Raw genomic sequence first — 121,896 nt, 5'->3', positions numbered from 1 at the left:
TTGAGTTTTTGTATTTCCACAAAAATTTAAAATAACCAATAAATTTCGTTCAACTTTACAATTGTGTCCCACTTGTTGTTGATTCTTCACCAAAAATTTACATTTTGTATCTTTAAGTTTGAAGCATAATATTTGGGAAAAGGTTGAAAAGTTCCAGGGGGCCGAATACTTTTGCAAGGCACTGTACATCACAGGAGGGGCTGGGGGCATATATACATCACAGGAGGGGCTGGGGGCATATATACATCACAGGAGGGGCTGGGCGCATATATACATCACAGGAGGGAATGGGGGCATATATACATCACAGGAAGGGCTGGGCGCTTATATACATCACAGGAAGGGCTGGGCGCTTATATACATCACAGGAGGGGCTGTGGGCATATACGCATCACAGAAGCGGCTGGGGCCATAGACGCATCACAGGAGCAGCTGGGGGCATATATACTTCACATGAGGGGCTGGGGGCATATATACATCACAGGAGGGGATGGGGGCATATATACATCACAGGAGGGTCTGGGGGCCATATATGCATCACAGGAGGGGCTGGGGGCCATATACGCATCACGAGGGTCTGGGGGGCCATATACGCATCACAGGAGGGTCTGAGGACCATATACGCATCACAGGAGGGTCTGAGGACCATATACGCATCACAAGAGGGGCTGGGGGCCATATACGCATCACAGGAGGGTCTGAGGGCCATATATGCATCACAGGAGGGTCTGAGGGCCATATATGCATCACAGGAGGGGCTGGGAGCCATATATGCGCCATAGGAGGAGCTGAGGGCCATATAGGCATCACAGGAGGGGCTGGCGGCATATGCGCATCACAGAACGGGCTGGGGCTGCCGTTGCTGTTGTCGTTGGTGGGGCCAGGGAGCAGATCACGCTGACTCCAAGGTGCATCAGCGTCTTCAGTGTCCGTGCCACAACATTCTGTACTGAACACTGCGTGCACGTGCTCAGTCTCAGGATTAATTAGAAGGTCCACGGGAATCTGCCCTGGAACCCACAGAAAAGGACAGTTTGCGGCTTCTGAGCCGGAGGTTCCCCATCCCTGCCTTAAAGGAGCCCATCAATAGGATGGTTCACTTCATCTCTTTAAAAGGGTAAGTCCGTCATTGAAATATATATTTTTTTTGTGTTCCAATGCAGCTAAAATAATTTTAAAAAATACAGCAAGATCACAAATAGTGTTGATTGAAAATTTCCTACCATTTTGAGCCTACAGCTACCATAAATCTCTATGGTTATAGGCTACAAAACCAACGTATTGAAGTCAAATGCTGAAGTCACACTCCTTTTTATTTGTCCTTTAAGGGCCATGTTCACAAGTTCAGTATTTGGTCAATATTTTACCTCAGTATCTGTAAGCCAAAACCAGGAGAGGGTGATAAATACAGAAGTGGGGACGGGTTTCTATTATACTGTTCCTCTGATTGTTTCACTCCTGATTTTGACTTACTTACAAATACTGAGGTAAAAAACTCACTAAATACTGAACGTGGCCTAATACACATTCAGCTGATTAGCTCTACAGGATCAGACTACACATGGTTTATTTGTAGTCTGTTACCATGGACACAGTTTTTTCGTAGGACCTGCAGACAAATGAATTTGACATTTCTCATAAATACTATTGCTAAAATTGTTTTTGTAAAGTAAAGCTGATGTGAAAGGTTGATGTCAGGAGACTGATGGGGTTGCAGTGCTGCCGGTGGAGGAGTACTGCGGACCACAGCGGGAGGATCACATTTTCTTTTCACCTCCATGTGTCCTAGTAAGGTGGTGTTCAGAAGCATACAACTCCTTCAAGGTCATCTTCAGTCTCTAGCGTTTTGCTCCTTAATTTCATCGATCGATGTGGGGCTCAGCACCTAGAGCATCAACTATCAAAACTATGACATGTCAAATGTTTTGTAAAAGTGCCGTTTTATAGGTGATCAGTAGGAATTCTGGTCCTATCTGAGCAAGAAGACCTGGGAAGATGAGGGTATTCCAGCGATGAGATCCAAAAATCCATTCTTGGAAAGCCACCGTGACCCACACAATCCAGCCAACTATTTACACTCATGGCAATAGTAAAAGGAAGGTTGTCCAAGTAGAGTCACCTTATTGTTGTAGATGCTTTATTATGGAATATTTCATTTTAAAGGGAACCTCTCATGTAAAAATAAAAAACACTATTAAACTGCAGATATTGGGTTAATAGCGTTCAGAAGCTGCCCAGCTTCCGCACTGATAGCCACGTTGCCGGGAGGAAATTACGGCAACTTTATTCCTCCCGACAGCCTCAGGCTTTCAGTCGTAGCTCTGATACAGAGCAGGCTGTCAGTCAGTGTCGGGAGGTACACTTACAGCTGATGCTCACTATGCACTGGGCAGTGACTGAAGCCGCATCGGCCCACCCCTATGACTGAAAGCCCGAGGAAGAAAGTTAATTTCCTCCAGGCAGTGTGGGCGCCGGGCAGCATCAGAACACTATGAAGCTGAAGACTAACACCATATTTGCAGGTTAACAGCATTTTTTTTTTTCATGACAGGTTCCCTTTAAAGAAAACACAAAGGTCAGGGTCCGACACAGAAAATCTCAGCTGCAGACTATGGCGGAATCCATGAAGTTTCATACAGAGTACATTAACATCAAGACTGTCTCGGTATATGACTTTTTACACGTCTGAATCTTCGGGCATTTCTCCATGAATCTTTTCAGGTTGGAGTGACAATAAAGTGGATCGACTCCAATCTGTTTTTACATATCCAAACATTTGGTGCAATAGGAAGACTGATTATAGTGGTAATTGGTCAAGCAGTTGAGAAATCAGTATGAACACTTTTTCCTGATTCATCAAGACTGGGATTTTGCATGACACTTTTGATAAGAGTGTGCTGGTGTGTGGAACAATTATAAAATTTTGCACATCTTTCCAAATTCAGTCAAAGACTGGAGGACGTGCTGTCATAATTTACACCACATTTGTGCCAGAAATTATGATGAATTTGCTGGCCGTGCTTGGCCCCCATCCTGCAAAGATTTTACCAATATTTCAAAACGTTGGCTGAGCTAGCTAAAACTGGCATAAAATCAGCAAAATATTTCTGAAACTAATTTTTTTGCACAAAAATTGTGACATTTCAAACGGTTTTATGTGAGAGTTCAGATGAAAAAGCTTTGATGATTCGGGACCCTAATCTTAATGTTAGCTATGGCAGCTCTTTCTTAGCTATAACAAGATTTTACATGTCAGCGTTTTAAAGGGAAATGCTATTCCCGTATGTGCATGAGATATGGGGTAGAGGGTGAGACTACCAGCTTGGGGATACATGGTTTTCTATTTTATTTTTATTACACATGGTAATTAGTTTGCAAGACTCACAGAAACGGCCCAAGTCCTGCTCTCCCCATCCACACAGTCAAAGAGCTCCTCATGCTGGCAGTGTTTTACATATCAATACTAAGTCAAATCATATAAAACTTTATGATTGCCAAGTTTAGCGTTTCACCTCTATTCTGTGCCACTCTCAGATAAACAGGGTCTTCTTTACCCTTTTAATGCGAACCCATGATAGTATTTTACAGGATAGCTTTCCTTCTCCCCATCACCTTGTTGTTAGGAGGTGCAACCTTTATTTTTCCCTTAATGGTCTTTTTGTGTTTTCCCTTTTATCTTTGTTTTCGCCCCTCCCCAGTATGTTTGTGTTCTTACACCTTTCTTGGTCCTTTTGTGGTGTTGTTTATCAAATGGCTGTGTGTGGCACCAGATGTACAGACTGTTACCAGTGTCACTGCTAGCGGGACTGTCATTTTATAGGAAGAGGAGTCCGTTCTTAGTGTGAACCCATACAAAGTTTGGCATCACCATAGGAACAAGTGTTGCATTACTATATCGGCATTATCAAAGCAACCAGTTGCAGACCACCACGCCTGTTTGTAACCACCATGAGACAAGCTGGTGGGTTGATACAAAGGCAAACTAAGCAGTGGAAAAGTGGTTAGCCTTCCTGAATGTTCTACAAAGCATATCCTCCATGCAAAAAAGTGCAATTTGTCTGATGGGGTAAAGAGGACAATTCTTTAAGTATTACTTCTTGAGATCTTTTATCATAAATTGTACAGTCGCCACAAGGATCCAGTGCAATTAAGTGACTAATACAATTTCATGCCTGGGCAGGGCAACTGTGGTAAAAGATAGTCACCAAGAGATCCATGGAGGCATGCTAGGCTGAGCAGTGGTAGAGGTTACTTTCTAAGAGAACCTTAAGGCCATAACAAGCCAAGCTGTAGTACAAGCTACCCACTAAGAGACCCACGAAGGCATGCTAGGCCAAGCTGTCATAAAGGTTATCCTCTAAGAGACCAATAGAGGCAATTTAGGCCTAGTTGTGTTAGAGGATACCATCTTAAGAGAGCCATAGAGGCATGCTAGTGGTAGAGGTTACATCTAACAGACCCACAGAGGCAAGTTAGGCCTAGTTGTGGTAGAAGTTACCCTCTAAGAGACCCATGAAGACTTGCTAGGCCAAGCGATCGTACAGGTTACAGTCGAAGAGTCCCATATAGGTATGTTAGACCTAGTTGTGGTAGACGTTACCCTCCAAGAGACCCCTACAGGCATGCTAGGCGAAGCAGTGGTAGAGGTTACCTTCTAAAAGATTGGTAAGGGCATAACAAAAGAAGCTCTGCTATAAATTACCCATTACGAGACCCATGAATAGGTATGTTAGGCCTAGTTGTGATAGAGGTTGCCCTCCAAGAGACCCATACAGGTATGCTAGGCCAAGCAGTGGTAGAGGGTACATCTAAGAGACCTATAGAGGGAAGTTAGGCCTAGTTGTGGTAGATGTTACCCTCTAAGAGACCCATAGAGGCATACTAGGCCAAGCTGTGTTAGAGGTTACCCTCTAAAAGATCCGTAAAGGCACAACAAGCCAACCTGTAGTAAAAGCTACACATTAAGAGACCCACAATGACATACTAGGCCATTGTGTGGTAGAGGCTATGTTCCTAGGAAGCTTGCAAGGTCAGGCTGTGAATCAGTGAATTTTGCATTGCTGAGTTGATGGGGACTCCTGCAGAAATCGAAAGCAGATTCTTCTTTTTCGGAAGACCGTGAAATGTTGTGCCTCTGTGAAACAAACCAACTTGATTCTGAGACTCCCTTACAACCTGAGTGGATGTTCAACATTAATATGAGAATCCAGAGACAAAGTTTAAAATATCATGCACAGATTTATTGTTGCACATGCACATATTACAAAGCATCACATTCCCAAGAAGAACAGTACACATACAGCAAGTGCTCCAGGATCATATACATGTCATAAAAGTCCATAGCATGAACTAATAATAATTACTATTTCCTCCGATTTTTAATAAGCCATCTAAAATTCACAATTATTCTTAAAATATCATATACAACATTCATTCACAGTAACAGTATGCCTTTCAACGGTAGACATCTGCTGGCTTCTAGCTTCGAGACTACGCAGACGGTACTCCATAGTGCCGAGCCTCTCAGCCTAATATACCGAAATAGAAGATGGCACGGACGTCACGACTGCAGCCCTTTACAGCCGCCTAAGTGCAATCATGTTTCATCAGCTCCACCAAATAAATAAAATGATGCATGTAATTAGTGATAATCACGATAGATCCCTAGTGTGAAGGATATATTGCCGTTGTATGCTGTGCCTTCAGGTAATATATGAAACTTTAGGCCCTGGTGCAAAACTGGAATTGGGCGAAAATGTATCAATTCTTTACAAATCACACAAAATAGCAATCATTGACTGATACCAATATAGAAAATGCCCAAAAATTGGCAAAGAGGCCATGCTGGTGATTGTGCAGTCATAAGGCAAGGAAGATTTAATGCATAAAAAAAATAAATAAATAAATCCCGTCCCCATAATAGAGATTTCGAAAAATCTGATTACTAAAGCGGGCTGTCGAAAGGAAGCCGATTTTCCCCTTCTAGCATTACACAGTTTACAGATAGAAAACATTTGTATTAATAACGCCTTTTGTGTCCGGATCCCAAGTTACTGTCTATTTTATTGCCCAGTGCTGCATTCATAATTCTGTTTGTTTCTGAGCTGTAATCTCTCAGAATTCATTGCAGGCTCAATGTCTGCCATGTGTGAGATGTAATCTTTATTTCAAGTTTATTGTTATCTGTAATAAGAACATTGTCATCTCCTCCACCCTGAGTTACAAGAGATCACATAAGATGTTGAGGCAAGATCGATGAAGAATTGCGAGTGCAGCTCTGAAGATAACTCCCGATCACTACAAGTAAGGCTACGTTCACGTTTGCATTCTGACATTCTGCTTATATGTTCCATTTTTAGGAAAAGGTTAATGGAAGGAGTTTTTAAAAAATTTGCGTAACACATACAAGCAGAAGCAGAGGCAAAACTTGTAGTTATAGGGTCTGAATGAGTTCATTTATGTGTCTGTTTTCAGAAATGCAGGACTTTTTCTTCCATTCTAAAAAAAATAAAAATATATGGACTCATAACAAAACCCATAGAGGCCCCGTAATATCAATGGGGGGGTGGGCACTACAGCTTTCGCTTATATCAGTTATGCAACAATCCATTTTTTACATATTACTTCTGTATGTTCCAAAAAATGCAACAGATAAAGGAAATGTCAAAACCCAAGTGTGAATGTAGCCCAAGAAATGCGTGACTAAGATTTGTTAAAATCTGATTTTTTTTTGTAACCTTTCTTCTAATGATATACATAAGGAGGAAAAAATTTTGTATTCTGATCAAGCGACCTAGTTAGTAATCCGTACCCACTGGACGGCAGCGCTGTGCACCGCCTCTTACCCGACAGTATCCGAGGCTCATCTTTTCATTATTTGGCCTAGTGCGATTTCACTGTTGGGCCGTGATGCACAAGGTCAGTGAAACAAAAAGAAAGGTCGTGGATGCGGTCATGTAAGAGGCGGAATTTCATGGCTTCCGTCCAGTGCTCCCAGATTACTAACGTGGCCGCTGGATTGGGTCTGGCAAACGTATTCAAACCAACTCTAGTTGGGAATATTCCCCAATGTTTACCACTCACTGGGGTGGTATACGATTTTTGGGACGTTGTGTCCATCTGTATAAGTAGGAGACAACATGGACTACATGCCTGAAGAACACTCTCGGAAAACTATTAATCTTAAGAGTGCAGAAAGTGGCAGACACCAGAGGCCAATAGCTTCAACTCATGACTGTCCCCATATTTATATCTTACAGCAACCGTTTTCACTTTTTATGCAGCACTCACCCTTTAACACAGGTCACACCAAAGAATATACCGTAACCAAGTAGTCACAGGACCAGAAAACATTAAGTTGTAACCTGTGTAGTGATATATGGGTGGATGGATAAAAGTTATTCAATGAGAATTTCCATGACAAAAAAGGGGAAGTCCACCACCTGAGGAGACTTCTTTTTTTTTTTTTTACTTAAGTGCATGTATTTAGGGAAAAAAAAAAAGAATCATTTTTACAATTTGGTTTCATTACAATTTTTGCACCGTTTGGCTTTTACAGGCCCTGGATTTCCCGGCACATTCAACTTTGATGTGGTCTGTGGTCATAAATCTGCTGAAGGGAGTTAGAAACTCTCAGAACAGCTCACTGATGGATCCTCAGTTAACCCATTCTGCAGGTAACACAGAGGCTCTAGAAGACAAAGGGTGCAACATTTCTAATGCAACCCAATTATATTTTTAGTCATAAAAAAAAACAAAACATCTATGCATTTAAGCAAAAAGGTTTACAAAGTTGGTTGGTGAATACATAAGTGATAAGGGTACGTCAGAAAAAAAGACCAAAAAACAAAACGTTGGCTACTAATACACATGCTGAATCTGCTTAGCTACCCCCCTTTTCCCATTTTATAAAAATAAATAATTATTACAAAATAAAAAGCTATCCCGCCATTTATTTACTACATTACCATAGAAACAGGCCATTTATGTGGACTAAAACAAAATGGCTGCTGATGGCGGAAAAGTGCTAAGCTGCCTGTACAGGCAAATTGTGCCACACGTGTGGCTAAAATGTCAGCGTGTACCCCTTCAGCATCACAGTCAATTCACCAGGGACCCATGGGAGAGGCTGTGGACGACAAATGGGGACGTGCAACATTCGGTGAGGGTGGCGGCCGCCGCCAGAAATTACCGCCTCCCCTTATTTTGAGGGATACAACAAGACCGGGGAACAGACCCAAGATTTTTCTCCTGCCGAGTTAATAAAGTCTATTTAGAGGGTCTTTAATAATATCAGATACTGGATGACAACTAATATATCTGAAAATTAATCTCCTCAGGCTACAGTCACACAGCTTTTCCTGACAGACACCATTTTCTACCATGTTGGGGAGTACATAATTATATACCAAGTCACATTTGTCATTCAGGAAAAAGCTGTGTAATTGCTGCCATATCAGATATCATTCAGCTTTCCCAGAGAATCATATTACACAAGAATCGTGAGGGAATCAAACATAAGCCAAGCATGGCCACCAATCACAGCGCAGCATTCATGTTATACTCTGCCCCTGGAAAATGATAGCTGAGTTCTGATTGGTTGCTATTGGTAACAAAGATGGTTTCCTACATCTCCCCCCATTTTTGTAATGATGGCCTTTTATTATTTTTGAAACCAGCTTTGCCAGAAAGAGATAACGATAGTGGAACCGGTGTCAGAACCCAGTGAAACTGGGCAGAGTCCCACGGGCTCAAGAAATGTGTTATACACATGATCGGAGAGGGATCTGATCGCAGCAGAATGACCTCATATAGATGCCGCTAACAATGACAGCAGCGATGAAAAGGTTGAAAATTGGGGAATGTGTCTCTTCAGAAGTTCATTGGCCTCAACAACAACTTTATGACCTATGGGTGGACTTTTACCCCGCAAAAAAATATTAGAAATGGCAGTATTAGGGTTTTTTTTGGGGGGGTCAAGAAGGATGAGAAAGTCGTACTGTTCCCAAAATGGTAAAGATTAAAAAAAACAAACAAACCTACAGCTCGTACCGCAAAAAAGAAGCCCTGACGTAACTCTATAGATCGAAAGAAAAAAAAAAAAAAAAGTTATAGCTCTTAGAAGGCGAGAAGGACAAAATGAAAGCAGAAGAGGAGGCCACTGGGACCAAGGGCTCATATAAACATGGCGGCAATTCACTTGTATTGAACGAGGCCGCTCAAGTCTAGTTGGCATGTGACCGCATATAAGCAAATCGCATACAATGCACAGCCGACACTGCAAAATCCTGACAGCGGGCATACTGCATGCTGTAAGAATTCATAAGACTGCGGTCACAATGCGACTGCAGACTTGTATCCCATGCCAGGACAACCAACCCCTTTAATGGTATCCATCAGAATCACTTCAAAAGCGAGCTTCTTTTAGCTTCTCGACGCTAATGTGAGCAAAGCCAAAGATAAAAAAAAATTTTTTCCCTGTCTGGAAAAGCTGGGTGACAAATCAGGAATCATCATAATCTCCACTAATCAGATATAAATGGCATATTCTAGCAATAATATTCAGCAACCATTGCCCAAATACCCCCTTAGAGCAACACTCCAGTATTGTTTTTTTTTTCCCAATGCCAGAGTGGTATCAATAATGCATATTCCCAGCCCTTAGTTTTATACTTACCAGCCACAGTCTTATGTTTCTCCCGTAGCCGCTCCTCCATCTTGTGACCCCAACTTCTGACTCCCCAGAAGTCACAGGTAACAGTGACAAACTCTCAGTGTAAGTCTATGAGCCGTGTTCTGTCTCTCATAGACTTGGAGTTGTGACACTGCAGGTCACAATCAACAGGAGACGATTGGAGTGGCGCCGAGAACAGAAGACAGTGGCTGGTAAGTGTAATACTGGGTGCAGGGAACTTCCAGTAGCGATACTACTCTGGCCGTAAAATGTAAAAACCCCGCAGGAGTGGCACTATAAATTGCACCTCAAAGTGAAAGTCCACCTTTTACAATCATCATGTCATTTTCATGCTTAAAATTCTGCGCCAATTATTATTTTAATATATCTTTATAAAGGTCGGAGCTTCATTTTTCTGATGCAGAGTGTCAAATCTCCTGCATGGATATAGATTTAGAAGATAACACTAGGGGGCGAATGGGAGCTTGCTGAATACAGAGTTGTCAGCAAATTCAATGAATAACCTGTCTGCAGTAAGCTCCCTCTAGTGGTGGCTGCAGGCACACAGGATGCAATATTTTAGGCTTATACATTGTATTTGGAGCTATGCATCAGAAATATGGGGCTCTTACTGGTATATTGATATATTAAGATAGAGTTTTGAGCGTAAATAATTAATAAAACAGAGCTTTGGCTGTGTGGACTGAATCGGTTCCCAAATATTCACATTACAGAAAAGGAAGCATCATTTTAGAAACCAGTCTCTAGGATAACCATCGGGGTATCCCTGACGTTTAGGTCAGATGTGCATGGAAGTTCCCTGGAATATTCATGGCTCAGACATCATCAGGATAAGTGGTGGACATTCTACAACTGGTCTCGGAATCACAAACGATTTACGGTTCAGAGCTGATAGTTCTGCCATCCCTTGGACTGATGTGCATGTGCCATTACGATCAGCCTGGGTGAGGAGCCCTGAGCATTTTACATTCCTAACATTGTACTGGGTGCGCACTTTAGTGTTTTCATGTGGTCTATACACTACTCCCTACATAAGCAATAACCAAACATCATCCATTACAGCAGTCTACATTCCGCAGTTTTTTTTTGTTTTAAATGCAGACATGGATAATGATAAAATTGCTGAGCAAATTAACCCAACAGCTGGTTTTAATGCCATCAAGTATTACCACTGTGCCCACAGCATGCCCCCATTCTCATATAAGCCTATCCTCCTGCACCTGCTGCTCACACACCCCGGTGAAACAGATTCCACCCGTCTGTGCATGGCTCCCCTCGTGAATATCCATCCGTTGATCAGCAGGGTGGTGTGTCCAGATTTCAAGGGGAAGATCCTTGGGTAAAGGACGTTCTTTAACATGGGCATCTAACTGGCGGAAAAGGTCTTTGGGCTTTTTCTTGGCAAGAACCTCAACCTCTATGTTAGAAAAGAAGAATCAGTAATAGTGAAATTGTAACTTCCCATCTGCTTCTGTTAAAAGGGAATCTGTCCATTTTGGCTACCCCACCTTAGAGCAGCATGATGTAGGTGTGGAGACCCCGATTCCAGCGATGTATCACTTGCTGAGATGCTTGCTGAAGTTGTGATAAAATCACTGTTTTATCTGCTGTAGATCTATTAGGTTCTCTGAATGCAGCACTGTATATAACCCCGCCCCCACCACTGATTGGCAGCTTTCTGCCTACGTACAGTGTACACAGACCTCTACCGCTGAGCGGTGGGGGCGGGGTTATATCGAGCTCATAAATTTGGAGGACTACATGGCAGGTTTACTAGTCCTCCAGTGATAATCTCCTGCTGATAAAAACTGGGTTTTTATCAAAACTACAGCAAGCAGCCCAGCAAGTGACATCGCTGGAATCAGGGTCTCTACATCATGCTGCTCTCATATTAAGTGACAAAAACCTGGAGACAGATTCTCTTTAAGCTGTAGATATTATGACCATGCCAATAACGACATCACACAACATTGTACAAAAAAAACATGGGCGAAACAATTGGACGAGATAAGTTTATACAATAGTGTGTTCTCCAGGCCAAAGATAGAGCTCATTATCACCAAGTTCTATGTGGAAAATCCAATAAAAACACACACAGTACATCAAATAAGCCCAAACCTGTTTTTTTCGGCAACCACAATGTGTATGGTTCTCCTGATGATGATGTCTGGAAAGTTTGGGGTTGGCAGGGGATTTAGGCTAGGAAATATGGATATACAATATCCAATCCCATAAAGATACCGTAAGTAGTTCTCTAATACACATACAAACACGCTCGCCTTTATGTGTATGGGGGAATCGGGAGAGTATATGGAAATAGCGGTCTGAACTCTTGCTAGGGTAAAAACAGATTAAAAAGGGCCATCAAGAATTAGTATTAGGGTATTTTTCCCAGAAAAAAAAGCCAATCTTTTGCCACTAGATATTTTTGCCATTGCAGTTCATTACTATTGAGATGTTATTCAAACAGCAGCCCATCCTAAGATGGGCTGCAGTGAGAAGACATACAGCTCCCGAGACCTATGTCTCAAATGACAGAGGTGTATTATAAGCACACATACCCCAGTGAGATGAAGAAAAGCGCTGTGACAAAAGAAGAAATTAATGTTCTCCTGGAGAAGAAAATCCTTTTATCAGACAACCGAGAATTATTTCTTATCCTGTCACAGCCTTTCTCTGACATATCAGGTATGTGTGGTCCGATACAACGCTTCTGTCAGTTGAGAAACAGGTCTCGGGGAGCTGTGTTTCTTCAGACTGCAGCCAGTCCTGACACATGACTAGGAAGGGCTGCTGTTTTAATTATGTGATGGGGGGGATTTTTTTTCACATTCTTAGAGAACCCAAAAAAGAAATTCTCTGGGAATAATAAAAGCCTTGTAGAAGAATGAAGCTGGTATGGGGGGAGGACAAATATAAATATATTTTTCTTTTACAAGGTCAGTCATAAAAAAGTAACATACAGCCTCCGACTGTTAGTGGCATTATAATTAAAGCAGCATGTGGGCCGAGGGCACATGCAGAACAGTCGTGTTCCCAGGACAGTCAGGGCTGTTCATAATTATTATATGTAACTGGGATTCATTATAGTCCTTTAAGCCCCCTGGCACATATAGATTTACGAGGAGAAAGAAGGATTTATGTGCCTGGAGATATAACTGCATCTCATATGTCAAGTCTATAGAAAACACATAATGAGAAATGAAAAGACATCCAAGACCAGACATGACTATATGTACACTAGAGGGATGGATAAATGAGGGAGGAAGGTTGAATGTGACGCCCTAGTCTCACCTTTCAGTATAAAGCCAGAATCGCTGATCGTTTTGTTCTCGGTCTTCCACACATGGTACAGATGGTAGTAAATGGCCACGTAGAGGTCATTGAGCACAGCAAACACCTGCTGCCTGCGGTTACACTCCCTGTACGGACAAGAAAACAACGTACAGCTATATGGAAATAGGTCCTGGACAGATTATTATTATTATTATTATTTATTGTTATAGCGCCATTTATTCCATGGCGCTTTACATGTGAGGGGGGTATACATAAAAACAAGTACAATAATCTTAAACAATACAAGTCATAACTGGTACAGGAGGAGAGAGGACCCTGCCCGCGAGGGCTCACAATCTTCAAGGGATGGGTGATAATACAGTAGGCGAGGGTAGAGCTGGTCGTGCAGCGGTTTGGTCGATCGGTGGTTACTGCAGGTTATAGGCTAACAGACAGATGTGTGTGAGTATATATATATATATATATATATATATATATATACACACACACACACACACACACACACACACACACACACACACACACACACACACACACACACACACAGTACAGACCAAAAGTTTGGACACACCTCATTCAAAGCATTTTCTTTATGAAAATTGTAGATTCACTCTGAAGGCATCAAAACTATGAAATAACACACGTGGAATTATATAATTAACTAGAAAGTGTGAAACAACTGAAAATATGTCTTATATTCTAGGTTCTTCAAAGTAGCCACCTTTTGCTTTGATTACTGCTTTGCACACTCTTGGCATTCTCTTGATGAGCTTCAAGAGGTAGTCACCGGAAATGGTCTTCCAACAGTCTTGAAGGAGTTCCCAGAGATGCTTAGCACTTGTTGGCCCTTTTGCCTTCACTCTGCGGTCCAGCTCAAATTATCTCGATTGGGTTCAGGTCTGGTGACTGTGGAGGCCAGGTCATCTGGCGTAGCACCCCATCACTCTCCCTCTTGGTCAAATAGCCCTTACACAGCCTGGAGGTGTGTTTGGGGTCATTGTCCTGTTTATAAATGATGGTCCAACTAAACGCAAACCGGATGGAATAGCATGCCGCTGCAAGATGCTGTGGTAGTCATGCTGGTTCAGTATGCCTTCAATTCTGAATAAATCCCCAACAGTGTCACCAGCAAAGCACCCCCACACCATCACACCTCCTCCTCCATGCTTCACGGTGGGAACCAGGCATGTAGAGTCCATCCGTTCACCTTTTCTGCGTCGCACAAAGACACGGTGGTTGGAACCAAAGATCTCAAATTTGGACTCATCAGACCAAAGCACAGATTTCCACTGGTCTAATGTCCATTCCTTGTGTTCTTTAGCCCAAACAAGTCTCTTCTGCTTGTTGCCTGTCCTTAGCAGTGGTTTCCTAGCAGCTATTTTACCATGAAGGCCTGCTGCTCAAAGTCTCCTCAGTTGTTGTAGAGATGTGTCTGCTGCTAGAAGTCTGTGTGGCATTGACCTGGTCTCTAATCTGAGCTGCTGTTAACCTGCGATTTCTGCTGGTGACTCGGATGAACTTATCCTCCGCAGCCAAGGTGACTCTTGGTCTTTCTTTCCTGGGGCGGTCCTCATGTGAGCCAGTTTCTTTGTGGCACTTGATGGTTTTTGCCACTGCACATGGGGACACTTTCAAAGGTTTCCCAATTTTTCAGACTGACTGACCTTCATTTCTTAAAGTAATGATGGCCATTCGTTTTCTTTACTGAGCTGCTTTATTCTTGCCATAATACAAATTCTAACAGTCTATTCAGTAGGACTATCAGCTGTGTATCCACCAGACTTCTGCACAACACAACTGATGGTCCCAATCCCATTTATAAGGCAAGAAATCCCACTTATTAAACCTGACAGGGCACACCTGTGAAGTGAAAACCATTTCCGGTGACTAGCTCTTGAAGCTCATCAAGAGAATGCCAAGAGTGCTATGAATGGGTCACCGAGGAGGAGAGCAGATCCAGGCCAAGCCACAGAAAACCAGAGAGGTTGGTACCTAAGCGGATTACAGACCCCTGATCCTATCCACACAACTAGCAGTAGCCGTGGAGCGTACCTACGATGATCCTAGACGCCTCGGCACAGCCGGAGAGCTAACTAAGCCTAAAGCAAGAAAGGGGACATCTAAACTGCCCCAGAGCAGACCCCAAAGGAATAGTAGCCCCCAAACATATATTGTTGGTGAGACAAGATGAAAACACAAACACAGGCAAGAAAATAGACTAAGCAAATGATGGGGCCCACACTGACTAGACAGGATAGGAAAGGAAAGACACTGTTTGCAATCACACAAAAAACCCTGCAAAAAGTCCAAGACGTCTGATGCAAAAAACACTGAAGTCACACGACTTCGCCCCCCACTATATCAGCACTCTGGCATATTCTGAAAGCAGAGCAAAAAAGAGACCAGTCTAAAAGGGGATAAAACAAACTGGCACAAGCAGTAACATATGGGCGGTGAATCAGCACAGCCCCAGCCGGAGCTGGCTGACCCGCACCAAGAAGAGATAGACAAAACCCAGATCAAATGCAAACAGAATAGCAAATAAACCACTTAGCTGAACATGCAGGGACAGAGCTGGAGAAATAAGACCTCAGGAGGAACAGGAAGCAAATCACCAGCAGGGATAGAGGGAGTCGGCTGTCTTAAATCCCAATCTGAAACCCCAGATCTCCAATCGTCATCAGCATTATCAGGTGGCAAGCCTCTGTCAATCAGATCAGATCCATTACATCCAGTAACCACCAGAGGGAGCCCAGAAAGAGAACTTGCAACCCCTCTGTCGAACTAACCAGCTCCACTACCTTCAGTAATAACCAGAAGGAGGCCAGAAAGGGAATTCACAACACAAGAGTGTGCAAACCAGTAATCAAAGCAAAAGGTGGCTACTTTGAAGAACCTAGAATATAATAATAATCTTTATTTATATAGCGCCAACATATTCCGCAGCGCTTTACAGTTTAACAGTTTCAAAACACAAGTCATAATAAGTAACAACGTTAACAAAACAGTAATTAAAGTAAAATAAGACGAACCTGCTGGTAAGAGCTTACAATCTACAATGAGGTGGGGGAGATACAAAGTAAAGGTGGGTATTTACAATGATGTATTTACAATGATGGTCCAGCCATCTTGAGAAGGTGGGGGACAGAGATAGTGAATGGGCTACATACTCACACTTGCACATAAAATGACTTTGATTAGTGAACGTGATAGGCTGCTCTGAATAGATGTGTTTTGAGAGAGCGCCTAAAACTGTGCAAATTCTGGATAGTCCTAATCTCTTGGGGTAGAGCATTCCAGAGGATTGGCGCAGCGCGGGAGAAGTCTTGGAGTCGGAGGTGCGGATTAGTGCAGAGGTTAGTCGAAAGTCTTTTGCAGAGCGCAGCGATCGGCTAGGCCGATAGACAGAAATGAGGGAGGAGATGTAGGGGGGTGCCGCACTGTGGAGAGCTTTGTGGGTGAAAACAAGTACTTTGAATTGGATCCTATAATGAATGGGCAGCCAATAGAAGGACTGGCGAAGAGTGGACGCGTCCAAGTACCGATTAGCCAGATAGATGACCCTGGCTGCTGCATTAAGTATGGACTGGAGAGGGGAAAGTCGAGTAGCGGGGAGGCCAATTAATAGAGCGTTGCAGTAGTCCAGGCGGGAGTGGATCAATGCGACAGTGAGGGTTTTTGTTGTTTCCATGGTGAGAAAACTGCGAATTCTGGAGATGTTCTTTAGGTGTAAGCGGCAAGAGAGGGCAAGGGATTGTATATGGAATGTGAAGGAGAGATTGGTGTCAAACATAACACCCAGACAGCATGCCTGCTGCCGGGGTGTTATTATGGTGCCATCCACGGAGAGGGAAATGTCAGATTTAGGGAGGTTAGTAGATGGCGGGAGCAGAAGAAGTTCAGTTTTTGAGAGGTTAAGTATCAGATAGAGAGCGGACATGATATTGGAGACTGTGGACAGACAGTCACTGGCGTTCTGTAGTACAGAGTGGGTAAGGTCGGGGGAAGACATATATAGTTGTGTGTCATCAGCATAAAGATGGTGCTGAAAGCCAAATCTGCTGATGGTTTGTCCAACTGGGGCCATGTAGAGAGAGAAGAGAAGGGGACCAAGGACTGAGCCCTGAGGTACCCCAACAGCAAGAGGAAGAGGAGATGACGTGGAGCCAGAGAACAAAACACTGAAGGAGCGGTCAGAGAGATAGGAAGAGAACCAGGAGAGAGCAGTGTCCTTAATGCCTAGTGTCTGGAGCCTAGAGAGTAGGAGATGGTGGTCAACAGTATCAAAAGCTGCAGATAGGTCAAGAAGAATGAGCAGAAAGAAGTCACCGTTACATTTTGCTGTCAGAAGGTCATTGGTCACTTTGATGAGTGCAGTTTCAGTTGAATGTAGGGGTCGGAAGCCGGACTGTGAAGGGTCTAGAAGGGAGTGAGTGGAGAGGTAATGGGTAAGGCGGCAATAGACTATATAAGACATATTTTCAGTTGTTTCACACTTTTTTGTTAATTATATAATTCCACATGTGGTAATTCATAGTTTTGATGCCTTCAGAGTGAATCTACAATTTTCATAGTCATGAAAATAATGAATACTCTTTGAATGAGAAAGAAGGTGTGTCCAAACTTTTAGTCCGTAATATATATATATATATATATATATATATATATATATATATATATATATATATACACACACACATACAGTGGGGCAAAAAAGTATTTAGTCAGTCAGCAATAGTGCAAGTTCCACCACTTAAAAAGATGAGAGGCGTCTGTAATTTACATCATAGGTAGACCTCAACTATGGGAGACAAACTGAGAAAAAAAAAAATCCAGAAAATAACATTGTCTGGTTTTTTTCCATTTTATTTGCATATTATGGTGGAAAATAAGTATTTGGTCAGAAACAAGCAATCAAGATTTCTGGCTCTCACAGACCTGTAACTTCTTCTTTAAGAGTCTCCTCTTTCCTCCACTCATTACCTGTAGTAATGGCACCTGTTTAAACTTGTTATCAGTATAAAAAGACACCTGTGCACACCCTCAAACAGTCTGACTCCAAACTCCACTATGGCGAAGACCAAAGAGCTGTCAAAGGACACCAGAAACAAAATTGTAGCCCTGCACCAGGCTGGGAAGACTGAATCTGCAATAGCCAACCAGCTTGGAGTGAAGAAATCAACTGTGGGAGCAATAATTAGAAAATGGAAGACATACAAGACCACTGATAATCTCCCTCGATCTGGTGCTCCACGCAAAATCCCACCCCGTTGGGTCAGAAAGATCACAAGAACGGTGAGCAAAAATCCCAGAACCACGCGGGGGGGACCTAGTGAATGAACTGCAGAGAGCTGGGACCAATGTAACAAGGCCTACCATAAGTAACACACTATGCCACCATGGACTCAGATCCTGCAGTGCCAGACGTGTCCCACTGCTTAAGCCTGTACATGTCCGGGCCCGTCTGAAGTTTGCTAGAGAGCATTTGGATGATCCAGAGGAGTTTTGGGAGAATGTCCTATGGTCTGATGAAATCAAACTGGAACTGTTTGGTAGAAACACAACTTGTCGTGTTTGGAGGAAAAAGAATACTGAGTTGCATCCATCAAACACCATACCTGCTGTAAAGCATGGTGGTGGAAACATCATGCTTTGGGGCTGTTTCTCTGCAAAGGGGCCAGGACGACTGATCCGGGTACATGAAAGAATGAATGGGGCCATGTATCGTGAGATTTTGAGTGCAAACCTCCTTCCATCAGCAAGGGCATTGAAGATGAAACGTGGCTGGGTCTTTCAACATGACAATGATCCAAAGCACACCGCCAGGGCAACGAAGGAGTGGCTTCGTAAGAAGCATTTCAAGGTCCTGGAGTGGCCTAGCCAGTCTCCAGATCTCAACCCTATAGAAAACCTTTGGAGGGAGTTGAAAGTCCGTGTTGCCAAGCGAAAAGCCAAAAACATCACTGCTCTAGAGGAGATCTGCATGGAGGAATGGGCCAACATACCAACAACAGTGTGTGGCAACCTTGTGAAGACTTACAGAAAACGTTTGACCTCTGTCATTGCCAACAAAGGATATATCACAAAGTATTGAGATGAAATTTTGTTTCTGACCAAATACTTATTTTCCACCATAATATGCAAATAAAATGAAAAAAAAAACAGACAATGTGATTTTCTGGATTTTTTTTCTCAGTTTGTCTCCCATAGTTGAGGTCTACCTATGATGTAAATTACAGACGCCTCCCATCTTTTTAAGTGGTGGAACTTGCACTATTGCTGACTGACTAAATACTTTTTTGCCCCACTGTATGTATGTATGTATGTATATATATATATATATATATATATATATATATAAAACCAATTAGCAATATTGCAAACCAATTTGCAATTTTTTTATTGCAAATTGGTTTTGTGGCTGACCACCACTGTTGCCGTGCACGCTGGGTCATGTTCGCCATCTTTTCTGTGTTTATTGTGATTGATCTAGGCTGCTGTGCACACTCACGGCAGCCCCGCCCTGCCCCAGGCTTTATTTATTTTTGCATCCATGTCTGAGCCTGCATTGCCCTTCATCTGTGTTTGCTGGTCAGGCAGTGTGTGGAGGTGAAACCTGAGATGTCTGTGTTCAGACCTGGTTGGCCTTCATCTGCACCTGCTCCATCTGGCTGCAAGGGAGTGATGCAGATATGCTTCAGGTATGGATTGCATTTGATATGGTCTTGCTTTTAAAACATTTAGGAGGCCGCAATGGCACAGTGAATAAATAAAAATGTAGAGTAGGACCCCCCATATGAGATTGCCTTGGCGAGGCGGGGTGGCTCAATATATTGATCAATATTTTGCTAAATGTTATGCGTTCTGACCACTGGCAGTGCTGGCTCTTCTCTTTTTTTTAATATATATATATATATATATATATATATATATATATATATATATATATATATATAAACACAAATGTCCATTTGACCCTTCGGTGCTAAAAGGTTCAGAGTTTTTTCATTTCTACATTCCAAGAGCCATAACTCTTATTTTTCTGCCCGCCCTTATACCTGCTTAGATGCCACAGTCGCTATTGACAGGAGCATCTACATCATTTCCATCCTTAGCCGTTGCAGGTGGAATGCAGCACTTAGAGGGGGTTCATTTTCTAAACTTTTTCCATACCGTCCCCTGTGTACACGTTTGTAACATGTAATTAATGATGCGTAGTAGAGTTGTTCACCATGTTGCAATTACTTATTGAAAGTGGGTGCTATTTAAAGGGAGTGTGCCAGAACATAGCACATGAAAGACCCCGGCACTTTTTGCGGCAATGAAGCAAATGTTATTGCTCTGTCGGCATGTCATGTGCAACGCTTTACAAAATGGCCAACGTTTCTGATCACGCCCTGCGGTGGACGCTCAGTAGAGAGGCTGATTGCTCTTCTGTCCGGGAGGCAGAAACGTTGGGCATCTTGTGAGATGTTCTTGGAAATGAGCAATAAAATGTTCTTCACTGCAACAAAGAGTGCCATGATCCTACTACTGTGCCCCACCATCCACCTGGAGTGCCGAAACATAACCAAGTGAAGCGGAATGATCTCACCCAGCTATCGGACCTGTGCAAGAGCGGGAAGGGTGTCTGATATCACCGCACACGCTTCCCAGCATTCTGTGAGCGGTGGGGAGCTTGTCACACACATTGCGCACGCTGGAGGTGGATGGACCCTTTTAATGATGATAGGATCTGCACATGCGCGGTCAGCTGATCGGCCACTGGGATGGATGGATGGATAAAGCTGAACACAGAATAATAGGGACCCATTTCAGAAGATGAAAGGTTATTTTTTAAACTGAGAATAATTTTTAATAAATACAGTGGGGAAAATAAGTATTTGATACACTGCTGATTTTGCAAGTTTTACCACCTACAAAGAATGGAGAGGGTTGTCATTTTTATTGTAGGTACACTGCAACTGTAAGAGACAAAATCTAAAAATAAAAACAAGAAAATCACATTGTAGGATTTTTATATAATTAATTTACATTTTATTACAGAAAATAAGTATTTGATACAATACAAAAACAGAACTTAATATTTGGTGTAGAAACCTTTGTTTGCAATTACAGAGGTCAGACGTTTCCTGTGGTTCTTGGCCAAGTTTGCACACAATGCAGCAGGGATTTTGGCCCCCTCCTCCATACAGAGCTTCTTCTGATCTTTCAGGTTTTGGGGCTGTTGCTGGGTAACATTGAGTTTTAGCTCCATCCAAAGATTTTCTATTGGGTTCAGGTCTGGAGACTGGCTAGGCCACTCCAGGACCTTGAGATGTTTCTTACGGAGACACTCCTTAGTTGCCCTGGCTGTGAGTTTTTGGTCATTGTCATGCTGGAAGACCCAGCCACGACCCATCTTCCCTTACTGAGGGAAGGAGTTTGTTGGCCAAAAAAATTTTGATACATGACCCTATCCATCCTCCCTTCAATACGATGCAGTCATCCTGTCCCCTTTGCAGAAAAGCACCCACAAAGTATGATTCAGGTTGGGACAGTGTTCTTGGGATTGCACTCATTCTTCTTCTTCCTCCAAACATGGCGAGTGGAGCGATACCAAAAAGTTCTCCTTTGGTCTCATTTGACCACATGACCTTGTCCCATGCCTCCTCTGGATGATCCAGATGGTCACTGGTGAACTTCAAATGGACCTGGACATGTGCTGGTGTGAGCAGGGAGACCTTGCGTGCAATGCAGGATTTTAATCCATAACAGCGTAATGAGTGCCTAAGGGTAATGTTCGAGACTGTGGTCACAACTCACTCCAGGTCAATGACCAGGTCCTCCCATGTAGTTTTGGGCTGATTCCTGACTTTTCTCGGAATCATCTTTACCCCACGAGGCGAGATTTTGTATGGAGCCTCAGACCCAGGAAGATTGACAGTCAACTTGCCTTTCTTCCATTCTCTAAAAATTGCGCCAACAGTTGTTGCCTTCTCACCAAGCTGCTTTCCTATTGTCCTGTAGCCCATCCAAATCTTGTGTAGGTCTACAATTTTGTCCTGGGTGTCCTTAAACAGCTCTTTGGTCTTGGCCATGGTGGAGAGGTTGGAGTGTGATTGTGTGTGTGTGAACAGATGTCTTTTATACAGGTAACGAGTTCAAACATGTGCAGTTAGTACAGGTAATGAGGGCAGAGTAGGAGGAGTTCTTTAAAGAAAAACTAACAGGTCTGTGAGAGCCAGAATTCTTGTTGGTTGGTCGGTGATCAAATACTTATTTCATGCAATAAAATACAATTTAATTATGTAAAAATCATCCAATGTAATTTTCAGGTTTTCTTAAATTGTGTCTCTCACAGATGAAGTGTATCTACGATAAAAATTACAGCTCTCTCCATTCTTTGTAGGTGGGAAAACTTGCAAAATCGGCAGTGTATCAAATACTTATTTTCTCTACTGTATAAATTACAAAAACATTTATTTACACATTTTCTGCTTAATTAAAATGTATCTTTTATGGTGGCACAACCCCTTTAAGTGTACCCACCTACTTGATTTCCATTTATTTCCACCCTTCTCTGGAGCAATCAATCAAGGAAGAGAAACGACAGATGTAAAACAAGTAGGTGGGAAGGTGCACCGAATAGCACAGCCACACCGAGGGTGCAGAGTGGGCCTGTGCTTGGTTTGAACAGTCTTTTTGTGCTGGCATACTGTTTAACCATACAGTGCATTTCCACCTTTTATCATAATGTTATTTGTAGATCCCACAGTCTATGTAATAAAGGACATGGGGATAGAAAAACCCTTTAATCAGCAACAGCTTACAATGGTCTAGAAGTGCTAGCAATGCTTCTTAGTGACATCACTACTGCTTCTCATGACATCATCACTCAGCATCACTGACCGTCATATCTACAGCCTGAGACCATCTTATCTTAACCCCAACCCCGGATTATAATGGAAGTGTATCAAGTCGTAGACAAAGATGTAGCAGAGCTGAATTTCAATTCAACTCCTTGGAGCTAAGATAATGTAACATGGTGACATGCAGTCCTATGTAACACCATAGATAACCCAACGATCACCATCATTTACACGAAAACCCGGCTCTGCTGCATCGGCATCACTCACCTGCTCACTCGCTCCTCTCTCAGGATCTGTATGCAGATTCTGGTGATGTTGAGGGACATGAGACAGAACGGGAAATTCTGGAAGAGAAGACGCAGAATTATCGTGAATGTATGATAAGTGACTATACAGCAAGTATACAAGTGATAGAGACCTGTCTGTGGTGCTGCGACAGGCGGAAAATGTCATGAGCCAAAGGCAGGGTTTTGGGCTCCATCACCATGTGCAACAGGTGCATAAGACCAAGCAGGCCGGCAGCTCGCAAGTCTGTGCCAGGATCAAGACCTACAGGGCAAGAGAAAGGGCATCTCATTAATAGGCCAGTCTGACAATGAGAGATTTGAGCACGGATGAGAAACAAGGCGCAGGAGTCCACACTGTCTTTCTATACTTTCTTGCGGAGCAGCATGGTGGCTCAGTGGTTAGCACTGTATGGTGGCTCAGTGGTTAGCATTGCAGCTTTGCAGTGCTGGGGTCCTGGGTTCAAATCCCACTAAGGACAACAAGGAGTTTCTATATTCTCCCAAGGTTGCTTGGGTTTCCTCCGACACTCCAAAGACATACTGATAGGAAAATTAGATTGTGAGCCCCAATTGGGACAATGACGATAATGTTGGTAAAGTGCTGCGGAATTAATGGCGCAATATAACAGAGTAAAAATTAATAAGACAAAATATATAATATCTAGTTCATTTTCTCAAACACTACACAGACGCATATTCTACATTTCCACCATGCTATCTTTAAGAATGCAGAAAAAGTGAGGTATGGCATCATCAAGGCATATTCATTTGTCAATGACCTGGTATCCAGAAAAAAAAGGACAACTCGACTGTCAGGGTCATCAGCACATCACTACTACCACAGATCCCCCATGAATCCAGCCCATCGCTATCTCACCTTGGAATCCCAGTTGCTCCCAGTGTGACCCGTACTGGGGACAGTCAAACCTGGCACCGGTCAGCTTCTTGTATATCGTCTGCAGCACTCGCACGTGGACCTGCTGACCATTATCAAGCGGACCTATGTGAAAATAATGCACAATATATATAGTATATTATATAGTAGAAAGTGATCAGTTTCCACTTTATGCCATCCAGACAGAAAAGATACATAAAACTAAAAAAGAAAAAATAAATAAATGGGAAATTCTGGTTCATTAGGAAGTTTCTTTTTTCATTATGCAAACCATTGGCTTAAGAGTTAAATTTGCTCGCATTAAATTTTCTAATATTCTTGCATAAATTTGTGAAAACAGAAAGCAAAAAACACAAATATCCTGAACTAAAAGTAAAAAATATACTGCAAATAATGCATAAAGATAATAATAATAATAAGGGTATTTAGTAAACATAATTTTGATCAAAATAATGTTTTTTTTTTGCATAAATTTGTGACTAAAGGCCTTTTCTGTTTGCTTTTTTATATTGGTTATATCAAGTCTGATTCCTTATCATCAGTCAATATAGCTGCTTGCAGTCAATCAATGGAAAAGAACATGAAAAAGCTAAAAATCGCCTTAATTGAGTAAAAACAAACACAGGAAAATGTTTATAAATAGTACAACCACACTAATCTTGTTAATCCTCTGCTGCCTCAGCGATGGTGATTATATATACATATACACACTACCATTCAAAGGTTTAGGGTCACTTAGAAATGGCCTTATTTTTGAAAGAAAAGCAGTTTTTTCCAATGAAGCTAACATTAAATGATTCAGAAATACACTCTATATATTGTTAATGTGGTAAATGACTATTCTAGCTGCAAACGTCTGGTTTGTAATGCAATATCTTCATAGGTTTATAGAGGCCCATTTCCAACAACCATCACTCCAGTGTTCTTATGGTACTTTGCTAACTGTGTAAGAAGGCTAATGGATGGTTAGAATACCCTTGAAAACCCTTGTGTAAGTACGTTAGCACAGCTGAAAACAGTTTGGCTTATTAGAGAAGCTATAAACCTGACCTTCCTTTGAGCTAGTTCAGAATCTGGAGTATTACATTTGTTTGTTCCATTAAACTCTCAAAATGGCCAGAAAAAAAGAACTTTCATGTGAAACTCGACAGTCTATTCTTGTTCTTAGAAATGAAGGCTATTCCATAAGAGAAATTGCCAAGAACTGAAGATTTCCTACAACGGTGTGTACTACTCCCTTCAGAGGAGAGCACAAACAGGCTCTAACCAGAGTAGAAAGAGAAGTGGGAGGCCGAACTGCACAACTGAGCAACAAGACAAGTACATTAGAGTCTGCAGTTTGAGAAATCAACAACTCACAGGTCCTCAACTGGCAGATTCATTACATAGTACACGCAAAATGCCAGTGCCAACATCTACAGAGAAGAGGCGACTCCGGGATGCTGGCCTTCAGGGCAGAGTGGCAAAGAAAAAGCAAAAGCCATATCTGAGACTGGCTAATAAAAGAAGACTAATATGGGCAACAGAACACAGACATTGGACAGAGGAAGATTGGAAAAAAAGTGTTATGGACAGACAAATCCAAGTTTGAAGTGTTTGGATCACACAGAAGAACATTTGTGAGTCGCAGAACAACTGAAAAGATGCTTGAAGAATGCCTGATGCCATCTGTCAAGCATGGTGGAGGTAATATGATGGTCTGGGGTTGCTTTGGTGCTGGTAAAGTGGGAGATTTGTACAAAGTAAAAGGGATTTTGAATAAGGAAGGCTATCACTCCATTTTTCAACACCATGACATACCCTGTGGACAGAGCTTGATTGGAGCCAATTCCATCCTACAACAGGACAATGACCCAAAGCACACCTCCAAATTATGCAAGAACAATTTAGGGAAGAAGCAGGCAGCTGGTATTCTATCTGTAATGGAGTGGCCAGCGCAGTCACCAGATCTCAACCCCATTGAGCTGTTGTGGGAGCAGCTTGACCGTATGGTGCGCAAAAAGTGCTCATCAGGCCAAACCAACATGTGGGAGGGGCTTCTGGAAGCACGGGTTGAAATTTCTCCAGATTACCTCAGCAAATTAACTGCTACAATGCCAAAGGTCTGCAATGCTGTAACTGCTGCAAAGGGAGCATTCTTTGACAAACGCAAAGTTTGAAGGAAAAAATTATTATTTCACATAAAAACTTTTTTCGAACCTTGTCAATGTCTGGAATAGATTTTAAATTCATTTGGCAACTCATTTGATTAATAAAAGTATGAGTTTTCATGGAAAACACAAAATTGTCTGGGTGACCCCAAACTTTTGAACGGTAGTGTATATATATTATATATAGGGTGATGGCTGTAATGTACAGCTGAGCTTCTGTTGAAACTGCTGGGCTTCCATTTTTGGGTCCTGGTCCTGCTCGGCCCTTATCCACTTTGACACATGGTGAGGTTTTAATACTAGAGGTTAGGACCATCCCGATTTGTGTCAAAAACAGTGTTTGTTAAGTGCCTTATGTCAATTACATGCACTACTGCTATGTATTTACTTGCAGCAGGGTATATGTTCATTTTGTTTCTGTCTTAGGTTTTGTCTGTTTAATGGCCGGTGTGAACATGCTCCTACACGTTGCATGTACACCACCGTATGCTCCAGGTCATTTCTTTCGGTTTTGCTTCAGATTCCCTGCATGGCTGAAATGAGACCGGTTCATATTGCGAAGCTGGAGCATAATTTAGCTAATAGACACAAGTATCTGGCAGTGATCTATGAACACTAGACTATTGTATAGCAGATCTGTCACCTAATATTCTGCCACATGCAATGTATGGCCGCCTCCAACTTCCCTCTGTAATAACAGTGGATCATGTCATAGATGACTGCCAGATATTCCCACCCACGGTAAATACTAGTACATTTTCAGCTTATCAAACGACCGCCATGTCATTAACCACTGGCCAAATACCAGACTTACGGTCAACCATGTACACAATGTGCTTCCATAACAGATCATTAAATATTATGTACTTACACTGTGCAATTGTCAGCACCAAGTCCCTCTCTGCGTGCAGATCTCGATGGAGTCGAGGGGGTCCAAAAAGTAGGTGACTGACTGCAGACAACCCTGAGCGCCGCACGGTGGGCTGGATCTTTTTCTGGGAATAGAAAGTATACATAGAACAAGGGAGAAAGATGGTAGATGTTGGGGCACCCTTCTGCCGAGACTCTTAGATTGCTGGCAAGACTCAATGAACATGAGCAAGTTCAGAGAAGAGCAACCAGGATGGTGAGCGGTGTGCAAACTATGTCCTACGAGGAACGGGTTAAAGGATCTGAGAATTTTTAGCTTGCAAAAAAGAAGACTGAGGGGAGACTTAATAGCTGTCTACAAATATCTGAAGGGCTGTCACATTGTAGAGGGATCATCCTTATTGTCATGAAAGGGAGAAGATACAGATTAGATATTAGAAAGAACTTTTTGAAAGTGAGGGCGATCAATGAGTGGAACAGGCTGCCACGAGACGTGGCGAGTTCTCCTTCAATGGAAGTCTTCAAACAGAGGCTGGACAGACATCTGTCAGAGATAGTTTAGTGAATCCTACACTGAGCAGGGGGTCGGACACGATGACCCTGGAGGTCCTTTCCAACTCTAACATTCTATGATTCTGCGAACATGGAGGATAGCAATTCAAGTTGCCTTGTCCTGGGTCTATGTCACATAGTAATACGAGGCCATGACTAGGGCTTCACTGCTAGTATTGCAAATCTATGAGCTGTCAGGGTATACATATACGTGGATTTCCCCCTTATGTAATATTATATTTCACATTGATCTGCACACTTGTGCCCTGCAGTCAGCTCCGTACCATGTATTCTGACAGGTCTGCTGTCTGGAAGTATTGCAGGGCTTCATTGAACGATATCAAAGGCGTCTGTCCTGGAAGAACTCCCAGAAGTCCTGTATATAGACACAGAAAACAAGGATATGTGTGAGAATTTACGGAGAAGAATGTGAGTGTAACTAAACTTATATTTTTTAGGTTTAGACATTTTGTGATAACCTTAAATCTCTATATCTTGCTGCTTTGGTGCAGAAAATAGACGCTGAGGTGTTCTTAATCAAGTGCATAGGTCTGTCCTCTATATCTGGAGGACGCGTCTCGCAACTATAACTGCAGGCGGAGCAGATCCTCCATTGTGTGCGTGCAGTCACAGTGTGAGGGGTTAGGGGTCTGTACAGCGCTCTCAATGTGATGGCATCGTGTTCGGCTCTATACACTCTTGTATAAGAGGACATGCTACAGTATCTCTTGTCACCAGGGCCACAGACTGCCTGCTTTCCCCACAAGCACGCCGGGCACGACGCTCCTGAACAGGGTCTCGGAGCATTTCTGGGGACGCTCCCTATGCACTCATAGCTGGGAGATCAATACTCCAGAAATGGTGTACAGATCAATGCACTTGGTACGGAAAACTTATGCACCCTTTTTCTGCATGAACGCAGCAAAATACCATAATTAACCCTATTACAGTCCATGCATGTGTTGCGGCTGTTTAACAGCAGCGAGTCATGCAGCCGTGGGGTCTCTAACATATTTTTCGAGCACACCGAAGACACTCAGCACCCGAGCATGCTCGGGTAACATCTTCAGATTTCGGAATAAATTCTTGGACTTTTGTGCGCTACCAGATAAAATCACTAATCCAGTGTTTAGGAGAAAGATTAATCCATTTATTTCCCAACGCGTTTCGAAATGTATACCATTTCTTCTTCAGGGGATGATTTTTTTTTTATTTTGTGCCCAGATAACTCCTTTAAAGGTGATGTCCTGTAATTATATGAATTATATGTAATCACTTATTTCTCCATTCATTGCTTATATGGCTGCTGGAGATAATGAAGTACAGGCTTAGTTGGTTATGTCTGGCAGTTCCATAGACAATGAATCAAGTGGTGACTTGCTCCATTCAAACAGGGCCATGAAGAGCTCAATTCATGGCATCAGTCGGACCCTCAGCGATCAGCATGGTATCCCCAATCCTGTCGATAGGTGATAACTTGCTAAATTGGGACAATGTTTTTAATGATGATTCGGCTATCAGCTACCAATGCAGACTGGCCCAATAACATGCACAAGTCAAAACTTGGGATATAGGCTTTATATTATCAGTGGGTCACTGAAATCAACAGTTCATGAGAGGTTTGTACATACCTGATTTTTTGCAGTACAACTCTAAGAAAGAAACCAAAAATGCAATTAGTCTTTATACTTAAAATGAGAATTACAGTGCCTTGCGAAAGTATTCGGCCCCCTGGAACTTTTCAACCTTTTCCCACATATCATGCTTCAAACTTAAAGATTCCAAATGTAAATTTTTGGTGAAGAATCAACAAGTGGGACACAATTGTGAAGTTGAATGAAATTTATTGGTTATTTTAAATTTTTGTGGAAATTCAAAAACTGAAAAGTGGAGCGTGCAATATTATTCGGCCCCTTTACCTTCAGAGCAGCAAACTCACTCCAGAAGTTCATTGTGGATCTCTGAATGATCCAATGTTGTTCTAAATGACTAATGATGATAAATATAATCCACCTGTGTGTAATCAAGTCTCCGTATAAATGCACCTGCTCTGTGATAATCTCAGGGTTCTGTCTGAAGCACAGAGAGCATCATGAAGACCAAGGAACACAACAGGCAGGTCCGTGATACTGTTGTGGAGAAGTTTAAAGCTGGATTTGGATACAAAATGATTTCCAAAACTTTAAACATCCTAAGAAGCACTGTGCAAGCGATCATATTGAAATGGAAGGAGTATCATACCACTGCAAATCTACCAAGACCCGGCCGTCCCTCTAAACTTTCATCTCAAACAAGGAGAAGACTGATCAGAGATGCAGCCAAGAGGCCCATGATTACTCTGGATGAACTGCAGAGATCTACAGCTGAGATGGGACAGTCTGTCCATAGGACAACAATCAGTCGTACACTGCACAAATCTGGCCTTTATGGAAGAGTGGCAAGAAGAAAGCAATTTCTCAAAGATATCCATAAAAAGTGTTGTTTAAAGTTTGCAACAAGCCACCTGGGAGACACACCAAACATGTGGAAGAAGGTGCTCTGGTCAGATGAAACCAAAATCGAACTTTTGGCAACAATTCCAAACGATATGTTTGGCGTAAAGGCAACACAGCTCATCACCCTGAACACACCATCAACACTGTCAAACATGGTGGTGGCAGCGTCATGGTTTGGGCCTGCTTTCCTTGAGCAGGGACAGGGAAGATGGTTAAATTGATGGGAAGATGGATGGAGCCAAATACAGGACCATTCTTGAAGAAAACCTGTTGGAGTCTGCAAAAGACCTGAGACTGGGATGGATATTTGTCTTCCAACAAGACAATGATCCCAAACACAAAGAAAAATCTACAGTGGAATGATTCACAAATAAACGTATCCATGTGTTAGAATGGCCAAGTCAAAGTTCAGACCTGAATCCAATCGACAATCTGTGGAAAGAGCTGAAAACTGCTGTTCACAAACGATCTCCATCCAACCTCACTGAGCTCGAGCTGTTTGCCAAGGAAGAATGGGCAAGAATTTCAGTCTCTCGATGTACAAAACTGATATAGACATACCCCAAGCGACTTGCAGCTGTAATCGCAGCAAAAGGTGGCGCAACAACGTATTAAGTAAAAGGGGCCGAATAATATTGCACGCCCCAATTTCAGTTTTTGAATTTCCACAAAAATTTAAAATAACCAATAAATTTCATTCAACGTCACAATTGTGTCCCACTTGTTGTTGATTCTTCACCAAAAATTTACATTTGGTATCTTTATGTTTGAAGCATGATATGTGGGAAAAGGTTGAAAAGTTCCAGGGGGCTGAATACTTTCGCAAGGCACTGTACATATACCGAATGTTTTCTTTATTTTCCATGTCTTTATCAATATTAAAAGACAAACTAAACTGCAGTTTTCTCTCTAACTACTGATCTTATAATCGGCTGATACTTCCTGTTCTGTAGAGATCACTTCTCAGTAGTCTCATTATCATCACAGGCAGGATTTCAAAATAGGTAACACCTCTCTGTGCATGATCTACCATTCAAAACAGAGGATGTCACAGTGATGATTTGCCGTATTCCGCACATGAATACTGCAGCCTATCACTGGCCTCAGCGGTCTTGTGCCATATACTGCCGCCCCCATATTTCCATCCTGTCGGATTATGACACAATCATCGTGCATGAGGGTCATTCTCAGTAATGTACAAACTACATCCATCCTACTTGCTACTTGTACATGTACCCAGAATTGCTATCTGGGCCAATATCGTCAGTATAGAGTTACCTATTGAGGAAAGCATGCTCCTTCCATCACAGGTCATAAGCAGATCTCTATCGCCCCCGTACATAAATTCTGGATCAAGTATAGACATTATTAATTCACATGATCGGGCACTGACCTGTCTGTATATGTATATTTTCCAAGGCGTCCCACTCCTGCTCCGCTCTGAGCAAATCTTCACTTTCTGCAAAAAAAAGAAACCCCAATAAATACATGAAAAGTAATAATGGGGGAAGCAATAGAGTAGAGGGGTCTAATGGACTTCGATCATGGTAACAATGCCAATAAGCTGCTCCTAAAGCCAGGAAGATATGGTTATGTTGACTCAATTTTGCTGCATTACAAGAGATTTATTGTTTTTTCCTCCAGAGAATCCGCTTTACCCGTGGTCTCAACTACACATTAAAGGATGCCCTGAAGAAAGTGGAAAGGGAGGAGACGCCATGAGGAGCTCACCCGTCAGATGCAACACGTCGCCCTGTAAATTCATGTATGATGCAAGGAGGATGCAGGTAGAGATGGACACATGTAATTCTACTTTCCGTCAAAGATAAGTAAATGAACACTGCAATGAGGGGTTGGTGACTAGGATGAAGGCACGTACCCGGCTCCTTCTCAGGCTCCTCGCTCTTGCCCACTAGGGTCTGTAAGACACTGTTATGTTTCACTGCAGAAATCTGAAAGATGGAAAATGGTTTGTTAGACGTCAGATTGTAATTAGTGATGAGGTGTTATCCGAGCATGCTCGTTTGCAAACCGCATGTCTTTAACACTATTCCTCAAGGTATTCTCTGATCATCACTAAGGGCACTGTGGTCATTATAGGCTTTTGTTACAGGGCTGTGAAGTCAGAGTCGGTATAAAATGGACCCACTCCTGAAACCTATAACACATTGGGTACAGTCGTACAATGCAGGATGTGCTGTAAATGTTTTCATAAAAATTTGGGAAAGTTATGAAATGTCCTATAAATGTCTGTTCCTGATTTAAGGATCTAGGCTCTTCGTTGAGATTAATCTGTGCTGTACTTTATGTCCATGCTCATTCGTAGGATTGACTTACTGACTCCACACCTCTTACTTGTCCCAGCTCCAGCGCCGGCCTTTGCGTCCTCTGTCTCCAACACCTGGCTCTCTTGGCTCTCCTGTATGTCGGGTTTCCATTGTAACCTGGGTGCACCTGCGATATCACTCCCCTAAGCCTTTTTAGGCCGCTTAAGTATTCAGCTAGTTCAACGTACACTGGTTAGCATGTGCTTGGACTCTCACATGCCACTAGCTAAACTGCTGAGCTCGGCTACATGTGTTCTAGTGGGCCTCCTGATAAACTCAACCTGCATTCTCTTATATTTGGCTCTGCTATTCCAAGGTGTTGATACACATACTCGGCCCTGATGTTACAAATTGTCTTTAAGCCTACTTTGCTCTGTCGTTCCACAAACAAGGTGCCGACTGGGATACAAAGTATTTTCTTTCCATGTTTTAGGTGCCGTCCAGCATACATCCGGCTCCACTGTTCCATGTGCCGTCCAGCATACATCCGGCTCCACTGTTCCATGTGCCGTCCAGCATACATCCGGCTCCACTGTTCCATGTGCCGTCCAGCATACATCCGGCTCCACTGTTCCATGTGCCGTCCAGCATACATCCGGCTCCACTGTTCCATGTGCCGTCCAGCATACATCCGGCTCCACTGTTCCATGTGCCGTCCAGCATACATCCGGCTCCACTGTTCCATGTGCCGTCCAGCATACATCCGGCTCCACTGTTCCATGTGCCGTCCAGCATACATCCGGCTCCACTGTTCCATGTGCCGTCCAGCATACATCCGGCTCCACTGTTCCATGTGCCGTCCAGCATACATCCGGCTCCACTGTTCCATGTGCCGTCCAGCATACATCCGGCTCCACTGTTCCATGTGCCGTCCAGCATACATCCGGCTCCACTGTTCCATGTGCCGTCCAGCATACATCCGGCTCCACTGTTCCATGTGCCGTCCAGCATACATCCGGCTCCACTGTTCCATGTGCCGTCCAGCATACATCCGGCTCCACTGTTCCATGTGCCGTCCAGCATACATCCGGCTCCACTGTTCCATGTGCCGTCCAGCATACATCCGGCTCCACTGTTCCATGTGCCGTCCAGCATACATCCGGCTCCACTGTTCCATGTGCCGTCCAGCATACATCCGGCTCCACTGTTCCATGTGCCGTCCAGCACATATTCGGCTCCATTGTTCCATATGCTGTCCAGCATACCTTCAGCTCCACTGCTCCATGGGCCGTCTAGCATACATCAGGCTCCATGAGCCGTCCAGCATACATCCGGCTCCACTGTTCCATGTGCCGTCCAGCATATATTCGGCTCCACTGTTCCATCCAGCATATATTCAGCTCCACTGTTCCATATGCCGTCCAGCATACATCCGGCTCCACTATTCCATGTGCCGTCCAGCATACATTCGGCTCCACTGTTCATTGTGCCATCCAGCATATATTCGGCTCCACTTTTCCATCCAGCATATATTCAGCTCCACTATTCCATATGCCGTCCAGCATACATCCGGCTCCACTATTCCATGTGCCGTCCAGCATACATCCGGCTCCACTGTTCCATGTGCCGTCCAGCATACATCCGGCTCCATTGTTCCATGTGCCGTCCAGCATACATCCGGCTCCATTGTTCCATGTGCCGTCCAGCATACATCCGGCTCCATTGTTCCATGTGCCGTCCAGCACATATTCGGCTCCACTGTTCCATATGCTGTCCAGCATACCTTCAGCTCCACTGCTCCATGGGCCGTCTAGCATACATCAGGCTCCATGAGCCGTCCAGCATACATCCGGCTCCACTGTTCCATGTGCCGTCCAGCATATATTCGGCTCCACTGTTCCATCCAGCATATATTCAGCTCCACTGTTCCATATGCCATCCAGCATACATCCGGCTCCACTATTCCATGTGCCGTCCAGCATACATTCGGCTCCACTGTTCCTTGTGCCATCCAGCATATATTCGGCTCCACTGTTCCATCCAGCATATATTCAGCTCCACTGTTCCATATGCCGTCCAGCATACATCCGGCTCCACTATTCCATGTGCCGTCCAGCATACATCCGGCTCCACTGTTCCATGTGCCGTCCAGCATACATCCGGCTCCATTGTTCCATGTGCCGTCCAGCACATATTCGGCTCCACTGTTCCATATGCTGTCCAGCATACCTTCAGCTCCACTGCTCCATGGGCCGTCTAGTATACATCAGGCTCCATGAGCCGTCCAGCATACATCCGGCTCCACTGTTCCATGTGCCGTCCAGCATATATTCGGCTCCACTGTTCCATCCAGCATATATTCAGCTCCACTGTTCCATATGCCGTCCAGCATACATCCGGCTCCACTATTCCATGTGCCGTCCAGCATACATTCGGCTCCACTGTTCCTTGTGCCATCCAGCATATATTCGGCTCCACTGTTCCATCCAGCATATATTCAGCTCCACTGTTCCATATGCCGTCCAGCATACATCCGGCTCCACTATTCCATGTGCCGTCCAGCATACATCCGGCTCCACTGTTCCATGTGCCGTCCAGCATACATCCGGCTCCATTGTTCCATGTGCCGTCCAGCACATATTCGGCTCCACTGTTCCATATGCTGTCCAGCATACCTTCAGCTCCACTGCTCCATGGGCCGTCTAGTATACATCAGGCTCCATGAGCCGTCCACCATACATCCGGCTCCACTGTTCCATGTGCCGTCCAGCATATATTCGGCTCCACTGTTCCATCCAGCATATATTCAGCTCCACTGTTCCATATGCCATCCAGCATACATCCGGCTCTTCTATTCCATGTGCCGTCCAGCATACATTCGGCTCCACTGTTCCTTGTGCCATCCAGCATATATTCGGCTCCACTGTTCCATCCAGCATATATTCGGCTCCACTGTTCCATGTGCCGTCCAGCATACATCCGGCTCCACTGTTCCATGTGCCGTCCAGCATACATCCGGCTCCACTGTTCCATGTGCCGTCCAGCATACATCCGGCTCCACTGTTCCATGTGCCGTCCAGCATACATCCGGCTCCACTGTTCCATGTGCCGTCCAGCATACATCCGGCTCCACTGTTCCATGTGCCGTCCAGCATACATCCGGCTCCACTGTTCCATGTGCCGTCCAGCATACATCCGGCTCCACTGTTCCATGTGCCGTCCAGCATACATCCGGCTCCACTGTTCCATGTGCCGTCCAGCAAACATCCGGCTCCACTGTTCCATGTGCCGTCCAGCAAACATCCGGCTCCACTGTTCCATGTGCCGTCCAGCAAACATCCGGCTCCACTGTTCCATGTGCCGTCCAGCATACATCCGGCTCCACTGTTCCATGTGCCGTCCAGCATACATCCGGCTCCACTGTTCCATGTGCCGTCCAGCATACATCCGGCTCCACTGTTCCATGTGCCATCCAGCATACATCCGGCTCCACTGTTCAATGTGCCGTCCAGCATACATCCGGCTCCACTGTTCAATGTGCTGTCCAGCATACCTTCAGCTCCACTGCTCCATGGGCCGTCTAGCATACATCAGGCTCCATGAGCCGTCCAGCATACATCCGGCTCCACTATTCCATGTGCCGTCCAGCATACATTCGGCTCCACTGTTCCTTGTGCCATCCAGCATATATTCGGCTCCACTGTTCCATATGCTGTTCAGCATACCTTCAGCTCCACTGCTCCATGGGCCGTCTAGCATACATCAGGCTCTATGAGCCGTCCAGCATACATCCGGCTCCACTGCTCCATGAGCCGTCAAGCATACATCTGGCTCCATGAGCCGTCAAGCATACATCAGGCTCCATGTGCCGTCCAGCATACATCCGGCTCCATTGTTCCATGTGCCGTCCAGCACATATTCGGCTCCACTGTTCCATATGCTGTCCAGCATACCTTCAGCTCCACTGCTCCATGGGCCGTCTAGTATACATCAGGCTCCATGAGCCGTCCAGCATACATCCGGCTCCACTGTTCCATGTGCCGTCCAGCATATATTCGGCTCCACTGTTCCATCCAGCATATATTCAGCTCCACTGTTCCATATGCCGTCCAGCATACATCCGGCTCCACTGTTCCATGTGCCGTCCAGCATACATCCGGCTCCACTGTTCCATGTGCCGTCCAGCATACATCCGGCTCCACTGTTCCATGTGCCGTCCAGCAAACATCCGGCTCCACTGTTCCATGTGCCGTCCAGCATACATCCGGCTCCACTGTTCCATGTGCCGTCCAGCATACATCCGGCTCCACTGTTCCATGTGCCGTCCAGCATACATCCGGCTCCACTGTTCCATGTGCCGTCCAGCATACATCCGGCTCCACTGTTCCATGTGCCGTCCAGCATACATCCGGCTCCACTGTTCAATGTGCCGTCCAACACATATTCGGCTCCACTGTTCCATATGCTGTCCAGCATACCTTCAGCTCCACTGCTCCATGGGCCGTCTAGCATACATCAGGCTCCATGAGCCGTCCAGCATACATCCGGCTCCACTATTCCATGTGCCGTCCAGCATACATTCGGCTCCACTGTTCCTTGTGCCATCCAGCATATATTCGGCTCCACTGTTCCATATGCTGTTCAGCATACCTTCAGCTCCACTGCTCCATGGGCCGTCTAGAATACATCAGGCTCTATGAGCCGTCCAGCATACATCCGGCTCCACTGCTCCATGAGCCGTCAAGCATACATCTGGCTCCATGAGCCGTCAAGCATACATCAGGCTCCATGTGCCGTCCAGCATACATCCGGCTCCATTGTTCCATGTGCCGTCCAGCACATATTCGGCTCCACTGTTCCATATGCTGTCCAGCATACCTTCAGCTCCACTGCTCCATGGGCCGTCTAGTATACATCAGGCTCCATGAGCCGTCCAGCATACATCCGGCTCCACTGTTCCATGTGCCGTCCAGCATATATTCGGCTCCACTGTTCCATCCAGCATATATTCAGCTCCACTGTTCCATATGCCGTCCAGCATACATCCGGCTCCACTATTCCATGTGCCGTCCAGCATACATTCGGCTCCACTGTTCATTGTGCCATCCAGCATATATTCGGCTCCACTTTTCCATCCAGCATATATTCAGCTCCACTATTCCATATGCCGTCCAGCATACATCCGGCTCCACTATTCCATGTGCCGTCCAGCATACATCCGGCTCCACTGTTCCATGTGCCGTCCAGCATACATCCGGCTCCATTGTTCCATGTGCCGTCCAGCATACATTCGGCTCCACTGTTCCTTGTGCCATCCAGCATATATTCGGCTCCACTGTTCCATCCAGCATATATTCAGCTCCACTGTTCCATATGCCGTCCAGCATACATCCGGCTCCACTATTCCATGTGCCGTCCAGCATACATCCGGCTCCACTGTTCCATGTGCCGTCCAGCATACATCCGGCTCCATTGTTCCATGTGCCGTCCAGCACATATTCGGCTCCACTGTTCCATATGCTGTCCAGCATACCTTCAGCTCCACTGCTCCATGGGCCGTCTAGTATACATCAGGCTCCATGAGCCGTCCAGCATACATCCGGCTCCACTGTTCCATGTGCCGTCCAGCATATATTCGGCTCCACTGTTCCATCCAGCATATATTCAGCTCCACTGTTCCATATGCCGTCCAGCATACATCCGGCTCTTCTATTCCATGTGCCGTCCAGCATACATTCGGCTCCACTGTTCCTTGTGCCATCCAGCATATATTCGGCTCCACTGTTCCATCCAGCATATATTCGGCTCCACTGTTCCATGTGCCGTCCAGCATACATCCGGCTCCACTGTTCCATGTGCCGTCCAGCATACATCCGGCTCCACTGTTCCATGTGCCGTCCAGCATACATCCGGCTCCACTGTTCCATGTGCCGTCCAGCATACATCCGGCTCCACTGTTCCATGTGCCGTCCAGCATACATCCGGCTCCACTGTTCCATGTGCCGTCCAGCATACATCCGGCTCCACTGTTCCATGTGCCGTCCAGCATACATCCGGCTCCACTGTTCCATGTGCCGTCCAGCATACATCCGGCTCCACTGTTCCATGTGCCGTCCAGCAAACATCCGGCTCCACTGTTCCATGTGCCGTCCAGCAAACATCCGGCTCCACTGTTCCATGTGCCGTCCAGCATACATCCGGCTCCACTGTTCCATGTGCCGTCCAGCATACATCCGGCTCCACTGTTCCATGTGCCGTCCAGCATACATCCGGCTCCACTGTTCCATGTGCCATCCAGCATACATCCGGCTCCACTGTTCAATGTGCCGTCCAGCATACATCCGGCTCCACTGTTCAATGTGCTGTCCAGCATACCTTCAGCTCCACTGCTCCATGGGCCGTCTAGCATACATCAGGCTCCATGAGCCGTCCAGCATACATCCGGCTCCACTATTCCATGTGCCGTCCAGCATACATTCGGCTCCACTGTTCCTTGTGCCATCCAGCATATATTCGGCTCCACTGTTCCATATGCTGTTCAGCATACCTTCAGCTCCACTGCTCCATGGGCCGTCTAGCATACATCAGGCTCTATGAGCCGTCCAGCATACATCCGGCTCCACTGCTCCATGAGCCGTCAAGCATACATCTGGCTCCATGAGCCGTCAAGCATACATCAGGCTCCATGTGCCGTCCAGCATACATCCGGCTCCATTGTTCCATGTGCCGTCCAGCACATATTCGGCTCCACTGTTCCATATGCTGTCCAGCATACCTTCAGCTCCACTGCTCCATGGGCCGTCTAGTATACATCAGGCTCCATGAGCCGTCCAGCATACATCCGGCTCCACTGTTCCATGTGCCGTCCAGCATATATTCGGCTCCACTGTTCCATCCAGCATATATTCAGCTCCACTGTTCCATATGCCGTCCAGCATACATCCGGCTCCACTGTTCCATGTGCCGTCCAGCATACATCCGGCTCCACTGTTCCATGTGCCGTCCAGCATACATCCGGCTCCACTGTTCCATGTGCCGTCCAGCAAACATCCGGCTCCACTGTTCCATGTGCCGTCCAGCATACATCCGGCTCCACTGTTCCATGTGCCGTCCAGCATACATCCGGCTCCACTGTTCCATGTGCCGTCCAGCATACATCCGGCTCCACTGTTCCATGTGCCGTCCAGCATACATCCGGCTCCACTGTTCCATGTGCCGTCCAGCATACATCCGGCTCCACTGTTCAATGTGCCGTCCAACACATATTCGGCTCCACTGTTCCATATGCTGTCCAGCATACCTTCAGCTCCACTGCTCCATGGGCCGTCTAGCATACATCAGGCTCCATGAGCCGTCCAGCATACATCCGGCTCCACTATTCCATGTGCCGTCCAGCATACATTCGGCTCCACTGTTCCTTGTGCCATCCAGCATATATTCGGCTCCACTGTTCCATATGCTGTTCAGCATACCTTCAGCTCCACTGCTCCATGGGCCGTCTAGCATACATCAGGCTCTATGAGCCGTCCAGCATACATCCGGCTCCACTGCTCCATGAGCCGTCAAGCATACATCTGGCTCCATGAGCCGTCAAGCATACATCAGGCTCCATGTGCCGTCCAGCATACATCCGGCTCCATTGTTCCATGTGCCGTCCAGCACATATTCGGCTCCACTGTTCCATATGCTGTCCAGCATACCTTCAGCTCCACTGCTCCATGGGCCGTCTAGTATACATCAGGCTCCATGAGCCGTCCAGCATACATCCGGCTCCACTGTTCCATGTGCCGTCCAGCATATATTCGGCTCCACTGTTCCATCCAGCATATATTCAGCTCCACTGTTCCATATGCCGTCCAGCATACATCCGGCTCCACTATTCCATGTGCCGTCCAGCATACATTCGGCTCCACTGTTCCTTGTGCCATCCAGCATATATTCGGCTCCACTGTTCCTTGTGCCATCCAGCATATATTCGGCTCCACTGTTCCATCCAGCATATATTCAGCTCCACTGTGCCGTCCAGCATACATCCGGCTCCACTGTTCCATGTGCCGTCCAGCATACATCCGGCTCCACTGTTCCATGTGCCGTCCAGCATACATCCGGCTCCACTGTTCCATGTGCCGTCCAGCATACATCCGGCTCCACTGTTCCATGTGCCGTCCAGCATACATCCGGCTCCACTGTTCCATGTGCCGTCCAGCATACATCCGGCTCCACTGTTCCATGTGCCGTCCAGCATACATCCGGCTCCACTGTTCCATGTGCCGTCCAGCATACATCCGGCTCCACTGTTCCATGTGCCGTCCAGCATACATCCGGCTCCACTGTTCCATGTGCCGTCCAGCATACATCCGGCTCCACTGTTCCATGTGCCGTCCAACACATATTCGGCTCCACTGTTCCATATGCTGTCCAGCATACCTTCAGCTCCACTGCTCCATGGGCCGTCTAGCATACATCAGGCTCCATGAGCCGTCCGGCATACATCCGGCTCCACTATTCCATGTGCCGTCCAGCATACATTCGGCTCCACTGTTCCTTGTGCCATCCAGCATATATTCGGCTCCACTGTTCCATATGCTGTTCAGCATACCTTCAGCTCCTCTGCTCCATGGGCCGTCTAGCATACATCAGGCTCTATGAGCCGTCCAGCATACATCCGGCTCCACTGCTCCATGAGCCGTCAAGCATACATCTGGCTCCATGAGCCGTCAAGCATACATCAGGCTCCATGAGCCGTCCAGCATACATCAGGCTCCATGAGCCGTCCAGCATACATCAGGCTCCATGAGCCGTCCAGCATACATCCGGCTCAACTGGTCCATGAGCCGTCCAGCATACATCTGGCTCCACTGCTCCATGAGCCATTCAGCATACATCTGGCTCCACTGCTCCATGAGCCGTTCAGCATACATCTGGCTCCACTGCTCCATGAGCCGTCAAGAACATATCCGGCTCCACTGCTGTTCCATATGCTAGCCACAATATCCAGCTCCACTGTTCCAAACCATTCCTGTTACTGATCTGAATATCCAGCTCTACTGTTTCAATTGTCGGCTAGCTTGTCCAAACCTGTTGTACTTTGTAACGCCAACGCATTCAGTTTGTGCTGCTCATCCGGGCCTATGGCTAAGCAATTCCACCACAACTGATGAGCCATAACAGTACCATTGTGGCTGCCACCGGTGCAAGCGGCACTGTGGCAGAAGCTTTGTGTGCTTTAATTGCGTTGGGTTTAGATTTGCTGATTCTTTGGCACTGGAGGAACTCTCCCACAATGCAGATTGTGAATTTGGGGCACATAGTGCACACTAGAAGATGGTACCATATGGAACAGAATAAAAGCAATCAATCAATCCTGCGTTGAGCAGGGGGTTGAACACGATGATCCTGGAGGTCCCTTCCAACTCTAAAGATTAACAAAACGATGAACAATCCATGGACCCTACTAAACAGGAAATGGTTAACTCTGAGTCACATACAGAGGCAGTGGCCAAGTACAGGACAGGTCTGTGTGTGTGGGTGACAACCTTAGAGGTCACATTGTAAAGAGAGGCCTGTATGGCTGAGTCCTGCTGACTGATGTGGCCATCACACTTACTGGCATTGATTTGATGACTGGCAGGAAGTTGTGGGATCGATGAACATCGGGGCCCATGGCCCAACCATTCATTATCTGAAAAGAGGGCAAAAAAAAAATTATAGGATCGAGAACAAGAAAAAAAAACACCAGTGCTAGTACCTGGCACCAAATAACATTTCTGCCTGAAATTAAGGTGAAATTAAGGTAAAAGGAAAGTCGCCGTCTCACCAGTTTGTGGTTGACTAGTAGACAGGCGGTGGTGATGAAATACAAGTTTTAGCAGAATATATGGCAACTTGACACGGATTGGTCACAAGATTCACAATACAACCTGCAGACATTATCAAATAAGTCTCTTAAACCTATTGAGGCCGGTGTACTTACTTTAAGAATCCATATCAGAGAGTCTGTATAATCACATTAGCATTTTATGAGTCCAGCTATAGAGAGAGCGAGTGTACAAGTGTATTCGGTGTCTGTCCACCCAGCCTGAGTGACAGCTGCAGCTTGTATCAAATCTCAGCAGCAACATGGAGGAGGGACACTTAGGTGCAGCCAGTCAGGCAAGGTAGGTGGGCAAAGATCAATTTTACACTGTCATATAGGAATAAACAGCCATTCTGACATGAATGATCAAAGTAAATACACCGGCTTCGTCAGGTCTAATTATACTATTTTTTTTTTCAAATTATGTATCCAGGTTTTATTGTGAAATCTGATGATGTACCCATGTTGGAAGCTTATGTAAGAAAAAACTGCCATATTCCATCATAGAAAAACTAATAATCTATAGATTCACATGTAAAGCGCCATGGAATAAATGGCGCAATAATAATAATAATAATCTTGCATATGGTTGCCTTAGCTACAACGCATTAATCTAAATGTCACACGACAAAGCAGCAATTCTCTTATTTTTGGAGTTGAGTAATGTGTCACTCCTACCTCATTCTCCATGCTTCATCCTGATGTGAAATCAAAGTAGTCAGTGCAAATAAAGAGTTGTTCTGGTTACAGTAGTGCAGGTTTCATGCATCATCCTAATGCCACGGCCTCCATTATGGGCCACACTGGGCGGTAGGTGGAAGATGCCTGACAAGGAGAGATGAAAACACAGAACAATATATACTCTATGTACAATTACAGGAGGTCCTGAGATAAGGAACTGTGCATAGACCCAATACACCGCCAATATCCCTCTGATCCAGTGCATGCTACACTAACATCCCCATACTAGTATAATGCTGGTAGTACTGGCGAACAGGGCTGTGGAGTCGGAGTCGTGGAGTCGGAGCCCATGGCAGGGCTTTGGAGTCGGAGTCGTGGAGTCGGAGCCCATTACATTGCTGTGGAGTAGGGAGTCATGGAGTCAGAGCCCATTACACTGCTGTGGAGTCGGGAGTCAGAGCCCATGGCAGGGCTGTGGAGTCGGAGTTATGGATTTGGAGCCCATTTTGGTGGAGTCGGAGTCATGGAAATTGTAGAGTCGGAGCTTTGGCTTACCGAATTCACAGCACTGGCAGGTTGTGGAGTCGGAGCCCATTACATTGCTGTGGAGTCGGGAGTCAGAGCCCATGGCAGGGCTGTGGAGTCGGAGTTATGGATTTGGAGCCCATTTTGGTGGAGTCGGAGTCATGGAAATTGTAGAGTCGGAGCTTTGGCTTACCGAATTCACAGCACTGGCAGGTCGTGGAGTCAGAGCCCATTACATTGCTGTGGAGTCGGGAGTCAGAGCCCATGGCAGGGCTGTGGAGTCGGAGTTATGGATTTGGAGCCCATTTTGGTGGAGTCGGAGTCATGGAAATTGTAGAGTCGGAGCTTTGGCTTATCGAATTCACAGCACTGGCAGGTCGTGGAGTCGGAGCCCATTACATTGCTGTGGAGTCGGGAGTCAGAGCCCATGGCAGGGCTGTGGAGTCGGAGTTATGGATTTGGAGCCCATTTTGGTGGAGTCGGAGTCATGGAAATTGTAGAGTCGGAGCTTTGGCTTACCGAATTCACAGCACTGGCAGGTCGTGGAGTCGGAGCCCATTACATTGCTGTGGAGTCGGGAGTCAGAGCCCATGGCAGGGCTGTGGAGTCGGAGTTATGGATTTGGAGCCCATTTTGGTGGAGTCGGAGTCATGGAAATTGTAGAGTCGGAGCTTTGGCTTACCGAATTCACAGCACTGGCAGGTCGTGGAGTCGGAGCCCATTACATTGCTGTGGAGTCGGGAGTCAGAGCCCATGGCAGGGCTGTGGAGTCGGAGTTATGGATTTGGAGCCCATTTTGGTGGAGTCGGAGTCATGGAAATTGTAGAGTCGGAGCTTTGGCTTACTGAATTCACAGCACTGGCAGGTCGTGGAGTCAGAGCCCATTACATTGCTGTGGAGTCGGAAGTCGTGGAGTCAGAGCCCATGGCAGCGCTGTGGAGTCGAAGTTATGGATTTGGAGCTCATTTTAGTGGAGTCGGAGTCATGGAAATTGAAGAGTCGGAGGTTTGGCTTACCGACTTCACAGCCCTGGCAGGTCGTGGAGTCGGAGCCCATGGCAGGGCTGTGGAGTCGGAGTCATGGAGTCGGAGCCCATTACATTGCTGTGGAGTCGGGAGTCGTGGAGTCAGAGCCCATGCCAGGGCTGTGGAGTCGGAGTTATGGATTTGGAGCCCATTTTGGTGGAGTCGGAGTTGGAGGTTTGGCTTACAGACTCCACAGCCCTGCTGGTGAATATTCCCTATTACTCACCCCACCATTGCTGGTTACCCCTGTTCCAACACCATTTGGTCCCCTGCCAGTCTCCACTCCATAACCCAGCAATTGGCAAGCACACATCCCTCATTGTGACAATAAGTAGAGACTGGCGGGGAACCGGGCAGCATCAGAATGAAAGCACCAGAGGATTGGCGAGTATTATTTCTTATACTTTTTTTTAAACCCCTTTACGACCTTGGGATTTTTCGTTTTTGCATTTTTGTTTTTTTTGCTCCCCTTCTTCCCAGAGCTGTAACTTTTTTTTTTATTTTTCCGTCAATACGAGTTGTACTTTTGAACGACACCATTGATTTTACCATATAGTGTAGTGGAAATCGGGGGAAAAAATCCAAGTGCGGTAAAATTGCAAAAAAAGTACAATTCCACAATTGTTTTATTTACCATGATCACTAAATGCTAAAACTGACCTGCCATTATGATTCTCCGGGTCATTACGAGTTCATAGGCACCAAACATGTCTAGGTTCTTTTTTTATTTTAGTGGTTAAAAAAATTCCAAATTCTGTAAACATTTTGTAAAAAAAAAAAAAAAATGGAGGCATTTTCCAAAACTCGTAGCGTCTCCATTCTTTGGGATATGGGGTTGGCTGAGGGCTTATTTTTGCGCATCGAGCTGACCTTTTTATTGATACCATTTTGGAGTACATATGATGTTTTGATTGCCCATTATTGCATTTTATTGCAGTGTTGCGATGACCAAAAAAACTTCATTCTGGCATTTTGATTTTTTCTCGCTACGCTGTTTACTGATCGGAATAATTCTTTTTATATATTGACAGATCGGGCGATTCTGAACGCTGCGATACCAAATCTGTGTTTTTTATTATTAATTTATTTTAAATGGGGTGAAAGGATTTGACCTTTCTAGATTTTTTTAATATTTTTAAATTTTTTTTTTTTTTTTTTTTACTTGCTTCAATAGTCTTCTTAGGAGACTTGAAGCTGCGATCTTCTAATCGCTTTTGATACACATAGCGGGGCCTCAGCCACGCTATGTGTATCAGAAATCATCTCCTATGAACTCTGGCCACGGGATGGCGTTCATAGCAGATCCGCTATGACAAGCACAGGGGCGCCGATGTGATTACATTAAATGCTGCTGTCAGAGATAAACAGATTAACTTTGCTTTTTCTATCTGCTGTAATTTTGCCGCAATGATAGCTTTTATCTTACATAGTGTACAGCTGGTTTCCATAAAGCTTGGTCACTAGTGCCTGCCTGGACCTTGTAATGTGCAGTAGTTACATTTCAGGAGTGGGGTTAATGCCTAATATTACAGCCACCTCTTTCCAGTCCATTGATTTCTATACAGCAGTTTCACCTCTCTCCCTCCTACCTCTAAGGCCTCTTTCACACTTGAGTCTTTTTGCCATAAGTCACAATCCGTCAAAGTGTGAAAAAACGGATTCAGGGCAGATTGCCGGCAGAGCAGGTGAGAATGAGAGCCACGTTCAGCACCTGCCGCTGGGGAACAGTGCTTACAGTAGCGCTTCTTCCTGACGGCTGCCTGTGTGGTACTGATGCGGCACATGGTTGCAACACATGTGCCGCATGTATTACACACACACGGACACTGATATCTCCAGTACCGGAAACATCAGGACGTGTGAAAGGGGCATTACAAAGGATAATCAGAAGTTAGAGTCAGTTCAAAGGCAGGCAATAGATTATTACAAGGGATGAAATGCTCTCATATGATGAGACGATGGAACAGTTGGGTTCGTTTAGCTTAGAAAAAAGACGCCTCATAGGAGATCTCATTTATATGTATAAATATGTGTGGTCAGTACAGAGGACTTATTCCTTCCAAGGACCATAGTAAGGACCAGGGGGCTCTCATTAAGGGTGGAAGAAAGGTGATTCCAGCAGCTAAATAGGAAAGGGTTCTTTACAGTTAGAGTGGTCAGAATGTGGAATGCCGACCACAAGAGGTAGTAATGGCCGACACTATCCTTGATACACATAACATTGCGGGTTATAGATAATTTAGTGACAAAATGCACAGTTGGTGGAGAAAGATGGAACATGATGGACCTAGGTCTTTTTTCAACCGATGTAACTATGTTCTGAGACCTATAGCAATTTTATTTTTACGCTGATGGAGCAGTATGGCGGCTTGTTTTTTGCGGGACAAAATGAACTTTTCAGGGATACAATTTTTACTTCCATACAACTTTGTGAGTGTGTGTTATTCCACTCTTTGTTCAGCTTATTATTTGTACTGTGTTCACTGTAGGAGTTAAATAGTGCGATCGTTTTACAGATCAGGTCATTCCGGATGCAGCTATACAAAATATGTATACGGTACTCTTTTTTTGCTCCAAGATCCTATCCCAATAGGTAGTAGGTGTAATAATAATAATGCTATCAAATGCCTCCAATTAAGCTAGGTTCACATTACGTTTTAGCATAGTGTTGACGGGATGCTAACAGTATAGCATAATGAGATCGCGTTATGCTATACCCGCTAGCGCTGATGCTTCATCTGCGCTAGCGGTGACGGAGCCTCAGACGCTAAAGCCCGCGTCCGAGGCTTCGTCAGAGAATGACGGCACATCGCGAACGCGTGCCGCTTTACAGCATGCGCCCGACAATGGGGCTCAATGGCAGCGTTAACGGACTTCGTTACACCGCGGTGTAACGCAGTGTGACCCCGGCCTTAGAAATGTTGTATAGTTTTTCTGATTCGCCTTGTCTCTTTCCTCATGTGCTGGCATTGCAGGACCTTAGGTATCCATGGTTAAAACCACTAGCAATTAACTGTCACTATATCAGTGGTCGTAACCTTAGGCACCTAAGGTCCTGCAATGTCTGCAGATGAGGAAAGAGAAATAGCAAATCAGAAAAACTATACCACATTTCTAATTGGAGGGATTTGCTAATATTATTATTATTACTACTACATCTACTACTTATTGGGATAGGATCTTGGAGATGGGAATACCCCTTTAATTTAGTTTTTGCATAGAGATGTGCTCTTAACGGCATGATTTTTTTCACAATTTATTGTCTATTTTATGGGATTTTTTAAATAAATATTTTTTTTAACTATATTTCACTTTCCATTTTTATTTGTCTGATCACTGATGTAATGCATTGAATGACACATATTCCAATGCATTAGACCTGTCCGTTTCATATTGGCAGGCCGCCCGTTAAATCTGCTAATGGCAAAGTCTAACAGACCCCCATAGCTGACAGAGCTGGTCATTATCTGACTACTAATGGCACCACACAATCGCGGCACGCGGCTGCTGACGGGGTGAGCCCCATCCCTCTTGTAACCTTCTGAATGCTGCTGTCACTACTGATCATGACATTTGAAGGGTTAAACTGCCACGGCCCGGGCTGTCACAGCAGGCGCTATCAGGTAAGCCGAGCTCCCGACACTGATTGTGGAAAGCACAGATCCTAAGGTGGGTGAGGAGATCGGACAGGTTCCTTTATAAATACGCTCTATCCTAAGGCCAAGGCCATACAAAATAGCGACCACCACTTTACAACTACAGTTCAACAATGTCACTATACTACACGAGGCCGTGACACTAAAGGCGCAAAACAATCCAAATCTGTTGGATTTTTGGCGATAGATCACATAAGGATCGATGTACAATGCGACTCGACTAAGGCCCATGTGTCACGTCATAGAAGCTCCAAAATAACACAGTTACTTTTTGCCTCCCCCTTCATTATCAGGGTCAGTGGGGTCCAACCTCTTCAATCATAAAGAGATGTCATAGATACATAGACTGATAGAAACACAGAAAGATAGATAAATATAGATCATAGAAATTATATAGATAAATATGAGATAGATAATAGATACATGATAGATAATAATTAGATACTGTAGATAGATATAGATCATAGAAATGATATAGACAGATGATAGATAATAAATAGATACTGTAGATAGATAGATAATAAATGATTGATAGATGATAAATAGATAATAGATACTGTAGATAGATAGATAGATAGAGATACTTCAAGCCCATAGGTGGCGCTGTTCTTGTGCTCTCATTTTCCAGAGTAACTAGTCAATGACTACCATGCAATTACTGCACAATTAGTGAGATGGAGATCTGCGTTCTGCTCTGCTCGGTGACACAGACGCGCAGCCCCTGACCGCACAGCAGGCGGTGGAGTCAGTCCCCGGTACCGCTCCACATATGGAGGCAATCACTGCCGCCCAGCCCTGCACCGCGCACACACAGTGACCCGGCCCAGGAAGGCATCACATCGTCACTGCCCTACAGGAGGATACAGCCGCTCTCCGGCTACATCCAGCAGCCCTTACCCCTCACAGATCCCTCCAATCTCTGCGGCCATCATCAACTTTCCCGAGTCCTGGCAACCAAGGCTCACAGTGTATCCTGGGAAATGTAGTGTAACAAAGGTATTCCTTCACGCGAAAGATTAACACATAAGACCACAACTCCCAGAAGCCTTTGCTTCCCAGCCGTATTATACCTCAACGGTTACTTTGTTCTAAGCTTGTCTTCAGTCTCGGCAGCTGAAGTCCAGGGCGGCGGCCATTTTCTTGGAGACTATTTTACATTACGCATAATCAGAGTCGTCTACGGAAATATGTCTTCTAAATTGAAGACATTTCTCTGAAATGAACTGGATTGTGAACTGTAATTAGGATGTAGCTACAGAAATATGTTCCACAGCCTATAAGGCTGTGTGCACACGCTGCGGATTAGGTGCGGATTCATCCGCGCGGATTTTGTAAAATCCGCAGGTGAAACCGCAGGTCAAAAGACCTGCGGTTTTACCTGCGGATTGCTCTGCGGTTTTGCCCTGCGGTTTTTCATCTCCTCAATGGAGGAGATGGCAAACCGCAGGAGAATCCGCAGAAAGAATTGACATGTCAATTCTTTCTGCGGATTGAAAACCGCAGATAATCCGCACGGAAAATTCCGCACCGTCTGCATTGCGGTTTTTGATTCCCATAGGGAATCATGGTACTGTACACCGCAGTAAAAACTGCAGCGTGTGCACACAGCCTAAAGGCTTCTATCTACAGTCTGGTTTTGCACTGCAGGCACATTGCTGACAGCTAACATTACATTGACTCTGCAGCAGTTTTTCCCACATCTACCTAAAAAGTGAGTTTTAAAGGGATCCTGTCAGCAGGGTTGTGCTCAATAACCTACAGACAGTGTCAGGTCGTCATTGTTATACTCAATAAAATGATAACTTGGTTGATGAAATCCGTCTTGTGCTTCTTTTTTAATCCTTATTTTTAGTTTTGTGTTAAAGGGAATCTGTCACCTCTTTTTCGAATATGAGCTGCCAGCACCGACATCAGGGGCATTCTGTAAAGCTGTAGATAAGTCCCCGATGTAACCTGAAAGATAAGAAAAAGGAGTTATACTCACTGGGGGGCGGTCCAGTCTTGGTCCGATGGGTGTTGAAGTCCGGCGCCTCCCAGAATACTGCAGTGCGCAGGCACCGGACCTCTCCCGGCACCTGCGCACTGCAGGACTCTGCCCTGCCCTCAACAGGGCAGAGCAGTGTGCCTGCGCAGGAGCCACAACAGGAAGGAAAGAAGAGGACGGCATCGTATGAAGATGGGAGGCGCCGGACCAGACCGCGACACCCATCGGACCGACCGCCCCTTGGTGAGTATAATCTAACTCTTTTTTATCTTTCAGGTTACATCGGGGGCCTTATCTACAGCATTACAGAATGCCCCTGATGTTGGTGCTGGCAGCTCATATTTGAAAAAGGGGTGACAGATTCCCTTTAATGATATGCTCGTGCCGTAAGGCGGGGTTGGTGTATGTGGTGCTCTGCTTAGATATTCATAAAGCAGACTGCTGACAGGTCACTGCTTCCTCAATGACCTGCCCCCTAGTTTACATAATGAATATACTAATGTGTGTATTTGAAAAAAACAAGTTACTTCATCAAAATGGCGGCACCTGCGCACTATCACTTGTCAGTGCCTATTATCTTGCGCTGTTGAGAAGAGACAAAAATCACCATCAAAATGGCACGCGGCTGCGCCCTCTAGTTGGACATGCCCACTGGCCAGCCGCGTCTCTGGTCTGGTTTTACCACACCTGCCTAAAACTTTTGCACAGTGCTGTATATTACCCAAATACCCATAAGCGGCACTGATATATTTAATTTTCCAGAACATGACGATGTAAACGAGATAGTTGCAGGTTGCACAGGCAGTAGTAATAGCAGTAATTAGGCCTCTACACTCCCAGTAGGCCCCATCTCTATAGTAACAGCATCCTGTGCACATGGCACACGGTGCAAACACGTTTCCTGCAGCGGTGCTCCAGGTGCGCCGAACGTCTGTGGAGAAAATCCAATCTACATGAAGATTTCATCCATTTTAAGTTTATGCTTAGAACATACAACACTGCCCTTCACCTCTCCAAACAAACCTATTTCAACACCCTCATCACCTCACTGTCAAATAACCCAAAACGTCTCTTTGACGCTTTTCATTCTCTACTCAATCCAAGAGTACAGGCCCCAACCACAGAGCTCAGAGCTGACGATCTGGGCAATTACTTCAAAGAAAAAATTGACCAGATTCGACAGGAAATTATCTCCCAATCACCTCATACCATGCACTGTCCTCCCTCCCCCATTGCATCTAGCTCACTCTCTGATTTTGAACCAGTCACAGAAGAAGAAGTAAGCAGGCTCCTTGCATCTTCTCGCCCAACTACTTGCACCAGTGACCCATTTCCGTCACATCTCCTCCAGTCCCTTTCCCCTGCTGTCACCCCTCACCTAACTAAAATATTTAACCTCTCTCTCTCTTCTGGTATTTTTCCCTCCTCATTTAAGCATGCCATCATACATCCACTACTTAAAAAACCATCCCTCGACCAAAACTGTGCCGCTAACTATAGACCTGTCTCTAATCTTCCCTTCATCTCTAAACTCCTGGAACGCCTGGTCCACTCCCTCTTATCCGCTATCTCTCAGAAAACTCTGTTCTCGACCCTCTCCAATCCGGTTTCCGCTCTTTACACTCCACTGAAACTGCCCTCACTAAAGTTTCTAATGATCTGCTAACAGCTAAATCAAATGGTCATTACTCCATGCTAATTCTCTTGGATCTCTCTGCAGCATTCGACACTGTGGATCATCAGCTCCTCCTCACTATGCTCCGTTCCATTGGCCTCAAGGACACCGTTCTCTCCTGGTTCTCCTCCTATCTCTCTGACCGCTCCTTTACTGTATCTTTTGCCGGTTCCTCCTCCTCTCACCTTCCCCTTACTGTTGGGGTCCCCCAAGGATCGGTTTTAGGCCCCCTCCTCTTCTCCTTGTACACTGCCCCTATTGGTCAAACAATCAGTAGATTTGGTTTCCAGTACCATCTCTATGCTGATGACACCCAATTATACGCTTCTTCTCCTGACATCACGCCAGCCTTTCTAGAAAACACCGGCGATTGTCTAAACGCTGTGTCTAACATCATGTCCTCACAATATCTGAAACTGAACCTGTCAAAGACTGAACTCTTTGTGTTTCCTCCCTCTACTAATGTACCTATACCCGACATTGCCATTTCTGTGTGTGGCTCCACTATTACTCCCCAGCAACATGCCCGCTGTCTTGGGGTCATACTTGATTCCGAGCTTTCCTTTGCCCCCCACATTCGATCACTGGCTCGCTCTTGTCATCTGCACCTCAAAAACATTTCTAGAATTCGACCTTTTCTTACTTTTGACTCTGCAAAAACTCTTACAGTTTCTCTTATTCATTCTCGTCTCGACTATTGTAACTCTCTTCTAATCGGTCTCCCTCTTACCAAACTCTCCCCTCTCCAATCTGTCTTGAATGCTGCAGCCAGGATCATATTCCTCGCCAATCGTTACACCGATGCCTCTACCTTGTGCCAGTCATTACACTGGCTACCCATCCACTCCAGAATTCAGTATAAACTTATTACCCTCACCCACAAAGCCCTCCATGGCTCAGCACCACCCTACATCTCCTCCCTTGTTTCAGTATACCACCCTACCCGCGCCCTCCGTTCTGCTGATGACCTGAGGTTAGTATCCTCAATAGTCAGAACCTCCCACTCCCGTCTCCAAGACTTTACACGTGCCGCGCCAATTCTTTGGAATGCACTTCCCAGGTCAATACGATTAGTCTCCAATCCCCACAATTTTAAGCGTGCCCTGAAAACACATTTATTCAGACTGGCCTATCGCCTCAACACATTAACCTAATCTATCCCTGGGTGGCACAGCCAAAAGTTTTACCATAACCAGGTTCCCCGCATCATGTTCCCACATGCTTTATGCCTCCATTAGCCCTCTGTGTCTGTACTGTCACACACTTAACATTATGGCTGGTCCATACAATCAGGGCAACTGTTACCACCCACCTTTCGTGTCTCCCTCTTTCCTCATAGACTGTAAGCTTGCGAGCAGGGCCCTCATTCCTCTTGGTATCTGTTATGATCTATGTGATTATTGTTATGCTGTAATGTCTATTGTCTGTACAAATCCCCTCTGAAATGTAAAGTGCTGCGGAATATGTCGGCGCTATAAAAATAAAATTTATTATTATTATTATTATCCTGTGACTTCACCTCCTCTACAGTTTTGTTCCCTTTCTATACACCCTTGAATATTTATAACTCCTTCAGGATGACACTATTTTGGCCGTTTTACCCATCATCATTACAGAGCTCATATAACGTAACAGCGTGTGAACATGGCCGACGTTAGAGGAGACCCACACACAAATTCTTTAGATTCTGAGGTGTAACCTGTAACCATGTGCCATTCATAGTGACAATAGACCGCATTTCCGGTCTTGGATGGGTAGAAATGGAGGTGCCTAAAGCCCAATCTGTTAAAGGGGCTGTTCACTACTTGGGAGAAAGGCTGCGGCACGCATAGGGCGCCGCGGCAAATTTTAGGCCACGCCCTAGCCACACCCATTTTAGTAGCCACGCCCATATCCACTCCCCAACCGCACCCATTTAGCACTGCTGATCACACTGTGTCATAAACAATAATTATATACAGAAAAAAAAATGGAGCGCTGATGCCCCGCCGCCGCTTCTCTGTCCTCCTGCGGAGTCCCGAACGATTACCTCCTCCTGAGGTGACATGCTATAAGCTGACCGCCGGAAATGAGGTCAGCAGTCATTTCCGGCGGTCAGCTTAGGCCTGTTTCACACATCCGTTTGTCACCATCAGTCAAGATCCGCCGATTTGCAAAAAAAACGGATCCACCATTTTTCTTGGCGGATCCGTTTTTTTCCTCATAGACTTGCATTATCAGCGGATCTTGACGGATGGTCATCCATTCGATCCGCTATTGTATGGATCCGCCAAGATTTTGCCGTCCGCTAAGCGGATAGGACGGAGCATGAAACGTTTTTTTCATGCGCGGATCCGCATTATGCGCTTGTCCGGGTGATTTAACCCTATATCCCGGCTGTGAAATCTCTCTCTCTCTGAAGGATAAAACACGATGTAACAGCAGAATAGTGAGTTCAGCTCTGGAGGTGACTGGAGGATAAGACACAATGTTATAGCAGAATAATGAGTGCAGATTCAGAGGTGACTGGAGGATAAGACAATGTAACAGCAGAATAGTGACTGCAGCTCTGGGGGTGACTGGAGGATAACACAGGATGTAACAGCAGAATAGTGACTGCAGCTCTGGAGGTGATGGGAAGATAAGACAGGATGTAACAGCAGAATAGTGACTGCAGCTCTGGAGGTGATGGGAAGATAAGACAGGATGTAACAGCAGAATAGTGACTGCAGCTCTGGAAGTGACTGGAGGAAAAGACGGTGTGACAGCAGAATAGTGAGTGCAGCTCTGGAAGTGACTGGAGGATAAGACACGATGTAACAGAATAGTGACTGCAGCTCTGGAGGTGACTGGAGGATAGGGACACGATGTAACAGCAGAATAGTGATTGCAGCTCTGGAGGTGACTGGAGGATAAGACATGATGTAACAGCAGAAAAGTGTCTGCAGCTGTGGAGGTGACTGGAGGATAGGACACAATGTAACAGCAGATCTCTCTCTACCCCTCCCTCTCCCTCCTCCATTCCTCGCTCACCCGACTTCCTCCCTATCTTCTCCGCCTCCTCCATATCGCGGGATAAATAGCTTCCCGGCCGGGATGGCGGGATACGGTCCCCAATAGGGACTATCCCGCGAGAATCGGGAGGGTTGGGACCTATGACCTCTTCTCATTTCTCATGTTTGGCCCTGTTAAAATAAAACCACTTATCCTCACCTTCGGTGCCGGCGCCACTCCAGTGATGTCGGCTCTCACATTCCCGCGCCTCACGTGAGATTGTTATGTTGCATGAGACCTGCGCCCATTCGGACAAATCGAACATTGAGAGGAAGTCAGAGTGCAGCCGCAGCCGTGACTTCCAGTTGATGTTCATTAAATCTGAAGGTGGAGATAGTAAAGCTGGCGCTGATGTAACCCTCTCATGTGAGCCCCGGTAACGCAAGTGAAAACTAGTAGACAATCCATTAAAGCACAGCGCCAACATTTTTTATTTCCGCGCTGGAGTGGTGCTACTAATGTACGTTAATGTACTTAGCAGATGCTGTTTTCATCTCTTATTGGCACTGCTCCGGTCAGTCTCAAGCAGTTTGTGACCTACTGGAACGAGCTGGAGATCACTTTTCAATGCAAGTCTATGAGAGTCTCGTTCTGGCTCTCACAGATTTACATTGAGAGCTTGTGATCGTTACTTCTGGCTTCCAGCCTGGGTTAAAAACTGTCCAGAAATTCCAGGACAGTCCGTAAAAATTGGGCACTTTTTTCCCTGTGCTCAAAAAAAATAAGCTGTCTATACACCATAAAAAGTCAAGCTGGCTTCCTTCTTCCGGCCAGAGAGAGGTTTTGGTCACAATATGACGAAGCGGGACTGGAGCGATGTCGGGAAGAGCTGATGACGTTGGGTGGTGACTAGTAGAACTGAAGGGGAGTACAGGGCTGGTTATCGGTGGGTAAGAATGGAGTTCTCTTTGCTCTGAAACTCCTCTTCTAAACAGGAGTCAGAAAGGAGTTCCTGCTAGTGGACAAGCCTCTTCCCATTCCCAGGCAGAGCCTCCAGGAGAACACCCATAAGGGTAAAATGCAACATTCCTTTATCAAACATATAACATATTAACATATCACACTTCATGTTAACCCTCTGTTGCCACGACATCTTCAGTCACCCTCCCTGAAGAACGCTAGGTGCAGGGATATTACTCTAGTAGCACCACTGAAGTGCTGAAATTAATAAACGCTGGAGTGTCGCTTTAAGGAAGTAGAAAAAGGTCCTTCACTAAGCTCTTCATCAGAGCCACACTGGATATCAGGCTTAGGCTATGTGCACACGTTCGGAATTTCCACAGATTTTATGCGTTTTTTCGCAGCGAAAACGCTGCAAAAACCCATAAAATAAGCCATCCATTGAATTCCTTGGCATTCCACACATGCTGTGCTAATGCTGCGTATTTCTCCATGGCGGGATCGCATTGCGGAAAAATATGCAGCACATTCATTCTTTGTGTGGAATCACGGGAATTCCGCACACATTGGAATGCATTGTTCCGCTTACTTTCCACATGTGGCTATGCCCACCATGCGCAAAATAAGCGGAAAATGTGCGGATGGTACCCAGAGACTGGAGGAGAGGAGACTCTCCTCCATGCCCTGGGTACCATATCCCTGTAAAAAAATAGAATTAAAATAAAAAATCGTGATATTCTCAACTTCCGGCGTCCCCCGGCCTCAATGATGCTCCCGGCAAGTCCCGGTCCCATTGATGCCTTGCGACAATGACCTGTGATGACGTAGCGATCTCGCAAGATGCTACATCATTTGGGGTCATTGTCGCAAGGCATCAATGGGACCGGGACTTGCCGGGAGCATCGCTGAGGCCTGGGGACGCTGCGTGGGACACCAGAAGGTAATATCACGATTTTTTTATTTTTAACATATCTTTTTACTACTGATGCTGCATAGGCAGCCTCAATAGTAAAAAAGTAGGTCACACTTATCAAACACTATGTTTGACGAGTGTGACCAACCTGTCAATCAGTTTTACAAGCGATGCTACAGATCGCTTGGAAAACGCTAGTATTCTGCAAGCTAATTACGCTAATTACGGGAATTACGCATGCGGATCTCTCGCGTATTTCCCGGGGCAGGGAGTTGCGGAATTGCCGTGGAAATTGCCGTGGCAATTCCCCACGTGTGCACATAGCCTTAATGTTCCTGCTTTTCTTCCCCTGATGAGCCTCCAAGATCAAGTGAGGGAAAACGTGTCGGGATTAGGATCTATGATCAAATTTTTTTTATTTATCCCTGCAGGCCAAGGTGAGTACAGTATACAGGGATGTGTTAGGGAGTGTGCACATATATTGCTAGTCCTGTCCTGTTTGCACAAGGCACATCTGCACTTTACAATGGTTTGATGCACCATAATCTATTGAGTTTAGGAATACAGTATTTATATGTATCAGGGCTGCCATCAGGGCATTATTGTCCTTACTGCTGTATGGGGTCCAGCGAGCAGAAGCAAAAAGGGGACCCGTATTCAGTAACAATATACTGGGCGCCGGCGTGCCGCCATTGGCGGTGCACATCTCGGCTCACGGAACTTTCCTGGTGCTGAATAGCCGTCAGAACACTGTATTATTATTAACCAACTGCCGGTCACTGAGGTTGCGTTCCCAGCCGGGCTGAAGATCATCGCTGGCACAGAGAATTTCACTGCGGTGAATTTGAACTGTGGTGAACTCGCCTCTGCACCGTGAGATTTTTTTCCCACTGTGCTAGCGGTGATCTCAACGAAGGGAGGTCATCGCGGTTTATTGTCCAGCTGGGAATGCAGCCTCAGTGACCGGCAGCTGGATGTCAATAATACATGGGAACCTGTATTATTTATTAACAGCGCCGGATGATGAATACTCCCATCAGCCACTCCTGCTCCTACTGTAATTAGCGGCAGCAGGCCTCAACTGATGGGAGCAGTAGTCCCATCAGCTGACACCAGTGACCGGAGGTAAACGTTATACCTCTGATCACAGCTGCGCTCTCACGCTGTCATTTGACAATGTGGGAACCGCGGCTGTCTGACCAGCGGTGATGATTTTACCGCCAATCCGAAGTGGTGTTTTCCGTGCTGTCATGCACATGACAGCGTGGCAAACACTGCGTATTCAGGCCCCCCATTCAAATGAATGGAGTCTGGGTTCAGGTTCGGGTACTCTTCTGGTACTTGAACCTGAACTTTTTGTAACTGTTCGGCCGAACCCGAACATACAGGTGTCCACCCATATCTAGTGGTAATATGTGGTTTGCTTATGGTGTGAAGGTATTTGTCCCTTGTATGTGGTATTAGTGGTCATTTTTTAAAAATGTATTTGACACATTCCCTTAAAGAAAAATAAATAAAAATATATCTAAAGAGAGTTTTAGATATTTTAAGAAATGTTTAATAGGTTAGAGTAGAGTAGGGCTCTGGCCAAAGAGTCTACCTTGTCGGGGTAGAGGCTCAAAAAAATATTTTGGCCAAAACAAAAGCTGTTGGCTGTGCATGTGATATGGTGTTGGATGGGAACTGTTAATGTATGATTGGTGAGGACGTGATGCAGAAGTGGAGTTTTTCCAAGAGTGGGCGGTGGGACTGTGGAAGATTTGAGGTGTGGAGCTGGGGCAGAATTTCAAGGGTCCCCGAAAATTTTGCTAGTGTGAGGCCCTGAAATTCCTGGTGGCAGCCCTGATGTGGATATATTTCTGACTGCAAATAGCTGTGTACTGTGACATGTGAGGCATATTTAGTATGACTGGAGATATTCTATCCATTACAAAATCATGAATTTTGCCCATGAAGCAAAATTTATTTATGCCTTAGCAATTATTTGCTTAGTGTTGTAAAAAGGAGTCAGTGAGGATTTAGGCCCGTTAATGACTGTCGTTAAAAAAAAAAAAGGCATATCGTCAGTGATTAAGGCATTAATGAGTTTTTCTTCACTAGACCTTGCATGAGTGATTCCGATAAAGAAAACCTCTTTCTGGAATCAGAATCTGGCAGCAGCTTCTCTTTTCCCCCCTTCTGAAAGCTCAGTGTGTATGTGTGGGAGTTAGAATTAAAAAAAAAAAAAAAAAAAAAAAGAAAGCCGTCAGCTATCTTAGGCTGTGACGGCAAGGTGAATTTAATAGAGTAATATTAAAATCAATAGGAGCGCTGCTAAAAATCCAGAATGAGATGATTTTTTTTTTAAACACCCAAATTGCATTTTTACATTGGTTGCGTGGTTTCTCTGAGACTTGACGTCACAAGATCAATGTGGGTAATGTAGCACTTGGCTAAAGTGTACAGGCAGCTGTAGGGTATGTGCACATAATGTCTTTTCCAGGTGGGTGTGCTCCAAAACCATCTGGAAGTGTCCAAAAAAGAAGAGTTGAGTATGCACGGCCTCCGATTCATTGTCTACGCAACTGCCAGAGAACGCAAAGTACAGCACTTCGCTATTTCTGATAGCCCATTAGACTATGAATGGATTGGAGGTGGAATATGCACACCACCACTCCGCTCAAGATTGGGCTTCAAGCTTGGTTCCTTGGATCCAATCCCTAGCTTTCAGGATTGCTGGGGGTTACAGCAAAAAGTTATAGACTATCATTTAGTTTAAGGGATAGGTAATGAAAAAAACAAATTTTATAGTTGACTCTGCGCCGCCGTAGGAAGAATGATGGTTGCCAAGCTAATTAGTAGGTGGTATATTCATCAACGCGTTTCAAAGAATATAGCTTCTTCATCAGGATACCCATGAACTTCATTGTGGTTGTCCTAATGAAGCTATATGCTTCGAAACACAAAGATGAATAAACCATCATTCCTCTTCCTACGGCAGCACAGAATCAACCCGTTTTTTTTTCCATTACCTATGCTCTATCTCCTCGTGGGTCTGCAGCAGCCTCAAGCGTTTTCCGTGGTTGTGTGTACACAACCCAAACCAGGTGAGCAGAATTGTGCCATCTTTCATATTTGTTTTCCCAGATAAGACCCTGTTATGAGCTCATTTTCTCGTTCACCTTTGATGTCCGATGAACTCCCTCTGCTGGTGAAAGGAGGTGGTGAAACTGATTTGGATGGGAGAAACCTGTCACCTGAACAGGTGGATTGCGATTGGACATCCGGAATCTCTGAGTGGATATAAGGCAGCCGACGCCCTGTAGGGTTGCTGGTGATTTCTCTGCTCTGAGCTCTGGCCTCCAGTTCAGTTCCTGTCTTCTAAAGCTAAGTTTTTGCACTGTTATTGTTCCATGAGATTTTGTCTGATTTGCTTAGTTTTGTGTTCAGCCAGCCCCAGCTGGGGCTTTGCTGAATTTCCATTTTTGTCCCTGATCGGTTAATTCTCTTTTGCTCTGTCTTCAGAATATATCGGAGTGCTGATATAGGGATTTTGAAGTCTAGTGACTTCAGGGCTGTTTTTCCTATCCGACGTGTTGGGACATTTTTGGTAGGGTTTTTGCAGATTGCAGCCAGCATCTTTTCTGTCCTTTCCTATCTAGTTATTTGGGCCCCATCGTTTGCTCTGCCTGTCTGTTTTCACCATCAATACATGTTGGGGGCTGTCTATTGCTTTGGGGTCTGCTCTGGGGCAGTTTAGATTTCCCCTTTCTTTCTTTAGGCTTATTTAGTTCTCCGGCTGTGACGAGGCGTCTAGGACCATCGTAGGAACGCTCCACGGCTACTGTTAGTTGTTGTGAATAGGATCAGGGGTCTGCAATCCGCTAGCTACCAATCTCTCTGGTTTTCTGGACTTAGCTTGTATTTTTGTTTTTTCCTCCTCTGGTGACTCATTCATAAGACCCTATTTGTGCTTTGTCTCCTTCCAGTCTCTCTATCGTTGAAGGGATAACACTTGATTTTGGGAATAACACTAATTCATGTACCTCAGGCCATGAGCTTCTGCATGGAGAAAGAAAAACAATATTTCAGTGCATAAGGGCCCCAGACATACGAACCCAAGACACGAGAGAGCAGCATACAGCTAGGTCCAGAAATCTTTGAACAGTGACCGAATCTCCGTGATTTGGCCTCTGCATTACATTTTATTTAAAATGAAACAACTGAGATGCAATTGAAGTGAAGACTTTCAGGCTTAAAATTTACCATAAATAAAATGTTAATTGTCTTAGTGAAAAAATTAAAATCCATAAAAACATCCACAGAGAGCGGACATATCAACCTCACATTGAACACATGGGATTCATTATAACTGAGGAAATGAGAAAGAAATGACACTTCAACCTCCATTGAAGTAGGGACCTCCCGACCAGGTAATTATAACAAGAAATTTGATCTGAGAACTAGTCACCATGACGAAGATTTGTTTACTCAGAGGCAGAAAAGTACCCTTCCTAGGGAAGAACTTCCTCTGTTCCAAGCACGAGTCCCCAGATTGATTTGAGCCAGTGGTCAGTGATTTAATGAAAATTGGGGTTTGCAGTGATCCGATATTTATGGTGTTGTATTGAAGGGACGCACATAACCCACTCACATTACCGTAAGGCTATTCTAACCCCTCCAACTTAATATCAATCCAATGAATGATGCTATCCAAGCCATATTTCATCTCTCTAGAAAGTTAAAATTGCAATAGAAAACATGACAAAAATATCTGCCGCCTGGGACCTCCAGGGGCAATGATATCCTGAAATCTAGGGATCTCAAAAGTTCTAACAGACCTAGCAGATCCCACACCCAGCCCCATTGAGGGAAGGAATGGGAGCATAACCTCGATCTAATAAAAATGATAGTTTGGGTGTCTGTCATTGTTCATTCTGGAAGACACTTCACGCCATAAAGATAAAAGCATTCCCGTAACATCAAATAGTCATTTTCTTTTATGGTATGCAATTGTATATATCGTATTGTGTTCCCATTTTGTATAATTTGTTGATTGGTAGTGACAGCTAGTAATTCCCTTTTGTTATTATGGAGTTGGCAGCAACAGTCCCAGGCACCCCAATAACTGGCCTAGTGTTGGGAATTCGCTTTCTGGCTTACCTCTGGTTACTAGTGAAGGTAGTAGAGCTGGTTATATTGACAGAGGGGTTGCGAGTTCTCTTTCTGGGCTCCCTCTGGTGGTTACTGGAGGTAATGGAGCTGATCTGATTAACAAAGGCTTGCCACCTGATGAGGACGACGATTGGATTTAAGACAGCCGACTCCCTCTATCCCTGCTGGTGATTTTTTCCTGCCTCCTGAGGTCGTAGCTTCCAGCTCAGTCCCTGCATGCTCAGCTAAAGGGCCTGTCACACTAAGCGATATCGCTAGCAATATCGCTATAACATCACTGGTTTTTGTGACCTGCTAGCGATATCGCTATGTCTGATACTTACCTCCGACCGGCTCCCCCGCTGATTATCGCTGATCGCGCGGGAACGGCCTGGACCGTTTCTCATCGTCAGCTTCCTGAGAAAAAGAGGCCAAGAGTGCTGATATAGTGGGCGAAGTCGTGCGACTTCCCAAGCTCACCAGTGCACTTTTTTTTCTGCAGAATGTACCAAACTGTTGATTTGACCACTCCTAACATTTTTGCCCTCTCTCTGATTGGTCACTTTGTCTTTATTTTCAGTACAATGATGGTCAGTTTCTCTTCTATCGAGAGCTCCTTTGACAGTATGTTGTGGGTTCATCTTACAAATGCAAATGCCACACCTGGAATCAGCTCCAGACCAATTACCTGCTTAATTGATGATGGATTAACAAGGGAAAAGCCCATTAAAGAGCTTCTGAGATAATTGTCCAATTACTTTTGGCTACTTGGAAAAGAGGTAGCTGCATATTAAAAAGGAGCAGTAATTTCTAAACTCCTAATCCAATTAGGATGTGAATACCCGAAAATTAATGCTGAGAGTCTGCATTTTAAGCCCATATCAATTAATTATATAAACTACATATTGAATATGTTTTGGTAAAAAACTAAAACCCCAAAACGTTAATCACCGTCCAAATATTCCTGAACCCAACTGTAGCCCCTGACATATGAGAGCAGCAGAGTCCCTGGCATACTACTCGCTTTTATTTACAACCCTTTTAATGTAAAATGCGTCCAACACATTCTCCCTACAATGGTAAATAACAAACATTAGGTGCGTATGTTATCAAAGACTTTTATTTTATATTCTAATGATTAAAAAAAGAACAAAATAAAAAAGTTTCAACATAATTATGTGATTTCACAGATCATTTGTACTCAATCCCTTTACATGACAGATCAGACAGGTGAACAGACTGGAAATTCAAAAAAAAAAAAAAAAATCATACAAGGACAAAAAATAAAAAAAAGGTATCGGGCCCTGCAGAAGGCAATTACATCCCACCCAGCACCTTACCCACAGGCCCAGAGCACAGCATATACTATAAATGACAAGTGAGATCATGAAAGCCATTTTCTTCTTATACGTGATTAGACATTCAGCTTGATAACACTCCATGATGCAAGAAAAAGAAACAGCTAAATCCATACTATTATCATTTGCAATTACAAATCATATTTTTCACAAATTATGTTAGATCTAGAGAAGATTTCCTGGAAGCGTAAACTTCATTTTATTTTTTTCATAAATCAACAGTTCACATGAAAAAAAAAAAAAAATTATATATATATATATTTTATCTGAGAGATCTGCATTTTTTTCTCCTCCTTGACTGATCATTCAGTATCAAAATATTCAATTTACAGGTAAAAATCTGTCTACATTGCATACAGATTGCCACATTGCTGAGATAGTAGATGACAGTTGGGGCTCATTAAGTTCTATGGAGAGCTGTAGCTGTCATTTCAGGAGTACTTGCAGCAGAATGTTTGTGCATTCCGCTAACTCCTCCTCCTTCATAGAATTTTAAAATCACCAACTGTCATTTCCTATCTCAGTACTGGGAAAAGTACTGGGTCTTCACTGAACACAGATTTTACCCCTGAATTGAGAGAGAAGGAAGCAGATTTCTCTCATAAGATATATGATAGTTTCTTATTTTCAGGTGTACTATGGAGTTATGAAATAAAAATGAAAACAATGGCCAACCTTTAAAGGCATGCTTCAGTTTTAATTAGCTTACAATTCACAGTTTGGTTACACGACCTTTTCTTCTCTATTAATGGCTATAGTTACGTGCAACATTCCTGCGTTTACCCCAGGGCGATGCAATGACGGCTACACAGAGCTCGACTGTTAAGGTGCATTTACATGGGACGATAATCAGCGATCGTGCTTTTGTAAGAGTGCTTGTTCCCGATTTACTGGCTCGTGTAATCATGCCGTCGATCACCCAACAAATAAGCGAAAGCGCATTCGTAGGGTGATCAGATATTTTTTACGCTTGCATAAACTATTAATCGGCAGTGCATTGACCCTTGTAAAATAAAGAATGCACTGCCGATAACATCATGCTGTATGGGGACAGAACTTGTAAATGGGGGCTGATCTACATGAATCATTAGGTCACACCGCTGTCTGTGTGTACACGGGAAACCAGCAAGATTAAGAAACAGTTGTGTATATGAACGGAGAAAACGACATAAAATGACTTAAAAAAAATGACAAAAACAGTAAAGCAAACTGACAGAAATCTTACCCAACTGTTCTTGAGGTGCATTAGTGAAATGCAATAGCAGAATTACACTTAATACAGTTTTGCGACCCGTAAAAACCCTTGTACATCAGGGTGGAGGGGGATTTCCTGACATACAGGTCTAAAAGATGCCACTAAATTGCCATACAGCTATATGGGGGCATACGGTGCCCACAGACTTCAGAATGGTTAAAAATCAAAAAGATAGAAAAAATAAAGAATAATGATTTACAACCATCTCCTTTTGGGGGTGAATGGGGGTTTATGGATACTATTAGTATACGTGCCAAGAGCTGCACCTTCCCTAAGTGGTACTAAGTCATCAATTCACATATAGTGGGAAGACACAAGGATGATCCGCCTCGCACAAGAATGACCCATGTTTTAGTACTGCCGATATCAGGATGAGGCATTATGGCGCATTTACACAAGCGGATAATCGTCAATTCGGCACTCACATGTTACACTCATTCCCGCTGTTATAAACATGTCGACCGTTATCGATGACTTCGAATTACTGGATCGTTTATGCTGGGAAAAAAAAAAAAAAAAAAATATATATTATATATATATATATATATATATATATATATATATATATATATATATATATATATATATATATATATATATATATCAGCGCTATCGGCAGATCGCCGGTGTAAACAGATGTGCTGCCTATAACATGGCAGTGTATTTGGGGACAAAAAAAAAAAAAAATGGTATCAGCAATCGTTCTGCCCCCATTATTGCTTGGATGACTGCATATAGTCCATCGGCACTCGGTGATGCTGCATCTAGACGGGCAGTTTTCGGGTACCATTAGAATTGAAAAAAATACTTTCCATACACTAGTATAACTCGCTATTTCTATGAGGTTTATTCAGTTTTTTTACTGTAAAAATCAAGCCACGCAGACTGCAATATTGTGTACAAGACCAACACATGGAAAGTCCGCAAGATCAGTTGTAAGTATTCCGATTTGAAACGGCCGTCTGATGCGTATGAAGTTGTGATGAGCGAACGTCCTCGGGTAAGGTGCTAATCTAGTGTCGTCGGCGTGCTCAAATAATATGCTCAAGTCCCCGCGGCTGTTCAACAGTCACAACACATTCAAGGATTGGCTACCAAACAGGTAATCCCTGCATGTGTTGTGGCAGTATAACAGCCGCGAGACATGCAACTGCGGGTACTCGAACATAGTATTCCAGCATTCCGAAGACACTAGACTAGCACCTGAGCATGCTGAGATAGCACCTTATCCAAGCACGTCCACTCATCATTAGTATGGAGGCTTCCCGATTCTCCCCCCGACAGATGTTGTGGGTATTTGCTCAACTTGTAACAAATCCATTTTATTTATTATACTGGATCGCTTACAACTGGACATGTGAACAGTGCCCAACTCCGCAGCACCGGTAAGACAGGACACATTGGTTGCTATAGTTTTCTTGCATTTTTTGTTTTCTTTTCAAAATCCAGGATTACGCTGGAAAAATTCTGAAGACTTATAGTTTTATCATATTGTACAAATTGTAGAGTTATTGGCCCTGTGGTGTTGAAAGTTAGGTAGCGTGCAGCTATTTTTAATTCTCAGGAATGAATGAAAGTGGAATGGTGCTCATTGCTCCCAAAGGTAGGAGAATGGTTACTAAAAGGTTATGCCCTACATTGCAAGTTATTAACTTAATAATCAGTGGTGGTCTGACTGCTGGGAGCCCCCGATCCAGACTCCGAAATCCCTCATCAGATCTGTCGGAGAAAACAGAGCACCGTACTCCATCTCTGGTAGAGATAATTAATGGCGCAGTGGCTTTCCATTCTTAACGGACATCTCAGGATCGGTTGGGGGTCTCTGATCGGTGGGATAGGCAATAACTTTCAATGTTGAGAACATCACTTTAATCTCTTGTCTTTCATGTGAAGGACTCGCAAATAAAAGGTGAAATGTAAAATATATCAGAAAAGATAGAATCTCAAGAAAAAGATGGCCGGAGAGAAGAGAACGACAGGGAAGACAAGGTGAGCGGAAACCTCCTGGCGTAATTGTGGCACAAAAAAAAATAAAAAATAAAAAAAAATAATAATATAGGAACAGTAATAGGTCCTTGAACCTCAGAGGTCACTGTTAGGAATGACTGCAGAAAGCACAGTAATAAACCTTGGTGGTCGTGTCATCCTTTGGTCGAACTCCTTGGTCTATTTGGAAGAAAAGAACAAAAAAGAAAAATACAAAAAAACCCCCCAAGAAACAGAAGGGTTGTAGGAAGAAATAGGTGACTGCCTCACAGCTGGACATACAGAATTACAATAAGTACATTAGGTGTTTCCTATGTGGTTACAGCCCATGATAATTAACCGTTTCAGTGCAATGGAGGCCTCTCTCTCTCCCCTCCCCAGTCAACTCATTCCAGCAGTTCCACGTAGTTGGCGGGGAACATGCCGAAGTGCCCATCGGGTCCGTATCCGCGCCACCAGCCATCGTCAATCATCTCGATGTGCGTGATAATTTGGTCGGGGTCAAATGAAATCTCGGTATCATCAGCTGTGTAGGAGAAAGAAGAAGAATATTATTATCTATGTTGTGCCAGAGCTTACAAACTATTAGGAACAGAGAATCAATATGAAAGATCTGAAAAAGAGTCAGAAGCAGTGGCTCCTTAGGCCAGTGGTCTCCAACTTGTGGCTCTCCAGTCATTGCCAAACTACAACTCTCAACATATCCGGACATCCAAAAGCGGTTTCGCAGGATTTAGGGAAGAGATGAAAGTGAGACTGCGTGATCAGACTACACTGGGATTGTTTGTAGTCTGTCACCATGGAGATAATAAAGTCTGCATAACAGCTTGGGGACCACTCTATTCTTGATAACCAGCCTTGCTGAAGCTGACAGTTTAGCGTTGCAGCCCACAGCTGTGAGCTTTGCCTGGCTGGTTATCAACAATATAGGGGCATCCAAGCCAGATTTTTTTTTAAATTATGTATTTAGAGTGCAGGTGTCAGCTAATGAATGCTCCCATCAGCCGCTCCTGCTCTTGCTGTTATTAGTGGCAGCAGGCGTAGGCTAAAGGGAGCAGTAGTCCCATCTGCCCACGCCTGTGAACGGAAGTAAACGTTATACGTCCGATCACAGCTGTGAACTCATGCTGTCACTTGACAACATGGAAATGGAGTCTCCCTGACCAGCAGTAACAATTTTACTGCCGATCAGAAGCAGTGTTTGCTGCACTGTCATGCAGGCAAACACTGGATGTTCGGGCCCTCCATACAATCTAATGGGGTCTGAGTTTGTGTCCAGGTACGTCTCTCATATCCAAATTTTTTTTTTCTTATCTGTTAGGCCGAACCTGCCAGACCCAAACATCCAGGTGTCCACCCATCTCTAAACTTCACGGTTACCCACGTACATGTCCTGCTCAGACTGTGGGATATCCACAACATAACTAATCACCTATTGATTGCTGGGATCCCCAACCGGACGGATAGCTGCGCACTCTGGGATCATCAAATAATCGCTACCCTATTAACCCTAAACTCATGCCGTTTAGAGGATGGTTCCATTAAATATTGGGTAAACAGAAAATTTATGTATTCATACCATGTTGGGTGTCAGTAGTTCAAAGTGTTGGTGGAGCTTAGTTGCCGACAATTATAGCATCACTCCAGGGTGGTTTTTATTTATCGCAGCACTGGAGTGGTGTCAGTAATGCAAGTTCTCTGCCCCTAGTCCTTATACTAACCAGGTGTCATCTTCATCTGTTCTCGGAGCCGCTCCGGTCACCTTCTCCTAGTTGCGGCCTGCCGGACAAGCCGGACGTTACTTCTCAATGTAAGTCAAGAGAGCCAGAATGGCGATCACATAGACTTCCACTGAGAGCTTGTGACAGTTACCTCCGACTTCTGGTCAGTCAGAAGTTGTGGTCACAAGATATCAGAGCGGCGCCAAAAACAGATGAAGACACCGGCAGATAAATATAATATTAGAATTAGGGAACTTGCATTAGTGACACCACTCCAGCGCTGAAGAAAAAAAAAAAATGGAGTGGTGCATTAACAGTTTACACTGAGTGCAAATCCAGTGCAGTCACCTTTAATGGTTAAAATGAACAATAAATATAAGGAGGAAAAAAAAAAAAAAAAAAAAAAAGCTAAATCTATTAAGAATATGCAACTTTTACACTGAGGGATCAAGAACGTCAGAAATCTCATTGCCCGTCTATTGTGGCATTTCTTTTACCTTATAAAACCAAAAAATTCTAGAAACAAAGACAGACATTGAATAGACAACCCAGCGTCGGCTGATCCTACATGTCCCCATCCACCTCACAAAACTGCAATCAGCATAGGAACTGTATACAAGAACACCAAGGCGTTTTGGTGGCTGTGAGATTAGATGGTTCAGTTAGGTGGACACACCAAAAAAAAAAAAAAAAAATAGTAATGACTAGCACTTTTAAAATCTTCCATCCTTATAATGTATCAGCATTTTTTCCTATTATAAAGGAAGTCTGTCACCCCTTCAATTAATTTTACCTTTTTGTTTTATATTAGAGGATAAGGGGCTGCAGTTGCTGCTTGGTTTTGGTCTGAATGCTTAAGAGCCAAGTAGTATGAAATATTAAAGGGGTTGTCCACGCTCAATCCTTTTTTACACCGCAGAGTGACCTTGGTTGCATGTGTTCAGTTTCCTCTCTAGCACCACCACTGGTGAAATGAAGTATTACATGGTGCCTATTAAAATCAATGGGCTGTCTGTATAGCCATGAGCGATCCTCACGAGAAAGAAATACACTTTCAGGCAGCTGTTTTCTGCTCTGAACTGTGGGGACTCCACTATATTAACTCAGAACACCCTTAGAAAAGTTTTAAAAAAACCACCATGGTTACTTACCGGTAGCCGTTTTTTCCGGAACTCATGACAGCACACCTGAGAGAGGGATCTGCCCCGCCAGGACAGGAACCTACTGAAATATAAGGGGCGGTACCTCTCCCCCGCTTCAGTTGGTTACAGAGCATTCCGAGGACTTCCTGGTTAGTTACATGTTTATCCAACACCACATCACACAAATACACCCTATTAACGTGCACACCCATACGGTGAAAAGGGGGGAATATACGGGTGCTGTCATGGGTTCCGGAAAAACCGGCTACCGGTAAGTAACCATGGTGGTTTTCCCTTCACCCATGATGATGACAGCCCCCCTTGAGAGATTTTTGGAGGAGACTTCGAAACTCCTTAGGGAGGGACCACCGCTTGCAGCACCCTTCTACCAAAGGTTAAGTCAGCAGAGGAGGATAGGTTTAATCTACAGTGCTTAAAGAAGGTTGATGGTGAGGCCCAGGTAGCGGCCTTACAAATTTGATCAATCGATACCTCTGCCTTTTCAGCCCAGGAGGTCGCCACGGCTCTGGTGGAATGAGCCTTGATGCCGTCAGGAATCGGAACGCCACTAGCTGAGTAGGCTACACTAATGGCCTCCTAATCCATCTGGCAATAGTCCCTTTTGATACTCCATAGCCCTTCCTGGCACCCTGAAAGGCTACAAATAGGGACTGAGACCTCCTCCACTTGCTAGTCACTGATATATATTCTAGCAGGGCTCTCTTATCGTCCAAGTTGAGGAATTTTTCCTCCCCTGGATTTTCGAAAAAGGATGGAAGGACAATCTCCTGACTTCGATGAAAATCTGATACTACCTTAGGTAGATAAGCGGGGTCCGTTTTTAATACCACCCTGTCCTGAAAAACTTGTGTATAAGGTGGATTTACTGAAAGAGCCTGCAAGTCACGGGCCGATGTAAGGGCCACTAAAATAATCGTTTTTAGGGTAAGATATTTTATGGGTAGTTGTTGTATAGGCTCACATGGTTCTTTTGTAAGGGCCTCTAGTACCAGGTTTAGATCCCAAGGGGCTATTATAGGTATTGGGATAGGTCTAGACCTATGGCAGGATTTAATAAAATCTGGCTACCCATCTGTTTGCTGCCAAGTTGCAGTTATAAAGCGCACCTAGTGCAGATACCTGAACTTTAAGAGTGTTTACCGCTAACCCCAGCTGTAATCCTGATTGTAAAAACTCCAAGATGGCACTAATTGGGGGCTCTTGCCCTAATGGCTTACCTAGGAACTGCAGGAAATTATTTTATGTTCTGCTGTAGATATTAGTCGTCACCGGCTTCCTACTTTTTAGCAGGGTGGCCACCAACCTGGGAGAGAACCCTCTATCCATTAGAAGTGACCTTTCAAATTCCACGCCGTCAGATGGAATCCTTTGACCTGAGCGTGGAATATTGGACCTTGATCTAGTAGGTCCGGTATTTCCGGCAGAACCCATGGATCTGAGAGGGACATCATTCGCAGCAGAGAGAACCAGGGCCTTTTTAGCCAGAATGGGGCTATTAGGATCACCCTGGCTTGATCTTTCCTGATCTTTCTGACTACTGTTGGGATCAGATCCACTGGGGGGGGGGGGGGAACGCATAGGCTAGCTTGAAGTCCCAAGGAATCTGCAATGAGTCCACCGCCCATGGCTTTTCCCTTGGGTTTAGTGAGCAGAATCTCTCCATTTGCCTGTTGTTCTTGTTGGCGAAGAGGTCTATCACTGGACCGATTTAGAGCCCATTCCCCTTGCTCCAGTGTATTCCGGCTCAGAAAATCGGCCTCTATATATTCTGCCCCCTTTATGTGCAACGCCGTTAGAGAGAGTAGGTGCTGTTCTGCTCTGTGAAAGATGTCGCTGGCTGCCTTCAATAGGGAGTGTGATCTTGTACCCTGTTGATTCATGTATGCCACTGTTACTTTGTTGTCAGACATGATCCGGACATTGCGGCCACTGAGGAGGGGAATAAAGTCTCTTAGGGTTTTGCTCACTGCCTACAGTTCTCTCAAGTTGGAGGATGTGCCCTTTCCTTGAGGCCCCCAGGACCCCTGGGCCACATGACCCCTTAGGTGTGCCCCCCACCCTGAGGAGCTCACGTCTGTCAGAATTATGTCAGTTGCCGATCTGTCCCATGGCATCCCTGATGCCAAGTTGGTCCTGTCTAACCACCAGGTGAGAGAGTCCCTGATCTCTAAGGAAAGCTCCAGTCTTCCTTCTAAATGCCCTCTCAGCGATCTTTGTGCTGACAGAACCTCCCCTTGAAGCTGTCGGGTGTGAAATTGTGCCCACCTGACCGCCGGGATACAGGACGTCAGGGTACCTAGCAAGGACATTGCATTCCTCTGGGTCATCTGAGGTTGGTCTCGGGCAGTCAAGGTCACATTCACCACCTTCTCTATTTTGGTATCTGGTAGTAGACAGGCTTGTTTGTTGTGAGTTCATGTTCTGGTCTACCAGTTGCGAGTTCTCCTTCCAGGCTTCCTCTGGTGGTAACAGGAGATAGTGAGGCTGATTTAATCAGTAGAGATCTGCCACCTGATGAGGATGACGATTGGACCTCAGGAATCTCAGATTGGATTTAAGACAGCTGACGCCCTACTCTGGTGCTGGTGATTCCTTCTGCTTGTCAGGTCTTGGTTCTCAGCTCTGTTCCAGTCAGCTCAAGCCAAGTTTCTCTGCTAATGTTCACACTTGATTTTGTTGTTCTATTCAGTTTTTTCGTGTGGTCAGCCAGCCCCGGCTGAGGCCATGCTGAATTTCCACTCTTATTTATCTGTATTTGCCAATTTGCTTTTTGTCCCTTATTAGATTGAAATATTCTGAGACAGAGCAAAAAGAGGCCAGAGTGCTGATATAGTGGGAGAAGTCTAGTGACTTCAGGGTTAATTTTGTTATCAGAAGTGTTGGACATTATTTTGTAGGGTTTTGGGCAGATTGCAGACAGTGTCTTTCCTTTCCTCTCCTTTCTAGTTAGTTTGGGCCCCATCGTTTGCTCAGCCTATTTTCCTGCCTGTGTTTGTGTTTTCATCTTGTTTCACCGTCAATACATGTGTGGGGGCTGTCTATTCCTTTGGGGTCTGCTCTGGGGCAGTTAGTTTTCCCCTTTTCTTGCTTTAGGCTTATTTAGTCCTCCGGCCATGACGAGGCGTCTAGGTTCATCGTAGGTACGCTCCACGGCTGCTGCTAGTTGTGTGGTTAGGATCAGGGATCTGCAATCTGCATAGTTGCCAACCTCTCTGGTTTTTCTGGGCTTAGCATGTTTAGGTTTTTTCCTCCTCGGTGACCCATTCATAACACTTGTTGCTCTGAATCCAGGATAAACGCTAGAAAGGTCTGTTTTTTTATTTAGGGGCTGTAGTCTTGATTTTTTGACATTTATCATCCACTTCAGTTTCTGTAGGGTGTCGGTCACCCGTCTCAACTGTACCATACAGTGGTCTTCTGAGCTGCCCATTATTAAGAAATCGTCCAGATAGGGTATTATGATTGTGTCGTGAATTCGGAGGAAGGCTGTCATTTCCGCTATGACTTTGTTAAAAACTCTCGGGGCTATGGATATGCCAAATGGAAGGGCTCTGAATTGAAAAAGCCCGAGAATGCCCTGGATATAGAGAGCCACTCAAATATTTTTGATAATCTGGGTGGATGGGGATGCGATAGCATGCATCCTTTAAATTGACTACGGCCATAAAACAATCGTGATGCAGCAGTTATGGCTGTAGCTACCGATTCCATCTTGAAGGTCTGATTTTTTTTATCCACTGATTGAGGCCTCTGAGGTTTATGATTGTTCTGAATGACTGGTCTGGTTTTTTTTTTCATCAGGAAGAGGGGCGAGTAGAACCCTGTTCCCTCCTGTATGCTCGGGACTTCGGAAAGAACCTGCTTGTTAACATTCACGAAGATCACTCACCACCCGTAATCAAGGGTACCGGACTCGGAGGCTGTGTAGGAGCACGTGATCTGTGCTCTCTGGATCTTGAGGAGTCCTCCAACCTGCGGCTGGGGCGACTGCTGCTTGAATGGCTGCCATGCTTGTGAGCGGAGGGCTGCGAAGGAGGCAGAGTCGGTGGAGACGGCGATCGCTCCTGCTCTGACTCCATGGTTACCCGTCCGCCATGCTGCCCTTCTTTAAATATCCTGCCTCCGTCCTGGTGGACGTCTTCTCCCCTCCCCCCTGCGACCGCCGTTCGTCCGACCGCCGCTTCAGAAAAAGACAGCCGGCGTCACACCCGGCGCCATGACACCGTCGCCTAGCTGACGTCAGCCGGCGCGCTCCCATGATGCCCTGCGCCGCTGATGTCAGTGGCCGGAAGACGCCCGCGGCTCTCCCTCACTAGGCGCTCTGAGGGATCGAGACCGCGGGTACGCGTGAGGAGAGGGAGGCGCGGTGGAGCCTCCAGCAGTCAGGAGTCACCGCCCGCGTCCGCACGAACCCGGAACCCGAGGGAACCTCCGGGGACTGCGCATCCAGAAGCTCGACGGACGGCGCTACAGGTGAGCCCTGTTCTTCCCGGGCTGGGACCTTGACAAATGACAGGCACCGCCGCTGTCAGAGGGATTCCTTTCCAGGACAGGAAGCCAACTGAAGCGGGAGGAGAGGTGCTGCCCCTTATATTCCAGTAGGTCCCTGTCCTGGCGGGGCGGATCCCTCTCTCAGGTGTGCTGTCATTGGTGAAGGGAAAATAAGACTTGTTAGGAGATGGCCCCTTTTAAAAGGATTTATGACGCATCATAAATGGATACATTTGCCAAGTGCTTGTAAAAATAAGCAACTTTGCTATAGAGCTTGTAAGCGCTGCACTGAAGCTAAGCAAGCAACTTTGCCATAGGGCTTGTGAGCACTGCACTAAAGCTAGGCAAATAACTTTGCCATAGAGCTTGTAAGCACTGCACTTAAATACCAACACCAGCTGCGAAAAAACTGAAAACAATGACACTCCAAGCTGAACTGCAACCCGACGCGTTTCCCCTCTTACAAGGTTCATCAGGAGTATGGTACAAAGCAAAGAGTACTTAAATCAAACATCATCTGAATTCAAAGTGTGCTCAATGGCCAGATAACCGTCGATAACCAGGGTCAATCCCCTCTCTAGTGTGATGGTATTTAATGCTGTGTACATTAAGAGGGGTATATAGCATGTGTCTGTGTCTGATAAGAGGAGCTCTCTGATGGTTATATATGATGAAATGTGAAATTGGGTCATTTGAGGCTTGTACTATGCATAATAATTTATATGAGACCCTCTTAATGATAAATCACTATTGCAATCTTGGTATGGTTACCCCACTATAGTTGCTAACTAAATTTTGCTCTACTAGCCACAAATCCCCTTTTCATGCACCAGCCAGGTCAATTGAGACTGCACTGAGCCACTTTTTTTTCTGTCCTAATATATGCTCTAGACCAGGGGTCCCTAACCACCGGTCCGCGGCCCAGGACCGGGCCATTGGGGTTCTTTTGCCGTTCCGCGGAGCTGCCGCAGACCAGCAGTAAACACTGACAGTGTGCTCTGCGGCGGCTCAGAGCACACTGCAGATGCCTGCCCTGGCTCTTCATTATCACCGGGTGAGTCGCACGTAGAGGCACGCAGCGCTCATCAAATGTGAACACGGCAACACATGTGTGGCTGTGTGCAGGCGGGAACACGCTGACATTGTTATGTGTCAACGCTGTCTGTGGGCAGGGAGCAAGCCCTCTGCTTTCCCGCCCGTGGCCATAGTAACACTGCAGCCGTGGCCCGACTGAAGCAGCAGGGAATGAAGAGAGGAAGAGGTATTTTTTTTTTTTGTATATATGTTTGTATCTGTGCGTGTATGTATGTATGTATAATAATAATAATAAATAATCTTTATTTTTATATAGCGCTAACATATTCCGCAGCGCTTTACAGTTTGCACACATTATCATCACTGTCCCCGATGGGGCTCACAATCTAAATTCCCTATCAGTATGTCTTTAGAATGTGGGAGGAAACCGGAGAACCCAGAGGAAACCCACGCAAACACGGGGAGAACATACAAACTCCTTGCAGATGTTGTCCTTGGTGGGGATTCGAACCCAGGACCCCAGCGCTGCAAGGCTGCAGCGCTAACCACTGAGCCACCGTGCCGCCCATGTATGTATGTGCATGCGTGTGCATCTGTGCATGTACAGTATGTATTATATATATCCCCCGCCCCACCTCCACCCCGCTGGGCCATGGAAGAATGGTCTTGCTGGAAGCCGGTCCCTGGTGCAAAAAAGGTTGGGGACAACTGCTCTAGACTTTGGTATCTGATTAAAAAGCTATTTACACCTAGCATCTCTGAATAAGGGTATAGTGTTTTCATCTTCTTTGGCTCGTGGGGACACCATTCATGTGGTCCCAAGGTGTCTACTCCCGCAGGTAGCCACACTAGACCATAGGACAGGTCATCATTTAGGGAGGATCTTTACATCCAATTGAGGATACAGAGAGAAGAGGCTATATGCCATTAATTTACATCCCCAGTATACATTCCTTCTATAGGATAGATCATCATCGATTAGGGAGGATCTATATATCTAATTGAAGACACAGAGCGTGTACATTTACTCAGCATGCTATCAATTTAAGACATCTCTAATACACATTCTCTCCATCCCACCTACTGAAGACCTTTTCACCTCCCTGCCATTAATAGGGCCATACAGGGACATCAGGGTGAGCCGTGGAGCGGGGGCGCCATTCCGCAGGTTTTTAGGGTGCCAACCTCCACTGGTAGGTAAGGAGGCTCAGGACAGTACAGGGAGAGGCACCTCCATATGGTGTTTATTTTTTCCGGTGTTGGTATAGTGTTTTTTGTTTTTTTTTCCCTTCATTTTTTGCTTTTTGTATTGGGTCATTTTTAATAGTTATAATAAAGAATAATGTTTTTTTATCTCGTATGTAAGGATTTACGGTGAGCTCATTCAATTAATTCTTACAATTGGATATATTTTTGCAACTGTGATAGACTGAAGCTAAGCAAGCAAAGCAAAGAACTTTGCCATAGGGCTTGTAATCACGCACTGAAGCTAAGCAAGCAACTTTGCCATACAGATTGTAAGCGCTGCACTGAAGTTAGGCAAGCAACTCTGTCATAGGGCTTGTAAGCACTGAACTGAAGCTAACCAAGCAACTATCATACAGCTTGTAAGCACTGCACTGAAGCTAATCAAGCAACTTTGCCATAGAGCTTGTAAGCGCTGCACTGAAGCTGCCAGATCACGAAGTCCAGCATATTGAGTGCTACTGCAATCTTCTGAAGCTGTAGAGGTGAAGGTGCGTTATATAGTGGCATCAGAGAACGCACATTTCCTGCCAGCATACAGGATTGCACCAACCCATAAATTGGCATTGGTACGTGAACTGGCTGCCGTCCACACGCACCTCGTAAGCTCCCTGCTGCTTTGCTTTTAATGGCTCTTATAAAACTAATATTTTTAACGGATGTAGAGAACCACTTTACCTTCTTGTTCGGATTTTCTTGGTAACATTCTACGTAAAGCGCCACAAGATCCTTTTGGCTGGACTGTGTATTTATGAGATTTTCCCACTTACAGGATTAGAAAATCAAGTTTCATCCTACATTGGGCTTGCACCACCTCTTGGCAATGGAGGCTGGGGAAACCAGGGAGGCCGGCGATCCGTGAGTAGATTACCGCACTTACACTACATATACATGTACTCTGCCTTTGGGCATAAGATGCTTCAGGGGAGCGCTGCTCTAATTATGGAGGAGTCTCGCTACAGGTCTAGTACTTTGCCGTTACCCCACTGCTGCTGCGGCACATCATCTGCATCACTGCTTCTCACAATTCCAGGGCGATAGGATCACCATGGCGCAGGATATTATAGGACGGTCGGGCTCAGCAGTCCTCAGCTATATTTCATGTAACCGCACAGTAGTTTGTGGCTCACTTAGTGCAGGATTAGGAATGTTCTATGGAGTGTGGAAACAGGGTACAACTGTGTACAAGGACTGGGGAACATCCAAGGACAACATTCCACTGCTTGTTATATGGTGAGGGGCTCCGAAACTAATCCCTTAACTCTTAGTCTACTCTATAGCAACAGAACTTTGCCTTAAAAGTAACTTTGCAAAAAGTATGGTCGATGAAAATAATTCTTAAAAGGGTTAAGACTGGTTAAAAAAAAAATAAATAAATAACCCCAGTAACATCCACCCTCATTGATCCTGCACCAATTTTTTTCTTGCGCTTACCTGGCCCCAAATTCAACACTACTGACTACCACTTTTATTATTAGATTTTATTTTAATTTTTTCTTTTTAACAGGCTTAAGCCCTTTTAAAAATAATCGTCGGCCACTGATACCAAAGGGGTCGTCCGGGACTTTAACATTGATGGCCTAGCCTTAGGATAGTTCATCAATGTCTGATCAATGGGGGGTGCGACACCTGGCACTCCCGCCGAGCAGAAACTGCTCAGTTGATGGAATAGTGGACGCGACAAAGTACTGCACATCCCCCCGTTGTTGATTTGAATAAGGGGCAGATGTACAGTACCCGGCCACGGACTCTATACAGTCAATGGAGCTGTGCAGCTCTGCAACGGTGGCGTTCCAGCCACCACCGGGAACAGCTGATCGACAGGGGTGCCGATTGTCGCACCCCCACCGATCATACATCGATGACCTATCTTAGGGATGGGCCACTGGTGTTAAAGTCCCGGACAATCCCTTTAAGGAAAAACTACAAGAACAGTTAATTTACAAATATCCTACAAGAACTTCCAGTCAATAGAGAATGCTGACACCCTATACAAGAGGTAGAAAGTGACTTATCCTTCATTGTACTGACAGAACATGGTTTTTCAGTGGGGGCACTGCTGGGAAATTGAGAACTTTTTGCAAGGTTTTCTCACCGAATGCAATTGACAATCTTAGGACAAAACCTTACCTAAAAGGGTAAGGTTTTGTCCTGAAGACCTCAAAACGCGTTGACTATTAACCAGTTTGAAATAAAGCTTTGAATAATATTGTCCACCATTCATCCTTAGCAGCAGCGCAGATTTGGACAAGTACACCCAGTTTTACCATTATGCTCTGTCTCTGGACCCGTGTCCTGCAGCAGCTGATCCATGCTTTTTACATGTTGCTTAGTTGCAACAAAACAAGGTGAGCGTACCTCTTCCCGATACGCAACATGTTTTTAACTCATAACCGTATCACAAAATGACAGACTACTCATCACACAGGATTTCCTCCACCAACAGATACATCTTGTGTCCTAGATTATGTACGCACTGCGTTAACATTAGTGTCACTATATCATCACAGGAAATAGCTGATAATTTCCCCATAATCAAGACCCTCGAGTGTCGTATACGTTCATCCATAACCTTTAGTGAAGTGGATTTCTCTACTTTGTAGGCTCCAGAGCCTAATAAAATGGTTTTCTAATGTTTTAATGGTCTGGCATATGATCGCTTTATGATCGATGGAGTCAGACTGACTGGACCCACCCATTACTTCTGCTGTCCTATGCAAGTAAATAGCGCTAATTGCAATTCCCTGCATAGCCAGACGGTAGGGAGCGCAGCTCTGCAGGGAAAAGGATGCAGTGCTACACCTGCACTACGTCCACTCCACAGTCAGGCACATGTCTCCCTGCAGCAAAAGTATCGTGAAGATGCAGTTATTACAACAGCAGGAGTCAGGACCCCACACTATACACCTGTCTCTTTTGGGTATGTCTGCTAAGCACTTCTTATTACTTGTATCTAGCTTTTCTATTAACCCTCCTATTCCTTCACCATGTTTACATATGCCCTCACAGTGATTGTTCCATTAATCCTCACTCTCCTTCACTATCCCCAAACCCCAGCACCTTCTAACCAAATAACCATCTCCCTTTCCCTCTTTTCTCCCCTGACCTGCTCCTCAACCTCAAATCTGTCCGAATGAAACCTAAAACAAGCTGCCCACTCTCCTTCTCCCATCTGCTCTCCCTTTCTCTGCTTCTCCTCACTGCTGGCGACATATCTCCCAATCCTGGACCCCCACAGCTCATAACCCCCATTACTACCCCTTCCTACCGCTCCCTATCTAATAAAAACTACCTCAAGCTTTCCAACTTAAAACCCGTGCCATTGACACCCAACCCCCTGATCCCCCTCTCTGGAGCACTTTGGAATGCCCGCTCCATCTGCAATAAGCTTCATGTGATTCATGACTTTTCTCTCACAATCTTGCCTTCCTCGGCCTCACAGAAACCTGGCTGACACCCTCTGACACCGCCTCCCCTGCTGCACTGTGTTTCGGTGGCCTACACTTCACCCACACTCCTCGCCCTGGCAACAGACACTGTGGAGGGAGTGGGTTTTCGCCTTTCTTCCAACTGCACCTTTAACCCAATCCCATCTCTTCCCTCTTTTGAAGTCCACTCTCTCCGCATCTACTCTCCCTCCAACCTCCAAGCCCGACCACTGCCTTCATTGACCAATTCTGTACCTGGCTTTTTCATTTTCTTTCAACTGACATCCCCACTATTATCATGTGTGACTTCAACATCCCCACTGATACCCTTCAGTCAGCAGCCACCCACACTGACAGACTAACATTAGACCTGGTCTTCACCCGTCTCTGCTCTCTTTCTAATTTCACCACCTCCCCTCTCCCTCTATCCGACCACCATCTACTCACTTTACCTTCCCTGTCCTCCTCTCCTGGCACCCATGTCCAGCAACATGCGCACCCCTGCGGAAATCTTGCACACCTAGACACCCACGCGCTCTCTGAATCTATTCTACCACTGGCATACATATTCTCACTCCAAGACAGACGGTGCCACTGCTTTCTACAGTGCCACTCTCGCATCAGCTATTGACACAGTCACTCCTCTCGTTCATGGCAGAATGCAATGTAAAAAACAGACAACCCTGGCACAATAACACCACTAAAAAGCTCCAGCAAGTGTCCAGGGCTGCAGAGCGGCGTTGGAAGAAAACAAATTCACAAGATGACTTCACTGCATTCAAACAGGCAACACTCGCTTTCAAATCTGACCTCACCTCTGCTAAACAGGCCTACTTCACAACCCTCAGATCTTCCCTATCCTACAATCCCAAAGTTATTCAAAACTTTCAACTCCCTCCTCTGCCCACCACTGCGCCCTCCAACCTCCCTCATCTCTGCTGAGGACTTTGCCACACACTTAAAAAATAAGATCAACCAAACAAGGCATGTCTTCATTGTTCAACCACCACAACCCCTTTGTATACCAGACCAATGCCCAAACCCCATAACCTCCCTCTCCAACATCACTAAAGAGGAGCTTAATCGCCTCTTCTCCAAATCGCACCTCACAACCTGTGCACTTGACCCCATCCCATCTCCTCCCCAACCTCACCACCACACTTATCCCATCCCTAACCCACCTCTTCAACCTATCGCTAACGTCCGGTACCTTCCCTCCTGCTTTTAAACATGCCACAATCACGCCTATCCTTAAAAAGCAAACCCTCGACCCAACCGCTATGTCCAGCTATCGCCCAATATCACTGCTCCCATTCGCTTTCAAACTCCTGAAGCTGCACGTCCACGCTGAACTTTCCTCCCACCCATCATCTAACTTGCTCTTTGACAACCTATAATCTGGTTTCCGCCCCATCACTCCACTGAGACAGCCCTGACCAAAATTACTAACGACTTACTTACAGCCAAAGCAAGCGGACAATACTCTATACTCCTGCTTCTAGGCCTGACCTCTGCATTCGACAGTTGACCACCACCTCCTACTACAGATCCTCTCCTCCTTTGGCATCAAAGACCTCGCTCTATCCTGGATCTCCTCATACCTTTCCAACCGCACATTCAGTGACTCCCACACTACCTCCTCATCCCACCCTCTCTCTGGAGGAGGACTCTGTTGGAGTCCCCCAAGGCTCTGTTCTAGGACCCCTACTCTTCTCAATTTATACCCTTGGCCTGGGTCAACTCAAAGTCCCAAGGATTCCAGTACCATCTTTATGCTGACGACACTCAGATCTACCTGGAAAGGAAAAAGGGGAAGAAGGTGGACCCAGGCAACTATAGGCCGGTGAGTCTGACTTCTATACCAGGAAAGATCTTTGAACAAATTATTAAACAACATGTATGTCAGTACCTGGATAAGAATGAAGTCATTAAACAGAGTCAGCATGGGTTTGTAACTAATAAGTCATGTCAGACTAACTTAATTTCCTTCTATGACGGAATCACTGATTTGGTGGATCAAGGAAATGCTGTAGATATAGTATATCTTGACTTCAGCAAAGCATTTGACAAAGTATCTCATACAATCCTTATTGAAAAAATGACTAAGTATGGAATGGACAAGGCAACTGTTAGGTGGATTCATAACTGGCTTAGTGATCGGACCCAAAGAGTGGTCGTAAATGGCTGCACATCCAGTTGGAAGAATGTCTCAAGTGGGGTACCACAGGGCTCTGTCCTGGGCCCTGTATTGTTCAACATCTTTATCAACGATTTAGATGAAGGAATTGAGGGTAAACTGATTAAATTTGCTGATGACACAAAGCTAGGAGGGATAGCTAATACTAGAGAAGAGAAAGAGAGGATTCAAAAAGATATAAATAAACTGGAGAAGTGGGCAGCAACTAACAGAATGGTTTTTAACAGGGAAAAATGCAAAGTACTACATCTGGGCAATAAAAATGAAAAAAGCATATACAGAATGGGAGGAATAGGCCTAAGCAACAGCACATGTGAAAAAGACTTGGGTATACTAATAATCACAGACTGAATATGAGTCAACAGTGTGATGCAGCAGCAAAAAAGGCAAATGCAATTCTAGGATGTATTAACAGAAGCATACAGTCTAGATCACGTGAAGTCATTATTTCAGACCTCATCTGGAATATTGTGTCCAGTTTTGGGCACCACATTTTAAAAAAACACATCAACAAACTGGAGCAAGTTCAGAAAAGAGCAACCAGAATGGTGACCGGTCTGCAAACCCTGTCTTATGAGGAAAGGTTGCAGGATTTGGGATTGTTTAGTTTGCAAAAGAGAAGACAGAGGAGACTTAATAGCTGTCTACAAATATCTAAAGGGCTGTCACATTGTAGAAGGATCAACTTTATTCTCATTTGCACAAGGAAAGACTAGAAGCAATGGGATGAAACTGAATGGGAGGAGACATAGATTAGATATTAGAAAAAACTTTTTGACAGAGTGATCAATGAGTGGAACAAGCTGCCACGAGAAGTGGTGAGTTCTCCTTCAATGGAAGTCTTCAAACAGAGGCTGGACAGACATCTGACTGGGATGTTTTAGCGAATCCTGCTTTGAGCAGGGGGTTGGACCAGATGGCCCAGGAGGTCCTTTCCAACTCTACGATTCTATCTATGATTCTACCTCTCTGGCCCAGACATCACCTCTCTGCTGTCCAGAATCCCGCAGTGTCCATCAGCCACATCCTCCTTCTCCTCTCGCTTCCTCAAGCTCAATGTGGACAAATCTGAACTCATCATCTTTTCTCCATCTCACAGATCTTCCTTACCCGACCTAGCTATAAGAATTAATGACATCACGCTTTCCCCAGTACCGGAAGTCCGCTGCCTCGTAGTAACCCTTGACTCTGCCCTGTCCTTCAAACCACATATCCAAGCTCTTTCCACCTTCTGTCGCCTCCAGCTCAAAAATATTTCCAGAATCCGTCCTTTCCTCAACCCTCAATCTACTAAAATGCTTGTGCACACCCTCATCATCTCCCGCCTCGACTACTGCAACATCCTTTTCTGTGGTCTCTCTGCTAACACCTTGCACCTCTCCAGCCCATCCTTAACTCTGCTGCCCGACTAATTCATCTCTCTCCTCGCTACTCCTCGACTTAGCCCCTCTGCAAATCTCTTCAATGGCTTCCATTCCCTCAGCGTATCCAGTTCAAATTACTAATACTGACCTACAAGACCATCTATAACCTGTCTCCCCCATATGTCTCTCAAGTAATCTCCTGATACCTTCCCTCACATAACCTCCGGTCATCCCAAGACCTCCATCTCTCCTCCACACTTATTCGCTCCTCACCCAACCGCCTCCAAGACTTCTCCCGAATAGCCCCCCATCCTCTGTAATTTTTGGCCCCAGCATGTCCGACTATTAACCACATTCGGATCCTTGAGACGGAACCTGAAAACCCACCTCTTCAAGAAAGCCTACAGTCTGCAATGACCCCGCTACCTCCTTCTCTCTCTCACTACCGGTGATATCAGCTCAACCAACACCGGAACTGCTGCAACACACCAACCTACTGTCTCCTTCCCCACCATCCTGTAGAATGTAAGCCCGAAATGGCAGGGTCCTCTCTCCCCCCTGGATCAGTCTGTCATTGTAAGTTTGTTTAATGTAAGTGATATCTGTAATTTGTATGTAACCCCTTCTCATGTACAGCACCATGGAATCAATGGTGCTATATAAATAAATAATAGTACCACATGAAAGGCACTAAAGTTTATTATATGTAGGAGGCTTGTGACGTTATATATCTGCAGGCCGTCTAGTCTATTACACCACTGCTCCCAAAGTAATGGACACAGCAGTGTTACACATTTTTAAGGGAGCAGCGGTATAATGCGTGACCCCGCTCCATCTACTTCTATAAAAACAGTGGTGTAGACCACACTTTGTCTACTTCTATGGGATGGGAGTAGTAATATAATGTACAGAAAGGGGTCACACATTACACTACGGCTCCATACGAAATGGACGGATCAGGGTCATGCATTACACTACTGCGCCCATAAAAGTGGACAGAGAAGGGCCACATTTCTAAGGGAGCAGTGGTATAATGTGTGTCACCACTCCGTCCATTTCTATGCGAGTAGTAAGATAGTGGAGCGAGTGGGGTCACACATTACACCACTGCTCCCATAGAAGTGGATAGAGTGGTGTCACCAGAAGCGTAGCTATGGTTATGGTTTTGGTTCTGGGGTGGGGGGGGGGAACTGAGTGGGCCCCTAACTAGGTAACCCAAATTATAACTACGGTGGCGCACCCTAATAGTGGATGTAGGAGAACCTCAGCAGATGACAGTGCGGTAACTAAAAATATAAAATACTCCATATAGTATAATGCATCCCATAGACCTCCATATATTATAATACACTCCCCATAGGCCTCCATACAGTATAATGCACTCCACATAGGGCTCCATAAACTCCTTTACAAAAAAAAAAAAATCAGTTTGAAAATGGCACTGGACTCTCTTGGAAGAGGCAATTTTTTTCTCTTGCAAGATGGCGGCGCCTGCGCAGTAGCAGCTATTGGATTGCCGACAGCTGCTACTGCGAGGCGCGGCAGGCGTTATTTTCAAACAGATTTTTTTCTTTAAGGAATTTATGGATAACAATAAAAAGAATACTTAAATGCACAATATGGATGCAGTCACGGTGCAGCGCTGGCACCGCCACCTGCAGAAAGGGATTTTAAAAAAACATATATATATAATATTCATTATGTAATTAAGAGGGGAGGACAGTGAGAGATCAGTGACCTGTCAGAAGTCATACTGGTGAATACCTAAACAGAGCACCACATAAAGACCCCCCACAGGCCGCCCCGGGGCACGATCATATCAATAACTCAAAACTGAAAGTAAAGATTAAACAACAACCACAAGACGGATTTCATCACCAGGTATCATTGTAATCAGTATAACGACGCCGAACTGACACTGTCTGTTGATTACTGTGCACAATCCTGCTGACAGGTTCCCTTTAAGGATATTTCATCACCATTTTAGTCCAACACATCCTATCTAATGGCAGCTGCTGACTAAATAACACTGTACATCTAAGAAGAAATATTTTGTACAGTCCACCCAGGTTTAGACTCCTAAAAAAGAGTCTATAGAACAGCCATGTCCTATCGTCCATTCCCATCAGACAAGCTGCAGGGAGTAGTAACAGCCCGGATGGATACAGTATACAGAGCATTCCCCTACAGTTAGGCAGCACTGCGTATTTCGGGATTTTTGATCAATCGGCACTCACCAGCTTGGTAGTCGTACAGCGCTCTAGCACAGAGTCCTCTGTCTTCATCCATCCCAGTTTCATAAACTGCCTCCTCCTGCTGCACCTGAAGTAAAAGAAGGGGGTCATTAATGATGGCACCTCAGTGTCCAGTACTACACCGGAGAAAGCCCTTACCCCAGAATCCCCTGGAGCAGCCTCTTCGTACACAGCGTTGTCTTCTGGGGGCTCCTGGTACAAATCCTCTTCCTCCTCATGCAGATAAGAAGAAACTGGCTCTGCGAAGATACACACACTCTTCACATAAGCTGATGAGGCCCATATCTGCCAGCTGCAGCTACTGCTGGTTACACCTGTGTACCTTTCACAGTGACAGCGGGTTCAGGAGGTGCATGAGAAACAGGGGCAACAGGAGACTCGGGGGGTGTCTGATGGGCACGAAACACAGGGGATGCAGGGGGTTCTTGAACACGATTTACAGGGGATGATGGAGGAGACTCTGGCTCGGGCTGACTGGTCGACTTCTGCAGGAAGGGACTGCGCAACCTTCCTGAAAACATACACCATGAGACAGAAAGACATACTCTATGATGCAACAGAAAACATACAGTGATGGAGAGACGACAGAAGAGCATGCCATGCCTCCGCTAGCTGCGGTGGGTACTCACCAGGCTGTGTGCTCGCAGATGGGGCGCTAGGCATTGAGCGCTCTTTCTGTAGGAACATCTCTCGTGCGTTTACTGACTTCTGGGCAGCGGAGTCCTGGAAAAGACATTAGTGTTATGATCTGTATTTTTTATTGGCTGGTAATTTTTATATGAACATTATACACGAATATGTTTTTGTATCATCTATTGGACTGTTACTTAGGGGCTTAATCCAACCACAAGCACTACCACCAAAGAATGTCAAACTCAAGGGCGCCTTGTCCTTTTCATTCAACATATTTACTAATGTAAAGAATTGACATGCCAAGTCAAAATGCAGAAGTTTAATTAACCAGGGTAGTCCGTCCCTTAATTTTTTTTTCCATATTTTTTATAAATATTTCTCTTATTTTCATGTGTACTATTGATATATGTAATAAAAATTAAAAACTACGGTTATCCTTTAAGCAATCAGTGTCACATTGCAGGGGGTCCAACAGCCGGCATCACTGAGCCATTATCTGCTCAGATGATGGGATGGAGATAGTGAAAAGACCCTGAGCAGCACAACTCTCTTCTGTGTAGTAGTCGTTCTCTGGTGCTGCAGTTGAGCACCTACTGAAGTGAATAGGAGCTGATCTGCACTGCCAGGGACCGGTCACTACACAGGAACAGAGTTGTGTTGTTCCGGCTACATCTCATCAGCGGAGCAGAGAACAGCTGACTGAGGTCCATCACCCAGTATCACCACCAATCTGATATTAACGACCTATTTTAGGGATAGAAAACCCCATGTAACTCTTTGCAGTACCTCACTCTATTAATTTCACATAACCCCATTGTTGCACAATCACTCACCCGATCTTTTTTATCTGCTTCTTGTTGTTGCCTCCTGTAAGGGAGCAAATAAAAAAAAAAATACGTAATTTTCCATTAGGTCGGCGGTTTCCAACCTGTTGCTAAACTACAACTCTCAGCATACTAGATGCAGCCAGGGCATGCTAGGAGGTGAAGTTCTGCAACAGCGATTTCCATCTGCCACACTAACCTGTGAGCATCTATCTCTCCCGCTCTTTCCTTAAATCTTCTTTCCCTCGCCTCGGCCTCTTTCTGCTCCCTGTCTTTGCGCTCCCTCTCCAATCTCTCCCTCTCCAGGTTTGCCCTCTTCTGCTCCTCCAATCTGCGCTCCTCTTCATCTTTCTGTGTGCAGTGAATGACCATTGGTTAGGCCAGCAGTGCCACCATCAAGTTGCCGCTATAGGCACCAGGATTGGCCGTCCTCACCTCTGCCTTGGCCCAGAAGTTTTCTTTCCCAACGCGTTTTATTTCAGACATTGCGTTCGTTTTCTGGTATACAGAGCCCTGTGAGTGAAACATCAATGTCACACAAGCCGCCGTCTTTATCATCACCTCCCGACACCACTAGAAGCGGACTTCTGAAGAATCAGCCCCATCATCTGCACCATCTCTGACCCGTAGGGTTTCCTCACCACTGGTCCCTGGGGAGCGTCGTTGCCTCTGCTGGTCTCCTTATGGAAGTTGTAATTGGCTCCAGAAGCTTTGGCAACCTTCTCCATGATAGAGTCTGGCTCCACGTCCTCATCAGCACGGGCATTAACCGTCACGTGGGCACCCTGAAAGAAGGCAAATATTACACCGAGGCGCCACCGGGTTGTGAGAAGACGTACAGGTATCTCAATGTCAGAAATCCTCATTAACAGAGACTCTACCCAGGACGCTGTTCACACTGTGGATAAAACACACACAAAAATATGGCCGCGTAGAGGAGGAACCAACTTTTTGTTTTGCAAATATTGGTAATCACAGATCGTACAGAGGAGAGAGGACCACAATAACTGGAAAGTCATATTCTGATGACAGATACACTCCACGTGGCAATGCCCTGCAGCCCTCACAAAGTCGATTATCTCTTCCTCATAGGCAGCTAAGTAGTAGCATTTCACTTATCTCCAATTGTTCCCTCAGTACAACCCAGCCTTCTGCAAATAATGGAAAGTCACTACTGTTTTTAACCAATGCTGTACTGATTAGGCCACACTATCTGGCTCCAAAACCCTCAGAAAACAGTTTATTCTGCCAAGGTAGGTTGCTCAAGCATTGATTTCAGGTTTTTAATTTAGTCCCATTGCCCCCAATGTATAAACTACGGTGCCCCGCCATCGTGTCAGCCTCTACTAATGGCTGGTGGTAAAGATCTCCCTGATACCAGCAAAGTCCTGTAACAGGGGCCACAAGTCAGATCGTAACATTCCCTCCTAAATATTGCACCATCACCTGTGAGTGATATTATTGAGAGGTGGAAGGAACCGCAGCAATTCAGCCCTGAAAATGGAGACCCCATTAAGTTCCAGAGCAGAGTGAAGAAAGAGTCTCCAATGCTCTGCTGACTTCATGACTGCACAGTCCAGACCTCCTCTGGTATCATCAGGACAAACACTGCTCCCCCGCCAGGAGCGTCATGCAGCCTAATATCACCAAGCACAATGCTAAGTGTAAGATGAAGTAGTGTAAAGCACTAGACAAAACAGTGGCCCCGATTCATAAAAGAGCAGATTAAGTCACCATGTGCACAGCGGTGCATAATTTTCAGGCTTTTTACACCTACTGGAGGCAGGCACAGTCTCTTTACATCTGGGCGTCCACCCCCAATAGGCGTATACACCCGAAAATGATGCACAACAGAACATGGTGACTTCGTATGCACCATCATAGTCAATGGTCCCTTTGGTGCATACACTAAATTCCCGTTTTGCAAGGGGCATGTATATAAGCCCCAACAGGACCACTGAATGTAGGGCAGAACGCAGTGTGAAAGGGCTCCTACATCGAAAAACCCACTTAGTGGGTCACACATAGAACGATCTGGAGAGTCTGAAGAGCAGCGCTGGATACCGGAAAAGGCCCCGGAAGGAGAGTACATCAATACACTACATACAGGTATGTACACTGTGGGTCCTGTGCTGAATCTCCGCCACTACTTCTGGCGTCTATTATAGTCTGCAGCGCTGACGTCACATCAAGAGGGCTGCAGCCGATCAGTGAGCTCGGTGGCTCTACAAGCTCAGAGCTACTGAACGGCTGCAGCACCGACGATGTATCGTCAGCGCTGCAGACAAAAACAGACACTGGAAGATGTGCTGCACACGCCTAACTGGACCCAGAGAGGGTGAATAAAGCACAGTTGGGGTAATTTTTTTTTTAGAACAAATTGCAGCAGGGGAACAAAAGTTTTCTGAAATCAGAAAACCCATTTAACAGTTTACAGTGGCTAAAATAAAGCCCAAATGTGATGTTAACATGGCCTGAAGCCTTCCACTATGTAAAAGGTGTATTGATACATGGCTCATTTGTTGCAGAGACTTCTGACTTTCCCATTCTTCTGAATAGGGTTTCAGATATGCATGGACATGGGCAAAAAGAAAAAAAAAAAAAAAACAAACACTCAGATGAATTGGTTTTCAGTATCACATATTTCTGCAACTAATCCGCCATGGGTGAATATACGCTACTGTAAAGCAGATCAGAAACGGAGCTCCGCACGCCATAAAAGTCTGACGTTAAACAGATTTATTTTTTTTGCACTAATGACAGAATGTAATCTGACATTCATGTCCCTTTAATACAACGGAAGAGACGGAACACATTGTACTGCACAGCAGCTGATCGGCTGAGCTGTCATTACTACTGCGGGAGTCTAACAGCAGGAGTCCAAATGGTTGCCATAGTTTACAGCACATCGCTGCTTCTAAGAGGAATAGGTTTCCAGGAAGAAAGCCAAAATCCATGCAAGTCAGGGATCTGACACCGAGAAACCATGCTTCAGGTGGAGAGGAGACACTTCCGGGGAGCACGGGTCAGTCCTATCAAACAATGATAGTGAAACTGACGTTTTCTGGACGTTCTACCACATTTGAGCCACGTTCAAGTCATGCACTTCATAAAAGAAGAGGCCTTTTTATGGACCTTCTAACATTTTAGAAGCAAAAGTCTGAGTGACTTTCAAAAGGGTCAAACTGTAATAACTAAATGAATGGTCATAAGAACTTGGAACTTGGCGAGATGTCCTTGGAACTTGGCGAGATGTCCTTGGAACTTGGCGGTTATTTACCAAAAGTGGCTCAAAGAAGGACAACTGAGAGTCACTAGTACCCAAGCCTCATGGATAGGTGGGAAGTGTAGATGAATCTGAAGGCCCCAATCCAACAGAAGAGCCACTGACCCACAAATTGCTGAAAAATTCAATGCCAGTCAGAGAGCAGCATGATGTAGAGACAGAGACACGGATTCCAGCGGTGTCACTTCCTGGACTGTAAAATTGCAGTTTTATCAGCAGGAGATTATCATTAGTGGACTAGTATTATGTAGTCCAGACACACCCCCACCACTGATTGGCAGGATGCACTGTGTACACAGAAAGCAACCAGTGATATGGGCGGGGTTAGTCAAGGCTCAACATTCAGATAACTGGTAGATCTGCAGCAGGGAAAACTGTTATTTTATCAAAATTGCAGTAAGCAGCCCAGTAAAGAAGTGATCCATCATTGAAATCAAGGTCTCTGCCCCTACACTATGTGGCACTCAGATGGAGCAGCAAAAACTTGGCGACACATTCCCTTTAAGGATCTGCTTCTAATGTCTTAGTACTAGATACCTGACGTTCCCTTCCGAGGTTCTGTGGAATCCATGGGTTATGGACTCTGCTCTTTTACTGACACGAGGGGAACCAACACAATATTAGGCAAACTTTTCAGGACAAGTGATGAGCGAATGTGCTTGGATAAGGTGTTATATCAGCATGCTTGGGTGCTAGCGTGCTCGAAATATATGTTCAAGTCCCCACGCCAGCATGTCTCACGGCTGCTCAACAGCCTGTTTGTTACACAATCCCTGCATGTGTGGTGCCTGTCGAACAGCCGCGAGATATGCAACCGCAAGGACTCGAACATATTTTTCAAGCACAGCAAAGACACTCCATTAGCACCCGAGCATGCCAAGATAACACCTCATCAGAGCATGTTCGCTCATCACTATCCAGGACAAAACAAAGGGAAGGCAGAGGTTTTACCAATCTATAAAATCTAGTTGAGTATGTAAATTCAGATATCAAGAAGCTCCGTATGAATAGTGTTATAAGCCCCTCGCTGGATAGAGGTGTTCGGTGATGGACGGAGTACAAAAGAAATAACCCTTATGGCGATTTTTTACTTTCACTGAGAATATTTTATATAGGAAATCAGCAAAAACGTGAACATTTATGACACCCACTCTCCAATGAGAAAGACTTTACATGGGCCTGAATATATCAATGGACCGATACGGGAAGAAAGCATATGGATGCAAGGTCGTAGAGTATTTACCTTAAGAAAGTTTGCCAATGTGCTGACGTGATTGGCACAAACCCCTTTCCTGGAATCATTCACCCCTTCTCCTGTCTGGAGGAGAAAGAATACATGACGTGAGTGGCAGAGGTGGCAAAGAATGGGCCTGATGCCACACAGCCATGTGCTTACCCAGTTAATAAGGACATATTTGGGGAGACCGGAGTTGGGGTCCTGCACGCGGCAGAAGGCATACATCACTTTTCCACTGCTCAGCTCATCCACAAGTTCTTCCAGGCCTCCATCTATGAGAAGAGGAGAAGTGAATGGTGGAAAGTCACAGACACGAGATGGGTTTAGATGCAGAGGCGCAGATTATCACAGGATGACTACTGTTAGCATGTGGTTACAGCAGAGACAAACAGCATTGCAAAGGTTTCCTGCGTCTGGTCACAAGCCACACACCTCCAGTGCCCGCCAGTCTGAGGTCATTGCTGTTGCCTTCATAGGTAAAAAGAGCCCTGCAATAAAAAGGAGGTAAAAAAAATCAGCAATATATAGTATATAACGCAAGAAAAAAATCCCCAGTCAGCTTCCATAGAACTGTAACTCCCAGTATAGCCTGCTACTTATCACTGACAAGATAAAAACCGCATTTGGGGCACATGTCCAGGAACTGCCCCAATTTCTAATGCTCTAACTCGCCATCATCCACTCTTTTAGTGGGTGGTTCCTCTATCAGCATTCTCCCAGCACTATAGGTACCAAAACTTCCTTTGATTCACATGCCAAAACTCATTGCTCCACAAAAATGAACTGTCTATTCATCTGTCAAATGAGATCAAGTTAAAGAGAGTCAGTAGGCTCAACCCTCCTCATCCGTCTACATGGGCATGTAGGTCATAGGAACCTGAATAAAATGATACCTTGATATCTAATATTAAGAAAAACGTGGATTTCTTTGGAATGTAAATGAGCTGTTGGAGATCTGTGCTCGGCCCATAGATCTTCTGAGAATCTGCCTGCAGAGTTGTTTTTTTTTAAAGGAAGGGGTATTAGCAGCATGAGACATGTGTTGACTAACACTTTGCTCTCCTGATCTCAATAAAGAACTGTCTGTGATGACAGCTAACGCAGTACTGAACCTTGTTTCATTACAAACACATATGCAGTAGCAGTTGTCCTCTCAGCTCTGCTGTACTGCCCCTACCCTCACACTGGCTGCCTGTGAGAGTGACGCTGAAGCACTATGAGAGGACAATTGCACCCGCAAATATATTCGTAACGAGAAAAACATCCCCTAAGGAAACAGCCTTACCAAAACCTGTCAGATGATAAATGCACTAGCAGGTGCAGCAGGCCCCCACAATAAAGCTTGGGCCTACTGCATCCGGCCACTTTGCATCACACATACCTGTGTGACTGGCGTTCCAACCCCTCCATAATTTGGTAGGTGTGTGGGGGGTTGTTTCTATCAGTAGTTTGCACCAGTGCGACCCCTGCCTTTATCGTGGGGGCCTGCTGCATCCTGAAAGTGCATTTATCATCAGACAGGTTTTGGTTGTTTCCTTATGGTATGTTTTTGTTAATTTTTCTCTGTTAGCTATATTTGTAATGAGACAATGTTTAGTTCTGCTGTACTGTGCTATAATTATCACACACAGCTCTGCAGTGAGACTGTCAGTCATTATATTTCTCACATGTACACCAGCTTTCATTTAAAAGTAAGCTCTGGAGGCAGATTCTCAGGGAGATCAATGTCCGGTCCATAGATCTTAACAGCTCATTTACATATTAAGAAAAACATGTATTTCTTATCTGGATCGCAGATATTAAGGTATCATTTTATTCACGTTTTGATGCCCTACACGATCATATAGATAGCCTAGGCGTGTTGATCCTACTGAGAAATTCCCTTTAAGTGAATCAAACTTATTGCAAGGATCATTAGACCAATACTTGAAGTAGCTGAGGGAGTGTGACTGAGCTATATGTCCCAATCCAAAGAATTTATGGCTTGATAAAGGGCTTACCCTGCCTGAAACATTGCAATAATTTGTCACAAAACTCTGCCCAAATGTTAAAATCAACAGCAGGGTGGGCTTTCCTACTTAATACACGGGGGGATTACTAGACCAGTACCGACTAGGTGGGCGCTGCCAATCTCTACTACCGATATACAGCATTTGAAGTCTATAACCACCAAGACATACAAGTGTGTATAGGGACTGCAAACACAAAAAGGTAGACTTTTCGTAATACGGATTGTGAACTCGCCAACTTTATTTTAGATGCACTGGAGCACAGGTGAATATATACATATCAGATATAGAAGAACTTTCATTCTATGATCGGTTCCAAAAGAAAGTTTAGATATGACAGAATTCTAATAATGTAACAGATTTCAGGTCACTTTTCAGAATTAGCCGATTATGGGCATTACATGACTTGTAGTGTGAATTTTCATCAGGTTTTCGCTCTAATTTACAGTTGTCTCTGAGCTGATGGGTGCCATGATGTCTCCTATACAGTGTACACACAGTGATGAGAGATTCCTGCTCTCCTGTCCCTATGCAACACAACCTCAGAAGCGGCATGAGGGATATTATGCTGTAGTACTGAGCAGTGTGGATGTGAATCCAGCAATGAGGCAAGAAACACTTAGTAGAAAGCATCTGCCCCATCTCTCTCTCTCTGCTCACCACCCTATCCACTTTAATAGTGAGCTGTAATCAGATCACTCAGTGAGCTGGCAGACTGTCTTGTTTTGATTAATAGGAATATGTCTGAATTAGGAATACACACATATATATATATATATATATATATATATATCCTGACTATTTGTTGAGGATATGAACTGAGGACTATTATCTATACCAGAAATAGGCCCGATGATACTGCATCGGGAGTGCGCAGTGACGTGAATGTCACTTGTGCAGGCGCCTGCGAAAGTGACATACACGTCACCACTATTCCCGTACATGCGTAGTAACGACGCGGCTGTTACTGCACCTGCGCAAGTGACACTGCCGCGGTGCCTTATGGGATTCGAGGGTAGTGGCCGGAAGTCTCAACTGGGGATTATACATAGATGATGCTGACACAGTTGTGTTCCCTTTGTCTTCGCAGCAAACGTATATTAAATATATGAATTTATTTTTCTGCTCTTTTGAGTGATAGCACCATCTAGTGGCAAGTTCTAATTGAAATGGCACAAATTGGTGGATGCACCTTATTTTGTATGTCAGTAAATGATTGATTTCTTTGCACTTTAGTTTTTGTAAGATTTCCTTTTTTTAATGATATTTATTCTTATCATATTTTAAGTTATTTGCCATTTAAATGTTGGCTATTATATGCTGATAATTGCCATTTTTTAAAAGCTATCTAAATGTCAGCTGTGAACCTTCATCAACCTCCATTTCTTCCAGTATTTTCTTGTTCCTGAACATTTTAAATTGTGTTTTGAATAATTTAATAAAAGCTATTATAGTTTTAAACATATTCTATGTACATTTCTATGAATTTTTTTGCACCTCACTAAATGAATATGGTGCATCAAAAATAAGGTTTTGCAGTTAAAGTAGAAGGAAGTGTTGGCCTTTTATGGGTTTTCTGATCGTTTGAGGACTTTAGTGTTTAACTGTGAAAACTAGCAGTGTGGCTGTTTCAAGATGCACAATAAGGAGGCACTTGAAGAAAAATGGGCAGCATGGTCAACTCGTCAGAAGAAAGCCATTACTGAACAAATGCACACAGTATCTCGCCTACAATACGCAAAACAGCACAGAGACAAGCCTCAAAGCTTCTGGAACAAGGTAATTTGGAGTGATGGATCAAAATTGAACTTTTTGGCCACAACCATAATCGTTACATTTGGAGAGAGGTCAACAAGGCCTATGATGAAAGTATCTACCATAAACTGAAAGACACTGTCCCACACCATGGTCCCAGTATTTAAAGAAAATTTTAAGGAAAGTGGCCGCAAATTTATCACCCCGATTTCTGGCTTGTACCAGAGGCATGGTGACACACAGAGGGCCTGTGGAGGGATTGCGCATGTGGTCAACAGTCACTTCCTACACATCACCATTTCCTGCTAAATAAAAGCATTATTTCCTCAAACAGCACAAAGTGACCACAGCGTCTTCAAAAAAGTCAAAAGTGTAAGTCCTGTGCCTGATGGAAAAAAAGAGGCAGCCTGAAGACATAACGTGGCCCCCATCCACTGCAGCATTGAGCGACGCCCCCATCCACTGCAGCATTGAGCGACGCCCCCATCCACTGCAGCATTGAGCGACGCCCCCATCCACTGCAGCATTGAGCGACGCCCCCATCCACTGCAGCATTGAGCGACGCCCCCATCCACTGCAGCATTGAGCGACGCCCCCATCCACTGCAGCATTGAGTGCTGGTTGTAGTCCATCTCAGTTCATGTACACTCAGGAGCAGAAACCAGCAACACTATTTAGGCATAATTGTTTTATTAATAGGGTGCACTGGGGGGCAGCATTAAATTATACTTCCGAACGCGGCGCCACTCTTGATGTCAAACGTGAACAAATCCTCCTGGAGGTTCTTAGTGCCTGTATGAACAGCAGCTAACTTTATTTGGTCTCCCTCGTCAGTGCTGATACATGTCAAACAAGGGGCAGAGATCCTATTATGGTGACAGCCAGGAAAGCCAAGACCCGTCTCTTCCACCTACAACCATCGTTTCTGGAAAGGTGCATTGCTTAATTTAAGGAGCATGTAGAAAATCTTAACAAGGTATTCTGCAGCGTCTCTATTTTGCGCCTCTGGAGTGGAGAGATGCTGCTGTTTACAGTACAGACCAAAAGTTTGGATGAAACTTCTCATTCAAAGAGTTTTCTTTATTTTCATGACTATGAAAATTGTAGATTCACTCTGAAGGCATCAAAACTATGAATTACCACATGTGGAATTATATAATTAACAAAAAAGTGTGAAACAACTGAAAATATGTCTTATATTCTAGGTTCTTCAAAGTAGTCAGCTTTTGCATTGATTACTGCTTTGCACACTCTTGGCATTCTCTTGATGAGCTTCAAGAGGTAGTCACCGGAAATGGTCTTCCAAGTCTTGAAGGAGTTCCCAGAGATGCTTAGCACTTGTTGGCCCTTTGGCCTTCACTCTGCGGTCCAGTTCTCCCCAAACCATCTCGATTGGGTTCAGGTCTGGTGACTGTGGAGGCCAGGTCATCTGGCGTGGCACCCCATCACTCTCCTTCTTGGTCAAAATAGCCCTTACACAGCCTTGTCTATCTAATACGTTGAATGGTGAATTTAGTATATAAATTACTTTTAGGATCCACCAAGAAAAGTGATGTGGGTCTAGACCGGAAACAAACATCGGATTGCAGAGAAGAGAGGTTAGCGGGGATGGAGTAGATTGTAGCTCATATTTAAATCTGGCCTTCCTCCAGAGACTTAAAGAATGAGCTGTAAATGGCGCTGTAATATTTATATCTTTCGGGAGTCGCTCCGTAGTCCACAGCAGGCCAGGGAGCGAAAATGGCTTGAGTAAAAAAGATTCTAATTGTACCCATCTGGGTGTATTGTAGTGCGAGCATGTATTTGTTAATTGGGCTATTTGCGCTGACCTGAAGTACAATGCAAAGTTAGGTAACGAAACACCCCCCCATAATTTTTTGTGCTATTCTGGGCTTTTTTCCATTCCAGATAAATTAGATATTTCTTTATCCTAGAAAAAGTCCTAGTTGGAATTGCTATCAGGAGGGACCAAAACAGATACAGAAATCGGGGGGAGTGACACCTTTTTTATCGAATGTATTCTGCCTAACTACGACAAGTTTGATGATGACCATCTATTAATGTCTGCCTGGAGACTCTGGATAAGAGGGGTATAGTTGCACTTGAAAAGGGTCAACCTATTTGATGTTAATTTAATACCCAGGTATGTCAGGTAATGCTCTCTCCTCACAAATTTGAAATGTGATATGATTTTGTCCTGAACATCTTTAGGAGTGTTTACGAATAAAGCTTCAGATTTGTCTACGTTTATCTTCAACCCAGAAATAGATTCAAAGTTTTGAAGCAAAAAAAATAGATTAGGAAGGGAGGTCTGGGGATTGGTTATTGTTAGTAGGAGATCGTCAGCAGAGAGACTGACTTTATATTGGTCTCCCAGGTCTGTGGGGCCTGTTTGGGTTTATCCTGATGGCTTCTGCCGAAGCTCCATTGCTAATGCAAAGAGGGCTGGGGACAGTGGGCAACCCTGTCTTGTGCCTCGTGGTATCTTGACCGGGGATAGTCGTGTTGTCGGGAGTTTTAGGTATGCTGTTGGGCAATCAGTAATCTGAGACAAGATATGCAGTATGCCTTCAATTTTGACTAAATCCCCAACAGTGTCACCAGCAAAGCACCCCCACACCATCACACCTCCTCCTCCATGCTTCACGGTGGGAACCAGGCATGTAGAGTCCATCCGTTCACCTTTTCTGCGTCGCACAAAGACACGGTGGTTGGAACCAAAGATCTCAAATTTGGACTCAGACCAAAGCATAGATTTCCACTGGTCTAATGTCCATTCCTTGTGTTCTTTAGCCCAAACAAGTCTCTTCTGCTTGTTGCCTGTCCTTAGCAGTGGTTTCCTAGCAGCTATTTTACCATGAAGGCCTGCTGCACAAAGTCTCCTCTTAACAGTTGTTGTAGAGATGTGTCTGCTGCTAGAAGTCTGTGTGGCATTGACCTGGTCTCTAATCTGCGCTGCTGTTAACCTGCGATTTCTGAGGCTGGTGACTCGGATGAACTTATCCTCCGCAGCAGAGGTGACTCTTGGTCTTCCTTTCCTGGGGCGGTCCTCATGTGAGCCAGCTTCTTTGTAGCGCTTGATGGTTTTTGCCAATGCACTTGGGGACACTTTCAAAGTTTTCTCAATTTTTGGACTGCCTGACCTTCATTTCTTAAAGTAATGATGGCCACTCGTTTTTCTTTACTTAGAATTTGTATCATGGCAAGAAAAAAGCAGCCAACAGTCTATTCAGTAGGACTATCAGCTGTGTATCCACCAGACTACTGCACAACACAACTGATGGTCCCAACCCCATTTATAAGGCAAGAAATCCCACTTATTACACCTGACAGGGCACACCTGTGAAGTGAAAACCATTTCTGGTGACTACCTCTTGAAGCTCATCAAGAGAATGCCAAGAGTTTGCAAAGCAGTAAACAAAGCAAAAGGTGGCTACTTTGAAGAACCTAGAATATAAGACATACAATATTTTCAGTTGTTTCACACTTTTTTGCTAATTATATAATCCCACATGTGTTAATTCATAGTTTTGATGCCTTCAGAGTGAATCTACAATTTTCATAGTCATGAAAATAAAGAAAACGCTTTGAATGAGAAGGTGTGTCCAAACTTTTGATCTGTACGATATTTACACATACACATATGCGTGCATGGTGGTCAGGTGATATCATCCAGAAGTATGCTGCTAACATGTAATTACACGGGTGGGACACAGGGCTTGAGGTTTGGTTCTGGGCCAGATTCTGAGAATACATCAAGAACTTATCCTGTACAGACCCTTGCATATGAAGAATAGACAATGCAGGGTAGATTTGGGTAGTAATGTCGCAGGACTCTAGCTCTTCCTGAAAACTAATAATGGCGACTGACAAGCCACATCTAATTTTGTCAAGTAGTTTCCTAGACCCCCCAAAAAAGGTGGTGGATTATCTGATAAACGTGGCACCCTCCACCCAGGACTGTCATGCTGCAATTCTGGTGCATCCAGCCTTACAGGATCCATCACCATCCTCAGTACTTTAATGAGGAGATTATGACTGTTTATAAGTCACTTATAGGTGACTAAGCTGCTGATGCCGGTGTGCGGGGAATGAATCAGAAAATCGTTTGATGTGCTATTCACGTTTGCATATCACTGGATGACGTCATAAACATCGCGGCATTAAAGCTCCGCAGGTAGATAGAATTCAGAATCCATAGAAGTCTGTTCCTATGTGTTTTATAGTATTTCTAATACAGGATGCTGTGCTGAGCACCATATGGCGGTATATAATGGGCATCCACAGTAAGCAGTCATTACAGATGTGATACCTAATACACCCGGATCAAATAATCCTGCCAAACTGTGGGAGGGGGAGAGCCGCACGTGGGGACATCACATTGTGTTGGGAGTTGTTGATCATGGTACAAGGGCTGAATAACGAACATATGATTTTCTATTTTTTTTTTCTATAAACTTCAAACAAGCAGTAAATGATATAGTGCTGATTAGTTGCGACAGGTACACGTGACAACAAGCCCCATCGGTAACGTGTATTAGCAGCGAGTCAGACTTAATTACACTCAATATTTACTGAATATAATATATATATATATATATATATATATATATCTATATCTATATCTTAAAATCTGTAGTAGCGCGCTCTATACAAATCCACAGTTCTCTCCTGATTTGGGTGAAATTTGGCAGGCCCCCTCTCCACCCACAGGAGCAGAATACTGACACGTTACATATCGCTAGCGTCCCCCCGTCATGAGATTGGGGCCCCCAAAGTTAGGCCATATACATATAATGGAGAAATGTGAAGGTAAAAGTAAAAGTGCTGAGGGGAAAACAACAGTTGTGACTGACAAATTAGTAAAATGCCAAAAATAGCAAAAATTTAAAGTGGGGGAAAAAAGAAATTTACTGTAGCACTCTGAAAATGTCAATTTCAGGGGGACACTTAGCTACCATAACCAACAATTTAACATTTTCCGCGAGCGAAGCCGCGAGTATTCTACTAGTACAACATAAATCAAAAATAACAAGTAGAATTAAATTCCATAATAGTCCTGGTCTTCCATGTGGCCCCTTGGGAAATTAATTTACTCCCTATACCGTGGGTCAGCACTTACTGATCACTTGGGGTGCAGCTGCTGGGACCCCCAGCAATCCCAAGATCCAGGCTCCGCAGCCCCTTCTAGAATGGCGCAGGGGTGCACATGAACATCCTCCACTCCATCCACCGTCTATGGGAGGGACTGCTGGAAATACCGGAGCTCTGTGCACCCCTGGGCCATTCGAAAACGCTGCAGGACGTTGCAATCTTATGTCGCATGTTAGGGTGGGGGTGCTAGGAAGACGACCCCTTTTTTAAAAATATCTCACCCGATTATTGCTACTCCAAGCCACATCCAGACATACAAATGCAAAGTGTGGAAAGGGTTGTTCAGCATCAGGAAGGAATTTAAAAGCCGCAGAAGTGATAAACGCTTGTCCCCTTCGGTGGTCTTTCGGGTCTGTTTATAAGTGGCATTGTGGCTCGTATTGGTGAGCGGTGATGCCGGCAAGTCATAAACATGCACTTCCATTTAGTAGGGTGCACACAGCAGCTATACACTTCATGCAACCACAGATTATATGGTCGCCCATTCATTGATACTGGTGCAGCCGATTATTGCAGATATCAGAGCATGCTGGGGGTTGTAGTTCTTCACTAGCAGCTGCAGATCACCAACCCAATCACAATGCTGGAGGCAGGAAGTCAGCAATCAAGGAAGCAACCATTATGGAACTACAAGTCTCAGAATGCCACTTGATACTGGGAATGCTGAGTTGTGTAGTTCTCCAGCACTATACAGACAGGTGATATTGCTGTATACAGCTGCAGGAAGGGTGCACAGAGGTAGCAGTGCTGCAGCCTGTCCACACCCCCTGCAGGCAGGCACACTCACCAGTCAGTCCTAGTCTTCCCGTCCACCACGTCCTTGTAAGCGGCCTGCAGAGCAGCTCCATTCTTACTGAGGTTCACAGACATGATGGGATGTGTTGTGTCACTGCTCCCCCAGCACTTCCTCCAGCCTGCACCCTGCGCTGCACACTGCACCCTGCACTGCTTCCTCCTTGTGCAGGAGGGAGCTCCTCCCCGAGCAGCGCCATCTGCCGGCAGCACTGGGGTGTAACAGCCCTCTCTCATGAGTCACCTTGTAGAAATGCTTTCTGTTCCCTTTCCTGTGTCTTCTTCCATTGTTTCTACATTTCCCACATGAAGCTCAGCACTTTATATATTAATGGCCTCAACTAGAAAGTGGAACTAGTAAAGGGTCTGCTGCTATCCCTGAACTGGTCACAGCTGGCATTGTAAACATGCAGAAATGATCACACATAGGATCAGGGACCTTCATCCAGGCCTGGCGTGGCTGATAACATCGAGCAATAGACTGTGTAATCGTAGTGATCAGTTATTAGGGTATTCTCCCTCAGAGCTTTTTCCACAGCTCCTCAAAAGCAACTTCAAGTCCTTTCTGATTACTCTTCCTATTCATTTCAATGTAAAATCCACTTTGCTGCTCGTGTGAGGCGATTTTTGGAGCGTAATCTATCCAAGAACGATCCTAGATGGGGGGAAAAAGTGACGTAATTTCTATGAGGTGAATTCCTCATGGAATCCGCTCCAAATTTATCACTGTCAGGATGGGAGAAAAAAAAAAACACTTGAAAAACCTCCTGTGGCAATTACCTGATGAGGAAGCGAAACGTTCGTTGGCGAGTGAAATTATTTTTAAGCTCGCTTCTAAAAAAAAAATCATTGTTCTTCTCATCAGCACATGGTGCCGTGTAAACCTTACATGCGCTGCCGAGAACAATTATATCCTGTACAAGGGCCGGACTGGCCATCTGGCAATTCTGGCAAATGCCAGAAGGGCCTGTCTGGCTGTGGGCTGCCTTGTCTGCTGTGTTGTTGACAGAATCGGTGTTCTCAAGACACCCATAGTGTTAAGAATTGTGACGGAGGTATCATTAGAAATATCGGTCTTGTAGTAAATCTTCCTTTCCTCCATCCAGGGTAATATTAGTAATATAGCCCATCTGGTGCTTGAGGACGGGAAGGCATGGGCCTGTGTGATTTCAAATGCCAGGACTGAATTTCATCCCCAGTCTGTACCTGTCCTGTACCCACAGAACGATCGTATTTAAAAATGTGGATTTTCTATATATTCATACGGCTAGGTTCCCACAGAGTTTCTGAGGAGAATTTTAGTTTGGATCCACTCAAAAAGCGCTTTAAAAGACTCTTTTCAATAAAAATTCCACTGGCGAACAAAAGTAACTTTATCAAACGTGTACTGTAGACAAAGTACAAAAGTAATACGCACAGAAAAAAGGCTAAAAAATAAAAAAAAGGCCTAAAAAACTCTGCAAATAGAGCGTTTTTACTCCCAAGAGAGCAGGTTATGGCAGCAGAAAAAAATGTCGCAAAATGCTACATGTTTGTAAACATAGACACAACAAGAAAACAGATTTTCAAAAATACTCTGCAGTAAAATATATGACAGTAATCAGCAAGTGCTGGATAACAAATACAGGGTATTTAGTCGATATGTTTTTTTGCAAAAAAATGTATACCAAGCTGCTTCACCGCGTCAAGGTAACCCGTATCGAAGCAGTCCCTATCTAATGTATTTAAAATCTGAACAGTGTCTAAAATGAACAGGATTCGGACAGGCGCTTCTTAGTATGGGCTTGTGGTGCAAGACAGCTCTTTTGTGCATGCCACACAAGAGAGGGGTGGGGTCTCTCAAACCATGCTAGGCAAGGAAAAAATGGATTAAAAACACGTGACATGCACAAATATGAACAAGTCGGTAAGACAACGTTCACACCATCCACTGAGACACAACAACCTTGACACGGTGAAGCAGCTTGGTATATATTTTTTTGCAAAAAAAGTATCGACTAAATACCCTGTATTTGTTATCCAGCACTTGCTGATTACTGTCATATATTTTACTGCAGAGTATTTTTACAAATCTGTTTTCTTGTTGTGTCTCAGTTAGTGGATGGTGTGAATGTTGTCTTACCGACTTGTTCATATTTGTGCATGTCACATGTGTTTTTAATCCATTTTTTTCTTGCCTAGCATGGTTTGAGAGACCCCACCCCTCTCTTGTGTGGCATGCACAAAAGAGCTGTCTTGCACCACAAGCCCATACTAAGAAGCGCCTGTCCGAATCCTGTTCATTTTAGACACTGTTCAGATGTTCAGGTTTTAAATACATTAGATAGGGACTGCTTCGATACGGGTTACCTTGACGTGGTGAAGCAGCTTGGTATACATTTTTTTTGCAAAAAAACGTATCGACTAAATATCCTGTATTTGTTATCCAGCACTTGCTGATTATTGTCATATATTTTACTGCAGAGTATTTTTGCAAATCTGTTTTCTTGTTGTGTCTCAGTTAGTGGATGGTGTGAACGTTGTCTTACCGACTTGTTCATATTTTTTTTGCATGTCACATATGTATGTAAACATAAACTAAGGCTATGTGCACGTGCTGACTAATTGCCAAAAACCAGAGTGTTGGCAGGGAAAACTCTGCAGAAAATACTCTTATTTGTTATGCATATTTATGTGTGCTTTTACTTGCCTTTTTTTTTTTACATTCATGTGAATGGGTGAAAAACACTGCAAAAACTGACAGATTTAAAACTTCTTAAAATCTGCAACTAAAAAAAGCAGCATGTGCATGAGGTTTTGGAAATCTCATTCACTTCGCCAGTACTGTAAAGTGTAGTGGGATTTTTTTACCTTTTGAAAAATTCTCTCAGTGGTGCATATTTTCCATCATGGTGCAATTAACACGATTCTTCCTATTTCAATAAGAAACAGGAAGAAAAGTGTTTAACCAAAAACTCCATTATCTAAAAATAAAGTGTGTATTAAGGTCGAGTGCCCTGTCATTGCCCCCATAACTATGAGCGTAGTTTTTCCAAAGGGCAAACTAATACCCTTATTACTTCACACTGCCTCTTCCAACGTTGAATCTATTTAAAATTAAATAATTAATCTTTATTAGTGCACCAAAACAAAAAAAAATCATTATTATTAATCCCTTCACAACCTAGGTACATCCAAGGCCATATCCCTGCATCTGATACAGGCTCCGGTGCTGAGCCTGCATCTTTCCCTGCACATGACAGCTGATCTGAACTAATAGCTCTGCGATCCACCCGTGGCTGTGAACAAGTTAAAAGCCAAGGTCAAGCTCTTATGGCGGCATTTAAAGGGACCCTGTCACCCCCCCCTGGCGTTTTTAAGTAAAAGAGCCACCTTGTGCAGCACTAATGCTGCATTCTGTCAAGGTGGCTCTTTTATTTAGGGTACCTTCCACCGCTGAAATAATCGTTTATAAAATTGGTCAGACATACCTAATATTTGACAAGGGGGCAGATCTTTCCCCATCTGACACAGACGCCTCTCATCCGTCACTCATGTCTTCCTGCATTTTTGGATCCGCCTCCAAATCGCTCTTTTCAAATTCTGGCACCTGCGCTGTCCTATTTATTCATGCGCATGCGCAGTTGCCGCTGCCCGTCCTCTCTCATGACTTCCTGGCCTTCCTATTGCGCCTGCGTGGACATGCGGCCAGAGATCTCGCCCCGCAGTCTCTTATGGTTTATTCACATTGTGGGGCTGGGAATCTCTGGCATGCGCAGTAGTTATCTGCGGCTCTCCGACTCCCGGAAATCCCTCCGCCTCTTTCCTACATTGCAGCGTCATCGGTGGAATCGTCAGCTTCTCCCAACGATGACACTGCAATGTAGGAAAGAGGCGTAGGGATTTCCGGGAGTCAGAGAGACACAGATAACTACTGCGCATGCCCGATCCCCCCCCCCCATACATTCTGAAGTTTAACAATTGATTTTCATGATTAGTCCATCTTGTACATGTGGACAAATTTTGTTCATATTGGGTTATTAATCCAATTTATAATATCTTTATCTATTGATTAAACGTATACATGTCTGTCACATTCTGCTAAGTATTCTATAATGCTGTAGACCTGCAAGTCTTAGCATTTAGTGAACATGGTGAGAAAAAGTATATGGAATTGCACTTGTTTTGCAATTTCACCACACTTGGAAGTGTTTTCCCCTGTTTTCCAGTACACTATATGGTAAAATCAGCGGTGTTGTTCAAAAGTAGAACTCGTCACATAAAAAAACAAGCCCTCGCAAGGCTATATTGACAGAAAAATAAAAAACAAAAGTACAAAAACAGAAAATTTGCATGAAGGCGAAGGGGGTTATACTGCATTTAAATCACAAATCAGTGCATTATGCTAGGATGAACATATTCAATCTACTAAATGGATCGCCAAAGAAATTCCTCTTGTTTTGTTGAGGCAGCACTTGCAGAACGCTGCCTACTGACTGACCTGGTCACTAAAAAACACACTAAACCCGACCTCCCCACCACCACCACCAATAAGTTTCACTGGAAGACATCCAGCTTCAGACAGGCCATCGACACTATTAACAGTATCAGGGTCTTTGAGGCACAATACGGTTAACAGCTTTGGCAGCGCACAGAGCGATTCGCTCCACGCTCTGTCACTTACTCCAGCAGGCCACTGTATACTTCTGGTCTCTGTCCTGCAGGAGGCCAATGCCACAAAGAGGATGTCTACCGTTGCGATGATGTTATTGCTTCGCGCCGTCCGTGTCTGCTGCAAGCAAGACAGAATAGAACAGGAGATGGAGGCCTCGGCGGGATTAGTTAAGTATTAGACTTTTTATGTGGACTAGCATACTAGGTGGGGGCTGTGAGGAAACATCATGCTATATGGCGGCTGAAGGAGACCGTCATACTGTATGGGGGTCTGTTTGGGGGCCATCATACTATATGAGGCCTGTGAGGGAACATCATACTGCAGTCATGGCTGAAAGTGTTGGCACCCTTGAAATTGTTTATTTCCTTCGTGTATATTGGTACAACACAAAAAAGAGGAAAAAAAGGCAAGTTGTAAATAATTTCACACTCTTTGGAATACGGTAAATAACTGCAATCGCTTCCTATAACCCTCAACAAGCTTCTTACACTTCTAAGCTGGAATTTTGGACCACTCTTCTTTTGCAAACTGCTTCAGGTCTTTCATATTTAAAGGCGTCTTCTTCCAACAGCAATTTTAAGCAATTTTAAGATCTTTCCACAGGTGTTCAATGGGATTTATATCCAGACCCATTGCTGGCCACTTCAGAACTCTCCAGCGCTTTGTTTCCATCCATTTCTGGATGCTTGTTGATGTATGTTTGAGGTCATTGTCTTGCTGGAAGACCCATGACGTAGGACGCAAACCCATCTTTCTGACACTGGGCCTTACATGGCAACCAAAAATCCTTTGGTAATCTTCAGTTTTCATGATGCCTTGCACACAGTCAAAGCACTCAGTGCCAGAGGCAGCACGACAATCCCAAAACATCTTTGAACCTCCAGCATATATTACTGTAGGTACTGTGTTATTTTCTTTGTAGGCCTCATTCCTTTTATGGTAAATAGTAAAAAGATGTTCTTTACCAAAAAAACCTCTATCTTGGTCTCATATGTCCACAAGACGCTTTCCCAGAATGATTTTGGCTTGCTCACATACATTTTAGTAAACTGCAGTCTAGCTTTTTTATGTCTCTGAATCAGTAGTGGGGTCCTCCTTGGTCTCCTGCCATAGTGTTTCATTTCATTCAAATGTCAACGGATAGTTAGCGCTGACACCGATGCACCCTAAGTATGCAGCTTCAGTTTATTTGGAACATGATTGGGGCTGCTTATCCACCATCCACACAATTCTGCATTGCAACCTTTCATCAATTTTTCTCTGCCATTCACAAACAGGGAGATTAGCTACAATGCCATGGGTTGTAAACGTCTTAATTATGTTGCGCACCATGGAGAAAGGAACATTAAGATCTCTGGAGATGGACATGTAACCTTGAGATTGTTGATAATGTTCAACAATTTTGGTTCTCAAGTCCTCACAGTTCTCTTCTCCATGCTTAGAGTGGCACACACAGGCACACCATGCAAAGATTGAGTCAACTTCATCTGGTTTCAGAGGTGAATTTCTTATTGCTCACACCTAATACTTTCCACAAGTGAGTTTGAACGAGCCTCACATGCTTTAAACACAGTTGTTTACCCACAATTTTGGAAAGGTTCCAACAATTTTATCCAGCCCATATTGGGGGTTTTGTGTGAAATGATGTCTAAGGCCGGTTTCACATTAGCGCTTTTTAAGCGCACGCACGGCCGGGGGTAGCTCCGCCCCCGAGCCGGCTCTCTGCCCGGCTCGCCCGCCCCTTGCTTGCAGCGCCGCCTACTAGCGGACAGCGGCGCCTGCGATCGGCGCACCCTATCTTTAGCATAGGGTGCGCAGATCGTGCGCAGGCCGTGCGCTAGTTGCGCTTTGACCTGCACTGCGCACTTTTGACGGTGCCGTGCGCGCCAAAATCAAACTTTTTCTCTTTTTTTTGTGTTACTCTAATACACACAAAGAAAATAAACATGTGTATAAAAAAAGTGTAATTGCAATGATTTTCTGGGAGAAGTACTTAATTGTCTGGAACAATTTCAAGGGTGCCAATACTTTTGACTGTAACTATATAATGGAACCTGTGAGGGAACATCAAAACATGGTTACTGTGAGCGAGCATCATACTATGCGGGGGAACCATCATACGAGATGGGGCCTATGAGGAAACATCAAAATATATGGGGACTGTGAGGAAACATCATAATATATGGCGGTAGTAAGGGAAAAGGTGATCATCTTACTGTATGGGGATTGTGAGTGTAAGAAAAAGTTCTTACTGAGAGCTGGAAGAGCCGGACAAAAATGCAGACGATCTTCTTATCAAGCTGAGGTCGAAGTTTATTAAGAGATACACGGCAGAACAGGACAGATAGTCAGTGAAGTTGAAGCATGCGGGCACAAAAACAGGAATTCAGACGGGCAGAGATTCGCTGTGAAGTCTGGCGATGAAAAGGCCCCTTGCCCTGGCCATGGTGTGGCACAGCGGCATAATGGCAGTGGAGTGGCCCCGAGCAACAGTAGCAGGGGCTTTTTATACATAATACAAACGAAGAAAGCTGCATTTTGCCGCAGAGGGCGTTTACATGATAATTCTAGAGAAATGTGTAGTACAGAACAAAGAATATAATGACATAATACGAAGACATTAATTAACATTTTCCCAAACAACACTAAAACCCATAAAAGTCTTTGGTATCTATAGCTACTGTCCTTAATCTTATCCCTGCCTCCAGGCTTGATCCATAAATTCATGCATTTGACATTTTAATGAGTTTGTTCTTCTAACAACACTATCACGTATACACACATTGACCATATATTTGTTAACCCTATTCCCCTATTGATCCAATATTCCTTTATGCAAGCCTGCCAGGGTTGATAGCAGACATGATCTCATTTCACATCCTCCATTTAAAAATTCATCTTATTAGTTCTTTTGTAAAAGTTGAATCTTTTTCTAACTTTGACAAGATGGCTGCCTGATTCATCATGGCCGCTCAGTATATTGTGGCTGACCATTCTCTTACAGTGAGGAAACATCATAATATATGGAGGCTGTTTAGCAACATCATACTATATGGCAGCAATGAGGGAATAGAATACTATATGGGGCCTGAGGGGGACCGTCATACTGTGCAGGGGACCATTATTCTGTAATACATATGTCTTAAAAAGTTGGGAAGTCTGTCCTTCTGTGACTGCGCCTATCTATGTGCCCTTATAGGACTTTTGCTATGGGGCCCTGTGATTTCTATGTACACCCCTTGTCGGGGCAATTATTACATTAAAAAAGAACTGGAGGTCATTATTTTAAGGAGTCACAATGGGGAATCATTATCATTATAGGGAAACATATGATAATAATAATCTTTATTTATATAGCGCCAACATATTCCGCAGCGCTTTACAGTTTCAAAACACAAGTCATAAGTAACAACGTTAACAATACAACAATTAAAGTAAAATAAGACGACCCTACTCGTGAGAGCTTACAATCTACAATGAGGTGGGGGAGATACAAAGTACAGGTGTGTATTTACAATGATGGTCCAGCAATCTTGAGAAGGTGGTGTCACGTCGCCGTCAGACTCGGGGCCTGCTGTTCCGCCCTCAGCCACTAGGAGGTGATGGACTGTCACGCCGCCCTCGGGCTCAGGGCCTGCTGTCCAGGCCTCGGCCACCAGGAGGCGCTGGACTGACATGTCGTCGTCGAACTCCGGGCCTGCTGTTCCGCCATCAGCCACTAGGAGGCTCCGTGGCTCGCGCCCGAGTGATGGCGGCAACAGTGAAAGGGCTTCTGCGCAGGCGTCTAGTGGACGCAGACTCCGCTCCTCTGTCAGTCATGAAGGGGTTGGTGCATCGTCATCAGGTCTGGTCCTGGGGGTGGTCCTAATGACATAATCAGCCCGGGAGCCTGTGAGGGATGACCTGATCCCTCAAATACCTTGGGACTGGGCTTGCAAGCCGCCGGATATATTCTTGGTTCCCCTGCGTGTTACTGTGTGAATTGCTATAGTTGACTGACTCTGACCTTGGCCTGGACTTCTGACTCTGCTTCTGCCTAACGATTCTGTACCTCAGCTGCCCTCCTGGTTTATGACTCTGACCTTGGCCTGAATCTGACTCTGCTACTGTCTACTGTTTTTGTACCTAGCTGCCCGACTGGTTTAGACCCGGATACCACTACGTTTTTGTCCTGTTTTGGAACACCTTTTTGGCGACCGTCCTGCTCTGGCCACTACTCCTATTCAGACAGCGCCTCCTGGGCTCTGCTATAAATCCAGATCCCTGTATAGGGGTAAAGGGTATCAGTGTTTCTCGGGGTGTTGGCTGGCTGCAGCCCAGACCGCAGACGGACGTCACATTATATCCGGCCATAAAAAAACAACTGCTTTTTGTGTATATGTCCATCTTACATAAAAGCAGTCTCCTGAATTTTTTTTTTCTTTCTTCTCCTGCCTGAGCTGATTTCCTGGCCTAACACCTGCTCCAGAGCACAGCCTGAAGGAACACTCCCATCTTCCTACACCAGCACGCTGCAGCCTGGAAGCTTCAAGGGAAATGCTGAGCGTCAGAAATCCACATTTCTGGGACGTCGGCCTCTGGGCAGCTCTGGTCGTGCTGGCCCAGAGGCTCAGGTATTGCCCGCAAATGCGGCTAAACTTTTATTACCCGTCTCTCTCTCGTTTTCTAATAAAACTCTGTGTGTGAAGGCTTATGTGGATTGTGGTTCCGCAGGCAACTTCATGGATTTTTTGCTTGCAAGGAGTCTTGGTGTACCTCTGCTAAAACGTAATGCCCCTATTCAGACCACTGCGATTAATGGTACATCCATTATCCAGGGTGGAGTGGAATTTGTTGCTACAGACATTGCTATGTCAGTGGGGACATTACACAACAAACAGATGTCATTTTTTGTTATACATAATTTATCACATGCAGTTGTGTTAGGCATGCCATGGTTGCACCAGCATAATCCGATTATTGACTGGCGCATAGGTGATATCGTGCGCTGGAGTCCACGGTGTCAGAATCACTGTATGTCGCTGTCAGTGAACCAAATTAAAATTAAAAACCCCTCCATTCCATATGCGTTCAGAGATTATGAAGATGTCTTCTCCATAGTGGAGTCTGAGAAACTACCTCCTCATAGAGAATACGACTGTCCTATAGACTTGGTCCCAGGTGCCCGTCTCCCTAAGGGGAGAATATTCAACCTCTCTGGTCCGGAGCGTGTAGCCATGAATGACTACATAGCAGACAGTCTACGTAAAGGCTTTATTAGACCTTCCACCTCACCTGTAGGAGCTGGGTTTTTCTTTGTAGAAAAAAAAGATGGTGGACTCAGACCATGCATTGATTATCGTGAGCTGAACGCAATTACTGTAAAAAATCAGTACCCGCTCCCACTCATTCCTGATCTGTTTAATCAGCTACTGGGAGCCCGCTGGTTTACTAAACTTGACCTCGGGGGGCATATAATCTGGTCCGCATAAGAAGCGGTGACGAATGGAAAACGGCCTTTAATACCCCTCTTGGTCACTTTGAGTACCTTGTAATGCCGTACGGACTCAGTAACGCACCTGCCGTATTTCAACACTTTGTCAATGATATTTTCAGAGACATTTGTGGGGTGTATGTCGTCGTGTATCTTGATGACATTTTGATTTATTCTGCTGACCCTGTGACACATGCTCAACACGTCCGTTCGGTACTGCAGAGACTGCGAAAAAACTCTTTGTTTGCGAAACTAGAAAAATGTGTTTTTTTTGCCGAAGAGGTACAGTTCTTAGGATACATGGTTTCAGGCAAGGGGTTTCGCATGGACCCTGCCAAGATTCAACCTATTAAGGCTTGGGTGCAGCCCAAATCGCTGAAAGCGCTGCAGCGATTTTTGGTATTTGCGAATTATTACCGCAAGTTTATCAGGGGTTTCTCTGAGATTGCCAAGCCACTCACGGACCTTACCCGAAAAGGGGTGGACGTGACTAATTGGAATCCTGAGGCTATTCGGGCATTTTCCACACTAAAAGAGTGCTTCGTGGCCAACCCGGTTCTGATTGAACCGGACTTAGACTGCCCGTTTATTGTAGAAGTTGATGCCTCCGAAATCGGAGTGGGAGCAGTGCTATCACAAGGCACTGCATCCCTCACTCAGCTTCGCCCATGTGCGTTTTTCTCCCGCAAATTCTCTGCCACGGAGAGAAACTATGACATCGGTAATCGGGAATTATTGGCGATCAAATGGGCCTTCGAGGAATGGCGCCACTTCCTCGAAGGAGCCAAACACAAGGTCACTGTTATTACAGACCACAAAAACCTAACCTACCTAGAGTCAGCTAAAAGACTAAATCCCAGGCAGGCCAGGTGGGCCTTGTTTTTCTCCAGGTTTGATTTTTTAATCACCTTTCTCCCTGGTACTAAAAATGTGAGGGCAGATGCCCTCTCTCGCAGTTTTTGCCCCACACAGACCGAGGACTGTGAACCAGTCCCGATATTGGCTAATGGAATCGTCGTGTCGGCAGTGTCTTTGGACCTTCTGGAGGAGATCCGTAGGTCTTCAGAGCAAGTTCCTGACACTACGCCCCCCAAAAAATTGTTTGTTCCGGCTAACCTTCGTCTGCAGGTTCTAAAAGAATCACACAACTCTGTCCTAACAGGCCATCTGGGTCTCAATAATACCACCAGGCTGGTAACTAGGAACTTTTGGTGGCCGACGCTGGTCAAGGACTGTAAGGACTATGTTTCAGCGTGTGAAGTCTGTGCCCGCGCCAAGTCCCTCCATAGTCGCCCTGCCGGCTGGCTTCAGTCCTTGCCCACCCCTGAGAGTCCATGGACCCACATCTCCATGGATTTCATTACAGACCTGTCGCCATCAGATGGGAAAACTTGTATCTGGGTGGTGGTAGACAGGTTCAGCAAGCAGTGCCATTTTATTCCCCTGTCTGGGTTGCCTAACTCTGAAACTTTAAGTAAGTTGTTCGTTCTGCACATTGTACGTCTGCACGGCGTTCCGGCAAATATTGTGTCCGACAGAGGTACCCAGTTTGTCTCGAAGTTCTGGAGGGCATTCTGTAGACGCATTGGTGTGGAGTTGTCCTTCTCCTCGGTATACCATCCCGAAACTAATGGTCAAACTGAGCGTACTAACCAAGCTCTGGAACAATACCTCCGCTGTTATGTGTCAGGACATCAGACCGATTGGGTGGAACATCTGCCATTGGCTGAGTTCGCCCTCAATAATCGATATCAAGACTCCATTAAAACTACCCCTTTTTTTTGTAACCTTGGACTACATCCACGCTTTGGGTCGTTTTCGGCCAGGATGTCGGAGGTCCCTGGGGTTGAGCAAAATATACATCGGCTAAAAACGATTTGGTCTGAGGTTAATTCAAATTTGAAAGGGGCTCAGGTTAGACAGGCTTCGGCTGCAAATAGACGACGATCTAAGGGGCCGCACCTGGGAGTTGGCGACAAGGTTTGGCTCTCTACAAAAAACATCAAGCTTAAGGTACCGTCCGCCAAACTAGGTCCCAGGTTCATCGGCCCATACGAAATTATCGAGGTGGTTAACCCAGTAGCCTTCCGCTTAAAACTTCCACAGTCATTCAAATTGCCTAACGTATTCCACAGGTCTCTCCTCAAACCTTATCGTTCTCCCATTCACCCTGTTCAGTCCCCTCCTCCTCCTGTTTCGGTCGGGGGAGCTCTGGAGTATGAAGTCCAGGGTATCCTTGACTCCCGCCTTGTGAGGGGCTCAGTACAGTATCTGGTACACTGGAAGGGCTACGGCCCAGAGGAAAGGTCCTGGGTTCCTGCGGGGAACGTCCATGCCAAGGCATTAATTAGGAGATTACATCTCCTTCACCCTGACAAACCGGGTTTTGAGGGTCCGGAGGCCCCTCCTGGAGAGGGGGGTACTGTCACGTCGCCGTTAGACTCGGGGCCTGCTGTTCCGCCCTCAGCCACTAGGAGGCGACGGATTGTCACGCCGCCCTCGGGCTCAGGGCCTGCTGTCCAGGCCTCGGCCACCAGGAGGCGCCGGACTGATATGTCGTCATCGAACTCGGGGCCTGCTGTTCCGCCATCAGCCACTAGGAGGCGCCGTGGCTCGCGCCCGAGTGATGGCGGCAACAGTGAAAGGGCTTCTGCGCAGGCGTCTAGTGGACGCAGACTCCGCTCCTCTGTCAGTCATGAAGGGGTTGGTGCATCGTCATCAGGTCTGGTCCTGGGGGCGGTCCTAATGACATAATCAGCCCGGGAGCCTGTGAGGGATGACCTGATCCCTCAAATACCTTGGGACTGGGCTTGCAAGCCGCCAGATATATTCTTGGTTCCCCTGCGTGTTACTGTGTGAATTGCTATAGTTGACTGACTCTGACCTTGGCCTTGACTTCTGACTCTGCTTCTGCCTAACGATTCTGTACCTCAGCTACCCTCCTGGTTTATGACTCTGACCTTGGCCTGAATCTGACTCTGCTACTGTCTACTGTTTTTGTACCTTGCTGCCCGACTGGTTTAGACCCGGATACCACTATGTTTTTGTCCTGTTTTGGAACACCTTTTTGGTGACCGTCCTGCTCTGGCCACTGCTCCTATTCAGAGAGCACCTCCTGGGCTCTGCTATAAATCCAGATCCCTGTATAGGGGTAAAGGGTATCAGTGTTTCTCGGGGTGTTGGCTGGCTGCAGCCCAGACCGCAGACGGACGTCACAGGTGGGGGATAGAGATAGTGAATGGGCTATACATGCACACTTACACATAAAATGACTTTGATTAGTGAACATGATAGGCTGCTGTGAGCAGATGTGTTTTGAGGGAGCGCCTAAAACTGTGCAAATTGTGGATAGTCCTAATTGCTTGGGGTAGAGCATTCCGGAGGATTGGCGCAGCACGGGAGAAGTCTTGGAGTCGGAAGGTGCGGATTAGTGCAGAGCTTTGTGGGTGAGAACAAGTACTTTGAATTGGATCCTATAATGAATGGGCAGCCAGTATAACGATTGGCGAAGAGCGGACGAGTCCGAGTACCGATTAGCCAGATGGATGACCCTGGCTGCTGCATTAGGTATGGACTGGAGAGGGGAAAGTTGAGTAATGGGGAGGCCAACTAATAGAGCATTGCAGTAGTCCAAGCGGGAGTGGATCAATGCGACAGTGAGGGTTTTTGTTGTTTCCATGGTGAGAAAAAGGCGAATTCTGGAGATGTTCTTTAGGTGTAAGCGGCATGAGCGGGCAAGAGATTGTATATGGGATGTGAATGAGAGATTGGTGTCAAACAACACCCAGACAGCGCACCTGCTGGCGGGGGTGTTATTATGGTGCCACTCATGGAGAGGGAAATGTCAGATTTAGGGAGGATAGTAGATGGCGGGAGCAGAAGAAGTTCAGTTTTTGAGAGGTTAAGTTTCAGATAGAGAGTGGACATGATGTTGGAGACTGCGGACAGAAAGTCACTGGCGTTTTGTAGTACAGCGGGAGTAAGATCGGGGGATGACATATATAGTTGTGCGTCATCAGCATAAAGATGGTACTGAAAGCCAAATCTGCTGATGGTCTGTCCAATTGGGGTCATGTAGACAGAGGAGAGAAGGGGGCCAAGGACTGAGCCAGGGGCGTACATAGAAATCATGGGGCCCCATAGCAAAAGTCTGAATGCCCCCCCCCAAAAAAAAAACAAACAAAACTCAACAGGTGCTCTAAACTCCAGGCATGCATGTTATAGGTCAAACAATTAATTATATAGCTAGTCTTTGATTTTTTTCAGTTCTCAGCAAGTATGTGCTGCTGAGAACAATAGTAATCTATGCACACAAAACAATCTATACTGATCATCCTGTGAGCATAAGAAATGCCAAAATGGGCTATCAGCTATTGGCCAACAAGTAGCTGATTGATTGTCAATATATATCACAGACATTTAGCAAGGCAGAATAAATCATTGGTGGCTCAGTGGTGTGCGTGTGTGTGTGTATATATATATATATATATATATATATATATACATACACACACACACCTGCAATGCATGCAGGGCCCCCTCTTCCACCCTCCACAGTGCGTGCAGCCAGGCCCCCCCTCCCTAAGGTGTAAAGTGCAGCCAGAGCCATTGTAAATGTAAAGTGCCAGGCTGCCAGCAGATGCTGAATATCGCACACAGGACGCTGTATATCGCACACAGGATGCTGTATATCGCACACAGCACAGTGAGGGGACACATTTAACAAAAAAAATCCACCCCCAGCCGGGCTCACCGTCTGAAGGGTTAACTCATGTGCATTTATTTACAGCCCACAACTCCACATCTCCTCCTCTCCTGACCGCTCCTCCCCCCAGATGAGTCACAGTCAGGCTTCACTAAGCTGCCGGGCGACAGAAAAAAAAAACCAAAAACTCGGCTGTTCTCCCTGCAGAGCCGGCTCATTTCATTCACAGCAGGGAGCCGGCTCTTTGAATCAGATCGTTCACGATCGATGGACACATACTACTGAAGAAGCAATGTTATGTCACAATTCACAGGGAGGAAACCAAAGTCCTTCACACATCTCATCCATCTCTTGACACCTCCTCCCAAGGAGCAACATCTTAACTCCTTCTTGTGAGCTCATGTTCTGCAGGGGGAACACACAGCGCTCTGCTACATCCTGACCAAGCACAGCCCACCACTGACAGACAGCCTACACGTGCAGACAGGACCCTTCATTATAACACATCACCTTGTACATGTAGCCCATCAGCACCAGAGACCCTTCTGCTTCCTGCAATGCACCTGTGCTGCTGCTCCCTCCTCTGGCTGCTAGGAGGCGTGGCGTTCTTATGCAAATCCAGCCAGAGACTTCAGCCAACTGCTGACCAGGAAACAAGGAAAGCTTCGAGGGGCCCGGCCAGGGGGTATACAGCGGCCAGCACTTACATTTAATTAAAGGAGATAGTACTGTGTCAGCACAGCTGCCAAACCGCAGCGGCCGTCGCAGGCCCCCTCACCCATCCGGGCCCCCTCATCTCTCCGGGCCCCATAGCAGCTGCGTGGTCTGCTACTATTGACGGTATGCCACTGGACTGAGCCCTGAGTTACCCCGACAGTGAGAGGAAGAGGAGATGAAGTGGAGCCAGTGAACAGAACACTGAAGGAGCGGTCAGAGAGGAAGAGAACCAGGAGAGAGCAGTGTCCTTAATGCCTAGTGACTGGAGCCTATGGAGTAGGAGACGGTGGTCAACAGTGTGGAAAGCTGCAGAAAGGTCGAGAAGAATGAGAAGCATGGGAGGACATACTGCTGGTTCAACCTGTGCGGCTGCACCGGGGTCCAGAGCCTCCAGGGGGCCCCTGCAGGACGGCTAATGCATACTTCCCAACCGTCGTGGGCGGGAGCTTATTTTTCGCGCATTGCACTGAGCCGTCACGCCCCCCCATGCACCGACCCCACCCATCCTCGCCCTCACAGAGAGGGCCACCGACCACCGCAGCCCCTCACTGATAAATCCCAGCAATGACATCGCTGGGATTCTCTGTGCGCACAGGACCTGTGATGAGGTCACAGGAGGGGAGGAGTCAAGGGGGTCACATTATCAGGGGCATCTAGCCGAAGCCCTTGATCATGTGACCCCCTGACTCCTCCCCTCATGTGACTTCTTCACAGGTCCTGTGCGCACAGCCCTGCCTCGGTTTGTGCAGGACTCTGCTGTGCTGGTTGTCATGATGCTGGATGAGGGAAGTATGTGTGGGGTCATAAGGGGTTTACAGGGTGGATGTAGCAGAGCCGTGTGTGTATGAGGTGTGCGGAGCAGAGCTGCGCGTGTACAGGGTGTACGGAGCGGAGCCGCGCGTGTACGAGGTGTATGGAGCGGAGCCGCGCGTGTACGAGGTGTATGGAGCGGAGCCGCGCGTGTACGAGGTGTATGGAGCGGAGCCGCGCGTGTACGAGGTGTATGGAGCGGAGCCGCGCGTGTACGAGGTGTATGGAGCGGAGCCGCGCGTGTACGAGGTGTATGGAGCGGAGCCGCGCGTGTACGAAGTGTATGGAGCGAAGCCGCACTTTAAAATTCGCACATGACGTTCCACCGGAAGTGACATGCTAGAAGTTGACCGGAAATGAGGTAGTTTCGGGAGGAGATTGTGACAGCACCATGGAGGAGCTTCAGGGAATGCTATGGTGTTAGGCCAACGCTGCATACAGATCCGCTGGGACTGATGGTAGGGTGTAGCAAAGATGTAAAAGCTCCCCACAGGTGGAGCTGTAGTCCCAGGGCAGTGTAGATGTAACCAGCACGGGGATGTAGCAGTGCTACTGGCGTAGGGAACAGACAAGACACAGCGGTTGCAGTTTCTGTACCTTTACTTAGTATATGTAGTCCAGGGTCCTGATTACAGATGGTGTTGGAGCAGGCTAGCCTGGAAGCAGATCAGGATTCTCTCTCAGCAGAAGGGCTGTGCAGTCTCCTTCCTAGCGCCTTGTGGTGTGAAGCACTCCAGTACTTAGTTACTCCGGAATGCCTCTCTTCGGATATTCCTAGAACTATACTTGTATGACAGACAGCTGTAGCCTCTCTCGGGGACTCCTCTCCTGAGTCCTGGCTCTCTATGCGATTGCTGTTGTGTCCCAAGTCTCTGATGGGAGCAGGGCATTTACAGCCTCCTACTCCTCTGGTATCTGCTGTAGGACCTTTAGTATCCGTACAGCCATGGAGACCAGGCTCCAGTTCGTGCGCTCTCAAGCTGAGGGAGCTCTCCTTCCTAGCTCAACCAACTCCAGCTTCTTTCCACACGTCTGCACACTCCTTCCTCTTGGCCCTCAGGGAGCACCCCCTCCCCTTCATCCTGGTTCAGAGTTCCCCCTGCTGGCCTGGAGTGGAACTGTGTTGCATGCATTAGGTTAACTGCTGGAGAGACCCATCACTGCTTCCAAGCCTGGCATTACCCTCCCCTGGAGGAAGGCAAAGCCACTGTGGTGACCATACCCCCGGGGGCGCCACTTTATGGGTGTGGTCGGGGCGAGGCGGCACCAGCACTTCCTGTCCCTGACACAGAGAGCAGCGCCGCTGGATGACGTCATCATTCAGCAGCTAGCTAGCCCAGAGCGAGAATACGCAGGCGCCAGTGATCCTGCGAACAGGTGAGAGTTGCTGTGTGTGTGTGTGTGTGTGTGTGTAGGTGGAGGAGAAGGCAATGATGGGGTGATGGGGAGAAGGCCATGCTGGGGTGATGGGGAGAAGGCCATGATGGGGAGAAGGCCATGATGGGGTGATGGGGAGAAGGCCATGATGGAGTGATGGGGAGAGGGCCATGAAGGAGTGATAGGGAGAAGGCCATGATGGGGGTGATGGGGAGAAGGCCGTGATGGGGTGGTAGGTGAGAAGGCAATGATGGAGGTGGTGGAAAGGGCAATAATGAGAGTGGTGGAGGAGGAGGAAATGATGGAGGTGGTGGAATGGGCAATGATGGGAGTGGTGGGAGAGAAAGCAAAGATAGTGGTGGGGAGAAGAAAATAATGGAGGTGGTAAAGAGGCCAATGAAGGGGTGGAGGAGAGGACAATAATGAGATGCAGGGGGAGGAGGACAATGAGGGGTGTGGGGGATTGGGATGGGAGGAAGGAGGACTTATAATGGCCTTAGGAACAGGGGGAGGTGGAGGAAGACATTATCGCTTATTATGTCTAACACAGTCCCTTAGTATATAATGTACGTACTTATTATGTATAACAGTCATTTTGCATACTGTATAGTATACGTACTTATTATGTATAACACAGTCCCTTAGCATATAGTGTACTCACTAATTCTATATAACACCATCCTTAGTTACATAGTTTCCTCTTTTATTATGTATAACACCGTCTCTTATTACGTACCATCCTCTCTAGTTATACACCGTGTGCAGAATTATTAGGCAAGTTGTATTTGAGAGGATTCTTTTTATTATTGAATAACAACTATGTTCTCAATCAACCCAAAAGACTCATAGATATCAAAGCTTAATATTTTTGGAAGTTGGAGTGGTTTTTATTTTAGATTTGGCTATCTTAGGAGGATATCTGTTTGTGCAGGTAACGATTACTGTGCAGATTTATTAGGCAACTTAATAAAAACCAAATATATACCCATCTTACTTGTTTATTTTCGCCAGGTAAACCAATAGCGCAACGCAAAATTTAGAAATAAACATTTCTGACATTCAAAAACAAAACAAAAAAAATCAGTGACCAATATAGCCACCTGTCTTTACGATGACACACAAAAGCCTTCATCCATGGATTCTCTCAGTTGCTTGATCTGTTTACGATTACCATTGCGTGCCGCAGCCACCACAGCCTCGCAGACACTGTTCCGAGAGGTGTACTGTTTTCCCTCCCTGTAGATCTCACATTTTATGAGGGACCACAGGTTCTCTATGGGGTTCAGATCAGGTGAACAAGGGGGCCATGTCATTATTTTTTCTTCTTTTAGACCTTTACTGGGCAGCCACGCTGTGGAGTATTTGGATGCATGTGATGGAGCATTGTCCTGCATGAAAATCATGTTTTTCTTGAACGATACGGACTTCTTCCTGTACCACTGCTTGAAGAAGTTGTCTTCCAGAAACTGCCAGTAGGTCTGGGAGTTGAGCTTCACTCCATCCTCAACCCGAAAAGGTCCCACAAGTTCATCTTTGATGATACCAGCCCATACCAGTACCCCACCTCCACCTTGCTGGCGTCTGAGTCGGAGTGGAGCTCTCTGCCCTTTACTGATCCAGCCTCGGGCCCATCCATCTGGCCAATCAAGAGTCGCTCTCATTTCATCAGTACATAAAACCTTAGAAAAATCAGTCTTAAGATATTTCTTGGCCCAGTCTTGACATTTTATCTTATGTTTCGTGTTGAAAGGTGGTCGTTTTTCAGCCTTCCTTACCTTGGCCATGTCCCTGAGTATGGCACACCTTGGGCTTTTTGATACTCCAGTAACGTTGCAGCTCTGAAATATGGCAAAACTGGTGGCAAATGGCATCTTGGCAGCTTCACGCTTGATTTTCCTCAATTCATGGGCAGTTATTTTGCGCCTTTTTTTATCAACACGCTTCTTACGACCCTGTTGGCTATTTGCCATGAAACGCTTGATTGTTCGGTGATCACGCTTCAAAAGTTTGGCAATTTCAAGACTGCTGCATCCCTCTGCAAGACATGTCACAATTTTTGACTTTTCAGAGTCCGTCAAATCTCTCTTCTGACTCATTTTGCCAAAGGAAAGGAAGTTGCCTAACAATTAAGCACACCTTATATAGGGTCTTGATGTCATTAGACCACACCCCTTCTCATTACAGAGGTGCAAACCACATGATTTACATAATTGGCAGTTGGCTTTCAAGCCTATACAGCTTGGAGTAGGACAACATGTATAAAAAGGCTGATGTGATCAAAATACTCATTTGCCTAATAATTCTGCACCCAGTGTATATGGTGCCGTCCCTTATTATATAGCTTCCTCTGCTGTTATGTATAGTGCTGTCTCTTACATAGTGTATTCTTGTTAATTTTGTTATTCACATTGCCCTCTTTTATTACATAGTCCCCTCTCTTTTTAGATATAAAATGACTGCTGATCGAGGAGCCGGTGACCAGACTACCAGTCCATCAGCTGTCATCAGACGAGAAGAAGAGAGGAGTCTGGAGACTTCTTCTGTGATGGGATAAAATGTGGAAAGTGAGCCAGGGGAAATGCAGGAAGGGATGGGAGTCACAGCACTTGGTGGTTGGGAGCGGATTTCCTGACGGATATTATCTATTTTCTCTATAAAATGGGAGGCCAGGTCATCTGCACAAATGTCTGAGATAGGAGTTTGTGCTTTTGGCCTGAGGAGGGAGTGAAAGGTGGCAAAAAAGATTTTTGGGGTTGTTGGCTAGTGAGATCAGGGTGGTAAAGTAGGTCTGTTTGGCGAGGTGAAGGGCGGCCTTGTAGGTTCTTAACATAAATTTGAAGTGGTTGAAGTCTTCTGGCGTGCGGGTTTTTCTCCATAGGCGTTCAGCACTCCTAGAGCATCGCTGGAGAAATTGAGTTTGCAATGTGAGCCAGGGCTGTTTTACTCTGTGTTTGGAGTTTCTGAGGGTGAGGGGCGCTACCTGGTCAAGGGTGCTTCTAAGAGTGTTTTTGTAGTGCTGAACAGCCAGATCAGGACAGGAAAAAGAGGAGATTGGGGACAGGGAAGATTGTAGGGAGTCTGAAAGTGTCTGAGGGTTAATGGCTTGTAGATTTCTGAATGTGTGATAGGTAGGAGTGTGCTGGGGTGGGCGAGGATTTGTGAGCGTGAAGGAGAGAATGTTGTGGTCAGAGAGGGGAAGCGGCGAGTTATTTAGGTAGGAGATTGATCAAAGC

The 121,896-nt window shown here is 45.3% G+C and overlaps 2 protein-coding genes across 7 annotated transcripts; both read right to left on the bottom strand.

Annotated features, from left to right (window-relative positions):
* Positions 1–5,218: 5,218 nt before the first annotated feature.
* Positions 5,219–49,217, bottom strand: ELMOD3 (ELMO domain containing 3). 4 transcript variants are annotated; one of them, XM_073588625.1, is made up of 13 exons: positions 49,172–49,217; positions 42,893–43,039; positions 41,966–42,040; positions 31,971–32,043; positions 31,485–31,550; positions 29,228–29,248; positions 27,881–27,972; positions 27,046–27,169; positions 24,007–24,129; positions 23,261–23,391; positions 23,110–23,186; positions 12,989–13,116; positions 5,219–11,111 (listed from the first exon to the last, which is right to left on the bottom strand). In XM_073588625.1, the coding sequence occupies exons 2-13, from the start codon at positions 42,902–42,904 to the stop codon at positions 10,891–10,893; spliced, it is 1,143 nt and encodes a 380-aa protein (XP_073444726.1). In that variant the 5' UTR covers positions 42,905–43,039; positions 49,172–49,217; the 3' UTR covers positions 5,219–10,890. The 4 variants fall into 4 exon arrangements, with proteins under 4 accessions (XP_073444726.1, XP_073444723.1, XP_073444724.1 ...); XM_073588622.1 differs by lacking the exon at positions 49,172–49,217 and adding an exon at positions 48,999–49,144; XM_073588623.1 differs by lacking the exon at positions 49,172–49,217 and adding an exon at positions 48,686–48,963.
* A 13,620-nt stretch (positions 49,218–62,837) lies between these two features.
* Positions 62,838–101,230, bottom strand: DBNL (drebrin like). Of its 3 annotated transcripts, none has more exons than XM_073588621.1 (13): positions 101,172–101,230; positions 91,650–91,705; positions 91,377–91,489; positions 91,224–91,298; positions 87,336–87,479; positions 87,130–87,207; positions 86,894–87,045; positions 86,704–86,737; positions 85,867–85,960; positions 85,560–85,748; positions 85,376–85,476; positions 85,220–85,304; positions 62,838–66,864 (listed from the first exon to the last, which is right to left on the bottom strand). In XM_073588621.1, the coding sequence occupies exons 1-13, from the start codon at positions 101,213–101,215 to the stop codon at positions 66,725–66,727; spliced, it is 1,305 nt and encodes a 434-aa protein (XP_073444722.1). In that variant the 5' UTR covers positions 101,216–101,230; the 3' UTR covers positions 62,838–66,724. The 3 variants fall into 3 exon arrangements, with proteins under 3 accessions (XP_073444722.1, XP_073444720.1, XP_073444721.1); XM_073588619.1 differs by having other exon boundaries at positions 100,923–101,220; XM_073588620.1 differs by lacking the exon at positions 85,560–85,748 and having other exon boundaries at positions 100,923–101,221.
* Positions 101,231–121,896: the final 20,666 nt, after the last annotated feature.

The sequence above is a fragment of the Dendrobates tinctorius genome, unplaced genomic scaffold (assembly GCF_039654945.1).
Source record: "Dendrobates tinctorius isolate UK_male_01 unplaced genomic scaffold, ASM3965494v1 ptg000104l, whole genome shotgun sequence".
NCBI classification, from domain to species: Eukaryota; Metazoa; Chordata; class Amphibia; order Anura; family Dendrobatidae; genus Dendrobates; species Dendrobates tinctorius.
Note: the sequence above shows the minus strand (reverse complement) of the source record. Positions and strands in the feature narration are given on the sequence as shown.

Excerpts from the sequence above, each read along its gene's own strand:
- ELMOD3 (XM_073588625.1), bottom strand. Across the intron at positions 31,551-31,970 it reads GGAGCCTGAGAAGGAGCCGG|AAAGTGAAGATTTGCTCAGA; the intron begins GTACGTGCCTTC and ends TTTTTTTTGCAG. Across the intron at positions 27,973-29,227 it reads GTTGTACTGCAAAAAATCAG|GACTTCTGGGAGTTCTTCCA; the intron begins GTATGTACAAAC and ends GTCTATATACAG.
- DBNL (XM_073588619.1), bottom strand. The coding sequence starts at position 101,164 with ATGAGAGAGGGCTGTTACACCCCAGTGCTGCCGGCAGATGGCGCTGCT. Across the intron at positions 86,738-86,893 it reads GGAGAGATAGATGCTCACAG|GAGGCAACAACAAGAAGCAG; the intron begins GTTAGTGTGGCA and ends GCTCCCTTACAG. Across the intron at positions 85,961-86,703 it reads AAGCAGATAAAAAAGATCGG|GACTCCGCTGCCCAGAAGTC; the intron begins GTGAGTGATTGT and ends TGTCTTTTCCAG.